This window comes from Canis lupus, chromosome 6 (genome assembly GCF_003254725.2).
Source record: "Canis lupus dingo isolate Sandy chromosome 6, ASM325472v2, whole genome shotgun sequence".
In the NCBI taxonomy this organism is placed as follows: Eukaryota; Metazoa; Chordata; class Mammalia; order Carnivora; family Canidae; genus Canis; species Canis lupus.
In genome coordinates, this window is record NC_064248.1 from 33,879,807 (window position 1) to 34,023,985 (window position 144,179).

Consider the following 144,179-nt stretch of genomic DNA (forward strand, 5'->3'; position numbering starts at 1 on the left):
TGTAGGGCTTGAACCCTGAGATCAAGACCTGAGCTGAGATCAACAGTCAGACACCAACTGAGCCACCCAGGTGCCCCCCCACCATCTATACTCTTAAGTAGAGGAAAGGCAGAGAGAAATAGTTATTTGAATCTCTTAGAAACCCCAGAGTATGAAGATCCAAATACATATAATCAGATTATACATATAAGATATATAAGATTAGCAATAAATATCAACATTCTGTTCTTATACTTATCCACAAAAATGCATTGAGGCACCATTCTATACAAGATGGGGTAACATTACATCCATCCAGATCTTTCCATGTAAGCAGATACAGGTAAAGATGAGAAAACCACGGGAAATACTTAAGGACATGGAGATAACCGGGCCCCAAGGGACTCCCCCTAGAACTAAAGAAGCATCGTTAGCTAGGGTTGCCTCTCCATTTCTGTAGGGCTCCTTGGGAAGTCTGCCATTTCCCATATTTCTCTGTTTCTACAGATCTGTTTTATTGTGCTTTCCCAGAAACCATATTTATCTCCAGAGCTCCTCAGCCTAGTTGACCCCCTATTTGAAATATCAAGGATTAACAATCTTACAGCCTTCTATTGGGTGAAGTTTGACTATTGATACAGTCAACTCTATGGCAGTGATGGATGGTAATCAAAGTAGTGTCATGGCCATTTGATAACAGAAGTCCCCCCGTGCCTGCCACCACCACCACCACCGAGGATGGCAGAGAGGCATTAGTAAAGAAGGACTGTAGGGTGGCAAGGCACCCAAGAGTTGTCTGCCCTAAGATAGGTATGAAAAAATATAGACCATGTTGCTCTGAGATCATTCTTTTTTTGGGGAGAGGGGAGAGCATGAACAAGTGTGAGTGGGGGTGGGGGAAAGGCAGAGGGAGTGGGAGAGAATCTCAAGCAGGCTCCATGCTCAGTGTGGAGCTGGACTCAGGGCTCCATCCCACGACCCTCAGATCATGACCTGAGCCAAAATCAAGGGTCAGATGCTTAACTGAGCCACCCAGGTGCCCCAAGACTGTCATAAGCCAGGGTGAGAAGCTTTAGTTTTCTGAGATGGTGATTTTTTAGTCCTAATTGTAGACAGTCGAATGTACCCACAACTTCCCCTGCGCTAAAATCCTCTCTTCACCCAATCCTGAAATATATTATTTTACCAATCCAAATATGTCAGGGATTTTATTGCATTTGCATTTCAAACCTGATAAAATCATTTTCCGGGTGACATTTTTCCTTGAAGGCAACTTCAAATTGAATATTTTTTTCCTTGTTATCTCTCTCTCCCTTACCAGTCCAACTTCACTTTCAGATTGCAAATCACTCACTATCAAGAGAGAGGCAATGATCCACTGTTGCCATCTTTCCCTCCCTGGCATGTGGAGAGGTTTAGCTTTGCATTTCCAACTCAGGTCTCTCCTTACAGAAAATCTTTTGCAAACACCTTAAAATATCTTTATTGACTATATCTCATGAGCAGATCTTTGCTCTTTGCCAGACGCTGCCAGTGGATGCCTCCTCTCACACCCCAAAGGCAGGTGAGGTTAAGAGATACATTCATATTTGGATTTCAGGGCTCCACCCTTTATCTATAACCCTCATTCTTGATTTTCTTTAAGCACTTGTAACAAAGGATGCAGACTAGGCGTTAAATGGTTCTGGATGTGACACCCTTTTTGTGTGTGACAAATGAGAAGAGTAAAATCTAAAACATAACAGTATTTGGGAGGATTGAGTTAAGTAACACCGGGTATAGTGCCAGGCATGAGTGTAAGCTCTTGTGAGTTCTTTTTGATCTGTTTTGCATCATCTTTCACCAAACCTGAGCTTAGGAAGATCTCTAATATGAACTGTTCACACTGGATGACCCCAAGGTTCAGTAAAAAAAGGTGAGACTCATCACCCAAAGAGCTGGCTCCAGCTTGGAGCTCCTTGCAGTTGAGTGACAGAGGTGGTGCATTTCTTAAAGTCTTTGAGTTTCAGTTTCTGCCTCTGGAGAAGGTGGGCAAATCATCTGCAACTTGCAGGGTGGATGTGAGGATACCAGGCCATTAGATGTGCTGCCCAGAATAACCCTGCAATTTTCAAAACACTGTTCTGGCAATTGCTAATAGGAGAGAATATGTACAGGACTTCTTCTGTGGGCCAGGCACTGTGCCAGCATGGGATGTGCTTTGTCACATTGTATGTTCGCTATAATCGGAGGCCCCTTGCGTCCTTTCCAGTTTGATGCATAAAGGAACTGAAGCACCAGGAAATCAAACTGTTACCTATGTAAGTGTCAGAGCCAGAGGTTCATTCCCAAATTGTTGTCTTTACTGCCATTGTCACCAGATTCACGCTGCCAGAGGTGCGGGTCTTTTTAAAACCTAAAATTAAAAGGGACAGTGAGCGGAAATTGTTATGAAAGCAGAGAAAGAAATTTAATGCTTGGAGAAAAATTTTCTTGGCACTTCCTCAAAATACTAATTGAAAACTTGTTTAAACACCCAGGACTGTCATCCAGATGGTGAAACATATAATTAAAATAATTACCCTAAATCTGGCAATCTAGAATTATCACTTATTATTATTAATATAGCACCTATTCAGACAGAATTAACTTTTTTACTTCCAATTCCTTCTGTAATATTTAGCACAGCCCCACAGGCATGAGGATAATCTGTCTTTTGGATAAAGTCTTTATAACGCCTTTCATTTGTATTCACATTCACCTATAAAGAGTGCTTCCTCAGGCATGGCATGATTTACCCGGCAATCCTGCAGTGGTGGGCAGTCTCCTTCCCTTTCAAAGATGAGGATATTAATGCCCCACAGAGCTCTGCCACACGGTTACTAAATGATAGGGCAGGGATTTGGTTTCTCAACTCTTAACTCTGATCAGGCAAAAACTTTTTGAATTATGAAGATCAAAGAAATAAAATGGAATTAATGTGCGGGAGTGTTAAATGTCAGCCTTGTTCAGTAGAACAAACCACTGGAAAATACCTACATTCCCAACCTTAAGAAGAGGGCTATGTGTGCTCTCACTCACCAACTTGATAGTACGTCGCACAACGATTTGAAATGTCTGGAAAAAAATCATGTGTTATCACGTAATCACTATTTATTATATGCTTCTTTATGTTGTATTTGTTATATAATGTTACATGAAACAAAAACTAGAATTCAGAATTGTACATAGTGGCTGGCTACCGGGCCTATAGAATTAACAAAAAGGAAATTCATTGAACTATTCGCAAATCTTGTGCTTGATAAGAGACATTTTTTTTTCGTTTTCAAGTGTTCATATTTTTATGTGACGATGCTATTAATGTTAGAGGGAAAATCATTGCTGATGCATTTTAAAGATGGTCACCTGCAGATATGGAAGTGAAAATGGAATCGTTACCTGATTCCAAGACAGCTTTTATAATAATGACTAAAAAATATAAATGACAGGCCTTTGGGCATTCTTGTTTTCTTTCTAAGATGCCTCACCACTTAGTGAGCTACATCATTCTGTGGATTTCATTGGCTGCTTCACTAATGTATTAATTTTGTTTCTCTCTGCTGGAAACGCTAACTGCCGAGGGGTTGGGGCTATTTGCCTATTAGTTCTGATTGGGAAGGAGAGTGATATTATGCATCTCGAGTAATCAGGGTTGACTTACTGGAGAATGTAAATGAGTTGAGGGACACGGTGGGATGACTACCCAGAGAGAAGGTGATTTAGGGCATGAGAAACCGTTTAGCAGGAGGGCATAGGAATTTAGCAGACTCCTGCCCACCGCTGCCAGGTCCACTTTGCTTAAAAACAAAAATAAAAATCAAGCAAGAAAAAGAATATAAAAATTTTCTATCAGGTTTCTCCTTAGCTCAGGGACAATGAATACCTCCCAGAGATGTAGTACATGTTCCTCAGCCCAGAGAGAGACACAGTGTAGACACATGAGAAGGGGATGAGCTTCACAAATGAGATGAACAGGCTCAGATCTCAGATGAGTCAGTTGCTAGCTGTTGGAACTCAGACAGGACACTTAACATTTCTGAATGTCAAGTGCCCTCTTGGTACAATAAGGATAGTGCAAAGTGGAAAGTTAAGCTTGGGGATTACAGACCAAGGTTTGGATGTAAGATTGCTACCTCCTTTCCCATGTGGCTCCTGCCCCTTCCCATATGTGTGCTGCTACAGAGCCTTCCCTATGTTCCCCAGATTCTCTGAGCTCTTCTTTCCTCATGGTGGGTTTTGACAAGTTGTTTGCTCTGTTGGAAATGACCCCAACTTTTCCTCTACTCTCCACATTTTCTGCTGTGCATTGCCCCTTCCCTTAGGGGACACCTTCAGGTCTTCATCTCAGCTTAACTTTTCATGGTCCTCACCGTGGTCATTACTGCCATAACCCCGGATATCATTCCCTCAGAGAACGTACCACCATTTATACGGCCGTGTTTGTGTGAGTATTTGATTAGTGTTTTTTCTTCTATTAGAACATGGATTGAGATAGAAAGAGATGCCTAGTCCCGTAGGTCCTGAATATGCATTTGTAAAACAAATGGACAAAAAACGAAGCAAAAAAGACAGAGCTTACTGTCTTCATAACTCACTTGATTCTGAAAGCAAGATCTGAGGTGGATCTTGGAATGATGACCAAATAAAATGGTCAACATGTGAACACTATTTGTCTCTATAAAATATGTAAATAATATCCTTTTGTAGGGCTAAAGTATGCACAGGATGGGCCCATAATACTGAGCAAAGATAAATTAACAGACTATGAATTGGGAGGAGGATGATTCAAATTAAAGCATTCTAAGTTCTGTATAATGTTTAGCAGGAAGTTAAAAAGAGATCAACTTTTGATTCTACTAAGTATGGCTGCTCTAATTTTCATAGGAGCCACTAAAACCTTAGAAATAAAAAGTGGAACTTACAAACTGGTAAAGAATAAACAAGACAATGGAGGCAGAGAGGGTGGGAAGCTCAGTCTGTCCCAGAAAGGACAAGAAAAAATAAGGAACAGAAAAGCAGAATAAGGGGCACCTGCATGGCTCAGCCAGTTAAGTGCCTGCCTTTGGCTCAGGTTATGATCCTGGGGTTCTGGGATCCTGTCCTGTATTAGGCTCCCTGCTCAGCAGGAGTCTGTCTCTCCCTCTTCACTTGCCTCTCCCTTAGCTCATGCTCTCTCTAGCACTCTCTCTCTCAAATACATAAACAAAATCTTAAAAAAAAGAAAAGAAAGAATAGAAAAAAGGCAAAGCAAAGCAAAGCAGAATAAACAGGTAAAGCTCCACAGACTAGGTCTAACTCAATATGAACAAGAACTGGAGAAAATGTGAACTTTATGGAAAGCTCTTAAAGAAGACTTAAGTAAATGGATACATACCCCACATTCCAGGGAGATTTAATAATGCCAAAAAAAAATGACAATTATCCCCTCAATTGATCAAAAGATCCAATTCAATGACCAGTAAAGTCCCTATATTGTCTTTGCGTAAAATCAGATGTAATGAGGTGAATGGATAAATGAGAGGGTCAAAAGTAGCCAAGACATGCCTAAAGAAGACAAAATGGTAGGATATTAGTCGCCAAATGCAATCAGTGGTTGAGCGTCTGCCTTTGGCTCAGGGTGTGATCCCGGGGTCCTGGGATCGAGTCCCACATCAGACTCCCCCGGCAGGGAGCCTGCTTCTCCCTCTGCCTGTGTCTCTGCCTCTCTCTGTGTCTCTCATGAATGAATAAATAAAATCTTAAAAAAAAAAAAAAGACACAGAACCATAACTACAGAGAACAAGTCGGTAAATTTGACTATGTCCAAATTTAGAATTTTTGTTCATCAAAACACAAACCCAACACACAAGACCTGAAGCAAACTATAAATTGAGAGAAGTTGTCAGCAACACACAAAACTAGCAAAATGTTAATAACAGCATACATTAAAAATTCCCCCAGACTCATTAAGGAATACCAAACAACCAATAAATGAAATGGACAAAATCCTTGAGTCGGCATTCCCAGGAGAGAAAGGACACAGGGCTACTAAGATAGGAAAAGATTCTGATCTTCAGTGGCAACCAGAAAACTTAAATGCAAATAAAGCCACAATGAAATGTTTCTATTGGCCAGTTTGACAAAATTTTAAAGTTTGAAAATATGCTTATGGAGAATGGACACTCACATACAACTGCTGGTTGGGAACATAAATATTTGCAGCTGCTTTAGAAAACACCTGTCATTATTTTATATAGTTAAAAAATGTATAGCTTTGGGATGCCTGGGTGACTGAGTCAGTTAAGCGTCTGCCTTTTGCTCAGCTCACGGTCTCAGGGTCCTGGGATCGAGCCCCGCGTGGGGCTCCCTGCTCAGTGGGGAGTCTGCTTCTCCCTCTCCCTCTGACCCTCCTTCCCACTTGTGTTCTCTCTCTGTCTCAAATAGGTAGATAAATAAAATCCTTAAAAAATAATGTATAGCCTTAAACATTATTAGCATCATTGTTTCCAGAATGACATTAAAACAAACAAACAAACAAACAAAAACCCTGGAAATATCCAACAAATCCAACAATAGATGAACAAGTAAATAAATTATGGCATATTCATACACTGAAACATCATGCAGAGGTAAAATAAACAAAATATCTATATATATCATAGCTTATTTGAGCAAAAAGTAAAACAAAAACAAATATTAAAATATGTACAGTATGCTTTCACTTATGTAAGGCTCCCAAACTGGAGAGGTAAATGACACAATAAATAGGCATTACCTGGTAAAATTTTATAAAAAAAGCAGAGGCATGATAATCATGAAATTCAGGAGATGGTTAGTTAGCTGTAGGCTCAGGGTAGGGAATGCATCCAAGGTTGGATATACAAGGAAGCCTTGAAAAAGTATTGGTGATTTTCTTCCTTTTTTGTTGATTGATTGGTGCACTGTTACACATTTTGTTATTATTTTATGATTTATAAAGCCATAATATACTTTACTGATTCATGAAATAGCATATAATTTCTTTTTTTAAGCATATAATTTCTTTTTTATTTATTTATTTATTTATGATAGTCACAGAGAGAGAGAGAGAGAGAGGCAGAGACACAGGCAGAGGGAGAAGCAGGCTCCATGCACCGGGAGCCCGATGTGGGATCCGATCCCGGGTCTCCAGGATCGCGCCCTGGGCCAAAGGCAGGCGCCAAACCGCTGCGCCACCCAGGGATCCCAGCATATAATTTCTTAAATAAAGGAAGGACTAGTCATTTCTGCTGACTTCTCATAGTATTTGTTTTTGGATCAATTACATTTTGTAAATATTAGAATGTTGAAACCAAGTCAATTTTTCTATTCTGGCTTTCTGAGACTATGGGATGCCCAATGAATGGACAACCAGACCACTTATCTTGTCGTGTAGATATCTTTTATTTAGATTTAAATCTACTTTAATCAAGACAGGCTCTCCATGAATTGAAATCCCTTGAAAGCCAAGCTGGTTGTAAAAATGGGCAATGAATAGGTCCTTTGAACAAAGTATCATTCATAACAATCTGTAGAACTGTCACTTTTCTTCGACTGTCCTTTGATAATGAAGTAGACCTTTCTCACTCAACTGATTAAAGGTGGATGACTGAATAATCCTGCAGACATGTCCATTGCCCTATAGAAACAGACACCTTTTCTAACCAGAGTGGTTAAAATGAAAATTATTTTGTTCCTCTGATGAGTCACTTTAGGAGTCGGATTAGTGATTTTACAGAGCTAATGGTAAGATTTCTGGTGGTTTCTGTTCGTTCTAATCGTGAGGATGTTCTCAGGCCTGAGGTAGGGTTGGTATATTGTATTTTATCAGTGACCAATGATCTGGGATGACCTTTCTGAATGCTGCCTGGAGGATGGTTGGATGTCTCTGAATATTCTGGAACAACCAAGATAAAATATTACTACTTCCTGCAAAAGTGGAAGACTAAAATTAACCTTAGACACAATTCAGCAAGTCTTCATAGTTGGAGGAGAGGTTTGTGGTATGTAAAGTATTATGAAGGTAAACACCATTATAAGGTCACCTCACTGTTTCGGTGAGCTTATATGCTCATATACTTGCTTATATGAAGTATCCACAAGACAAGGCTCAGTGTTATCATGTCCCCTCACATCACTTGATTTAAAAAAAAAAAAAAATGATGTCCAGAGCTCATTCCAGATCAACTGGATTAGATTTGTGAGTGTGATTTTAGGTAGTGCTGCATTTAAATTTTTCTCTAGGTGACTCAAATATGCAACTGGGGTTGAAAACAATGTTTGAAGCCAAACCAGATCTGATTTTGAATCTCAACGTTAGCAACTAGCTGCTTGGTTTTATGACTAAGGCTTTCTAAATCACTAGTTTCCTTATCTGGAAAAAGTGCCTAAAAATGGTATCAACTCCATCAATTTGTTGCAAAGATTAAACAAGGTAATCAATTCGTGGAGTGCACTTAGAACAGCACCTGACACATAAAATAATGTCTGATAAATGATGGCTATCGTTGGCATGCTTATTTGTTTTAGGAGTTTACTGTCTGGGTGCAGAGAAGAGAGAAGATGCCGGACTCAGCCAGTCAAGAGGGTCCAGGGGAGATTTAGTCCTTAGTTTTTCATCTTCTTCTCCTTTTTTTCTTTTCTTTTTTTTAAGTAGGCCCCATGCCCAGCATAGAGCCCAACACAGGGCTTGAACTCCTGACCCCAAGATTAAGACCTGAGTTGAGATCAAGAGTCAGATGCTTAACCGACTGAGCTACCCAGGTGCCCCAAGTCCCTCACTCCTCTTGGTGAAAGCAGGGCCCTCCGCTTCTGCTTTATTTCTCCCTTGTGGGGCCTCTTCTTCAAGGAGTGCAGAAATCACATTCTTCAAATCCTTGCTTGAGTTCTAAAAGTTTTATGTTCTTTCCACATCGACAGCCTTTCTTGAGGAGGCTCTGAAACTGGCAGGCTTGGGCTAACCCAAAAGGGTTGGCGGAAAAGTTCAACTGTCCCTGGCCTCCTGCCAATCCAGACAGAACTCCTGGAAATATTTTATCTCTGAAAATAAAAATCAATTTAGTGGACCCGAAGATAATGTAGTATTCACAGACATACCATTTTTCTTCCAACGTAATTCCCCTCGATGCCGCTAAAGGGTTCAGTTGTCAGCAGCAAGATAGAGGGAACATTTTTTTTTCCCCTGGGATAAATTATGAATCGGCTCCCACTCCATCAGCCCAGTGCTAATATGTCACCAGCCATCAAGGTCAGGCATAGCTTTAGTTCACTTACCCTCAAGGTGATAGAATGGTTAACAGCACAGGATTTTGATTACAGAGGTTCAACTTCTGGCGGTGCCTCCATTTTATTAACATGACAAATGGCAAGTTACTTAATCTCATGGTACTTCCATTTTCTCACCTGTAAAATGGGGATAATATTAAACACTTGACATGGACTCAGTGTGAATTCAAGGTACTAATGCTTTTTTAAGGTGTTTTTTTCACAGTGCTTGGCATTTAAAAAGGACGCTAGAGCTTTGTTGCTACTTAGGATAGTGTTAATGATTTTGAGAAAACCACTCAGATTTAAAGTGGTATGTGTATGTTCTCTGCCTGAAAAGAAGGTAAGTGTCGCAGCTTTCCCTGGTGCTTGAAGAAACATACTGGAAATGGCAAATTAATGTACATCCAGGATGGAAAGGATCCCCCCTCCCCTGGCAATCAGAATAAAATGCCCACATTTATATGCTCAGAGTTGTACCTAATGAAATGCTGGCTAGGGGAGATTTAGAAACGCTGGTTCCAGTCCTGGTTCTCACAATAACTAACTATATAACCCTAGGCAAATAATTTTCATTTTTTTCAGCCTGTTTCCTTGGTGATGAAGTATATCTAGGTTGGAGTAGATGTTAAGGTCAAACCCTGCTTGACTATGCATTGAAAATGCTCATATTTAGGGAATCAGTGTTGGTTTTATAGAATAGCTCAAGAGAGATCTGTCTATGCGGGCTGATTTGAGTAGTTGCTGATAAAGACATGGCCCCATTGCCCTGTTCTTTAGATTAGATTGCAAAACCAAAGGGTAAAGACTTTGTCTGCTCTGCTGGAGTCCTCCTTTACCATCCTCTCTCTGTCTCCATTCTGCTCTGTGCACAGAAACACTAAGAGGCTATATGTACGCTAAGTTGGGCTTCCTTGTCTTCTGGTCCCTCATTCAGTTGAACCAATGTGAGGACCTGGTACTCAGGTACACAGGGAGAGGAAAGAGAGAGATCACAGTCTTCCCCCAGGTCTCCTTCCTGCTAGACTCTGGTGGGATATGGTTTAGTGCTCAGGGGTCTGGCAATTTCCTCAATCCAAGGTCATGTCTTTGCCCAGGCAGGCTTACTATACAGTTCTAGCTTCTGCCAGGCTTGGTAACTCCTTTCTTCACTTGCCCCTAGTGGAGTGACCTATGGGTGACAATGGCATTCCTCTTGTTGCCAGCTTCTGGACACTCCTCTGTCCCTTGTTGATTTCTCACACCCTATGAAGAGCTCATTCATAAACTCTCCTTCATCATCCTTTTTGGATATGCCACCTGTTTATCATGCCAGGGCCCTGCTCAATACGACGATTTATTTAACACCTGCAAGGTCCCTTGTATTTAAGAGATATTCAAGACCAGCCTTTGAAATGATCCTTTCACTTATAAAATCATCATGTCTGAGTTCAAATGACATACTCTTCATCAGAACCAAAGTAGCCAAGATCATGCAGTTATTCTTTTGAAGCAGATCTCCCTTTACCTTCCTTCATTTTTTTTTATTCAACCCCAAACTTTTCAGGATCTGTTTCCTGTCAAGAACTACGTAAAATGTTGAAATAGATAGTTTTAAGAAATTAAGATAAGGATTGTATTTTATATTCACCCAAATATTCAAACCATGTCCAGTGTTCTTCCTTCCCGAAGGACCAAGTTACCAACTGGTACGCTTTTGCTTCATCCCAAAGGACTTCCTCGAGCACTTCCTGTTGTGTACATCTGCTGCCAATCAATTCTTAGCTTTCTTTTATCTGAAAATGGATTTATTTCACTTTAAATTTTAAAGGACATTTTAAAAGAATTCTGTATTGATAGTTTCTTTCTTTCCTTTTTTTTTTTTTTTTTTTTTCAACACTTTCATGAAAACTTTGCTCCACCGCCTTCCGGATCCCATTGTTTCTCATAAGAAGTCAGCAATAATTTTCTTGAATGTAATGTGTTCTTTCCTCTGGCTGCTTTCAAGCTGCCCTCTCTATCTTTTCTGTTCACAGTATGGTCCTGATGTGTCTGCATGTCTAGATGTGGTATTCTTTGTATTTACTTCAGATATGTTTCACTAAATGTCTTTAATCTGTAAATTTATATCTTTCTCCAAATTTAGAAAGTGGGTAGACATTATTTCTTTCAAAAAAAAGTCATTCCTTGTTCTTTCTTTGCTCTCCTTCTGGCACTCCAATTACAATATTTTAGATCTTTTGATATTGTCCTACAGCCTGAGGCTCTGTTCATATTTTCAATCTTTCATCTTTCCGGGTTTTTTTTCCAGATTGGACATTTTATACTGACCTATCTTTAAGCTTACTGACTCTTTCCTGCTCATCTCTAATATAACTGTTAAATCCATTCTGTATATTTTAATTTCAAATGTTGTATGTTTTAGTTATAAAGTATCAATTTGTTTCTTCTTAAGACTTTATACATCTTTGCTGGTATTTTTTATCTTTTCGCTTATTAACATAATTTTCTTTACATTACTGGGTATAGTTGCAATAGATACATTAAAATCATTTAAATTTTATTTTTAATAAAACAATTCTGCTACTTCCAAACTATTAATTATTTCCAATTGGTCTCCAGGAATTGTCTTTTTCTTTTTTAAGAATCAGTCACATTTTCTTTTCTGGTGTTGGTATTGCCAATACTGTGTTATTGTAATTCTAAATCCTGTTCTGTTTCTCCAAAGCATGTTGATTTTTTTTTTTTTTTTTTTTTTTTTTTTTTTTTTTTTTTTGCTTTAGGAGAAAATTAACCTGGTTGGATTTAAAGTGCAAACTCTACTTCTTGGAGGCAATTCGAGTTTCTGTTCACTCATCTCATCTTTAGCTTGGTTGTGTGGCACTTGCCCTTTGCAGGGGTGGTTCAGTGTCCAACAGATATTCAGGCAATGTTTATACACAGGTTCTTACATTCCACTTTTCATGTTTTGTCTTCTTCAGGACCCCTCCTTACTTTTCAATGGCTATAATTGGCCCAAATTCTATCCTCTGATTTGTTAGGCAAGACATACCATAGACTTTCTATTGGACTTTCAGTCACCTGACAAGGCCCAGAAGGATGCCTGCCATCTGCTAGATGCTGGGAAGCTGGGAAACTCACCCAAGGTAATATCTTCCTTTCAGGGGATTACCCCTTTCAAGAATCTGTCTGGTTTCATTCTCCCAAGTGTTTTAATATAGTGTGTTTTTACTTTATCCAGAATTAACAGTTATTATTTATGGGAAGGTCTATATGATAGAAGCTAAGTCATACTAGAAACTACACTGGAGTATAACTTCTTTAAGAATTCATATTACCTTGTATTTAGAGCCGCTAACAGTGTAATGAAGTCAACCAAAATGCAAACCAAAAATTACAACTTCATTTGATAGAGGCATACAGCCTATTTCAGAAAGTATGCTTAAAATAGAAGTGTAGCATTTAACGTTCTTGTACATGTAATTTGGAAACTGGCAGTGTTTCTCAATCCCTATCAACAGTATGCCTCTAACTCTAAAGGAAATAAACTCATAACTCAACACTGCCACTCCTTTCAAGTGAAGCTAGAATGGTCATCCAAAGCAGTTTCTTCATTGGAAGATGGTTTTGGAGTTTTGTGTTTTGTTTCAAAAGTTCAAAAGCCAACAGCAACAGCAAGCGAAACATTGATATGTCTGTACTAGTATTGCTAGAATGCCATGAACTCTGCCTGAGTAGATAGTACTATAATCCTCATCTTACAGATAAGGAAATTAAAGTCCATGGAGGTAAAGCAATGTGAAAATTCACCCAGCACGACAGCAGTGGACACTGGATTCAAATCCAGGTTCCCATTTTGGCAATATGATCCCCCTTCACGTATGTTCTAGACTGATACCAATTCTCATTTAAAAATTCAATTCACATAAAATCTTAATGCTAGAGGAACCAGTGAACTTCTATCAAGGAAAGATCAATTGACACTAGGACTCAAGAGAGTTACTGGATGTGCCACTAATTTTCAGATCATTTGACACAGACCAAACTATAAGCCCGAACATCCACAGAGCAGTAAACAGCAGTTGATTGGCAGAAGTAAATTCAGTTCCCAGGAAGGAGGAGGAAGTCGCCATTGAAAGTCTATCAGACCTTTTTGTAGACCTCATAAGAAATTCCATTATTCCAGAATTCTAACATGATTGAAAACCCAGGGCATCAGTCACTTTCAGAAGCTAATCATATTCTTAACAGCAGAACAGTGTGACTTTGGCTCAAGATAGGTCAAACTTGTTTCTTTCTCTTTTGGCAGGGGTCCGGGGCGGGGCATGGGGAGATTTAACTCAATTGAAAAACAGCTATGAATCTGAAGGCGCTTGAATAAAACTCGGCTTCCAATGTCTCATTAAGGAGGTCATTTTCAAAGTTTCTGCACATTGTGTTTCCGTTGGAGGAAGAGACACCAGGCTGTGGTTTTTCTCTAGCATGGTCTCATGTTAAAATGTTTTTGACCTACAGAGAGGGTATTTGTTGAATCTAATTGAATTTGTTGCTCACAAAGACCAAGAAAGCACATTGGAAAGGAGCTGCCCAAGCCCTATGTGCTGGAAGTGGGATGGATACTATGAAACTCTCCAATTGTTCAGTGTGTTTGTCACTGTGGTATCACACTCTGGGCTAAGTGCGCACATGACAGGCTCTATGTAACAAATTAACCTGTGAGATAATCAAGCTATTTGTTGAGTCATTTTACTCCTTCCAATGACCATCACAATCAGATGTTATAGTAATGGACAGAGAAACAAAAAAGGACATTATTCTTAGATTGGTGACATCTTCCCTATTTTTGAATTTAAGGCATCTAGCAATTAAGTAGATATGTGCTCTTTAGGAGTAAAATAATGCAGGCAACACATATGTCCAGCACATATTTTATTTCCCTTTCTTTTCTAGAAATGACGCAAGATATTCCCCTTCTCCAGTCCTCCCTCAACTCACTTACTTCTTACTCTCAATTCAACCTTCTTTCTTCCTGGCTCTTATCTCTGCACCATGAGACTCCAGCCTAAGACCTTGTTTATTGCACTGTGCCAGGTGTAGGAACACAATAGTAAATTCCCTTCATGGAGTTTGTTCTCTAGTGGTGGAAACAGTGCTCGCTTCGGCAGCACATATACTAAAATTCTAGTGGTGGAAACAGCAGAGTAAACATTTAGACAATTAATTGTGGAATTGTGGAATTACCTTATGGAAGAACTGCTCTGTTAACGACTTAGTTAGGTGGCAAATTATAATTTATATAGTTACACGCACATATTATTTATAATTATGTTGTTATAATTTAATATATTATAATATATAATTTATAATATATTTAATTAATTTAATATATAATTATAATAATTAATATTATTAATTATATATTAATTATATATAATATAATAATTTATATTATTTTAAACTATATTAATAAGTGAAAAGATAAAAAATGCCAGCAATTATAATTTATAAAGTAGTATTATTTTGAAAATTCAGGCCACCCTTAGCTTAATGACAACTCCCAATGTAATGGTTTTTCACACACAAACACATAAGTATGCTATGAGAAGTTCTATTTAGATATGATAATTTGCTCTCTTTATGAGTTTCTAGTTACAGAATGTCACAGGTACCAGATTTGAATTGTGCTCCATGTTCCAATAAACTCCCAAATATTTTGCATACACTGAGCGAGAGCAATAGAGGTAGCATCTGACATAATCCATCTTTTGTACATGAGTGCTATTTCTGTGCATTATAAAGCACTTTTGTGTTTATTTATTTATTTTTTTTAATTTTTATTTACTTATGATAGTCACACAGAGAGAGAGAGAGAGGCAGAGACACAGGCAGAGAGAGAAGCAGGCTCCATGCACCGGGAGCCCGACGTGGGATTCGATCCGGAGTCTCCAGGATCGCGACCTGGGCCAAAGGCAGGCGCCAAACCGCTGCGCCACCCAGGGATCCCCACTTTTGTGTTTAGCTTTTATTTTGCTTTACATGCATTTTCCATGGTATAACTTTAAAGTATAGTTTGCCTGGAAGATACTTACGAATTCCCCCAAATGTTAGAACATGGATACAGAGATAAGAATGCTTCTGCCAAAGAACACCCCTACTTCCTAACCACTCCGCCAACTACTACCCACTGTCAAATATTTTTTCTCCTTTGACCAGTGAAATCTCTGTCAGATTCCACTAGATTGCATTTCACCTAGAGGCTATTTACTTTCAAGCTATTGCTTGTCACATTTATATTATTTAATTAACATATGTACATATACATACATATAAATATGCATGTTCTTAAAAACTAGACATGAAAAATTTGTATGTATTGTATATATCTATTCAAAACTCAAAATACTTCATCCTATTAAAATTAATGGAGATATTTTATTTTTGTTTCATTTTTTTTTTCAATTAGAGGTATGCTTTCAGAAACTATAGTTTGTATTAGGTTAAGTAAGGACCAGATGTAGGAAATGCAGCGTTGAGACCATGTGGCAGAAGTGTCTGAGTCTGAGTAATAATGGAGGGGGGGGCCCTGAAAGTAGTACCTTTTTAAAAAGAGATTTATTTATTTATTTATTTTAGGGAGAGAGAGCATAAGTTGGGGGAGGGGCAGAGGGAGGAGAGAGAGAAGCTCAAGCAGAGTCCCCACTGAGCACAGAGCCCGATGTAGGGCTCTATCCCACAAACCTGAGATCATGACCTGAGCTGAAATCAAAGTCAGATGCTTAACCGGCTGAGCCACCACCTAGGTGTCCCTGGAAGAAGTATCTTTTAAGCTGAGACTTGAATCCTGAGTAAGATGTAAACAGGAGAAGAGCAGAGAGACAGCAAAGGGAACATGTTTTTGGTCCCTCAGTGGAAGAGGACTTGATTCAACTAAAGAGTTTAGAGCATTGTGTCCAGCACATATAGCAAATGAGGCGAGATGGTACATAATGTAGGTTTGAGGGGCCTGGACACCCCAGTCTTGCTGATCCCATGAAAGAGCACTCTCAAGCTAATGAAGGGCTTCATACAGCAGAGTATCAAGACCACATTTACTTTTTGAAAGTCACTTTGGCTACTCTGTTCAATGAACTGGAAGGAAGGTAAAGGGTGGAGGTGATGGTGACTTAGACAAGACTGGCAACAGGTGATGGGGGAGGTTGGATGAGATAGAAATAGCATTTTGATGTTTCATGGATAGAAGTTTCCAACTAATTGTAATATGAATAAGGAGAGAGACATTTATACTCACTTTCCCCAGAATTAGAACCTTATCCTCAGAATCCAGACTTGTGTTAAGCTGGCTGCCTCTGGCTTTAAGTTAATGATGGCAAGAATGAGAGTTTATGGTGAGTTGGGTCCTGTCCCAAGTGCATTGCCTGCATTCTATCATAGAATATTCACTCCAATCTCTGTGTCTTATTATAATTTCTATTTCACATTAATTAATTTCTATTTCATAGATGAGACATAACTTGGATGAGGTCACATGAGCAGTTAATGGAAGAATCTAAATTCAAACCTAGGCAATCTGACTTCAGAAACCCCCCCCTCTTAACCCCAAGTGGTGATCTATCCCCTTATCTCAATATCTCTAATCTCACATTCAATTAAAAAACCTAACTATTATGTGTCACTGCTTCAGGTAAGACTAAAATACAGGGTGGGGGTTTTCTTTTTCAATGCCCATGTATTCCCTGCCTTTCAGAATCAAAGACATCTGTATGTTGGCAGCATCTCGAAATGCTATAGTGCTGGGCAACCTACAGGAGCTGGAGAGCTCCTTAAATTCTTCAAGACTCTGGGAAGCTGATTGCAAAGTGGGAACCCTTCGTTTGTGATTGAAGTGTTAAATTAGTACTTAGAGGAGTTTCTTGCACCTTCAAATAATTTTCAGTTGAAGAAAAATCCCCAACACACTGTTTTCTCTTTGACAAAGTCAGCTGCAGAAAAACAGAGGAATGTGCAAACACCCACGGTGCCATTTTATCTTCACAATAGACACCAAAGAAGTGTGTTGATGACAACTAAGTGGAAGACTTAGACTAAGTCTAAGAGACTAAGACTCTCAAGTGGAAACATGAGTCTAGAACAGATCTGTTCTCAATGGAAACCATGACTTTCATGTACCTGGATGTTCAGGCCAAGTGTCATCCTGGCGTTTCCTGTATGAAGCAAAACTTTGTATGGCCCAACTAGGACACTTTTGAAGGTGAAATGAGCCACTAGCTGAATGGGAAGACAGGTATAAATCAGGACTACTCCAGGTTTAGCCAGAATGCATGGACACCCACCTACGGAGATACTTACCTTATACCGATGCGCCATTTGTAGTTAGTGCAGATCTTGCCAGTACATTTTATACTTGACCACTCCTAGACATAATTTCAAATGATCCACATCATCATGTTCCAATAATTTTCCTCACCAGGCAACGTGAGGCAGATAGAATGGTAGAGTGGATGGATGGAAAAGTCTGAGGAGGCAGAGTGTGGAGTTTGAAGCCTTGATTACCAGTCTCAAACATCAGTTCACAACCAATTTATTGAGTGATCCAGGTAAGACAGTATCATGAGGCTCAGCATCAAGTGACTTGTCTAGGCTACCCTCACGCTTGATATCAGAATCTTAAAGATGATAGGTATAAAACATCTGACACATAGGAGGCTCTCAGTAGTGATAGATACTATTTTAAAGATTTATGTATTTATTTGAGAGAGAGAGAGTGCACAGGGGGGAGGGCAGGGGGAAATGGAGAGAGAGAATCTCCAGCAGACTCTCCACTGAGTGCAGAGCCCAACTTGGGGCTCGATCCCACGACTCTGATATCATGGCCTCAGCTAAAGTCAAGAATCAGATACTTAATCAACTGAGCCACCCAGGTGCCCCAGTGATGGATATTATTACCACTACCTTTCCTTCATACATATCGCTGTGTAGTGACAGCAACTGTATGTATTTCTTCCATATTCATTGAATACAAATTAAATCAGGTATCCAGTGCCAGGATAATAGTAAGTACCCAACAAATATTGAAACTTATACCAGGTAGCAATAGGTTGGGATCTTTGCGACAAAAGATCCCACTAATAATAGCCTTGAGAGATACAGATTTATTTCTCTCATGAAACAGGAATTCCAGGGCTGGGAGATCTGGAGTCTGAAGTACAGGGCCTCAGTGATGCTAAGGACCCAAGTCTATTACAACTGTACTTTCCACTAGACTTAGCAGGACAAAAGTCAGAAAGATGGCCTCCTCTGAAGGACTTTTTATCCTTTGAACTTCCACCAACACCTGAAATAATCTGTGTGCACATGGATGTTGTCACTCTCATGTAAGTAATTAATTGTCCCTTTAGACAATTCCTCAGTTCTTCCAAACAGCAATTTCTATTCTTTTTTTTTAAATAAGACATTATTTATTTATTTGAGAGAGAGAGAGAGAAAGAGAGAGCACAAGTAAGGGGGAGAGGCAGAGGGAGAGGGAGAAGCAAGCTCCTCACTGAGCAGGGAGCCCGATATGCAGTAGGGCTCCATCCCAGCACCCTGGCATTATGACCTGAGCTGAGGGCAGATGCCTAACCGACTGAGCCTCTGAGGCGCCCCTATACTTTATTCTTTATATAATTTTTCAGTGGATGAAATATTGATTCTCTCAGCCCTTGGTATTTCCACAGGGCATTTGCAATGTCCAGATCTTCTGGGCCAGTCACTTCCAGACTAGAAAAGCCTTACTGCAACTTATTACAGAATAAGGTTTAAATATTCTAATTTTTTTTAATTTTTTTAAATATTCTAATTTTAATGTTTTTCCATGATATGAAAAAAAAACGTAGAAAGCAGGTAAATGCAAATCAAGTCTCCATAAGCATAATATTTATATCCAACAGATTGGGGGGAAAAAATCTAACAGTTATAAGAGTAAGAAAGGATATGCATAAGCAGGAATGGTTCATGCTCTTTCAGTAAGAGAGCAATTTCATCCAAATACCTTGGAAAATAAGTTGGCATTACCTTGTAACATCTCCATATAGTCCACAATTTGGCAATCTTGCACCTAATATTTTTATTTCAGGGAGAATGTTATCACATGTGCCCCCTCCTTCCCCAGAAACAGGTACAAGAATGTCCACGGCAACATAATCTATCGCAAAACAAATACATAAGCAAATGAAACTGGAAACAACCTAAATTCTAGAAAGAGGAAATAGATAATTTGTGGTATATTCCTACAATGGATATATTATAGCCACAATATTCATGCCATATTCACGCCACAACGATGAATGTTAAATACATCACCATGGGTTAGACTTCGGAGCATAATTTTGGGGGAAAAGTCCCCGAAGCAAGATATAGTTTGATGCCATTTAAAAAATAGATCTTAACAAATAAACTATGCCTGTGGGAGGAAAGTGGAAGAATTTCCTTTTTAAAATTAAAAATTTTTAAAGGATTTCCCTTTTAAAATTAAAAATAATTTTCCTGTAATCATTTATTTTTTAGAGACTTCAGATAGTTTCTTTGTGTATATATTCTGTTTGAAGTGTCTGAGTTGTAGGCAGCAGGGGAGATAGCACAGAGGGTGCTCACTCCATCTCAGGTGGGACCAGAAGTCCTCGCTTCTTTGTCAGACATGGACAGGGAGCCTGTGGTACCTCTAACAGAGTCAATGAACAGAAACCAGGAGTTGATCATTGAGCCTATTCTTCCCACTGGACAAGTCTCACTTACTGACTCTATGCCTTGTCCCTAAATGAGTTTCTTTCAATAATAGTACCCAACGACTACTCTGAAAAGCACAGGGCACTATTTCGAGCAGCATCTCAGGTTTAAGGTTGCTAACCTGGTCACACAGAGCAACCTGGACAGGAAGTGCCCTCATGACCTCAGGTAAGTAGACAGACTGGCTGTGTCCACCAACACTGGAGTGTGGCTCAAGGCCACCTAGTGCTTCTGTCTCTCGCTGCTAGGGCTATTTTACCTATGAGTCAGGTGACCATAGAATTTATTGTCCAAACCAAAACAATTAAAAAAATGTTTTTTAAAGATTTTATTTATGTATTTTAGAGATAGAAAAAGAGAACATGAGAGGGAGGAGGAGCAAAGGGGGAGGAGGAAGAACCTCAAGCAGCCTCTTCACTGAGTGTGGAGCCCCACATGGGGCTCGATCCCACAACCCTGAGATCATGACCTGAACCAAAACCAAGAGTCCCACGCTCAACTGACCAAGCCACCCAGGTGCCCCCAACCAGGACACTTTTAGAAGTAAAGGAGAATGCCAACCATGTGGCATATTGGAGATTGGAAAAGGCAGGTGTGAGCTAGAATTGGTTTTGGGGAAAGGAGAGCATATGTCATCCTATGGTAAGTGTTGTTACTTCAGACCATCCTGTGGTTGCCTCATAACCTTGCCCACCAGTGGACGTTTCCATGTGTTTGAAAAGGACAAAATTGGCCCAGAAAGTCAGTCCTAGCACCATGGCAGCTATAGGGTTGAACAGCTGCAGATCAAATAAGAGGCAGAAGACGGTTACATGCAGCGGACACCACACTTATTTCTTTCCCAGCGCCAAGGCTCTCCTCACCCACATCTTGAAGAGGTGGGAACTATTTCCTTTGATCCCTCGGCCACAAATATTCCAAAGAGTCTATTTTCTCTCTCTCATTTCCATAATTACAACTCCCAACACATTCTATTCTCCCAATTCTCACCAGTTTCTTTTTTTTTTTTTTTTGCCCTAAACCATTGAGAGGTGACATAATTAAATTGATGCTGGGATTTGAAACCAGGGAAAATAAAACAAATCCTGCCTTATTCTGAATAGAGCAAAGATCTCTATTTCTCCTTCCCTCACGATTAATATTAAGATACAATCACAAGGGTGGGCTGGAGGGAGGCCAGCCTTTAGAATATATCTCTTTGCTGAATAAGTGACAAAAGTTAAAAAGCAGTAATTTAGGAAACTTAAATGTGACAGCAGATGATAGATGGTAGCTGGCAAGGCTGCAAAATGAGAAACATTAAAATTGTATATTAGGATAGATCAAGCTCTGTACTGCGGTTTGCGTCAGCAAGTTTCTTTTGATATGTCAAGTCTCCATGGGCCTGGAACTCCAGTCTGCTTTGAAGATGGATTTTAAAAGGAATATGTTTATGTTTAGAAACTTAATAATGCCATGTGCACCAAAAAGACAGGGACAAAAATCAAACCAAATGCGTTACTGTTTATTTGCTCTGGGATCTTCCCAGGCCTGGCACCCCAGGGCTCTGTGTCTTCTAGGAAGTTCTGGAGATCCTTTCAGAAGCACATCAGATATCACCTCCTCCAGGAAGGCCTTCTGATCCCCACCCGCTAGGGGCATTCTGGCTCCCCTACAAATCTTCACTCCCTGTTTGGACATTTTTGTGTGGCACTTGGCATTTCCCCCCTTGCAAAATGTTGGCCCAGCTCCATCAGTGTTCTGTACAAGGCCTGGAAGAAGATGCTATGGTTTTAATGATGCTGTGAGGTTTCTTTGCTATCCCATCAGTGCTACCTCCTTGTGAAGTCGCAACACTTGGCACACATTCCTATTCCAATCTTTATTCATGAGGAACCAGCTATGTGTGTGTGTGTGTGTGTGTGTGTGTGTGTGTTCATTTCTTCTTCCATACAGTGACTTTCTTGAGGATAGAGATTATGTATTCTTTCTCTGGGGAGTCCCATTGACCAGAACAGGGTCTAAGCCATAGTAGGTATTTGTTAGATACATGGGTCAACCAATCAGTAAACCAGGGCATCGGTCAGTGAATCCCATCTCTTTGCAGCTTGAGTGTCATGGACTGGGAATTTTGTCTATCGGTTATTATGAATCCTAGAACAAATCACTTGTCTATAAAGGCTGAATCATGTGACCTCCAAGCTCCATTCTATTGCTATTACTATTCAATTTGTTAAGCTCTTTGTCCTCATGAATAGAAATACCAATACTGTGATACTAGTATGATTTTACCCTTATGTCTTTCATTTATGTAATCACCTTGTCATCATTGTTGAGTTGCATGGGGAGTTAGGCATGGGGCAACAGGGGAAAGGAAGTGTGTTCTAGTGGGAGGCTCCCAGGGTTTATTCTCTCTCCTGCAGTCTCAAAGACAGATGGAGAAGAAGCTGCACCTTCAGGCGATCCAAGAACGAGACTTTTCCCTCTCCTCCATCAAGGCTCACGAGTGTGATGGGGAGAAGCGTGAAGAAAAAAGAAGAGGAGAATCAGGTTCACACTTCTCTCCCCATCTGCATGATGGACTCTATCTCAGAGGCAGTTTTCAAGATCATTGCTTTCCTTTGGTGTAGCTTCTCAACATGTCACATCATTCTCCAATCCAGTGTCAAGTCAACATTTTAAAAATTATTACTTGCATTTTAAATAATAACTCTCTATTATTTGTATGGTGCTATTTCAAAGTTGATCAGTGTCTTTAAAAAAAAAAACTACCTAAACAAACAAACGAACAACCCCACCCAACTGAGGTATGATTGACATACAAAAAGCTATACATATTTCATGGATACAACCTGATGAATTTGGATATAAGTATACACCCATGAATCCATCACCACAACCTATGCCATGAACATAACCATCTCCTCCAAAGGTTTCCTTCTGCTCCAGTAGATCTTGTGCTAAGTGGTCAATGTCTCTGGAAGCCAGGTTAATAGTTAAGATATTGGGAGTTGTGTTCTGGGGTATCACATCTTTAAAAATCATTTTACTATGACTTGTGTTTTTTCATTTTAGTTTTTTAAAGGTCTGTTTATTTATTATTTTAGAGAGAGAGAGAGAATGCATACTGTGGAGGGGGGCCAGAGGGAGAGAATCTTCAGTGGACTCCCCACTGAGCACAGAACCCAACACGGGCCTTGGTCTCATGACCCCAAGATCATGACCTGAACCGAAATCAAGAGTTGGACGCTTAACTAACTGAACCACCCAGGTGCCCCTGACCTGTGTTTCTTAGAAGTATAATCCATTTCTATGTGGAAATTCTACCAGAGTACTAGTACATTCAAACAGGACCCCTATTAAAATAGAGCCCAAATCTCTGGGATTCCAAATTCCACTCTAAGTGCAAGCCAGAAACTCAGAGGAATCTGAATTCCTATCAGGCACCAGAGGTCCACAATACTGGGAAACAGAAGGTCACTCAGCTATAATAAATAGATTTGTTCATTGAAACTGTGCCACCACTTCATTTTAAATAATACTTGGTGGCCAATCCAATGGCAGAAGAGGGAAGTATTGGTTTGTCTGGATTTCCATAATTAAAGTTTGCACAGAACACCTGCTTTGTCCAAATGGCATCCTGCAACTGCACGCCCAGCCACCATGGTTATGGGGGGATGCGTGGTTTTTACTCCTTTTTGCCTGGCTGTATTAAAGTTCTGGGATTGGGATTGGTAAACTCACATTTACACCTGGGATCCTACTCTGTCAAAGTTTTTCCAGTTCGAACTGAAGTTACAGGTATAATCACCTTATACATATAGTTCTTAAGACCTACTTTTGTTTGTTCAGTTTGTTCTGCTTTTCCTTTTATTTGTTTATCCCTAAAGATGTCACATTGTTGTCCAGGGTTATTTAAAGAGCGATATTCTGCAAGTGCTCAGGAGACAACAAGCTGCTGGCATGACATTTCTTTCAGACCAACACATTTTTCCCCCCTGATGCAGAGGACATTAAAGTCCTGCTTTGCCCACCAACCGCTCTAAAATATATTGCACACAGACATAGGACATGCACGTGAAGAATTCATTTGCCTCATCCTTTTTTTTTTTTTTTTTTTTAAGGGGCAATCAGAGACACATAAAATCTTCATGAAAAATGGATGGAAGTGAGCCAAAGGTCAAAGGTGAACCCAAGAAAATGGCTCCTGGAGACAGGGAGCAACTCAGAGCTTGTCAGCAGCCAAAGAAACCCAGCTGCCGTTCTGCGCACATGCTGGAGAGGACCAGCCAGGGATCCAGATGCTGCTTTAGGGAAACAGAGGCTGAGTGTGTGGCATCCAGTGATGGTCTTGGCTGTCCAGGTAATAGATTAACAAGAGGCAATGTTCCTCTCACTTGATGACACCTCCACTTGGCTGGACAATTTGCCACTTTCAAGCCTCCCTCCACCCCCACATAACATGAAAGACACGTCCAAGGCTTTGTGAGGAAGATAAGCCAAGGAGGAAAGGAAGGGAACGTAAACAGAAGAGGTCTTGTAATGTTTCCTTTGCCACAGAACCTCTTTGTATGCGGCATGTCCCCAAATCACAACACGCATTGAGGATGGAGTCCTTTTTAGAGCAGCTAATTATAAAAACATGGTCTGGCATGGAAATGGCAGTATGGTTCCAAATCATTCTAAAGTAGGATGCCAGGTTCCTTGCAGCTTTCCCTGTGTGTATTAAAATTGCCAAGCCCCTTCTGCTTACCATTTCTATATGCTAGACCTTCCTTGTTGCAAAAGACAGTGATCTTTGGAGAACAGAAAGAAAAGATGGGGCTGGGAAGAAGGCAGAGAGACAATCTGAAACTTTTGTAAAGTGTGATTTGCTTTTCATGGAATCAAACAATTCTCCTTATTTTCTTATTTTATTTCAATATTTAATATGAGGACACCTATGTGATGCACACACAAAGGGTTTTGTGGGGTCAGCAGTATCCTCTCTCTTACTGATTCTTTCTGTTGTGTTAAATCCTACCACTGTTTGAATGTACTTACATTTTAACCTAACCAGGGCGATGAAAGGATATTGACTAAGTACCTATTACTTCCATTCATTGCCTGTGAAAAAACACAATGTGATATTAAGCACTTACTGTGTACATTGGTTTAGACCAACTGATAGAACTTTCAAGGATGGTGGAGATTTTTTTACATCTGTTATGACCAATATGGTTTCTGCTAGCTACATGTGGTGTTGAGTCCTTGAAATGTGGCTAGTATGACTGGGACACTGATGTTTTAATTCTATGAAAAAGGAATGAATGGAAATTTAAGGAGATGCACGTGTTTTGTGGATATTATATTAGACAGGACAGATCTAGAGCCTTGGGAAAAACATCAAGAACTCAAGGGGCCTGGGTGGCTGTGTCGGTTGAGGGTCTGACTCTTGATTTCAGCACAAGTCATGATCTCAGGGTCGTGGGATCGAGTCCTGAGTCAGGCTCCATGCTCAGAGCACAGTCCGTTTATACTTCTCTTTCTACCCCTCCCCACCCCCCATCTCAAATAAATAAAATCTTAACAACAACAACAACAACAACAGCAACAACAATAAGAACTCAAGTACCTGTACTCCACATTGGAAAGGTCCCTGAGCCCAGACCAACTTTGTCAATTGATTTGTTTGTCCAATGCAGGCAAATCTCTCAGTAACTTAGAACCTTGGTTTTGTCATATGTAGGACAGGAGCAACAGCGCCCCCTCTACCTGCCTCCTGTTGCTATTGGAAGGCTGAATGCAATTAAGGAGCATCTAGATGTAGCACTAAATGTGGTTTACTACTGTAAACTTTAGAGAGGATGTTGAATGAAGTAGGCTTTGAATGCCATAGTAAGAATTTGCCTTATAAAAATTAGTTTCTTCTTACATGACTTCTACTTAATGAATGTGGAAAAGGATGCATACAGAGATTAAGTGATGTCCTCAAAATCACTCAGATGGTAAGTGATGGGGTTGATAGTGAAATGTAGGCACTGGGGTTCTAATTTCTGATAATGACTCCCCCCAAGCCCATGCTGGGACACTGGTGGCCTCTCCAGCACCTATTTTTCCTTATCCAGAGTGATGCGTAAAGGTCTGAATCAGAGGTTTTGATTGGTTGGTCTTAAGCCAATAAGAACATTTCCTATCCCTGGTCACATGACATAGATGGCACATGGTGCACCTCAGGCCAAAGGGACTGAGACATTTCCAAGACCTTTGGATGGAGAAGTTTCCTCTCTTGCTTGTTACAAATTGGGAAACTTGTAATCCTGGTTACAGCTGGCAAACATTTTGTAATCAGCTCTGTGCCTCTGATAAGGTTAAACCAAACACTGTGGAAGGCAGAATGGAGGGGTGGAGAAAACCTTGGTCCTTGATCCACCTTTACCTGTAGTATACTCTATAGTTAGAGTTTGCAGTTATGTAGAATTATTATTTTTTAAAACAGTATATATTTTTGTTCTTGCTGTTATATCCACTAATGGTAAGCAACCCAGAGCGACTAATATAGTCATCCCTTATACAAACTCGAAATTTCACAACCCAGACAATTATGTGCATCATTTAAAAGTCAAGGTTTGAAACTGACAAATGCACAAAGAAAGTGTCGCTCTTAGCTCAGAGACATGATCCTCTGCTCTGGCATTTGGAATTAGGCCTCCATAACAAGGGATAACAGATTAGCTCTGCAGCAAGCAATGGAAGTACATTAAAAGAATATTAAGGTTGTGACAGGAAATGATATCAGTAGAAGCAATTCCTCGGGAAGGGAGAGGCACCATATGTGCAGCCAACACGGAGATGCCAGGGTGAGGGGGGGAGGTAGAATGAGGAAAGTCATTAAAGAGACTCCCCATCGTGCCCAGGAGTTGGAAGACATATGGTGCCTTTGCCCCGAGTTGGGAGGTTTCATTTCTCTTCCCTTCCAACTTCACACTCACCCTGTGTAACTGAGGCAGAAGACAGGAGTGAATACTAGCTAAACAAGAGTCAGCGATGTGGGTCCTAACATTACAGTCACTCCGCGGGATCGGGGAGGAGGGTGGTGTAGTGGAAAGATCATTGGGTTATAAACTCTAAGGCTGGAGTTCTATGCATTTTAACCCCATAACCTTGGTCAATCCTTGAACTTCCCAGCTCTACTTACACCATCTAAGAAGTAGAGGAAAGACAATGCTTTAGCCATAGTACTACCCTTCCCATAAATATTACCCTTTCCAGAAAAATGCATTAAGTGCAAGACAATGCATAATTTTTCTTTCCAGAAAAAAAACCCAAAACGATGAACTCATAAATACAAACAATGGATAGGTGGGCTGACAGAGGCAGAGTGATGGGTAAGTGAAATGGAAGAAGATGGTCAAAAGGTACAAAATTCCAGTTGCAAAATAAATATATCCTGGGCATTTCGGGTATAGCGCCATGTCTATAGTTAATAATTCTGTATTGTATATTTAAAAGATGCTAAGAGTAGAAATCTTAAAAGTTCTCAACATAAGAAAAAACACATAAAACTAGGTGTGGTGATGGGTGTTAACTAGGCTATTACGGTGGTCACTGTGGAATATATACAAAGACGGAATCACAATACTGTACACTTGGAACTAATATAATGTTGCATGTCAATCATATCTCAATAAAAAAATGCATTGCCTTGCCTTGCCTCTGGGATTTCGCTCCTGTGCTCCCTCTGTCCACCTTCTTTCCTCACTACCTCTCTTTTATGTCTTTTCAGCTCAAAAGTCACCCTCTGGATGAAGTCCTCTCTGACCTGTATTGAATATCTCCCCTCCTCCTACCTGCCTTAGGACTTACCCCATTTTAAAAATAAATCCACAGGTCCAAAATGATGGCCCTCAGGCTAAGGCCCCTATATTAACAAACTGAGACTTAATACCTAACCTGACTGCAGTTTCAACTGCCAGGAATGGAAGTTGTAACCAGTGGATATGGAATTTCCTGGTCAACACTGAGAGATTCACTAATAGACCCCTTCCTTTCCTCTTAGGAGGATGGCCTTGCCTAAAACAATGTATTCTTTGCTAATAATTTCTATTCCCCCCAACACTTTCTCCCTGACTTAAAAATTTTGTTCCTTTCTATAGCTTGACAGAGCTTCTTTTTGTTCGCTAGATGGGATGCTGCTGGGTTCATGAATAAAGCCAATTTTCTCTTTAACTTTTATTCAGTTGAGTTTTGCTATTGAATACTCGCAATGCTGGAGCCGCCTGTTCCTTCTCAGTAGAAGTGAGCACATGCACACATCTCTACTTTCTGCCTCACATGTATGCTACACATTCAGTTCCTTGAGGTCAGGGCCATGTCTGTGTGTCGCTGTTTTGGGGGCTCAGATTTAGGCACCAACGCTAACTAGGCCCTCCAAGCTGGGCAGAGACTCCCGGTGACTTTGCCAGCTCTCCACCCTGTGGTTGGAAAGATCTTCTCCTTCCTCAAATCACCCCCTTCCTCAAATTGCCTCTTGAGCTCCCCAAGACTCTCAGGAGAGGGCTTTGGCAAAAGAAGATGAAGCCGTGTGTGACAATCTCAGTCCCATTAGAGATGAAGTCTAGCCACAAGAGATATCCATTTGGCTGAACATCCATTTAGGTATTATGTACCTAAACAAATTTGTTTCTAAAACAAATTGCCATTTTTTTTGTTTTGCTTTTTCCTTTGGCGAGATCCTGAAGAATGGGCAGTCGGTCAAATAATAAGATTTGAATCTAGTGTAATAACAGCCAGGCTATAAAAGCAGGTAAGATTCTTTTCACTCAAGGCAGATGGTAGCTGGAAACCTTGCAAGATACAATGAAACTGGCTGAGCAGGACTCCGAGTATTGTCAAAGATGTGGTTGCCACCTGGGACTGGGGTTATGGGAGGTTCACAGCAGCTTTGTCAGGCCATGTTCCACTTACTCTGATTTTCAACTTTGCTGTCTCCACTTTTACGAATGAATTATAAGACAGATAACTATTCCAGCAAATGGTAACATAACAATAATGAAGTGCAACACAGCTGAGGGCTGAGATAATATATTTCCATTTGGGTTTATCTTTCCTCAAATTTCTTAAAGTGCATTACCCACCAAAAGCTCTCCCTTCACAAACGTGAACACGATTAAACTGGTGATTGCATCTGGGAAAAAACAAAACAAAACAAAACAAAAAACCCTGTGCTGTGTGGCAAAGTAGTTTGACGCTCATCTTGCTGTGTTCAGGTGCAATTTCACGAGGCTGTAGATGGCATTTGAAACTTTAATCCAGGGAGAGATATCGATGAGTCTTAGATCCTAATCAAGAATTTGAAGAAGGATCTTCAAAGTTATCTATTAGTGGAGACACAAGTTAGTGAAGTCATTGCTGGGAGTGTTCTGTATGAGCACACACATGCTTCAGGAGGATGGGACAGTAGGGAATTTGTGAACTTAGGGTGTCCTTTCATTTCCCTCCAATGCCCCCTCATCCCACACCATCATTCCCATTTAAGATGAGGAAATGGAGTTCCCAAGAGAAGTGATACAGTTAAGATCCAAAGGCCCATTACAATCTCTCTCAAGGGAAACCCAAAAGTGTACCCTCTGAATAAAGGTTGATGCCTTGCCCATGTCCCCTCACCTTTAACATTTCAGTGAAAGGTGCCCAGACTTCTACATACAAGCAATGCCTCTATGGCCAGGGGGCTTTCTTTAGCCACCAGCTTCCACTTTGCCCACTATGTGACAGGTTGGAAGACCTGTGGAACTAACAATGCTCCCAAGTGTCTCTCAGCCAATGGTGGAAAGGAGTTGGTCATCCCTTGGGTGGGGTAACATGGAGATGAGCTGTCCCACACTGGCTACCAGAATCTCCAGGGAGATTAATCTCCAGTCACCCACCGTGGTAACAGACTTGATAATACACACTTCATCATCTAACTTCTTTTATCTTAGTTCCTTACTTGGTATCTGGTGTCTTATATTTTCTTCAACTCCCAACTAAAAGTACTTGCACTTAATTTTTTTTTTTTCTCAGGGTCTGCTCTCAGGGATTGCCAACTGAGACAGTCCTATCTGCTTTAGATGGTGTGGATGTACCTATCATCTATGTTTGCCAAAAAAGTCACAATTTCTATTTAATTTTTCTTCCCCCATCCTCCTTTCCTGAACTGGATCCCCAAATGGATGGGAAAATGCTGAATGACTTAGCTATGGTTTCCTCTAAACAGAAGGGCAAGGGTCTGGACAAGAATAAAATCTTGTTTCACCACCTTGTAGGGGTATGAACAACACAAGACAAGTAGGAAGACAAGTTTGGAGATCTGTCTCCTTGTGGCCTTTAAGTAAGCTATATTTCTTTTCTTTTTCTTTTTTCTTTTTTCTTTTTATTTTATTTTTAAGAAAGGGAGAGGAGCAGGGGGGTGAGGAAGAGCAGAAAAAAAAAAAAGAGAATCCCAACTAGACTCTGAGTCATGCTCAGAGCCCCATGTGGGGCTCGATTCCATGACCCTAAAAAATCATGACCTGAGCTAAAACTAAGAGTTGGATGCCTAACTGACTGAGCCACCCATAGGTCCCATAAGTGAGGCATATTTCTATATGGGAATTAAGAAAGGGACTCATTTAATGACCGGTCAGATGATGCCAAATATTCACTCAATGAAGAATGTTAGAGACTTATGCCAGCTAATTTTTTAAAAATGTCACTGGAGATTTTTGTTTTCATGAAAAAAAAAAACATTTGAAATATTTCCAGAGTATAGAATCTTTCCAAGACTTCCTTTAGAGCTATATGTCTAAGAGAAAAACTACAAAACCTTTTTAAATCAATTTTGTCCTAAAACATGAATCAAAAGCTAAGGTCCGAATATGACTTATTTCCTTTCACAAACCTGTCCTGCAGAGTTCACTGTGAACTGTCTTATATTTTGTTGCTTTTCTTCAGTAAGAATATTACTAATCATTATTAGGTTTGTGGTAAAATCTAATTATGACCCTAACATCCCTGTTGGATTAGAAGAGTGGAAATGAAAATCCTGACCAGGAACACATACTCAGGCATTTTATAAAGGGGCTGTAACCACTAACATTCAGATTCCAAGATAAAATCACTGTCCTTCATGTACATAAACAATTCATTATTTGCCTGACTTGACTGCTCAAGAGCTATTTGAATATTGACTATTTTTTGTGATTTTTTTACCCAAGCCCTGGAAAGAAACAGTACGAACCACGAATTCAGTGACATCACCAATAAATGCTGAAACACACAGAGCCTTCAGGACGTGCTAACGGGAAGGTTAATACATTCTGAAAACTAGTTGGGGGCCATTTGTGAACATAGGCTTCACATCTGCTGTGTTCCTGCCAAAATTCTGAGAAGTGTTCCGGAAAGCCACCCTTGAGAGGGTTTTAATTCAAGACTATGATGCTATCCTTGTTTGGTTCTCTACCTTGGAATTTAACAATGGAACTCAGGTGACAAGAAAAACCAGATACCCATACCATGTAAATATTTTTAGAAGCTAAAGAAGTCTGTCTTTCAGTGAAAAGACGATTAGAAGAGTAAAGAGAGTTTAATCAAAACACTAAATTCAACTTTAGATCCAGTGACTCAAGCCAATGCTTGAAGTATCTTCCCCTTGTCCCCGCCTTCCTGCTCCTCCTCTTCCTCTTTATCCCCCTCTACCTCCTCCTCCCCCATCTCCTGTCTTCCTAAGTCTCTCTCATTTATAGCTATGGCTCTTAAATAAGACAATCTTATCGGTGAAATAACATTGCAGCGAGTCTTTATGTGAAAGAGCTTGATTCGTACCATCATGTTAGTTTGAAAAACAGGCAGGATTGTGACCAGCGACTATACGAAGCTCTCCTCTATATGACAACAGTTCTACAATTTTCAGAGTTTTGAAGGATTATGTACCTGGTCTTTTAGCCTCACCTCTTCAGCTTAACAGAAAGGTCTCAAGGTTGCAAGAAACCTCACGACTAACTCGTTCATTCTCATGTTTTTACTTGAATCTGTCCTATGATTCTCCACCAAAGGATCAATACTGCTCCTTGAATTCCCAGAGAGATGGGGAACTCATTTCTCTAAAAACTCCACCTATCTATCCATAGAGGGCTCCAGCATGTAACATGTCTTTTCTTCAGCTTGAGTGTATTGGCTTCATTCCTCAAGCAGAGTGTTCAGAATTAAAGTAGCATCCAGACCAGGCAGTCTAAGGATAAAACCCTGGTAAGGAAAGAAATGAGTAATGAAAAAGAAGAAATTCAAACGGCTAATGGTCATATGTCCAAGAGGTCAGCCTCATTAGAAAGGGTAAGCAAAAATGAGATGCCATTTTCTTACTGTTCAGGTAGGTAGAGAAAAAACAAAATGCTGATATTAAAGCAAGCCAGGTCAGTGGGCACTTGCATACACAGCCACCTTAGAAGAAAATTGGTATTAACCTCAGGAGGGAAGTGTGGTCAAACCCATCTGCCACCCTGAACATGTGCACATTCTTCAGTATATTTCTTATGTTTGCAGAAATAAGATGTAAGGACAGAAATATGTAGAAAATGTTTAGCTACCCCATTAGTTCCTTCTGGTTTTATTCGAAACATGAAAATGGCAAATATTGACCTCATCGATGGTTTATCCACATACTACTATTCCTTCATTAGGATGGTGATTAACTAATAATTATTGACATGAAAATATGTTAATGATATATGTATTGTTAAAATTTTTTTAAAGATTTTATTTATTTGAGAGACAGAGAGAGAATGTGAGAGAGAGCACAAGCAAGGGGGAGGGCAGAGAAGAGGGAGTAGCAGACTCCCCGATGAATAGGGAACCCGATGCAGGGCTCAATCCTAGACCCTGACGTCATGACCTGAGCTAAAGGCAGATGCTCAACCAACTGAGACACCCAGGTGTCCCTGTATTGTTAAATTTTGTTTCTGTATTGTTAAATTTTAAAAGCAGATTAAAAGAGCTATGGCTGGAGGAAAAAGAGGGGTAAAACACAATTCAATTGGGGAGATCTGAACACTGACTAGATATTTGATGTTAAGGAACTGCAGTCACTTATTTGGTTCAACTATTGTTTTGATTTTATTTAACATACTATGCTAAGAGCTACTGATTAAACTAGTCATTGGCCACACAGGTATTGGGTTTTCCTCTGGAAATGCCACTCACATGAGATGAAGGGAATAAAATAAGTTAAAGACTCACAGGAATAAAAGCACTGGAAGAGACTTAAGTGAATAAAAGATTTTAACATTTTGTAGAAGGAGGAGAAAGCGGATGGGATAGTAGTCTGACCAAGCAGAGTGGTGGGGATGAACTCAGGGAGAGGGGGTCACAGCAGGAAGCAGAGTGATTCATCAAACACATCGAAGCAGGACATCTCAGAATCTGGAGGCTCCAGGAAGGGCAGGGCAGGGGTGAGAAAAGCCACAGAAATGGGGATTAATTACAGATGTCTATGAGTGGCCAAACCCATGGAACAGGTGGTCACATCCCTCTTGCACAAAGCAAGGAGACTTAGCATCTGTGTCTGGCTTGTTTGATCAAAATGAGATTGGTCTGCTGTCTTCAGGGGACTTTGCTCTCAATGTTACGGTGAGTTCATAACAAGAATTTGGAAGGTTTCATTTTTTTTTCCCCTGGGCTCTCAAAGACATTAAACAGAATGGGAATTATCTGATCCTTTAGCTTTTGGTAACATTTTGCTTTTAAATCATCTGCATTTAACACATTTGTGAAGACTTTTGTTTTGTTTTGTTTTGTTTTTTTGACTCTGAGACAACATTCACTAGTAGTTTGTTTGCTTAAATTATCTTTTATTCCTGAAATCAGTATTGGTAATTTATTCTTTTATTTTTTTCATCAGCAAGCCAAGAGCAGCAACTGCAGAGTTATTCCTGTTATAAAGCTTTTCTCCTCACCTTGCCTCATTTACAGATAGCTTCCTGCAAATATGGAGTGTGCGTGCAGGTGTGCGCTGGTGCATGTACAGGTGTGTTTTGTTTGGTTTCCACACATCACTTATCTATTGGGCTAAATGGAGAGAGGGAGACACTGGTCACCCTTGCTAGAGATACCATTCCTAATGTTAAAAATTAATACATTGATATAACCCTAGTCTGGGAGAACTTTTTCTGTATCTAAAGTTCCTGTCCTCTTTCTGCTTGACTCTCTGGTTCTCTGTTCTGTTCCTGTCTCTCTGTCTCTGTGTTGTGAGCTGCAAGTTTTTCCTAGTTACTTAAAAAATGAAGTGAGCACTTCAGTTTCTCTTTTTGTTGTTATTTGGTTGATGTCTGAGAGGACAGTGAAGTGAATATCTTTGCCATTGTAAAACTGGAAATCTGGATTTAAAAAACAAATATGTCTCCCCTGTTAAATTTCCCCATAAGCTCAAGAACAGTATCAATCTTACTTAAGTCTGTATCCCAACCATCTGACTCACAATAGGGGTTGAATCAATATTTGTTCAATGAAGATAAAAATGAACTAATAAATAACGTATAACCTCATTTTGAGGAAAAAAAAGAATATTTTGTGGGGGGAGGATATACATAATGAAGTTAATACTGGTTATCTGTGGATGGAATGGGATTTATTCTTGTCTTTTTCTACTTTAGATTATAATAAATACATCTCTCTTAAAATAAGAGGAAGACATTTTAATAAAACATAATTTTAAAACAGCATTTTAAGAAGCGCTCATTTTAAAACAGTGATTAATTATACTGGATCTTCCAAAGTGGTCTAGATTCTAGTGCCCTGTTATTTCTGGGAATAAACTTGCACTTGCTGAATCAAGGCTCCCATCTTGGACCCACAAAATGGTGTTTATGATCATTATTAGAGTAAGGATAATCCCCCACCTCAAGGGGCACCTCCTGTCACATTATAGACTCTCATGTCCAGGTTCCATAAGGGTGAACCCAATGAACAGATCCTCTGCTTCAGCTTCAGTTTGAAAAGAGGCCACCAAAGGACATAGCTAGTCCCTTCACTGCTTTTTCCTTCTCAGGGATATTTTGTTGGTTTCAGAGAATTACAGGGACTGTCAGTGTGCTGAGCTTCAACTCTTTGCACACATAACCTTTTCAAAACACGGGAGCAAGGGTTTCCTTGGAGTGCCAACCATTTCCCTGACGTATCTGCAGCCATTATGGCCTTTTTTCTGCTTCCCAAATGCATAAATTTATCCCTATCACCTCCTCTGATCCGTCCATTGCTTAAAATGTTATTCTTCCTGGATTTCTTCTTCACTTGGTCTCAGCTCAAGTGGTAGCTTCTTGGGGAGACCCTCTTTGTCACTGAGTCTTAAATACCCATCTGATCACTCTCTGGTCCATTATCTTAGCAAATTATCCTTTCTATCAGATATTCTTTTCCTTCCCCCATCAGGAATATAGGTTTTCTGAGATCCCTGTTTGCCTGATTCACTGTTTTATTGCTAACAAAACACATCGGGAGCTCCTATTTAAACATGCAAAGAGTGCAATGGAAGTTTGTGAATGGTAGGGGAGGAGGGAAGAAATGATTAAGATGGGAGAGAAAGAGAGAGGAAAGGAGAGAAATTCAGCACATCACCTCTTAGCTGCAAATCTTAATTCCTAAACTGATCAAGATAACCTTCTTTCTTTAGAAGAGAGTTGAAATTCCAAATAGCAAATTTCCTGTTATATATATATATATATATATATATATATATATATATATATATATATTGAATTAACATAAATATGTAGTAAAAACTAAAATGTGAATATAATGATTTGCACTTAGCTCCTCTTTGTTCACACATCACTGACAGGAAACTCATTACGTGATTAAAGAGGAATGCACAGAAATGAGGACCTTGACATTTTTTCCTGAATCCTTGATTTGAGAACGTTACAAGTTTTCAACCTGGGTTATTTCCTTTGATTCTGAAACATGAGAGAAAAAGAAATCACTGCCAACATTTTACTCTTTAAGAATCACGTGGATAGTGGCACAATGAGAATAGATGTTAACTATTGAGTCTACACTTAAAAATGGCTCAGAATATAAAACAAAGGATGAAAGGAGTTCCTGGCCATTCCCATGCCTGCTTCTCCCTGCCACCACAATCACTGAAGCATTTGTTACGATGGGGCCTTCATCAGCCTAATTCCCTAAGCAGTGAGAATGAGCAGAGCTCCAGATAAGCCTGAGGGATAGTCTAGCACAAGCAAGAAGTAACCTTTGTGGTTTTAAGTCACAAGAGTGTTTTGTTGTTTCTGCAAAAAAGCTTAGCCCATCCTGACCTGTACATGGTGGCCACTGGGGGATGTGGGAGTAGAGAGAAAAAGAAGAGGGAAAGTATAATCAGACACTTGAACATGCTCGTAGGATTAAAGGGAACAGGTGGAGAAAGAGAAATTGAAGATGTAGTAGAGAGTGCCATTAATTGGTGGGTCTCTGGGAGGCCAAGGGCTGCATTTCTCCTGTGCATACTCACATGCCACAGGCCAGGCACACTGAGTGTAGGTTTACACCCTTAAGTAGGAGACGATCATAACAGGTGTCATCACTGCCTTGGGATCATCTGCCAGTGGGATCTCTTCTGGAGACAGCCAGATAGCTGATAATCAAGTATTTGAGACAATTTAGCACCAAGACTTCCTTGACAAGCAGAGGAAGGAAAGGATTCCCTTCTCAAGACCTCAGTGATCTTGAGACAATAATAGAATCCACCTGGTGGAGTTGTGAGGATTCCATGAATTACTATGTTCACAGCACTTAGAACAGTGTTGGACACAAAGTGAGTTCTAATTAAGCGTGATCTTAGAATCCCTTTGGGTTTTAGGAAGAAGCTTCTAAAATGGCGGAGAAGTCTGGGAATGGCTACTTTCAGCAGTCATTTACACACAGAGGGAGAAATGCAAGGACAAGCGAAGTTCAGCTTGAAAAGCAGCACACATGGGCATGATGAGCCAGGAATACATGCAACGTCTCTCTCCCAGCCTCAAAGCCAGTGCTGCTACATAAAAGTTTATCTTAAAAAATGGACTGCGTGGATCAACTCATGGATCTGATATTAGCTACATTTGGATAAGTGAGAAGTTTTTTTAACTGCTGGCTGACACTGGAAGAAAAACAGTGACAAAATGAAGAGAAAGGAGAGAAGATCGGGGGTAGGGGGAGAGAGAGAGAGAGAGAGCGAGCAGGAGGGGAGAAGAAAGAGAAATGGAAAGAAGGGGAAGAAGGGAGAAGCTCCAAGGAGCTGAGAGGCAGGGAGCTAGAAGAAAGAAAATCCACGAGAAAGCAAGGCTTATTGACTAGTTGACAAAACAGACTAAAAAATCAATAATGTTTCCTCTGACACTTTAGATAACTTCCCAATAATGCTGGCCAGCATGCTCAAGGAGAGGGGTTCCTGGGGCTGACAGCTTCACTCCAGACTGAGTTTTCTTTATTTTTACATCTCCCCAGGTGGGGAGCAGTGTAGGCTGTCACCCTCCAAAAGGATGAAAGTGAGCCTTTTTTCACAGTGAAGGGGGCTTTGGAGCTGGGAACAGAGGGGTGGCAGGGCTAGGGTAGTTTATTTTATTTTACTTTATTTCTGTGCCCAGGGGCTCTGTCAGTGACGGACTCTGCCTTCCTGGCAGCAGGAACCTGAGAATGCAACGCGACTTTTGAAGATCCTTGCCACAACTAGCCCCGCACAAAAAGCATGAATGGACAGCAGCCTCCAACTTGCGTACTGCGCAGATAACTTTTGAATTAGAAAAGCAATGGAAGCCTTCAGTGCTGACTTGTTATTTTCATCATATGTTCATTTAAATATGTGTAGCTGCTAAGGGAGGCATAGCCTCTCGTGATTGTAGCTCTCACACGACACTAAAATCCTAAATAATGTTACAAATAGAATGCATGCAAGTTCTGGTACCACCAAGATTCAAATTAGCCACGCTGATTTAAAATGAGGGGTTTTAGAGGTGCCTGAGGGGTTTAGTAGGTCAAGTGTCTGACTCTTGATTTCTGCCCAGGTCATGATCTCGGGGTTTGTGGGACTGAGCCCCATGGCAGGTTCTGCACTGGACATGAAATGTACTTGAGATTCTCCTTCTCCCTCTGCCCCTCCTTGCTTATGCTCTCTCTCTCTCTAAAATAAAATAAAATAAAATAAAATAAAATAAAAATAAAATGAGGGGTTTTAAAAATAAATTGCCGTTAAAGGGTTTAACAGAAAACCACAGTGTCAGGTAACATTCTACATTTAAGTTTAAGTGCTGATAGTAATATAGAGAGAGGTCCTATTCCTGAACAGATGTATAAAGTGACATTATTATTCCCCAACTGTTTACTTGTATTTAAGAATGATCAGGTCATAAGGTCCCCATATATGACCAGAATTCTATTGAGCAAACCCCACTCATGAAGGTTCACTTGCTTTTCCATAAAGCTGACTCGCCCACTTGAGGGTGAGGTTAACACTGTGGCTTTTTGAAACCTGAATTAAGTGGACATGTAGTCCTATTATTTTCAGAATTAGGGAAAGAAAGCCTCTTCCAAACTTACTGCTTGCAAACTATTGCAAAATCATTGTAAAACTGATGCCCATGAAACACATTCATTCACGTGAGCCTGCAGTATTAAAATTCTGGCACAAGTCATTTGTAATTTGGTCTTCCAATAGTTATTGGTTTGCCATGGGCACAGTGATTTCTTTCCATTCGTTGTAAAACCTTCATTCCTACAATATATGGTCATGTAGTTTGGGCCAAATTCAAGTAGAAACACATGAAATTGTGTGGGATTGTGTGGCTGTACTTGGTAATAAGATGAATCACGATTTGCTCTAATTTTATCCAGATTATCACCTAGATAGAATTAAAACTCTTTCTTTAGGAATCCCCAGCCCTCAGCAGTATGTCTTAGACCTTGCAGGCATGGTGGACCTCAGACTGAGAAGACATAGTGAAGGCAGCCCTGTTTATGGGTTCAAAACCTCAGACTCTAGTAGAACCTGAGTTTGGCAATGGGTGAGTCCAAAGTGGTGGAAGAAACTAGCCTTTGAGAGAAGGGGGCTGTGCAAGATATCTTCTGCCTACACCTCCAGATTCATTCTCTTGCTTCTCCATCCTGCTCTGTTAGCTGGAAGCCTGGCCTTCATGAATTAGAGGTTGTCCTTGCTTTTGGGATCCAAAACCCAATGAACATCCGGTTCATTGGATGGGAAGCACCAGTTGAAGTAGAGAGAAGGAGAATAATGCCACTGGATCATGTAGTCTCCTGCATCCTTCTTTTCAGGTCTCTAAAGCTCACTGTGACTCTTTACTGAAGGCTACAGATCTTGTTCCAGAACCCCTCCCCTTCATACTGTTTGCAGCCCTTCACCCAGGGGTACTTCCATATACTATGTAGTGTTTCCTAACCCTGCCCTGAGAATTGTAACTAGCCCTTTTTCTAAATGCTCCTTAAATCACTCAATTTGATTATGCATCTCTCCCCATCCAGGACCTGGATTAATAGAGGTTCCTCCCTAGTCAACAGGACCAGAAGCACTTGTATTCTCCAAGATAATAGGACGAAGTTAATGGAACACACACATATACAAGTTCCACATATGTTTCTTGGGGTACAGATGGGAAGATAATTCTCCTTTGTAATTAATTTACAATGTTCTGGGCACCTAACTAAGCATTTGATTTACATTTTCTTTCTTAAGCTTCTTGATCACATTTTGAGAGAGGATTTATTTCCCCATTTTACAGATAAAAAAATGAAGGCTACGAGAAGGAAAGTATCTAGCCCAATGCAACAAACCTTGAAAATCTCCACACTAAGATACCTGCATGGAGGGATAGTTGTTGTTTTTTGTTGTTGTTGTTTTTCTTTTACTATACTGATGAATTATGTGGTCCTCTGGGGATAAAGGCCTAGAAAAACACCTAAGTGAAGTATTCTTTTGCCTATCCCCAATCCTCACACATAAAGCAGACACAGTCTTTATCACAAAGTCTAACTTATAGAAAATCATGATTTGAGTCAGCAAAAATTAATTCCCTTCACAGAACCAAACAAAAGGAAGTGAATACCAAGGTAGACGGTCAAGTGGGTGTAAAAAAGTAAAAAGTTGCAACAGAAAATTCATCAAGATAAATGAACAATTTGTATCTAACAGTCAATTCACCCCAAAAGTACTACCAAACCCTACTTACCCAGATATCATGCAAATAATAATATCATATAAATAGATGGCAATCTTCGATAGGCAACTAATCAGAAAGTTAAGTGGTAGGAGAAAAGGATCTCCAAAGTCAAGAAGAAAGCCATAATTCTATGCACTAAAACTTGGGAACTTCTTTTCTAGAAGATCTTGATAAACTCCCATTGAATGTTCGAGACTCACTTTTAACAACTGATGTGGGAATCAATCTCTAAAGATGGCCCCCACGTGAACCATGTCTCCTGATGGTTGATCCCTCTGTTGTCTCCTCCCATATGTGACCAACAGAATGAGACGAACATGATTCAGGGTAGGCCACAGATGTCTTACAGCTTTTACTTGGGTCTTTGGAGATGTTTGCTACTTCTGAGAAGCCAGCTGCAAGAAGCTCAAACCACCAGGAGAAGCCATGTGTTGGTTCTCCCACCCATGGGCCCACCTGAGCTTCTAGCCTCAGTTCTAAGCCATGTGATGAACTAATTCTGGACATCTAACCCACTTGAACCTTCAGGTAACTCCAATTCTGGCTGCCACTTGACTAGAACCATAGTAGACAAGCCTAAGTGAAAAGTGAATTTGGAATAGTGTTGTGCATTCATATTTACCTGAAGCACTTGGGTTCCAGTTCTACAGTAGCAATTAGGAGGACTAAGGAAAGGTAACACAGGCAGCAGTAGGAACTGGAAATTAAATTTGAGGGAAGTAACGGAGACCATTAAAATCAAGGGAAGAAATCACAAGATAGCAGTTGGAGACCCTTTAGTGGGAAGAGTGGGGAACCAACTGCCAACCCAGCACCAGACCCTTCACAATAATCATTACTAAATCATATCCCTTTAGACTCGTGTATTCAGGAGAGCTTGGGGTTAGGAAGAAAGATTACATTCTCATCAGCATATCTGAGAACCTACAGAGGTGAGTAATAGTTTTTAGAAAACGTCCTGGTTGCCAAAGATTAAACTGTGCCATTGCGTCAGAGTTGAAGGAAGCGATCTTTGAATTTCTGTAAATTTATGAACGAGGACCACTTAATTTCCCTCAACCATGTCAAAGAGGCAACATATGCTTGCCTTGTAACTCTTTCTGACATCTGGACTTCCACGGTGGCTGTGGAAACATGTTCATTGATTCATTGATTCATTCAGCAAGGATGCATTAATATTTGCTAAGCACTAGAACTTTTCTAGGCATCACGCATAGGAAGATGAATGCAATATGGTTCATGCCTCCAATAATGCATGATCCACTGAGGGAGCTATAAAGAATAGCACAACCAACGTTTGCTGAGGACCAACTGTCCATGCCAGGCACTATACTAGTTCCTTTCACAACTTTTATTACTAGTTCTAAGCTCTCTCAGCAACTCTGTCTAATGGACCTTATCATCCCATTTCTAGATGAAGAGGCTGAGCCTCAGATTGCTTTGCACAATTCAAAATCCATGAGCAGGCTTTCAGCCTTCATCATTGGCCACTCTCCAACCTCTGTAAATCTTAGGTAAACTTCATGGGACACTGGAGGGAAGAATGCCATCTCAACTTAGTTTGTTTCTTTTGACCATTTAAATGGGCTTTGTAGTAATTGGAGGCAACAGCAGAGTCAGAAAAATTCTTGCCTGGCACCTGTCCTTCTGCATCCAAGCCAGCTCTCCCTTTCTCTCCATGTCATTATTTAATTTGAGGATGTCTGAGATTTCCCAAGAGTGTTTGTCATTTTTATAACAGCCATTTTTCTTTGACTTGGTTTAAACATTTTATATATATATTATATATATAATACATATATATAATCAGTGTTTTTGCATTTGCGCACATTCCTTAAAGTGCTCCTAAATAAGTTGATTCCCAATGAATTTAGGATTTTAATTCATTTTACCCCATTGCCACTGCAGAAGGAGTCACATTTTTAAATGTGTGATGACATATGGCTGTTCATTATTTATACATTCTGTAGCAGACTATAAATTTTACTTTGGACATATATCGAGGCACTGAAACCATTTTGGTTGCAAACACATAAATCACGGTTACAGTTATTAGTCTAAATGTAACACCACCCGGGTTCTAGATCAAAACCTTTAAAATCCATTGTAATTGATGTCTACTGCATAACTTACGTCTGATTTTATTAAAGGTTCTCATTATTATTTATATTTGGAGCATTGCACTCCTAGCTGTGCTTCTCCATCCAGAGTAAATTATTTTGAGGTATGGATTGAAAGAGAGTATAGGAGCCTGTTGAGGGTTGGGGGAAGGCTCTTTGTTAAAATAAGTGGGGTAAGGCATGGGGGGTTGTATTTTAGTGCAGCCTAACTAATTCATACGATGATTTAGCTAATTTAGCTCCCAAATGCCTTGTCCTCTGTACCAATTGACATTCATTTGAGACAAATAAAACAGCAGCAGAGTTGTGTCAGCTAAATTATAAATTAGCAAAAGGGTAACCGAATGAGCTGGATTCCCAGGGCTGCCACCAGACCAGGCCCTTCAAAGACTAGAAGCACTTAGATTGATCCATACATCACAGCACTGAGATGCCTCAGCAAAATGGGGGCCAAGGATTGATGACACTTCACAGGCTCATTAAAAAGCTTCCAGTTGATAAGCTGGTTCTCCTGGAGAGCTTGCCTGTAGAAAAGCCAGCAGGATGACCCATGGGGCAAGGCCATGTCAAAATGGTGGAGAGGTGAAGAGCAAAGGCAACTTGCCACAGAGGAGAGAGAGCACTGAATAGGTAGGCAGGAGGCCAGTAATGAACAAACTGAGAAGGCAAGAGGACAGGAACATGGGTTTTGAGCCACATCAACTAGGATCCCCTTCCCTGGGATGCCATTAAAAGCGTGTGGCCCCAAGAGCCTTTCTTTTCTCCTCTGTAACCAGGAGGTTCTAATGATTACCTGCAAGGATTTGTTCTAAAGGTTTTCTTCTGGGCAGCCCGGGTGGCTCAGTGGTTTAGTGCACCCTTCAGCCTAGGGTGTGATCCTGGAGACCCGGGATCGAGTCCCACGTCAGGATCCCTGCATGGAGCCTGCTTCTTCCTCTGCCTCTCTCTCTGTCTCTAATGAATACATAAATAAAAATCTTAAAAAAAAAAAACAAAGGTTTTCTTCTAATTAATGGACTTTATCTTTTAGAGCAGTTCTAAAACTGTTTACCGAAAAATTATACAGAAAGTATGGTGTCCCCACAGGCCCCTTCCCTCCACTGACAGTTGTCCCTATTACTAACATTTTGCATGAGTGTGTTCTATTTGTCATGATTCATGAAGCAATGTTGATACATGAGGGAAAGTCCACAGTTTCCAGTAGGGTTCACTCTTTGTGTTGTATAGTTCCATGAATTTTGACAAATCTGTACCAAATGGTTTTGCTTTCCTAAAAATCCCCTGTGCTCCACCTGTTCATCTCTGCCTTCTTCCCACCAGATCCATGGCAACCACTGATCTTTCTACTGTCTCTGTAGTTTCGCCTTTGTAAAGTTTCAAGATAATACATGTAAAGAGTCTAGCAGAATGTTCCGTAAATGGTTGAACCATAGTAGCTCTACAGTAGCAGCAGTGCATTATATTTACATATGAATGTCACATGCAACCCTTCAAAATGCAGATTTCAGACCAATAATCTGAGAAGTTATGGGAGAAGAAGCAGTTATATTATAATTGTACATTTTCCCTAGATGCAAGTAACTGACAGGAATAGAGAGCCCAAGCATCTTTCCTCCTAAAGTTTTGGCTACTGGAGAGGTTGAGCTGGGGTCTCATCATTCCCTAAGATTTTCCTTGAAATCTATTATAGGGGAGAAATCAGAAGTCCAATTGTTTTCTCTCAAGCATCTATCCTGGGGCTGGTTAGGACTCCAGAGCAGGGATGGAGAGATTTTCTTGCCTCACCACCAAAGCAAGAACTGACTTCCTTACCTTATTCCACCAAGTGATGTGTGGCATAGCTACTTATGCTCACACCCTTTATTCTTCTTGTCAATTTGGAAGGTGTGGAGACCTGGAGCATCTAGCTAATGTGAGAGGGGATCAATCAGGAATTGGCTATCTGTTTTTGATGGTGGCTACAGGAAATGCTTGTGAACATTGTCATGGATCTTGGCTTGTCTCAGAGTGTCCAGTGCTTCCACAGTGATGGACGGTTCCCATGAGCAGCATCCTCCTCAAGCCCCTGGCTTTGCTTCAAGGATTACTGCAATACTATGGGAATCTGTCCAGCCCTCAGTCTGGGGTAGCCTGGACTTAGGGAGGAGCTGATGCCCCTGGATAACACCTTTCACCAAGGAACCATGGGTGCTAATGGCCAATGTCTCAGCCGCTTGTCTGTAGAAAGACAATTCCGAGATATGTCATGTAGAGGGTGCCCAGGGGACTGAGTTCCAGCCTCCCACAGCAGTACTCACGTGAAAGAAAAAGGCATCTTTTCCCATGTTTTTCTTTCTCTATGTCTCTCTCTCTGCTTCTTCATTCTGCCTTTCTGGGTCTCCTCTACAAAAACTACCTGCTCCAAGTCTTATCTTAAATTCTGCCTTTAGAAGAACCCAAGCCAGGCCAGTGGGGCTGCACGCAAGCAGCTGGTAGAAGGCAACATCATGTGAAGGTTGAAAATCTCCTTCAGCTAATGAATGAAAATGCAATTTATGACTACAATTATACAATAGTAGTTCACATTGCCAGGTTGTTTCCTGAGTGCTAGATATTGTACATGGATTATGGCATCTAATCCTCATACACTCATATGAGGTAGGAATTATTCTCATAAATGCATTACATGGGAGAAAATAGAGGGTTAGAGGTGTGAAGTGATGTGCCTGGTTCCAAACACCTAATTAACTAATGGTGGGGTCAGGAGACACACTGAAGTGATCTAATTCAAGGCTTACCTCTCAACCCTGGTTCTCTACTTTCTGACTCAGCATAGGGTTTTAGTTGTGTATATGTATAATATACATGTTCTTATAGAATCACTTTTTATAAAGTCAAATCATGATGCCTATACAGAAGTAAAATGAGTATGTGTCAAAGACTTTATATTTATCTTGTTGATTAACTGAAGGAGCCAATATGATGTTAGAAAGGAAAATTCCACATACCACAATTTTACAAGAACTCTGAAGTGAATTTACAAATAGACTCAAACCTGGAAGCCAAACTGGTCAATATCCATAGTGCAAAAATCAATTGCATTCCACTGGACACAGTTCATTTGCTTTTCTATGGCTAAGAATCATTTGCATTAGCATCAGTTTTCTGCAAATTATAGAATTGAAAGAGAGGTCAAAGACAATGAAACCAGATATAACCCAGAAGATTATCCTATATAGGATGCCCAGTAATCTTCTTTGTCTAAATTTTGACAAAATATGAGTTGAATGAGCAGGACTTTTACAATAACGATGACAATAGAATAGAACAGGAGTCAGCAAAACTTTTTCCCAAAGGATCATATAATAAATATTTTAGGCTTATCGAGACATCTAGTCCATAATGCAAGTACTGAACTCTATCTCTGATGCATGAAAAGTAGCGATAGGCAATATATAAATCAACAACCATAGCTGTGTTCCAATAAAACTTTATTTACAAAAAGAAGTAGCCAGCTTGCAGGCTGTCCTATTCCACCCCTGGCATTGAAGACCATGAGATATGAAAATGTCATCCAAGCATTTTTTTTTTCCCCAGGCAGGGCACTTTGAATGCATTCACTTCATAGTTACTGACCAGTTACCACCAGGAGTCTAAGAATGTTCCAAGTTTACAATAGTTTATAAAACAGTATCAACTTATAAATGACCTCAGTAGGTCTCTTTACCCTTGAAAGGCCACAACAGGCTTAGGTATTTACTCCATCCCATCCAGAAATAGATGAGGAATCTGGGACCTAAGACAGGGAAGATATCTATTATAGATCACAGGGAACACATCACTGGTCCCCTCGAAAACCAAACAATAGCCCAAGAACCACACTGTAAAACAAAAATCAGAACTGTAGAACACAAAAATATTTTTCGGTGTGCCCTCCTAGGTTCAACATTCAGGGTCCAGAAACCAAACTGATAAAAGACAGATTAACCAGAAAGATTTAGTTTTAATTAAATATATATGCATGGGAGTTGGTAAAGGAAAAAATATGGCTCAAGGAGGTAGCCAGATTGTTGATTGTATAAACATACGATTGACCTTTGAACAATGTGGGAGTTAGGGGTGCCAGCATCCATGCAATTGAAAATCTGTATATAACTTTCAAATCCCCAAAACTTAACTACTAATAACCTCCTGTTGCCCGGAAGCCTCACCGGTAACAAAAATAGTCGATTAACACATATTTTTGTATGTTGTATGTGTTAGATACTATATTCTTACAATAAAATAAGCTCAAGAAAATAAAATGTTATTAAAATCATAAGGAAGAGAAAATACATTATCACACTGAAAAAATCCTGCATGTAAGTGGACCCACCAGTTCATACTCAAGTTGCTCAAGAATTGACTGTCAGCCTGAACAAAGGAAAAGGGTTTTGGGTTTCTGAGTGGGAAGGCAAGTCATGAGAAGAAGAGGGGAGGAAATGTGTAATAAGGTAAGGATTGTCTTGTTAAAGGAATCTTCCAGGTGATGGGTTGTCTCCTACTAACTCCTTCCTGGTATAGAGACATCTTTCAAATGGAAATTCCCTTCATAAATGTAAATTTACTTTACATAAGGGGAAATCTATAGTCTATTTTTAGGCAGTTAGGGGGCGATAAAGAATTTTTCCTGGGTCTCCTTGTTCTCTGTAGACTTCAGCTCAAATTCTAACAAAGGCATATTTTGGTGTGGCATAGTGTAGTATCCTTCAGAACCATCTAAAATTCCATTAAAGCATACCCATGAGAATGTTCCATCAACATAACCCTTTGCCAAGAGTGAGAGACATGTATTCACATATCAATTTAGTTGTTTAGTGCCACACACACTTAGTGATCAGTGTGCAGGGGTGGAAATATTTTCCTTCTTCTCTTCTAGGTTCTTGGGCTGGGCTAATAATTAAATTGACATAGGGCAGTTTAACAGGAGAAAAATACATTTAGTTTTGTACATTCAGGAACCCCAAAGATCTGAGACTGAAAAGCAAGCTGGGCAGTTGAGGTTTATATGCCATCTTGAGCTAAGGAATGGGATAGGAGCCTGGGGCTTCAAAGGGGAAGAGGATGATTCACGGAATGATAAGAAGAGCAGATGTTTGGTGATCAGAAGTTTGTCCTGCCATGCAGATAGGTTTTTCAGATAAAAAAGTTATCTCTAGCACTTGCTCTTTTCCCTGAATCCAAAGTCTTTTAGGTAGTTAAGGAAGAATAAAAGTTTTTCCCTTGAGTCTGTTGGGTTTTGATTGATAAGCCATATGGGAAAGTGGCACATTTGGGGGTGGCATTTTCTGCTCCCCTTCCAGCTCTAGATAGTACTTAGCAGGAGGGGCATTATAAAGACTCTCAGGACAAGCCCTGCCGTTAGGAGCCTGTTCTCCAGTGGGAAGGAGAGACTCTCAATTGTGCAATGGAGCTCAGTGTCTTCAGTGCTGGATGCAAGTAAGAGCAGGGATGTGAAAAACAATATATATATATAAAATCAGACAGAAAGAAGCTTCGGGGACACTTTCCTGAGGAAGTAGCTTATAAGCTGATATGCAAGTTTGAGTCGGAAGTGAATATGAAAACATGCTATGGTTCTCTTCTGAGCTTTGATTTGGAGCTTCTAAAGCAGTTTTTAAAAAGAAACAAGTATCATGGGATTCTTTATTGTTGCTGTTTGTTGTTGCTTGTTGTTGCTACAGAAGACTTGGGGGAAGGTACCTGCATGGACAGAATTAATAAACAAGAGTGAGCCGGTGGGTGCTTAGGGTAAGCATTTGCATCCCAATACCCCCCAAAGTTTCACCAGAGGGTTGGGATTCTTCCCCCAGGGGCTTCTAGAAAGGCAGGCAAGGAAGGAGCTGTGCACTCCAGATCTTGCTTTTCACAAGAAGTCTCCACCAGGTCTGAGGTGAGAGATGGAAGGCACGTTATTCCCCAGGCTCAGCAGCAATGAGAGGCAGGGCCTGAAGTCACTCTACTGAGGGAACAATAGGTCTCAAATGCGCATGTGCAAAAGCACAAGCTAATTAAGCATGCACGATGTTTTGCCTGAGGATAACATGGCCAAGAGTCAAATGGCCTTCGGGGCTCCAAATTAGAGATCAAAAAAATGTTTTTCCTCCTGGCATAATGGCTTCTAGTAAGGCAATCACTTCTGCACTGATGGCCTTTGCTAAGTTCTTACTGACATTCTTTTTTTTTTTTTTTTTTTTTTTTATTGGTGTTCAATTTACTAACATACAGAATAACACCCAGTGCCCGTCACCCATTCACTCCCACCCCCCGCCCTCCTCCCCTTCTACCACCCCTAGTTCGTTTCCCAGAGTTAGCAGTCTTTACGTTCTGTCTCCCTTTCTGATATTTCCCACCCATTTCTTCTCCCTTCCCTTATTTTCCCTTTCACTATTATTTATATTCCCCAAATGAATGAGAACATATAATGTTTGTCCTTCTCCGACTGACTTACTTCACTCAGCATAATACCCTCCAGTTCCATCCACGTTGAAGCAAATGGTGGGTATTTGTCATTTCTAATAGCTGTCTTACTGACATTCTTTCTTAATTCTCTTCTGGTCAAAATCTACATCTCTAAGGACTGGTCATAGGTGTCCCACTTCCAATCTTCTCTCTGCAAATGTTAATGTATTTCTGGGGCCACAGAAGAGCTTGAAACACAAGCATCCAAGACTTTTCTTTTGGTCTTCACGGTTGAGTATCCTCATGGCTCCACTTTTGTTCTTTGCTCACCTGCCCTCTCTTTGCTCACTCATCTGCCTTTTTAAAATCCAAGTCACTGAAAACTTGTGTAAACCACACTTTGGCTGACTTGATGGAGGATTTCACACTTTTACCAAAAACAATACACAGGAAGGCATGCACAGCAACATGAACACGTGTGTGCTAACTGAAAGAAGGAAGGTTCCATCTAAGTACAGCCACATGTGAAAAAAAGAAAGAAGTCACGTGAATAGCACTCATGGAAACGAATAGCATTCTATGGAAACGAAAGCACTGCCTGTTCACTTGTTTTTCCTTTTCCAAAAGTTAATTCATATTATGATATCAATTTTATAAATTAAAAAGAAAGAAACAAATGTTGTTTCACCAGTTAAGATCGTGCTCAAATACCATTTCTCCTAGAGCCTACCTACTGGAACAGTCCTGCCCTTGAATCTCCATGGTATCTTTCATATCTACTGTGTGAATTCATTCACTCAACAATTTGTTTATTTTTAGTAAGACTACTATTTTTTAGAGAAGTTTTAGGTTCACAGCAAAATCACAGCTCCCATATATATACCACCTCCCCTACTATCAACATCCTCACCAGAGCAGCACATTTGTTACAATTGATGAACTTACACAGATGCATCATAATCACCTGAAGTTCATACTTTACATCAGGGTTCAGTCTTGGTGTTACACATTCTATGCGTTTAGACAAATGTATCGTGACACATCATTATCATATCCTGCCCTAAAAATCCTGCCCTTCGCTTATTCATCCTTCCTTTTGAAACTCCTGGGAACCACTGAACTTTTCACTGTCTCTATAGCTTTATGTTTTCCAGAATGTCCTATAGTTGGAGCCATGCAGTATGTATTTTCAGATTGGCTTCTTTTACTTGGTAATATGCATGTTAAGTTTCCTCTATGTCTTTTCATGGCTTGGTAGCTCATGTCTTTTTAGTGCTTAAAAAAACATGATTGTCTTGATCTATTGTCCATACCTTATTTATCCATTCGGCTACTAATGGATATCTTGGTAGCTACTGAGTTACGGCAATTATCAATAGAGCTGCTATAAACATCTGTGTAGGTTTTTGTGTGAATATAAGCTTTTAGATCCTTTGGGTAAATACCAAGGTATAAGATTGCTGGGTGTATGATAAGAATATGTTTGGTTTTGCAAACAAGAAACCACCAGATTGTCTTCCAAAGTGATTCCACCATTTTGTATTCCCACCAGCGATGGATGAAGGTTCTGGTTGTTCAACATTCTCACCAGCATTTGCTGTTGCCCATGTTCCAGATTCAGGTGATACTAACTGATGGGTGAAGTTATATTGTTGTTTGACTCTCCATTTCTCTGATTACATATGAGGTTGAGCATCTTTTCATATGCTTATTTGCCACCTGCATGTCTCCTTTAGTGAGGTACCTATTAAGGTCTTTGGCCCATTTTTTAGTTGGCTATACTCCTGTTGTTGAGTTTTAACAATTGTCTAACTGTGGATACAATGATTTATTAAGTGCTTACTATGTTCTAGTCAATGGGACACAACACTGAACAAACTAACCCTTCTACCCTATATCCAAAACCTCTACCCTCAAGAGTTTACATTTTGGTGGGAGCAATAGTCAAATAAATCAAATAAGTAAAATATAATTATTGACATTTATGTATCAATACCATGCAAAGATCTGCCTCTCTCCTTCTACATCTTTAACATATATCAGGGCAAGAATAGACTTATTTAATTTTGTTCTCCAGAGCATCTAGAAGAGTGATCATTGTACATTAAATTCCCAATCTATTTTTGCTGGATTGAAATGAAGCTACCAATTGCATCTTCCTACTGTGCCCTCCACAAACTACTCAAATTGGAAAAGGCTAGAACAAATTAAACTAGCAGTCACCATTGGGGCCACCAGTATTGCCAGTAGGGACTTGGCCAATCCTATCCTATTTACCTGTTTGAATCACAGAGGTACTAGGCTTTTCAATGTGAAAGTAAATTCAGTGGTCCTCTCCCCAGTGCTCAGCTTTCAAACACACTCAAGGAAAACACAAAGCCCGTGTTTCCAGATGTTCTTTATTCCTTTAGACCCTGTTAATCTCTTTGCAAACTCTGTGGATACAAAACAAAGCTCTTTGGCCTTCTTGTCACGAAGCTGAGCATTCATTACCAAATGGCATAAGGGAGACATTTGCAGTTTTGGTGGCAAAAGGAAAACATGTCTCGTGGAGGCTGGGCTGGCATGAGTTCTTCGCCTTCTCAAGAACACCCATAAAACTGCATTTGATACCAGGTGTCCAATTTCAATGCACACCTGAGTTCTCTCCTGTGGCAAGGGTCCCTCTGTAGACAGAGAAGTAACCAAATGCCATCCTGGTTTGCATCTTCATTTATTGTCATTTGTGTTATTTTCCTTATGTTTGTAATCTGGGGTGCTCTGTCACTTGGATAATAATAAACTACACAGGCTTTTGCCTCCCTTTCTGATGGAGCTGTATTTATTTATTGGGGTTATCATGGGAAATTATATGTGCCCTGACTAAAGAATATAGCCATTTTGCAAGAACAACATTTAACTCAGGGAAAAAAAAAGAGAGAGAGAGAGAGAGAGAGAGAGAGAGAGAGAGAGAGAATAATTCTATTCTCCAAGGTAAGCTCCTTTGTAAAAATACAGCATCTTGTATAATTGGGAGCACAGTGATCACTTTATCTCTGAAGCCTGCCTGGCGAGAGTGATTTTTGTATTGAGAAAGTGAGGATTTCCTTTTAGAAATTGCCTTGAAGAGTGAGCTTTTTGAAAATAATTTACCCATTGAGGAATGTGAGCATGCATTTATTTTAGACTGTAGATTTTAGTGTTTCAGGAAGCCTGTTTTGTAAGCGAGAATGGGGATGGAGCAATGGAGAGATATAAGAAGGGTAAGAAAAAGCAGAAAAAAGGGAGAAGAAAATGAAGAAAGAGAAAGAAGTGCACATGGGGGAAGAGTGAGAAGGAAACCTTGGATGAACAAGTATCCATAATCCCATCAAAATCACTTCTACAAAACTAATGGGACCAAGTAATCCACTTTTCCATTTTATGATCCAGAGAACAGAAGATTTCCCTTCATGGGCCATCCTAAGTTTGACTTAGTAACATTAAGAGGAGACGCTAGTTGTTCCACAATGGTCACACAATTCTCAGAGTTCCAAAATGGAAAGTATTAAAATTTCAAATTTAGTTTTGTTTGAAAAATCAAGTCAGCAGCTATGTACTGGAGTTGAGCAAGTAGTAGTTGTCAAGTATTGGTCAAGAGTGGGATGTCAACTCCTAAAAATGTTGAACAGTTCATAAGTTAGTTCCAAAGAGGTGAATCCCATATAGAGATAAATATCCATATACGTATAGGTATAATTACAAATATATAGGTATTTAGATTTATAGAAATAGAGTGAAAAGCAACACTGCTATCTAAAAGGTACATACTGTGATAGGCTGCATTTCTGTGTTCTTGTAAAATTCTTACATTGGAGCATTAATCCTCAGTGTGATATTTTCAAAGATGGGGTCTTTGGGGAGGGGCGAATAGGTTTTGCTGAGGTCGTGAAGAGGAGGACTTTCGATGGAATAGTGGCTTTCTAAGATGAGGAAGAGAAGGGGTCACTCTCTCCCCACCATGGGACAACATGGCAAGAAGGTAGCTAGCTGTCTGCAAACCAGGAAGAGGGCTCTCCTGAGAGCCTGACTATGCCGGCACCCAGATCTCAGACTTCCCAGCCTCCAGCACCATGAAAAACACATTTCTGCTGTTTAAGCCCTTCGGTCTATGACATCTTTTTATAGCAGCCCAAACTGACCAAGACAGGTGTCAAATGTTCCTGATTTCAAAAAAATATTCACATGCAGATAAAGGTGCAATTTATTTATCAGTTAATCCAGTATGTAGGCATTGAACATCTCCTATTTGAAAGACCCCTGTTCTAGGCACTGGGGATGGAGTGGCAAGTAACATACTCTCAGGGATTTCAGTCTGTGGGGAGAGGAGCAAACATGGAAACTGAGCCCCATGACAGAAAGTTATTTCAGATGTTCATCAGTATTAAGAGAATGGCAAAATAGGGTCATGTCATAGCCCGTGTGGACAACTTTGGATATAGCCATTGTGGAAAGCCTCTCAGAGAAGGTAACTTCTGAGCCAGGGTCTGAAGGATGTGAAGGCATCTGCTATAGATGGACCAGAGTGAAGGCACTTCGGACAGGGACAAGAATAGGGAAAATGCTCTGAGTACCAGCGTACAACCAGATACCATCGCTCAGGGAAGTGAAGAGGTGAAACGATTAGAAGATGAAGAGTGCCTGGGTGGCACAGTCTGTTAAGCATCTGACTCTTGATTTCAGCTTAGGTCATGATCTCAGAGTCAGGGACTCGGGCCCCACCTCAGGTTAGGCACTGGCTATGGAGCCTGCTTGGGATTCTATCTCTCCCTCTCCCTCTGCCCACCCCCCACTGCTATAAATAAATAAATAAATAAATAAATAAATAAATAAATAAATACATTCTTAAAAAAAAAAAAAAAAGAGGATGCAGAAGATGAGGCTACGGACCAGAGCTTATTCAGTACTGTGTAAGTCTAGGAGAGAAACTGGAACTTTATTCCAAGTTTCTGGACAAAGGCCCGTGAATATTGAGATGACAGGTACATGGTTGATCCGGGAGAGAAGGAGCACAGGTGACCTGAAGGCAGGAGGATCAGGGCCTCTCTCCTCTCCAGGTGATTTCAAAAGGGTCTTTTCCCTCTCAGGTGCAGTATTCACCTCTGCCAAGTGAGACAGGTAGATACAGCTGTGAGGTACATCCCACACTGATGTGTCATACCTGCTTCCCAGAGATAATGCAGCCAGCAGGGGCTTAACTGTCACACAGGCTCCAGGCATTTGGGCTTTGTTTTACTCAGCCAAACAGAACCAGCACAGACAGACCTTAGCCACTGGAAAGCACAGGACATTGCACTTGCCGTGACATAGAAGAAGCCAGTGCTCAAGCTCAAGCCCCACTCCACAGGCTTGGCCCCATGAGCCTATCCCAGCTCTGTGGACTACAGCACAGGAGCCAGGAGGTAAGGTGAGGCAGTGTCCATGTAACCTATCAGCCTGCCACTTTCTTCAGAATATGCCTACTGCTCCTTTGACAGCTTTCATCTTGCAGGACAAAGAAAATTCACCACTGTAGGATACACCCCTCTCATCAGGCCACGGCTCAGGCAGCCCTTCCTACAGACTCCTTCACAAGGCAACCCTCACCCTCAGCAGAGTTTGATGTCACTGAGGTTGGGATGAAAGGGAAAGAAAGGGGCCATTTTCCTTTGGAGCCCTTGTCACGGCAGTCAAACAGTATAATTGGAAGTGTTCTCTTTTCTTGTCCGGTGGGCTAGCTAGGGTTTGATAGAGGAAAGCAGCTCCTGGTTCTCACTCATTTCTGTAGACAGATTTGAAACACAAGTTCCGCAGGAGCTGTCCTCACTGTCGCTCATGATAGCCATTTCCAGGAGCCCTGTGGTCAGGCCAGAATTTCTTCTCAAAAACATCATTTCAGGCCAAGTTAAAAATCTAGGAAATAACACAGCAGCCAGGTCTATGTGAGAATCTAACCCCCACCCTGCCCCGCCTTGAGAAAGTGGTGGCAAGAAGTGGTAGGCTTGCAAAAGAGGCAACAGACCAGCATCCTCACCTCAGCAGTGACACCAAAGAGTTCTGTGATTTTGCACGTAACGTAGGTACAGGGGCTCTGTGTCTTAATCTACTTTTATTTGCTCTTTCCAACCTCAGGGATGTCTCAAGGGTCAGAAGAGACAATGCATGTGGAAATATCTCCTGAATTAGTGAAGTACTTTCTAAAGTAAGTTAGCGCTAAGAACATCAAGCTTCAGAGTTGTTCAAGTCTAGATCACATATACAAATGCGTGATATTGTGAGCCACGTGTGAGTGAGGATGCCTTATAAAATGTGAGTTTATACTATTTATTATAAGAACAATAATAATAACAGTGAGACTTAATACTTAGTTTTCTTCCTGAAGAACTCTTTGGTCAGATTAAGGAATCACGTGTAGATTGAATGAACAAGTAGAAGAATGATGCTGTGATGTTCAGGGTCATGTTGTGGTTACTGAGGCAATTAGCTGTTGGCGAGCTAAGAGGATGTAAACGATACTTCTGAACCATCCCTTATCTTCCCTACATGGCACTGATTTGTACCATTTTCCACAGACTTCAGTCATTTACCATCATCTTCTCTTGAGGGGTCTATCTAGTCTTCTACAAATGCCTTTGGAGTAGGGATCGTGCCTCTTGATTTAACCATCTAAGCCTTGTGAAGGGAGCCGTAGATACATAAGGAATGTGGAAAACGTGAATTGAGGCTAAATCTGGATAATCCAAACTTTCTAAATATTTTCCACAATGTAAATGAAACTACATAGTGTGGTGAGGGTAGGACAGTTGAGTTCCCTCAATTGCTAAATGTTCCAATCAGAGAAGCAGATGAGACATTGGTCACATTCTTCCCCTCCTCACCCTCCTGCTCCAAGAATCACAGGGAGAACATGGAGGGTACCAGAGAATAAGCTAACAGGGAAGTATCTCCTTAATTAGCCTCTCAAAGCTCAACTGATGCTTCTATAATGACTTTTTAAAAATTGGAACGGTGGCTTGTTACAAAGATAGATACTCCCAAACTGAATCAAAATCCCTGGGATGAAGACCAGGGGATCTGCATTTTCATGAGCACCTTGGTGATTCCTGTGCATATAAATATCTGGGGAGCACTGCTTTTTTTCCCCCACAGAGTGCTCCTAATAGGAGGACAGAGGGTGAGGGAGCTGAAACAGGCTTAAATGGTTTTTCTTTGTCTCAAGTTGTAATTCCCTCATGGAGAAAATCCCACTAATCCAGTAGGCCACAGTCACTATCGTTGGGTGGAGTTTTTTCAAGTACAACCATATCACAGGATTCCTTGTTAACGGTTTGAGATATCTTAGGTCATTAGATGCCAAATCCATTTTGCTAAGCTCATGAGACCCTGCATTAGAATCTATGCAATATGTAGCAGTTTTCTTTTCTTTTCTTTCTTTTCTTTTCTTTTCTTATCTTATCTTTTCTTTTCTTTTCTTTTATCTTTTCTTTTCTTTTCTTTCTTCCTTTTTCTTTTCTTTTCTTTCCTTTTCTTTTTCTTTTTTCTTTCTTTTTTTTTTTTTTTTTTTGTAGCAGTTTTCTTAAATGAGTGTTTGTAGTTAGAAATGGCCCAGAATGGAACTGGGGACATAGGCTAGCCTTGCATGGTTCAACATGAAAACCACCAGCCTCCTGTGTACTTGAGATGCAGCTAGTTTAAACTGAGGTGTACTGGAAGACTGGTTGCAGACTGGGTTTCAGATAGTACCAAAAAACAAACCAACAAACAAAAAAACCCCCAAACCTCAGTATAATGTGTCATTGATAATTTTATATTGAAAAGAAAGTATTTTGGTATGTTGGATTAAATCAAACATACCATTTTGATTAATTTTACTTGTTTCTTTTTTTTTCCTTTTTTAATGTGGCTACTAGAAAATTTAAAATCACATATATGTTTCACATTGTATTTCCATTGGAGGACGCTAAGCTAGCCTCTCCTATGGCTACAGAATATTTAAAATCCTAGTTCTAAGTGATCAAAATAGGAATTACATTTATATTTTCTGTACAATCTCAGTTTCTTTCTCTCATACACACACACACACACACACACACACACGCACACAGAGTTCAGAATCAATACCTTTTGAGTTCTTTAAATCTTCCATTTAACTAGTACCACATATTGAGTTTGGGATGTCAATGGCTTCCACGCACCAATCAAGGACATCTCAGATGTATGCTTCAGGGAAATGACACATGGCTAGCATGACAATTGATGCTTGTGAATTACAGATGGGAGGACATTATTTTTGAAGGTGCTAAAAGACCATTCTGAATCTAAGTGTCAGCAGAAATCAACTCTGGATGGTGAGATATTTGCTTTTAATAAGAAAAAAAAAAGCAACTATTTTTATTTAAGTTTTGTGTCCAAACTCAGTCTGATGCCATAGCCTTTAAATACTCCAGAAGAAGATATAAGAGGTCAGAGAAACTGGGGTACTTATATAAACTGAATTCCCTAGCCCAACTCAAGTCAGAATGAGATGCTCAGTTTTAAGTAAATATGAGAGTTGAAACAGTAGCTGTACTATTGCCCTGAGCCCCAGGCATTAGTAAGGCTCAGAATATTCCTTCCTTCTTTGCCCCCTAGTCGTGCTTGTTTTCCTTTGAAGAATAATTAAGATTTAATGGCATATTTTCACAGTTTTTTGTCTGGCTGCTTTCTGACTGCCTACTGTGCAGAATGCTTGTGTTTGATCCCGGTCATTACAAGAACTGTACAGTAATTGCCTATCTGGTGACTCGCTAATGGAGGTCCCCAGAGAGCAGAGACGCTGCTCTTTTGAAGTTCATCTTGTTTACTGTTGGCCCTTCTGGTTTAATCTATATCATCAGAGAGCCTCGCTCAATTATTGGCAGCTCAATCTCTTCTCATTGGGATACAGACACTGGATAAACAAGTTTCTGCTCCTTTTTCATTCCTTTCATTTTCATTTTTCCTTATTTTCCCCCTTTTGTTTCTTTTTTTGCTTACCCAGATGGGCCCACCTTGATCAAGCGTGAGATGGCTATACCAGGGGATCACTGAACCTCTGACAAAGCTGCTTTTCAGATCTGCCCAATAGGCTGCAAGTTGGAGAGCAACCAACCAGATGGAATGGTTCTGCTTTTCATTCAATAACAGGATGACTTCTACTCATCTTGCAAGAACCCAGGTCATGGAGCAGCTCTTCCCCAAAACCTCTCAGATCCCACAAATATAGCCCCTGCTGTCCCTCTGCTGACTGCCTTCATAACACTCACCACAATTAACTTTGATCATTTGTGAAATTTGTGTCATTCTAGACATGGGAGCCTGATGTGGCCAAATGTTGTTCTCAACCCTTAGTGTAGGATGTGTCCTAGATCATATCAGATGGTTAAAATGTATTTGCAGAATAAATGGACATTCTCAGATTATACTAGAATTTCTCTCTTTCCTAAGAAAGGAAAACCTCAGCACTAGATTCCAAAGTTGTATTCTATTCTCTTCCTAAATATAGTTGTCAGAAAATATAGTTAGAGAAAATTTATAAATTTTGTTTGTTGATCATAAAGGTAATGGACCCTCCTTCTGATTAGCACAAAGGTCGTGAGCTATAGGACAACTTAAAGATCTCTGACCAAGATGCCTGTGAGAGCTTTCAGCACCACAAATGAGGACAGCAACTCCAGGTGACATAACACATTTTTTTTCTGTTTTTAAAAAACTGAAAAAGAAAAAACAAACAAACAAAAAAACCCTGAAGTATAGGGACACCTGGGTGGCTCAGTAGTTAAGTGTCTGCCTTAGGTTCAGGTCATGTTCCTAGGGTCCTGGGACCGAGCCCCACATCGGCCTCCTTGAGGGGAGTCTGCTTCTCCTTCTGTCTATGTCTCTCCTTCTCTCCCTCCCTGTGTCTCTCATGAATAAATAAATACAATCTTTTAAAAGAAATTGAAGTATAATTAACATACATTGTTATATAGTATACAATTACTGGAATTATACACACACACACACCCATACAGTGTTATATTAGTGTACAATGTAATGATTCAACAATACTATGCATTACTCAGTGCTCTTCAAGATAAGTGTATTCTCAATCTTTTTTATCTACTTTACCCATACCATCCACCCTCTTTCCCTCTAATAATCTGGTTAAAATAATCAGAGGATCTGAATAGACATTTTGTCAAAGAAGACATAGAGAAGGTCAACAGATGCATGGAATGGTGCTCTACATCATTCATCCTTAGGAAAATGCAAATGAAAGACACAACAAGACTTCTAAAAAATGAGGGCAGCCCCAGTGGCGCAGTGGTTTAGCGCCGCCTGCAGCCCAGGGTGTGATCCTGGAGACCCAGGATCTCCCTCTGCCAGTGTCTCTGCCTCTCTCTCTCTCTCTCTCTCTCTGAATGAATTAAAAAAAAAAAAAAACTTCTAAAAAATGGGCTTAAGCAGAGCTAATCAGAGTCTTTCCTGGGATTCAGATTTGAGCTTTGGAAGACAGAATGTTACTTTCCACCCAGAGAGAACTAAGGCACACTTGGAGATACATAATCAAAGATGAAAAGAGATTTTTGTTGATGAGGTTTGAGGTCCTGTATCCAGAGATGTAAGATCCTGATTTTAACTCTAGACTTAATCATTATATGAGAAAAGAATTTATTCTTAAACTAATTTGATTGAATTTTTTTCTAGAATAATCATAATACACTGAACTACACAATACCTGAATAGTCCCACAGTCCCCAGTGTAAGGCATGTCATGTTTTGTATATTTAGACAACTTCACAGTGGAAAATCTGCAGTACAAACAAATTTCAAGTACAACTGAAAATAATGATCTCAATAATACATTGGTCCCACCAGTATAGGAAGGCTTTTCCTGAGCTGGGCTATGTGATAAACACTTTTCATGTAATAGTCTATATATCCTTTGCCACATTGTCACATGTCATAATTGCTCTTGTTATTATTTTTATTCGGACTTATAGAGAGAAACATCAAGGTTAAAAGTAGGCAAACCATTAGCATCTGTCAATATTGGGGCTGAGATCCAAATGTAGATCTACCTGTTTCCAAAGCTCTTCAAGACTATGAGAGCTTTCTCACAGTAATAATATAATTACATGATTTTTTAATTGTTGTTTTTATGTAGCATGATTAAGTACCATGTCTGACCCTAAGAGTACTAAGACAACCCATATAAAATACCAAGGGTTGCACCGTTTTAAAACCATTTAGCTACCATCATAATCTTTTCAGGTGGGTGGGAATTTATATTGCCATCTTACAGACAGGGCAGGAGACTCTGAGAGGTTAAATGACTTGCCTGAGGTCAAATAGCTGATAAGTAGCAGAATTTGAGTGTGAACCCACTTATCCCTGGCTTCAAAACTCACTCCACTTCATCCAAGGTGAGCATTTATCCTTAGGTGAACTCATTTTAAATACTTGGGCAACTTCTCCATGGAATATTCACAGCATCGAGAACCAAGAACTCCAAGTCCAATTTAGAAAACCTTATTAGTCTAATAAGACTTCAGTTCCATCAGCATAATTGGCAGCCACCTCGGTCACATACAGTCTAATTACTTTATCCTGGGTTCCTCATTACTGGCTTTTGTGTGGAGGCAAAATGTGAGGAGAGAAGAAATGAACGTCAGGGAGGTGCCAATGTAGCCTAAGACCTCCTTGTGAGGCTAAGAGCTATTGTTCAAGGTCGTGGGGGAAGCGGAAATCTCTAAGTGTGTTTGTGTTACTGTTAGCCTCCCACATTTCTGTTGGCACAGAGGCAAAACAGCCAAGAGAAGTTAATATCCAAATTCTATTGCGGGCATTAAGGGACTTCTGAAGAACACCCACAGCAAGGAAAAACTCAGTATTCGGTTGCACTGCTAATACTTAACTTCCTTCATTTCTCATAGAGGTGACCTTTCATTGGATGAGCGCAAATCCTAGCTGCTCTTTAGAACTACCACTACCACCACCAATAGTGAACAAACACGCAATTAAAATTTCAGATCGAATCTTGCTTTCTTGCTTTCCTTCTATAAAATATCATCTATACTTCCTTGTCTCCCTTCAAGAGGAATATGACATTTCCAATGATTTCCTTAGGATAAATTTCTAGAAATAGAAATTATAATTCACAGATTATGTTCATTTTAAAGTAATAAGCATTTTGTTAAGGCCAGTACAAAGGACTATTAAATTATTTCTCACATTTGTGTCTTTAAAAGATTGTTCTCAGTGGAGCCACAGAATGGCAGGTGTCAATCAACATTTTGAAAGATGCTGCTTAGAGATGAGGGTTTTTCTGCGAGCAGTATGAGATAGAATAAACTATACCCTCAAAAGTTTATGAAATGGATCTTCCAATACGGTCTCTGAGCCGCACTTTACCCCTCCCCCCAGCTTTGTTAAGGGGCAACTGACAAAAATTATATACATTTAAAGTGTCCAATGTGATGCTTTCATATAAGTATACTTTGCGAAATAATAACAAACAAGGTAATTAACATACACATGACCTCACATAGTTTGTGTGTGTGTGTCTGTGTATTTGGTGGGAAGAACATTTAAGATCTACTGTCTTACAATTGTACAAATTTCAAAGCTTTTGACACACACATTGCTAAATTCTCAACTACATACCAATCTTCAGCCCTCCTAATTTCCCCTTATTTCCATAATTTTTTGTTGTCATTAGCTGGATAGGAAAAAAAAGTTATGTTTAAATTCTGCTTTTTATATTTCCTGGGCATGTGACATCAAGCAAGGCACTAAAAGACTCTCAACATTTGCAAAACAATGATGATAAGAGGACAAAAATAACAGTGATAATAATAGTCCCCAATATTGTCCTGTGAAGATTAAATGATAATGCCGTATTCCACTGGCTCGGGGAGAGGGCTGGGTGACCATTCTGACAGGTCTGCTGGTAAGGAGTTCCTATCACATACTGCAACGCACATTCCAACAGTAAAACCCCCAGGGTGTCTGCTAGAATGGCGAAGATCAGAGAAACAAGACTTGCATATATCAAGACTGGTTTTCTCAAAGAGGTACCATTCTTTCAAAAAAGATTTTATTTATTTATTTGAGAGAGAGAGACAGAGACAGTGACCAAGATAGCACAAGTAGGGGTTGTGGGGAGAGGGAGAAGCAGGCTCCCCAAGGAGCAAGGAGCCCAATGCAGGGCTTGATCCTGGGACCCTGGGATCTCAACCTGAGCCAAACGCAGATGCTCCACAGACCCAGCTACCCAGGCACCTAAAAAGGTACCATTTTAACAGAATGGGTTCCAATTCACTCATCACTCCCCCTGTTCCATGGAATTTTGTAGATGAATTCTCCAGTCCACATTATAAGTCCTTCAGACACTTGCTTCCCCAGGAGGACATCTCAAACAGTGCCCTGACTCAAAAAAGACACCGACAATCAGATGAAATTAATTTTATTGCTTCACCAACACCAAATGCAGTATTTTCATCTAATCCTCTTTGCCGCAACATACTGCCCCATTTTACAGTCCGTTCCCTGCTTTAAAAACAAAATGTTCCAGCATGAAGGAAATGTCACCACAGCATGAAAGAAAACCAAATCGGCAGGAAAAGTCACTTAATTGCGCCTACACATCCAACAGGGCTATTATGATCCTGCTTTCTCTAGACCCAGCTTCTAAAGGAATTTTCTCGAAAAGCAGTATTTTCCCAACATACACACCTCTGGGACTCTACCAAAACCAAGTTATTCCACTTCATTTCAACTCACAAACTTGTTTTATCAACCAGCCAGTAAGTGTAATTGTTCGAGGCCAGGCATTTTCAAGGAAATCAATATTGGCTGATGGATTAATTTCTCCATTTGTCTTCCTTCATTCTTAAAAAGAGAGAGAGAGAGAGAAGGAGAAAAAAAATCTACCAATTTTTGGATAGCGACTAGTTCCAGAATATCCATAATACATTAGACTCATTTATTTGATTTTTTTTTCATGTTGCCATTTGCCAGTGATCCTCCATCAATCCCAAAGATATATATCTCACTTGTCCAACATTTCTGATTTTACGTCTGACCCAGAATTCACAAGAGGCAGCTTGAGGTTATCGGGAGATGTGTGTACGTCAAGTCAGGAGAGCTGGATTCTAACCGCAGCCTTGTCGCTGAGACCTTTGTTAAGTCACATGCTCTCTCTGGGACTATTTCTCTTTGTTTAAAAGAAGAATGTATCAAGGAGTGCCTGGGTGGCTCAGTCGCTTAATTGTCCAACTTTTGATTTCAGGCCAGGTCATGGTCTCAGTGTTCTGGGATCGAGCCCCATGTTGGGCTTTGTGCTCATCCGGGGAGTCTGCTTTAGGATTCTCTCTCCTTTTTCCTCCCCACCTCAACTCCCCCATGCTTGTGCACTCTCTCTCTCTCTCAAATAAATAAATACATCTTTAAGAAAAAAAATAATGTATTGAGAGGTTCAGCCACATATAGCAAACAGAAGGAAAGAAAGAAGGAAGAAAATCAGTTTATTTCCCTCTTGTGCAGAGCACAGAGGTTGGTAAGCTAAGACCAGTGGAATAGTTTTGGGGTCTCTAAAACCACACAACAGTATGGTTTTAGAAACCCGGGCTCTTCCTGCTTCCGTGTTCCACCATCCTTGGAATACAGACCTCATGGTAGCAGAGAGCCTTCTTAAGGCTTGCATTCATAATCAGATCCCAGCCCGCAAGAAGGAAGGAAGGCAGAGAATGGACGTGCCCCTTCCTCTTAAGGAAACTTTCCAGAAGACCCTCAGGACACTTCCACCTCTGGCACCTCTCGCAAACCATATCTGGCTACAGGAGAAATTAGGAAGGGTAAGCATCCAGATCCCCAAGGTTGATGTGGAATATTATACTATTTTTACTCCATGAAAAACTATATGAGGGACGGTATACATCTTCAAGTCTGAGTATATGTTCTGAGCAGGACGGATCAAGGTCCTAGGAAGATGCCCATTCATCAGAATACTCACCATTTTCCCCAATTTCTGTCCCTCTCCTAACCCTGTACTTAACCGCCCACATGCTACTGAAAGGGAGGAGGATGGAAGCATTAAGAGAAAGAAGATGTAATAGGTTGCCCTGGAAATGTCTCTTTTCCCCCAACACTTCCCACCTTATTGCATCTTATGACCAACTTGCTGTGCATGAGACACCAAGAAGTTCAGGACCTCCTAGCCACCGCAGAGCATCAATCCACAAGGTCCAGTGGACCACCAGCACAGCATAGAGCTCGTGAATCAGCCAAGAGGACAAGGGAGGACCATCCTGGGTCGGCATGATGAAAACAAACCACAGCACTTGGGGAAGCATAAGAAAATGTTGACCAACTTGACCTGCCTCGTGTAAGCAGGGAGCTTGGACCATGTTCTCCAATTTTGTCCAAAATTGCCCTAACAATCTGTGCCCTGAGCCACACAGATCAGGGTTGAGGAAGTTCAGTGACTTTGTCACCATGAAAATATCTCCCAAGAGCAGGAGCAGTGTGGGCACACTCCGTAAAGGCAGACCCTGTTCTTCTTATCTACTGAGCTGAGTGTCCAGCCTGCGTGATTAAAAAGCATTGTGTGATTGAATAAGTGAGCGAGTGGATCACGCCAAGTCTTGTGTCTGCTCCCTGTTCCGGCCTCCCACCCTGATTAGAGTGGAGCTCTCCCTGCTAGAAATACTTGGCACATAGAAAGGTGATAAAACCTACAATGGAGCAGATTCCCACAGTGCTGCAGAATTGGAAACCACATCTTATCGCCGCATAATGGCCCTGGTTCCATTTCCCACATCACAGAGAATGCAGCCTAAAAGAGATTGAGTTATTCCACACAAAGACTTCACAGGAGGAAGAAAAAAAAATGTTGTTTTGATTCACTGCTTTTTGTGTGTGTGTGTGTCGTTTCAAACACAATAATGCACATTTTCATCAGAAGCTAAATGATAGTGCTTACAGTATTTAATATCTGAATTCAATTATGTTTTTGAAGGCTTATTACCATAGTAAAAGGAAAAGTATTTCAGAGAATTTCCAAAGGTATCAGGGTACAATTGTTGGGGAAAAAGTATACACTGTTAAGAAAACTATATATCCAGGTAAAAAAGAGACCCTGAGGCCCACACAGACACAGTCCCACACAGACAGATCCACACAGACCCAGATCCACACACAGATGCAGATCCACACACAGACCCCCTGACACACACACACACACACACACACGCAGAAACACAAACACAAACACGCACAAATGGCAAGAAGGATAAAGAGATACAGAATCTCCCATGTGATCCTCCAACGCCCCTTACAGTTCTTGCTCACTCATCCCTCCGTACAAATAATCTCCTCCAAACCATTCTCTGTGCCTCAGCTGCACTAATTTGTCAAAAAGCACATCTGATCATTCCACCCATCTGCCTAAAGCCCTGCAATATGCTTCCCATTGCCCAAGGGATAAAAGTTGAAGCCCTTTAAACTGGTCCCCACTGGCCAAATCTGAGACAATTTGAATGTTGAAATAAATAATGATAGAGATGGATTATAACTCATGTAATTAAAAAAAATCCATGAGTCCATAATAGTATTTATAAATTAACTAATAGGGGAGACAGGGAAGCTCTTTCTTACTTAAATTAACAAATAATAAATATAGAAAGAATAACAGACTTAAAAAAATCACCGGTTGATGCTAAAATTAGAGGTGAAAGATTGATAGAGAGTGAGATACTTACACAGTCTCAGGAATTTCCCCACAGACCACTTATTAATTACAAAGGGGAAAATATTGGGCAACCTGGGTGGCTCAGTGGTTTGGCGCCACCTTTGGCCCAGGGCGTGATCCTGGAGACCCGGGATCGAGTCCCACGTGGGGCTCCCTGCATGGAGCCTGCTTCTTCCTCTGCCTGTGTCTTTGCCTCTCTCTCTCTGGTTGCTCATGAATAAATAAATAAAATCTTTTTTAAAAAAAGGGGGGGAAATTTGAAAATACAGGGGAAGAAAAAGAAGGTAAACTCCACTTTCATCATTTAGTAATGACTATTGGCAACTTGTTTTCTTTGGTGCTTTTGTTGAGAAAGAGTGGGGAGAGAGAAAAGGAGGAAGGAAGAGAGGGAGGGTGAAGGACAGGAGAAAGAGAGAAGTTAAAGGAATGAATTACATCATGTTGCATCCTCCATTGATTGTATAATTATACAACATTTACAGGCCACCCCACCAACCAATTGCCTTGGGTCAAAATATCAGCATTTCTTTTTTGTTTTTGTTTAACTACTGCTGGATAACCCTCCATGGAGTGTTTTCCTCTCTGCTTGCCCCACGAATCCTGGTCTGTTCATTATAAACCAAGAGGGAGCCGTGTATCCCAGGAGCCTGCGTCTCAGCACAGCCCAGCACCAGCACAATCTAACGGGCCACATCAATCATGTAATAGTCACAGACAGAGGCCAATTTCTCTCAAGAAGTGAGCTGGAGCCCAATGATTAAGAAATTTGGGGACTCTGGGTTCCTCTCCATCTTTCTTTGGCTCTGTGGATGTGGTACATTATTCTAAGTCTCCATCCGTTGGCTGTACCCAGTTCAAAAAGGAAAGGAGAAATCCAGTGTGATGCGTGCATTTATTCTTGCAACCCTTTGACCAAGCAACATCCACTGAGCCCCTTTCTGAGGGCAGCCCCTCTGTTGTTAGGCAGGGGGCTCCAAGCAGAACAGAACACCTTTCTCCACCGGGGGTTCTGGGAGCAGTGGGAGACCCAGGAATCAAATAGCAAATTGCAACACAGTGCAGTGAGTTTCAGAGTAAAGGAATGTTCCCCGTGGTCGAGGAGTGGAAAAGCAAATTATACACAACCTTACATCTGGCCTAAACAACGATGAAGAGCCAAGGGAGGAATCCCATAGAACTACAGAGAGCAGGGACAAGCACTCCAGTCCGCCGACGCAAATGGCAGCACAGTGGCCACAGGTCTCCTGGCCTGTGCTCTTGACAGACATTCTTAATCGATCCTTGTTGCCCTTTGAACTTTGATTTCAAAGCCCTCCTTCACCAGTGTGTCTCAAAATCCTGGAGCCACAGCATGTGGCAGGGGAGGGGATTGACTGATTGATTGATTGATTAAAATTTTTAAAGATTTTATTTATTTATTTGAAGCAGCCAAGTCTGCATTAAAACTCAGATTCTGCAATTAGGGGATGCATCACCTCGGGCCAGGCGACCCACCTCTCCTTCCTCACCAGATCCCTCAATGACAGAGGTCATGTGATAAGTAAGTGAAATAAGGTGGGTAAAGTTTCACCTCAGACACCGCTGGTGGAGATGCAAAATTACACAGCCACTTTGGAAGACCGGCAGTTTCTCTGAAAGTTAAATGTTAGTTTACCATATGTCCTGGCAACTCTGCTTCTGACTCCCTCCTCAAGGAAAATGAGAGCATATATGCACATAAAAACCCGTACCCGGATGTGTGTAGTAGCATGATTCATATTAGCTAGAAAATGGAAAGAACCCAAGGGTCCATCACCTGATGATGTCGCACATAAGATGTGCTCTATCCACGGGATGGAATATTGTTCCAGAAACAAAAAGAAACAAAATCTGAGCCTCAGAATCATTATTTTATGTTTTTTTTTAAAAAAGCTGGATACAACATACTACATATTGGGTAGTTCTGTGTATATACAAGGCAAGGAAAGGCAAATTATAGACAAAAATAATTGATTACTGGTTGCCCGGGGCTGGTGGTGGGAACGATGATGAACTGAGCATGGGCTTCAGGGAGGTTTATTTTTTAGGGTGATGGAAGTGTTATAAAACCGTCTTGTGGTGATGGTTACACAACTCTGCGATTTCACTAAATATCACCGGACATTTAAAAATAAGTGAAGTTCACATTGTGCAGATTATACCCCAATGAAACTGTCAACAAAGATTTATAAAGTTTTAGCATTGGAACCTCGGCCTGCAGAACTCATACAAAATTGTTATTCCAACTCCTTTGTTTCAAAAAGTCTTTTCAGGGGCACCTGGGTGGCTCATTGATTGAGCATCTACCTTCAGGCCAGGGCGTGATCCTGGAGACCCGAGATCGAGTCCCACATTGGGCTCCCTGCATGGAGCCTGCTTCTCCCTCTGCCTCTGTCTCTGCTTCTCCCTCTCTGTGTCTCTCATGAATAAATAAAGAAAATTTTTTTTTAAAGTCTTCTCTCACCATTTCTTCCATCTTTCACAGGACAGCTACTTCTACTTCTACAAAACTCTACTATATAGCACTTTCTTGGCCACAAAAATGGTCTTGCCTCATGGGATTGCTTGTTGTTTGATATTGCATAATTTAACTTTTGGTATACATATTTTAGTAGTCAAAAAAAAAAAAAGAATGTAAACTTCCCCCAGGATAGGGATAATCTCCTATTTATTTCCATATCCTCAGCAGCAGCAGCCGCTAGCCTTCAGCTTGGCCCCTGGCACAAAATTTAAATTCCAATATTTATTAATGGATTATTACCTTCACCCTTAAAAAAAATTTCTTGCCAACTGTGATTTCTGGTTGGGGAAGGGAGGTACCAACAAGAATGTCTACTTTCAAGGGTGAATACATTTTAGAAAACAGAGCAGCATAAAAGTAAGATCCATTTAGAGAGGCTGATTCAGGCTCAGCGTGGCTAATTAATTTACACTGCCATGATCACTGCAGACACATCTAAATTTTAGATTATTTTTATCTTGGCAAAGAGGCTCTTATCCAAGCCAGCTTTTTGTTGCTAAGCATTTAACAAAACAGACATTAAAGGAATCGGAGGAAAAAATTAAAGCTACCGTATAGTATGTTTTATGACAAATTGATGTCTTTTAAAACAATCCAAACAGTAGCATTTTATGCGAGAACAACACTTAAGTCAATTAAATTAATTGATGTGTGTGTTAACATCAACCAATGCACTCGCTGTGTTTTATCTGAACAGGAGAAAGAAGTTGGAACGGCTTCATAGAACCTCACATGTGACTTTGCTTGAAGCTCACAAAGCGCCACTCAAACTTTAATGCTCATTTAAGGCAAACTTTGAAGACAGTGCTTCAGAATTTTGAAGTTTTGTCCTACTATGAAAGTAGGATGATGATGAGCTGGACACCTGCCATTTTGCCTACCATCATCTTCCTCCTCTTATTCTGGGGATGTGGCCTCAATTTCCTTGTAGGAGTCCCTTCTCTTCTTTGTGTAGGTAGAACTGAACCAGCACCCATGGGACAGACACAGGCTCAGCCATCTAATGGGGAACTGGATCCCTTGTCTGGATCGGGGTGCTAACACAGCCAAGCCTGCACGATTCAGTTCTGGTGCTGTGATCACCATGAAAGAAAACTATTGTTTCTGTTTGCTTATTTGTTTATTGACAGTCTCTTTCATAATGTTTATAAAAATAATTCAGAGAAATTGCAAGCTGCAAGGACGCGTTGAGTATCCGGGTATTCATCAGCCTCACTGGCGATTGTTAGTATTTTACCTCTTTGGTGTTCCGTCTTTCTCTCCCTCTATGTGTGTGTGCACGCGCACACACATGTATATATGTTTATGTGTGTTTGTCTATATACATATATTTTTCTGCATCATTTGAGAATGAGTCAAAGCTATCAGGACGTTTTATTACCAAATACTTCAGTATGAATCTTCTGGTCTTTCTGCGAATATAACCATCACAGAATTTTCAGCTCGAGAACTTCAAGCACTGATATAATATCATTACCTAATATATAGTCTATATTTAAATTTAGAAAAAACATAAATTTAGGAAACAATCCTAATGGCATACCTTACAGTATTTTTACATCCAGGATACAGTCCAAGGTCATACAGCACACTGGGGTCATGTTAGTGGCAGACTTCTAGCAAAGCATTCCGGAAAAAGCCACAAACAATGTTTCTCTACTGAGACAGGGTTGGGGATCCAGAAATAGAGATCATGGGATAATATTGACTTATCAGCTGGGAGAAGCTAGTAATTATGGGAGATAGTAGCTCTTTCTACAAGAGTTTCAAAAGTTTCATTCACTGGACAGCTTGGAGAGCCCTAGCTAGATCCTTTCTTGTTGACCCGAGCAGGGTTTAACACAGCAACTTTCACTCCATGGGGTCTGAAGCCAGCCAGGCTTCTGAGTAGGGCCACTTACTAAGTAGCAAGAGAGACTCCTATAAAACCAAAGCCACTTTTGTGCAAACTTGCAACACATGACAAAAACCCAGCATTCCTAATTTTGACTTTCTATAGATAAGATGGTCCCCGCATCATAAGCTTTCATGTGTCCTTCTCTCTGGTGGTAGTTTCTCTCTTGCCTTCCTATGGTTTAGGAGTCAGAGTTTTCATACTCACATGAATATAAGTAAACAAAGCAGAGCAAATAAACAAACAAATGCTACACATATGAGCACTCCGGCCGGCAATGTTCATCTACCCGCCTTTGTCCTCTTGGAGCAATGCACATCCATCCTCGTTCCTCACAATGAACAAAACATACAGTCAGGATTCCAAGTGGCCAGCGCATATTTCATAGGAAAGATTCTCTAGACTTCAAGCACTTTTGACCTAGGAGACTGCACCAGGACTTTTGCTCAGAGTCCAGTTGCTTCTGCATTGGTTGCAATTATAATGAGGCTTCATAATCTGGTTTTGCAAGGGAAAGCAGATTAAAAGCCACACACTGGAAAGGAAAGGAGTTCCCTGGCAGTTGGTGATAACAGGAAGTGGACTCAGATGCCAGCCCTACCATGGGGAGGAGAATACCAGTAAAAATCAAACAAAGAACAGACACAGTCATGGAAAAAGCTGAGAACATCTCAGGGCATTTAGTGCAGAGACAAACCTGCCCCTCCATCAGAAGGAACCCAGAGCATTCTATCGTTTCCATCACACTTCAACAAAGAAAGTGCCAGGCATTTGGCTTTAAAGTATTAGAGGGAAGGTATATTATGTTGAATGGACTTTTCTTAAGGAAGCTAAGGGGAAAGTGAAATGTTTGTTTAAAATGCTTGCACCAGGGGATCCCTGAGTGTCTCAGTGGTTGAGCACCTGCCTTCGGCCCAGGGCATGATCTTGGAGTCCCGGGGTCAAGTCCCACATCAGGCTCCCTGCATGGAGCCTGCTTCTCCCTCTACCTGTGTCTGTGCCTCTCTTTCTCTCTATGTCTCTCATGAATACATAAATAAAATCTGTAAAAAAAATGCTTGCACCAATTTAAAAAAAAACCCACTAAAATAAAAACAAACAGCTTGGGTGTTGATGGGGGCAAATTTCAGCCATCTGGACATTATTCTTTGTGGAGTGGCTCATTCCTTCATGTTGCCTGATAAATGAGTTATCAGGACAGGAGAGGCGGTAAATGGTAAGATGCTATCATGGAAAGAAGAACAGAAACCGAACCCTAGAGGAAATGAGGGCTTTATGATGGTGCTGCAAGATGTTTCCTGCCACGGAGACCTCTTCACCTGCAAGTCTCAAGCTCCTGAAATTGAAATTGAAAAGAAAAGAAAAAGTTACCAACATTGGCATCAACTGCCCACCGGGGCACATTTGCCATGGCTGGCGTGACTGTGGAATTTATTCTGATCCAGAACTGTGAACGACATCAAAGATAAGATTTGTCAGTCCTGCCCATCCTAGAGAGATGGACACAAGGAGTCTGCACCCAAGGCCTGATCCCGAGGAGCTTGGTTCTGCTCTGGGGCTGGACGTGTTTGTCAGACTCCCTTTTTAGCCAAGTCTGCCTAATGAGTTTTTAAGGCGAGCTGCCTTAAAGGCTGTTTTAATGTTGATTGGTGCCATATGGAATCCCTTAGGGCTCTCTCGCAAATTTACTGGTTGAAGTCTTAGGTTCACATAAGATATTGAAATAACAGAAAGAAAAGAGTGAAAAGAAATCTGTCTCTGTCTCTATTTCTTTGTCTCTGTCTGTCTCTCACATAACACACAAAATATATTATGACATTGCCAGCATGAAACAAATGCTATTATGAGATGGGTGATACTACCCTAATTTTGACAGGTGAGAAAAAAAGGAGAAGCCAGAAGGTTTCCATACTTCTCCTTACCTACTCCCCAAATCAAACAAACATGTAAAAAAATCCAGTGGGAAGAAATAACATGCAAATCCATTAATGCCTAACTGCAAGCTGGAGATCTTTTCGCTACACTATGTGCATTAAGAGTAAGTCCAGATAAAGACACAATCCATAAGCCAGAAAGGAAGCACACTAGGGGCAAGGCAGGTGCCCAGTTACATATTCAGAGATGGTTTGTGAACTGAAGGCAGCACCTGCATGGGGCAGTCAAACCCCAGAAGGAGGTCTGGTGCAAGATGGACCTCCTTCCAACTGACCTTTCCGCCTTCAGCCCTCCTCTGCCTCAATCCATGTCCCCCCTATAGCCAGATTCATTGTTCATATGGAAATCCCAACTCTCTTCCTTCCATAAATCTATGGATGGATCACTGTCATCTACAAGATGTGCCCTGATCTGCTATGCTGTAGGACCTTGCTCTTCCCGTAGACTCATTACTCTGGTTTCTTCCAAATAAGCCATACTTGCTCAAAACCCGATGCTTTTCTCCAGCACAGCCTTTGTCCACATCAGTCTCCCTCATTTGGGGAGCAGTTATGTATCTCTCAACAGTGGACAAGGAAGCTTAAAGGTTATCTTCCCATGAATTATGTTCTTATATTTCCTTCTAGCATCTGCCTCAATCAGAGTACAGTGAGAGACTCTAAGTTCAATGGCCTTGCAGCAACTTGGATGTTCCTTGTTTACCTAAAGAAATGATGACAATGGCAACAGCAATAGTGGTAATTGCTAATATATTATCAAAACTCTTTCAAATGTTATTAAGAACTGAATGTAGAATATCCATCCCATACTCGTGACAATCCCGCCATCCTTCTTATCACACCTGTCCCTATTCCACAGATGCATGTCCTGAGCTCACACAAATTATTTAACTTCCCCTTTCCCTTATTTAACTGCCCTTCTAGGTCACATAGCCAGCAATGGTTGAGGCTGCAGATTCCAGCCTTCGTCATTGCCACTGGTTTGCTCCCGTACCTCATTGCCATCCAATATGGTAGCCCTTAACCATATATTATTCAATTTAAAACTTAAATAATCAAATAAAATGAAGCATTCCGTTCATCAGTTACACTAGCCACATATCAAGAGCTCCAGAGCTGTCATGGATAAGGCCAAAGTAAAACATTTCTATTGTCACAGAAAGTACTCATGGACAGCACTACCCCAGACTGTGAGCCCCTTGAAAGGAAGAACCTGTTTCCATGCTCCGTGCTGGAATTCCTGGAGCAGCTCAGTGAGGCTGTGTACCGAGAACTAGACCCTTGCTACATTGACTAGATTTCTTGCACTGCGTTTACAATGTAAACCATGCTTCTTTTGAGCAAATGACAACTATGGTATTAGATCTGTCAGCCCCCATGATTGCCAGTCTCATTCTGTAGCTCCTATGTGGTGGATGACTCTCCTTAATCTTCATCCCTGTGCCAGGGAGAGAAGGCAATATCAATTCCTAAATCCCAGAAAGCATATCCTCATTTGTACCATGGGTACACAGCAATACAAGCCATCCTCACAAACAACCTTCACTACATCATGTGCTCGGTTCTGAATTCTAATAGGACATTGCCAAACTTGAAATCTGTTTTGTGTCTTCACTGTTTGGGTTATGAATGAGGTCTTTTCTCTGGCAAACATTCCAATAGTACCAAATCTCTCCAATTCGGTTGGTTTAAATGCTCCAATTCTATCCTCTGCCCCCCTCAAAAATTGCAAGGGTCAGTTTTCCAATGATCACCATCACCTCTCTTGTTAAAAACAATCATGCTTGGCACTATTTACAAGTGTAGAAAATGTCCTAAACTTACAGATTTGAATCCTGGCTCAATTGCCTTTGTAAACTTTAGGCAAAGTATTCACTTCCCTGAGCCTCTATTTTTCTTCCAGCTATAAAGCGAGAATAATAATCTTACTCATCTCAAAGGACTATGGTGAGGTTAACGCAAGAAAATGCCTCTCACTGTATGATACACAGAAAGTGCTTAATTTAACTTTTAATCATTGTTATAATTGTATGTTTTTAGTTTATTATTGGCAACACTTTGGAAACTTTATATAGCTCCAGCCTCTCATCTTTTCAAAGTCCTGACAAAGTAGATGCTAGTCCCTTGACTTTCCAGGGGAGGAAAAGGTTCAAAGCAATTAAAAGAATGGCAGAGCTAGTATTCCATCCCAGCTCTGATGACCTGCAGAACCAAAGATCTCCCAGCTCCATCATGCATCAGTTCCAATTTACAAGAACAGCCGGAAACTCAAACCAGTTGGTGTGGCCCAAGGCTTCTGTCTGTAGCTAGCGGCTTGACTTGCATAGAAAGTACCAGGCTATCTGGAATCTCTGTGATGCACGTCCTTCCGCTAACACTGTAGAACCCACCAGGGAGTGTTAAACTGCAGGTCTTCCTGAACAGGCTGAAAACCATTAGCAGAAAAGAGCATTCCATTTTCTGCTACCAGAGACACTTAGAGAAACGCTTTTGGAAAAGAACCAAGAAGGCACATATCAGGGGGAGTCTTTCTTTCCTGAGATGCTGAGCAGGTAAAAACAAAACAACCACACACGTACACACAAAAATTACAGTCATCTCTTTGCTTTTAGACCCTTTATAGGACTGTGATTCACTCAGCACTGAAATAATGTGACGTTTACAACTGGATAAAGGTTTTACACACTCAGGACTCCTGGAATTCATGGGGTTGGTGATGCCAAGAATCATCTGTTCCCTAAAATCCGCACTTCACAAGGAAGCACGCTGCAAACCCTGTGCTTTGTGCACCCTTAAAGTGGCACTGCTTCTCAGCTCAGGCTTGGCCTCTAGAAACACACATTTCTTTGTATATCATTTAGAAATTTCAGTTGGTTCTGCAGGTTTTTTTTTTAAAAAAAGTGCAGAATTTCCTGGGGGAAAAAAATCAAACTCTAACAGAACAGTTTGAGGAAGATAAAATTTTATGCACATATGTAAATATATATTTAAATTATATATATACTCAACACACACACACACACACACACACACACACACACAATCTTTTACCTGAAAATGTGCTGGTTCATTTCCACAAAAAACAAATTTGCAGTTGATGCTGATGAAGGCAGTTGCACATTTTATGACTAATAAGTGACACGAGGGGCCTTATTACAAAATATTTCTAAACATACGAAATTCAGTAATGGGACCCCCAGGGGCCAAGCCCACAAAGTGTGTACCCTGCTCTGCATATGCGCAGCCACGTGTCTCCACGGTAACTAAGGCGGCATGTATGAGCAGCTCAGAATTGCTGGCATGCAGAAATCCTAAAGCCTGCCGACTTTATTTTTAGTCTGAGCAGTTAGATTTCACATTTCATCAGCGTTCGGCTTGCTTCTGTTTCCCAACAAACACCACACGCACATGCACACGCCACCAGATGTCTACAGTTTATCATGCAAATATTACATAGAAACGATAATCATTATTAACGAACATAATCACCCAAAGTCGGGAGGGATATCATTCACTGCCAGTTTGTGCTCAGTCCCTTGTGTCCCAGAGTCAAAAGGGAAAAGAAGAAGAGGACAAGGAAGAAGAAGGAGAAGGAGAAGGAGAAGGAGAAGGAGAAAGAAGGAGAAGAACTATCAGCAATCAGATGCATGTTTTAACAAAGAATATAGAGCTCAAGTCCTTCCTGGGGGATGGTCTGAAATTTCTGTTTTGACATTTTTTTTTTTTCTCCATGAAAACAGAATCCACAAAGTTGCAAGTTTCCAGGGTAGGTCACTGCTTATTCTTCCTCCACAAGCTTCTAAAGATGTCTCCAGCCCTACCCCAGCCCGTCCTCCAGTGGTGATGCCAGTGAGCCTTTGGGTTGTAAGTTTGTAAGGTGGGAGAAAAATCAAGCTACTGTCTTCTTGATTTCTCCTTCCCTTTGTTCTTCTCTTTCTTAGCAGTTGGTCCTTCACAGTGTGGCCACCTCCTGCCCTTTTGTTTCTCTACAACAGAGGCCATAGACATGCAGCCTGCGGGACATGCCAGGCTTACAGACCTGGTTGGCTTGGCCTATGTGGTGTTTAAAAAACAAACACTGTCAACTTTTAAAGACTGGAGGTAGTACACAAAAATCTAGATTTTTGGCTTCAGGAAGGAAGCAAGGAAGGAGGGAGGGATGGGTGGAGGGAGGGAGGGAGGGAGGGAGACAGTCCACAGCACTGAATTGGCCTTCCTGTTGCCTACAGTGGGCTGAGTGGAATAGAAATGACTTCTCTAAATGAGACAAACATGTTTCATCTTGTTAGGATTGCCACTTTTCTTCAAATGCTTTGCCAGGGCCACACCACATATTTAATTGTTTGGATCCTTTTTAAAGCTCTGATATGTAACATCCCTCTCCCAAACCCTGGAGCAAACAGACCTCCTCACTGCCCATACTTCATTCCCCTACTTAAGGGGAATCTTACTACTTAGGTCTCCTCCCTCCTTTTCTCCCTCTCTCCTTTTATCTCTCCCTCCGTCCCTTCCTCTCTCCCTCCCTCCCTCTCTTCCTTTCTTCTCTAATTTCTAAACACTTTCTATGTGCCCAGAATGTTCCCAATGACAGTGGATGACCTAGAGGAAGGTCACATGACTTGTCATTTCAAGGATGTGGCACGTTTTATTGGATAATCATATTACCCAAACAATAAATAGGAACATGGATCTCACCATGTTTCCAGTGTCACAGTTTCCTTGTCTGTAAGATGACCTTCACAATGGTGAAGGTCAGGTGTGATAAAGCACACTAAAGACATATGCCATGGCTTGGCAAACAACCGTGAACAGTTTCAGCAGGAAGGTGCTCTGGTGCAGTGTTTTTAGAACATGCGCCATTGACTCAGGCAGGACTGAGTCCAATTTCTGGCTCCCTCCGATTACAGGTTGTATGATCTTTGGAGACAAAGTCTCTTGGAGTGTCAGTTTTCTTCTCTTAGAGGAAATAATTTGTTTAATGATACTGCCTTCATAGAGTTGCAGTGAAGACATAGTACAAGGGTGCCTAAAAGCATGCCACACACCAGCAAAGGGTCGGTAACAGCGCTTTTATTTTGATTATTATTATTTTTTTAAATAATGGCACATTTAAAGAGATTTTTTTCAGCATCTTAGAGACATATGTTTGGGCAGTTGGGCAGAAAATTAGAAACTGAAACAGTCGCTTCAAATTCAGATCATGTTGTACCAGTTACCTATTGCCAAGTAACAAGAAATTCCCGAGCCTTGATGACTCAAAATTGATAAGCATTTATTATCTCTCACATTTTTTCACAGGCCAGGATTTTGGGAGTAGGTGGCTGATTCTCACTTGGAGGCTCCTGTGAGTTCAAAGTGTCACTTGGGGTTGCAGTCATCAGAAGGCTGGACTGGGGCTGGAGAAGCCATTCATAAGATGGCACTCTCCTATGGCTGGCTTCACCCAGTGATCCGAGAAACAAAGGGATGAAACATATGCTTTTTCAGGAACTAGCCTTGGAAGTCACTCATTGCTACCTATGCTATACTCTATTGAGTCACACAAACGAGACCTGATTCAGTGTGGGAAGAGACTACACAAATGCACAATACAAAGAAGCTAAAATTGTCAGGACAAGCTAGGCATCACACTGGGATCATCTTACGCCTATACAATGACAGTCCAATGCTGCTAAAGATGATGCCTTACGAATTGTATTATTTTATGATTGATAGAGACTGGGAGTAACAGACATGTACATTTAGGACCTTGGGGAAAAGTTAAAAGTGAAGCTCAACTGTTTCTAGAGAATACTTGAAACTCATACATAAACTTTAAAAAGGGTGATACATAGTAATCTCTAATTAGCATGTGTGGACAAAGAAAATATGCAAGATTCAGAGAAGTCTAACAGCAGGATAAAGAAATAAGATCTCAGCCTGAGAAACACTGCCATCCATGCATGGAGGGGTTCTGGGCCAATTTAATCTACTTTATCCAACTCCTGCCAAGGTTTGAGACTGAGAAAATATTAAAGGTTGGATCTAATAGGATGGAACTCCCTTTGGATAAATAGGCTCTAACACTGGCATCCAAAATTCCACCTGCAACATGTCCATTGTCTAAACCCAAGAACATCAGGCAAGCTTTGAAGAGCTCCCTTAAAGTCGATCTCCATATTTGAGACAGCACCTTTTGGTTTTATTTGATCATAGAATCATTCATCACCCCTTGTCCATGCATCCAGGAGATAATTGCCCCTTTTTATATAAAACTGGACAAAGGTGAAGATGTCAATCTCCTTGCCATAAATCCACATATACAATGTCACCTCAAGAATGGGATGGCAGAGACACAGCACAGCATGGTGGCAAAAAGCAGGGACTCTGGAGCCAGATTTCCTCATCATAAATTCCAGCTCTCTGAGACTGATTACTTAGCATGCTGGGACTCAGTTTCCCCATCTGTAAAATGGGGTTCATAATAGTACCCACTTCCTAAAGCAGCAGTTAAGATTAAATGGGTTAACATACATAGAGTGTCTAGGATGTACATGAAGTAAGCGATCAGAGGCATCTCAATAAATGTCAGGTGGTTTTTATTACTTCTGAAATAAGTAAGAAAATCACTCGGGAAATGGAACAAGATGGGCAGACAAGAAAACAATGCACTGATTGAGCTGAGAGGGAAGGCTTTCATTTTACTTTATTTTTTCTGAGTTGAAGGAAGAACAGAAAGATCTAGCACAAACTTCCATCTTAAACCAAGCTGGCATCTCTTGTTTTTATCTTTCATGTCTGGAGCCTGAGTCTCCAAAGACAATTGCGAAGGGATTGTGTTTGACTGATCAATCAAAAGCAGCCCCCTTGCTCGTCTTCTGAGTCTCTGAATTAAAACCTCCAGGCAGGATTCTGGGGAGGACAGGACGGGCGAGGGGGCGGGCGGTACTCAACACTGAGTGGGCTTTGATGGCAGAGAAGCAGCCAAGATAAAAGAGCTCCTCCCAGCAGAGCTGAAATTAAAATGGGAAACATTTCATTAGGCCCAGTCCCAGGGAAGGAGCCCTGGGCGGTGAGGGAAAGCAGAGGGGACACAGGCCGTGAGTTAGCCCTGCCACGGGGACGTGGACAGGCCACCTGCAAGAACAGCTCTTCCACTCGCACGCTGCTGGAGTTAATGTCACTCCAACCACCATGAGCTCCCTTTGCTGTGTGAACCCTGAGAAGTCAGCAACTTACAGAGTTTGGCACTCAGGGCACACAGCAGTCTGATCCCCACCTGTCTCTGCCCCTGTTCCATGCCCAAAGTCCACATCTGCTCTCCCCCAGTCTGGGCACCCACCATTATCAAACAGACTCCTCATTTGGTCAGCCCTCAGCAATGCTGTTTCTTTCCCTGGACTCCCTGGACTGCCTTTTCTCTGCTTCTCCCTCTCAAACCCCTACAGACCCTTCAGAACCCAACTCAGAAATCACTTCTTCCAAAAGGCCTTACAACTTCTCTCAGCAATGCATCCCTCTCATCTGTCTAGAGTCACCCTTGCTCTGACTTGGATTTTAGACACCCGACACACCTAGTAAGTCATGCAAAGCTCAACCACCCACCCTGTTCTTCCCCCCCATTTTACTAGTAGGTAGGAGCTGGAGAATGTAAGTCATCTTATTTCTCGCATCGAGTTGAGTCCGAGAACCTTAGAGTCGAAAATGACCTTAGGCTTCCTTTAGTTCAGAGATGGCAAATTGACAGCACATGGAAAGTTACTTTCCCCATCTGTGCTCATGGCAGACACCAAGAATCATTCAGAGCCTTCTTTACCTCTGTGGAGCTGGCTTCAGTATCCTTACCAACACCTTATTCCAGGAAGCCGTGATCAACATATTTGACATGACATAAAGGATGAGACCCTGTGCCACTCTGCCCTCATGATGCATAACAGAACCCACATCCAGGGAGGCAGTGTCCTAGCCTGAACTCCCCAGTCTCCCTCTCCGAATCCCCCAGCTTGCACTACTGTGGGTACACCATGCTGCTTCCCAAACAGTGCTTTAGACAGAACAGCACATGTGATGCGTGTGGGTGTGGGTATAAAATTAAATTCCAAATTGGAAATAAAAATGTTGTGAGAAAGCAACATTTGCAAAGATTTGTTTTAGTTAACGGTATGGGACATTAATATGTGTGATGAAAATATAGGACTCTTTCATCTCATTGGCCTAACTGGTCTCTTTTAAAACTCAACTTCTCACATGCTTTAAATATTCTAATAGGCATTGTGACTTTTCAGGAGGAAAAGACAGGACTTGGAAGTCCTCAAATGCTTTGGCTCATGGGGCTGTTTTGGCTAGGATCGTGTCGCAGGAACAGGGTGTGACAAAGCCTGGTTTGAACACTACTGATGAAGAAGAAAGAGCATGGGTTTTTGAGTCTGTCTTTGATTTGCACACGGGGACTGTCACTTGCTAGCTGCGTGCATGCGTACTAGTATTTTGATGTCTCTGATTCTCATTTACCTCATCTATTAAAACAGGTCTAATAACTACCTTGCAGGTCGAATGAGCTGACGCGTTCCAAGTGACCGATGACGGTGGGTACTTAATAAATATCAATCCCATTACCTAAATCCTGATGCAAGGGCCTGAGATCTATTTTCTCAACTAGCGTGCTGGTCTCTTAAAGTAAAATTATGCTTTGCCACTGTTTAATTGCTGAGTAAACATGTTGGCTCTTGTGCCTTATTTATTCAACATTTGTTCAAAATGAACATCCCTTGCATGTTAGGGATGACACGATGTGTTCATCAGAACGTTCCATCATCTGAGCATGCAGGAAAGCTATTCCCCAGCCCTTCCGGAAGCTGGGGAGGCCCACATGACTTAGTTTCAGCCACCACAATGTAGGTGGGAAGGATGTATGGCATTTCTGGACTCCAACCCTAAAAGATCTGCATAATCACCCATCCTCTTTCACTTTTGTGTATGACTGGCATGGATGGCTTCTAAGACAATGAAAGCCCATAATGGGAAAAGCAGGGAGGCCTGTATCCTCTGGGTACCACTTGGATAAGCATTTCTCAGAAGGGCTGACAAATGACAAAAATTTGCATTAGATCTTGGGTAAATGGGCAACAACAACAACCACAACAAAAATTTACATCATGTGAAGACTCTGACATTGGAGGGCTTACATACTATCTTAACATTGTCTAGCTCACGGTTTCTCATCCTTGGCCCCACTGACATTTTGGGCTCAATTATTGCTAGTCGGGGGGGGGGCTGTTTAGCTGTACTCACTAGACCCAGTAGCACACCTCCCAATTGTGACAACAATAGCCATCTGCAGACTTGCTCAAGCCTCACTTCCCCAGGGGTGGGGAAGTGGGCAAAATTGCTCCCACTGAAGACCACTGGCCTAACCCAACCCAACCCACTCACTCTGCACCAACAATCCTTCTTTTTTTTTTAAAGATTTTATTTATTTATTCATGAGAGACACAGAGAGAGAGGCAGAGACACAGGCAGAGGGAGAAGCAGGCTCCCTGCAGGAAGTCCGATATGGGACTTGATTCCAGGACCCCAGTATCACGCCCTGAGCTAAAGGCAGATGCTCAACCACTGAGCCACCCAGGTGGCCCCCAACAATCCTAACGGCTTGCAAGCTTGTTAAAATCCTGAACGAACTGACCTCAGACTTTATAAAATTGTTTCAAAACTAGACACAACCAGAAGCACCTACTTGGGCAATCCTCTAGCTTCTAACAGAGTCACCAATAAGAATACTGTGCCATACGTCCTGCAAATGATATGTCCATGGAGAAAGAGAAATGAGTCCAGCCAATCTAATAATTGTGATTTGATTTTCAAGGAAACTTAATGTCTCCAGCCACACCTGGGGTCTCATATGTCTACATCAGGCCAGCCCTTTGACGGTTTTGTAGTCTGAGAAGTGGTGTGGGAGATGCCAAAGGCCAGATTGTTCTTTTATCACACTCCGTATGTTAACTGTTGTGATGCGAAGCCACCAACAAACACAACCAACACACTGAAGGGTTGGCTCCAGAATACAATCATTTTGAAAGCATTTGTAAAATACTGGAGCCCTCCCTGCAGGATGTCTCAGAACCTTGAATCGGGTGATATGTGTGTGAATCCCAAAGAGAAGATCTCTAGTGAACCATGCTTCCTCAACTTATTTAATCCTGAAACATGACATAGTGGAACTTGCGATAATGTTATGGTGTAAAGATGGCATTTATTAAGGATACAGACTCTGAAATGAAACAGACCCTTACTGAAGGTCTGACCTCAACTCATGAGTTCCCTAGACCTCGGTACCTCATCTATAAAATGCAGATAACAATATCTCATTCGAGGAGTGGAAACAGTAACTGTAAACAGCTTAGCGTGGCTGTTGACAGAAGTGGTGCTAGATAAATGTTGGATTTCATCATTATCACCACCACAGCTAGGATGCTGCATGGGATTCTCCTACAGAAAGAGTTTTCTTATCTAATTTGCCTAGTAATCAATCAAAAATCCAAAGGGACTGTCGAGTAAAATGTTAAATAAATCCTGAGGAATAACGATGAAACATTCATAATATATGCTCTGCACTAAAACATCTTTACAACTCTCCAAGGGATTAGTCTTTTTAATGTAATATGTGAGGAAATGCTACAGGGGGGATAATATTGATCTGAAGGCCCTTTGGCAGTGACTTTTTAAAACGGGCATTCTGTGCCACACATCATGTTTGAGCTCATGGCAGCAGAGTTTGAGGGGAAGGGAGTTGAGACAGAGCCCCAGGCAACACTCCCAGGTTGGTAGCATTTGTTGTAATTTCATTACCCAAAAAGTACTGAAACCTTCCTGGACATGCAAAGCTTAATCTCCATAGAGTTGGAGAGCTATAAAGTGTTAAAGAGAAGTGCACGTGTCATCCATGAAAGTATAAGAGGCTCACTTTCCCCAAAGATTTTAACTGCCCCAAATCCACAGCCTTGACAAATGGAAATTCATCCTATCATATCCTGATACTCTGCTCTGCGCATTCATGCAATTAGACTCCAACACACTACATGCCTATCAACGTCTCTTGCGCTAGATGCCAAGTACAGAAATGAAAGAACAATCACTATGATTAGCCCTTCAAACATTTGTCATGGTTTTATTGCTGGTGCTGATGTGGTGAGCCCTCATTGTGGGCTAGATGGTAAGTAATTCAGCCTCTCTTGTTGCAAGGGATGGAGACCCAGCTCAAATTGACCTAAGCAGGAAGGGGAATGCATTGGGAACATCACAGCTAGGACCTGCTTCAGGTATAGCTGGATCTAGGGGCTAAAATGTTGATATCAAAACTCTGTTTCACTCTCTTCTCTCTGCTATACTTCTATTTATCTCCTCACCCTTAGGTTGATCCCTTTTTCCCCAGTGGAAAGGTGAATATGAGCAGTTCCATGCTTAAATTTGCAGCTCTCAGGAACTGTTATGCAAATGGGAAATGCTTTTTCTTGCTACATTCAGCAAATGCTGCACACATTGACTCTGATTAGACAAACCTGAGTTGTGAGACCATCACAAGTCAGTCATTATGGTGGTCAAGGATGTAGAAAATGCTAGCTGGTAGGCTTGGGTCAAGTTCTTACTCTTGAATCCCCGAGCTTGAATCCCCCTCACTGAAACTACATACACCCAGGTGATATCTCTAAGGGGGGAAAAATTGACATGATGTCACAAGAAACATACAAAAGAGAAATGGACACTGAGCTGGCGGAAATAACAGAGTCATTACACTGCCTTCCTATACATGAGCTTTAATACCGGAAGCCTTGTCTGCATTTTGTAATGAAAAGACAGGAAATGAGAGGTGGTCAAGTATCCAAACTCACCATGTTACATGGAAACCCAGGAAGACAGCCTCCAAATGCACCCTCAAACATGCTTTGTGCAAAGAGAGCCTAGGCACTATTTTTGTTGTATATTTTCTGAAGGGTCAGAGACACAGTAAGGTAGATGGGAAAAATTCCTGGGGATGTTATTTATTTCCTTCTAAATCTTCTGAACATTACATCTGAATCCAGCTAGGTGACTCTTATTCTGTCACAACCTCTGAACCAACATCCCTTACCCTCCTTGGGTCTCACTGTTTTCTAGGAGGGTTTAAAGGCTAGTATAACAGCTATGGCTCTTAGTTTAAATAGAAATGGGACATGACTCATTTAAGCATAGAGGGGATTTACAAAAAGACTTACTTGGAATGTTCACAAGGTCACCAGAGAAGATGGAAAGCCAGGCTTAAAAGAGGGGGAAGCCTGTGTCCCAGCCAAAATCATGGTCTAGAGCTAATTTGATGACATCACTGACATCAAATTCTCAGCAGCATTACTCATCCTGTTCACTGCTGGATCTCTGCAAGGCCCCCTGTAGCTTGTGATAAGTTCAGAACTGGGTCCTGCTGGTTCTATTGGTGTTGCCACCATCACTGGGTTGGGATGGTAAATCTCCCACTGTCTGTTTTGTAGATTTTCTAAGTCCCGGTTCTGGTGAACATATCTGATTTGCTAAGTCTAGATCTTGGACCACACTTGGGATGACGGTTCTCAATGGCAGGGTGTTTGCCTCCAGGGGACATCTGGCAATGTCTGGAGGCAGCTTTCCTAGTCATACCTCAGGGAAAAGTTCTGCCTTAATCCATCCCAGAGCCAAGGATGCTGATAAACAACCTATGATGCCCAGAACAAATGTTCCAAAATGCCAACAGTGCTGACATTGAGAAACATTTTCCTAATAGAAGACAAATTTGGGAGAATGAATCTCCTGAGATTTTTATGTTCTGTTCTTATAAAGTGGAAAATTTATTTTTTTAAAAGATTTTATTTATTTATTCATGAGACACACACACACACACACACACACACACACACACACAGAGGCAGAAACACAGGCAGAAGGAGAAGCAGGCTCCAGGTAGGGAGCCCGACGTGGGACTCGATGCCGGGTCTCCAGGATCAGGCCCTGGGCTAAAGGCAGCGCTAAACCATTGAGCCACCTGGGCTGCCCAAGGTGGAAAATTTCTTAATCAAAGGAAGGGAGCAGAAGTCTCATTATAGATATCACAAAGCCATTTTTAAGTGACCACTTATAATCTTCCTCATTTGTTTCTGACATCTACTTGCTCCAGGCTTATCTCAGCCCTTCTCCAAATTCTCCACCCAGAGTTAATTCCAACAAAGATGCTACTATTCAGAGACAAACAGCCATCCATGTGTGCAAGACTTTAAGTCTTAAGAGATTGAGTAGCCATAGCTCGGAACCATGATGCTTCCAGATGAGAGGAAGTATGTAAGTCCCTTGCTTCTTGGCCCTTGGGAACTCCGTGAAGAATGAGATGACCAGTTAGCTAAAACAAACAGCACAGTTGCGGGGTGTTAGGAGGGAATTGCTATTCCAATGAGAATGAGGGACTCCACTTCACTAAGCACCTAAGAGTAGTCTCTAGGAAGAGGCTGTGAAGTCAGAGAGGAACTAGAAGAAATAAAAACCAGCCCATGCATGGTGCGCTTGCCTCTCAGCCATACAGCTCAGGCCCCTCATCCCAGAAAAATCTTCCTTAGATGAAATTACTGTTCAGACAGCATGGAAATCCAACAAATGAAGCACTTTTTTTCAGCCCAGCAAGCTTTTTTGTGTCATTTCAAAATTGCAGCTGACACTTTAATATTTAAACAGAACAGAAGAGATATGGATTATTTATTTTCTTTTACTTTAATTTTACTTCTGTACCAGCTCCCAACTTTTTTTTTCACTTTAAAACAACAAAATCCTCCATTTTAACAGCAGTTTCTGCTCGATTCATCAGGTTGTGAATGTTAACCTGACACTTACAATCCACAAAAGTCTTTTTCAGTGCTTCTCTCATCATCTGCTTCCATATCGCTATGAAATTACACTGAAAATATTTTTTGCTCTGGGCAAAACTAGTCATATAGAATTTGACTATGATCTATATATTTATGGAGGAAAATTAATCTTCAATGCTTCAAACTTTTTATGCCTCATAATTTTATCAAAAATGTCCAAATGCATCATAATGGAGCTGCCAGAGACATGAAAAATGTCCCACTTTCTTCCTAAGCTTTAAAAAAAAAAACATGTTTTCAGGATGCCTTTTGAAGGCATTGTCTGGTTATCCTGTTTTATGGGCCACTCAACCACTGTATCAGAATCTGATGAAAATCTAAAATGTGGGAGAAGCTATGTAATAGCCTGTTTTAGATCTGTCTTGGATAGTCCTATGAAACTGTTCTATTGGCTGAAGCAATTGTAAAATGCTACTTATCCAGTCCAAGAAATATTTTAAGCCCACAATAATGTGAAATAAACTACAGATGTTTTAGCAGTTGCAAGTGACAGAAACCCAACTCAAGCAAAATGAAAGAAAAAAAAATGCAGATTGGCTCAAAGAATGAAGATGTCCCGGGATGTTACTAATTCTGGGCTGAAGGCCTAGAAAATGCAATCACACATGCATTTCTCTCCAATTCTCCAGGTATGACCTCCCATGTAGCAGGCATGATGCCCAGCAGCCTCCCCAAACCTACACGTTAGAAAGAACCTAGCTCATCCATCACAATGAGAGTGACTTTCTCCTTAGTTTTGGCAAAGAGGTCTCTGAGAAGACTCTGATTGGCTCAGCTCAAAACACTTGTCCATCTCAGACCCACTGACTGTGACCAATAAGAGGAGCCCTCTGATCCTCATCACAGATCCTGTGGGGTGGGCAGGCCAGGCCAGTATTGATCCGCCAAGTGGGTTCCCCATCAGAAACAGTCACTGTTCTAGTAGCAGGAGAGGGTTTGCCGGAAGTGAATATGGAGATGTCTGCTACCAATGGTACTGGGTTTGTGAGCAAGTATGTCCTCCCATCACCTACTGACCTATTCAGTTCTGATCTCCCGTGAAAAATACTAGAAACAGCTGTGGGTTGTTTTTTTTGGTTGGGGTTTGTTTGTTTGTTTGGTTGGGGTTTTTTTTGATGGATTTTACATTAATTTGACTTAAGATTTTGACTATAGGGTACTTTTTTTTTTCTAAATTAGACAATGGTATCAAAGTTCTCCATCCATCAAGATGATTCTGACTATCCTTTCTGTACAATGGGTCCCCTTCTTTCACTTCTAATTGTTTTCAATTCTTTATTCTGAATGGATTTTTTTTCCTGAATGGATTTTTTAAAACAAACAGTTTATCTTGCCTATGAACTAGAAAGATGTCATCACTTGGTACAACCCTTTATTACCTATTTTATGGAGATCGCCAGATTTTGGGCACTTGGTCTTCTAACTTTGTATGCTGTGGGGAGAAAAATCAGATCTGACCCTGTGATGACCCTTTGGTGTCTATGCACTTACATATTCATCTATCCGTTTAGCAAATTTTAGTGAGATCCTGTTAGATCCCAGGTACAATGCTAGGAACCAGGGATGAAACCAGGTTCATCTTGTCCTTCCAGCATTGAGAGTCTTCTAGAGGAGACAGACATTATTTGATGACTGGGACATATGCTGGTGGGTGTATTGTGCATGGGTGGGCAGTGGTGGGAGTGCATAGTAATAAAAGAGGTACTGTAAAAGGGACGTGGACCTTGTCAGAGAAGTCAGAAGAAGATTTTCTCCAAGGACCGATGTGTGCACCATGATCAGTAGGAATTAACCAAACAAAAGGAGGGTATGGGACATAAAGGTTGTCAAGGTTTTTTTGTTTTCTTGTTTTTTTGAGACTCATGTTTTTGGTCCCAATTTGGGCAACTGTGTTTAAGCCAACAATTCCAAATTTCCATCCACGTTTGGAAAACTTTCACTGAAGAAAAAAAAAAAACAAAACTCATTCAGTGAAAAGCCCAAATATATAGTTTAAAAATTGTGTATTTCCATGCTTCATAGGTATTTCATAAGAATTCTTCTTTTTAATTCTTATATTTTATTTTACATGTTTAAAAACACTACTCAGAAGATATATATAGTTTTTGCCAAACTGCCAAAAAGATCCATGGCACAAAACAGGTTAAAAACCTTTGCTAGGGGCACCTGGGTGGCTCAGTTGTCGAGCGTCTGCCTTTGGCTCAGGTCATGATCCTGGGGTCCTGGGATCAAGTACCACATCAGGCTTCTTCCTGGAGCCTGATTCTCCCTCTGCTTGTGTCTCTGCCTCTCCTTGTCTCTCATGAATAAAAAAAGAAAATCTTAAAAAAAACAAAAACCTTTGCTGAAGGTAGCTTGAGTATATTTAAAAGAAAAATATATTATGGAGCACTACAGGAGGTAGCTATATATTTAGTAGTCATTGAGAAAATTCATAAAAAATATACAAGTCTGATGTTTTCAATGATTTTGCATCATATTTTTATAAGAACATTTATGCTTATTTGAAAACTAGTCAGATATATATGCAGATATTAGTCACCTACTCTAAAAAGAGTTGATGGCTGGTTCCTAAAGACTAAAGAACTTGCTAGAACAAATTCACTGAGCTCACGCCCACCCTTGGGAGGTTGTAGCTCACAGGCTGTGAACAAGGGAGACATCTGTTATTGTTTGTTCTGCTCCCCATCCATTCATTTTGTGAACTACTCCGCACCCCCTGTGATAATGAGGTATCTGTCAATCGAGGTGCCCATTTCTACCATCCCAGTTGTTGGGTGGCCTGAGTTCTTTGAGGAAATGGATGCTGAGAGTAAAGGGTTGCTTTCCTATATTCCCTATAAACAGGCACTTTAAGTGCCATGGAAGCCTGAGTTGCTAGGAGCACCCTCCAACCACTGGAGGATGGACTTATCTGAGAATAAGACCAAGACCCTGGAGATGAAGAGACATAGAACCCCCAAATCTTCAAGTGTACCCATGGATTCAGTTGGGCTTGAGGCCAGTTAGCCTCTGGACTTCCCAGGTGTCTGAGTTAATGATTTCCTCTTCTTCTTCCTCCTGCCATCTTAAGCTAGTTTGAGTTGGTTTTCTATCACTTGCAGTTGGCAGTGGCTTCACTATTACTGTAATTTCTACTAATTCACAAGCATTTGCAGGTTTGTGCCTATGGTCAGAGTTCATTATTGCACAAGGAGTTCATTATTACACAGAAAGTCAATTATTACAGGGAGTCAATTTTTATGCAGAGAGACAATAACTACACTGAGAGTCAATTTTTGTGCAGAGTCAATTATGGCACAAAGAAATAGTTATGCAAAGAGACAACTATTACACAGAGTCATTTATTACATAGTTATTACATGGAGAGTCAACTGTTAAGCAGATAGACCCTTATTACACCAAGATTATTACATACATTATCCCATTATTACCCAGAAAGGCAATTATCACACAAAGCTACAATTATCCGTTATCACACCTGGTCACAATACATTGGAGAACCCTGTTTGTTTATGTTGAACGGGGTCATGTTATCCTAGTTCTGGATTCCAGTTATTTCCAATAGCCAGCCACAGTTGCTTCTAAGAAAGAGATTTCACGGTGCCTGGAGTGGATGTCAGGGTCCAGAGACAAGCTGTTTCAAAGAATTAAAATACCCACTGAAATGTCTGACAATATATTCTTTGTGGAGGAAAAGGAGGACATAGAACTGCATGTATGCACAATATATCCTCCACCACATAAAACACAGATCTGTGTGTAATACAGGGATCCCATCCCCTATAAACACACACACATAGGTGAGTATAGACACACCTACAAACATTGGGAAAAATCTAGAAAAATAAAATCATAACTAGGCTTTATAGACATCTTGTTGTATGTATGTCAGGTACTGTGAGAAATACTTTACACACAGTACTCGGTGAGACAGTACAGGGTAGTGTGTAGACTCACAGATTCTCTGGAAGTACTATCCAACAAAACTGTTAGCATTGGTCACTAGCCACATGTGGCTACTGAGTCCTTGTCATGTTGCTCTTACAACTGAGGAACTGAATTTTTTAAATTTGATTTAACTTAATTACTTTATATTCCAACTTAAATGGCCACACATGGCCAGAGGCTGCTATATGGGAAAGCATAGTTCTAGAGCCTGTGTATCTAGGTTCAAATCCCAGCAATACAACTTGTTAGCTATTTCATTTTGACAAATGACTTAATTTCTCTATGTCTCAATATCCTCATCCATAAAACAGGGCTCTCACTACTTCCTACCTTATATGTACCATATCTCTTGCATATAGAAGTCAATCATATTTGTCGCCATGTGGATTATATTAGTTTCTTTGGGCTGTCATACACATAACCACAAACTCGGTGGTAGAAAACCAACAGAAACTTACTCTTTCTCGGATCTAGAGACCAGAAGTCAGAAATCAAGGTGTCAGCAGGGTGAATTTCTTTTGGAAGCTCTGGAGGAGAATATTTCCCATGCCTTTCCCCTAGCCTCAGGAAGCTGCTGGTTATCCTCAGTATTACTTGTAGAGCCACCTCTACAATATCTGCCTCTGTCTTGACATCACCTTCTCTGTTTCTTCTTCAATTTTGTGTTCCACTGAACAGTGTTTCCATAGAGTTTAACAACTAGTCTACATTTGTGTTTTAAATCTCAAATCTTTTTCTTATAATGATACTTATCATTGGATTTAGGACCTACTTCTTGAGATCCTTAACTTAACAGCACCTATAAAAGCATTTTCTCTAAATGAGGTCAAATTCAAAGGTTCTGGGCATTAAGACTTGGGCAGTGGCTTCACTATTACTATTATTAAGTGAGCATATCTTTTTTTTTTTTGGTGCCACTATTCAACCCACTATATGAATGGCTTTCATTTTTGTGATTTTTCACTTCACCTATTGAAATTTTTTTTGAGAAGCAAAGATTACTTGTATGGGCAGGATATATACATATATATATATATATATATATATATATATATATATATATACTTATCTACTTATAACTACTTCCCATTTTGAAAAGCCCTGAAGGATCCATGTTTCCATGTTTCTGCTTGTGGCAGGATATGTAAATCTATAGCAATTATTACCTTGATGAAAAGAGTACATGATAAGTCTTAATACAATTGCAAGCTCTGAAACCGAGGACTAATTTTAAGCAGTGGCTGACATTAACCTGTGTTCCCATGAGTCCATTAGGATTTTCAAAATACAGCACTTTCTCTTTGTGCTGCATGCATACAAATGGGACTCAATTTATTGCAAATGGTATTCCTGAGCACAACACCAGTGACATAATTAAGAAATGTATTCAGCCTATTACTAATTTAACACTGTTCAGGGTTCTTATCAAAAAGCCGTGTCGCCCCACAGTGTCGCCATCAAATTTATGCATTGTAAATACAAATATATTTTATTCATACTGGATTCTTGCAACTTCAATTATGCAATAAGTATTTATTTGGAATTCATTCTTTCCCCCCCATTTGATAGCCATCATTAATTCATGTGAAACTGATTCAGCCTCTTGTAAAGCTCTAGCAAACACCTTAGAAGACAAACTCAATTTGTAAGGATGTAGCTGTTGTCATGATTCTTTCAAATGAAGAAAAAATCGCCTCTAGATGGAATCACTCCAGGGCTGGTGTTTAGCAAAATGGTGAAGTACAATAAGGTGATTTTTGTTTGTTGCTAGCATCCTTCTCTCCCATCAGTGTTCCAACTCCCAATGCCAGGTGCCCAACTGGCCTTTCTAACTAATCCCCCAGGGTACTTTTCACCATCTCCCTCAGTTCCTTAAATGGAGCCCCTATCCATTCAATTTCATACCCAAATCTAGGAATCATCCAGATCCTCCAACCTTTCACCCTCAACAAAGCAGCCAAATTCTGTTGGCTCTCTCTCCAAATCACTCATTTCTCACCATGGTGACCAACTCATCCAGGCAAGGTTGCCTGGAACTTTCCCACCTTTAGCAACAAGAGTCCCACAACCCAGGCATTCCTTCAATCCCAGCCAAACAAAGTATGGTTTGCCAGGACTGGCTCTATTTTGAATAGAATCCTGGGAACTCCTTCAATCCTTAGCAAATACAATCGTTGGCCATCTTTCTTGATACAACCTTCATTTGTACATCCACCTCCATGGCCACCTCTCCTCTTGATGTCTGCAACAGTATCTGATTCTACTCTTTCATTACAATGGCCAAGTTTCCATACTGTTACATTATCCCCTTGCTTAAAACCCTCCAGTGATTCCATTTATACTTAGATTAAACTCCTTACCAAGGCACACAATGGCCTATTGTTGCTATAACATATCACCACAAACTTAGTGGCTTCAGACAACATAAATTTATTGTTGGATAGTTCTAGAGCTCAGAAGTTTGAAATGAGTTTAACTGAGCTGACATCAAGGTGTTGACATGGCTACTTCCTTTTGGAGGTTCCACAAAAGAATCTGTTTTCTTGCCTTTTCTAGTCATCTTCATTCCATGGCTTATGATCCTACATCCCATAGTATTTTATCCTCTGCTTCTGTCAACACATTGGCTTCCCTTTCTTTATCTGATCTTACCACTTATTACAAGGACCTTGATAGGGATCCTTGTGATTACTTTGGGTTCATCCAGATAATCACACCCTCTCCAAATCCTTAACTTAATCATCCCTGCAAAGTCTCTTTTGCCATGTAAGGTAACATTCATGAGATCTGGGAATTAAGGTGTCACCATCTTTGGGAAGACACATTAGTCAGCCTACTACTTATCTTTGATATCTCAGGTAGTTGCATACAGCTTGGAAGTCTTATGCTGGCCTTCTTTCAAGTCTTTGCATACACCAAGCTCATTGCCAATTTAAGACCTCTGTACTTAATGTCTTCACTTGAGCTCCTTGCTCCCAGGTATTTAGAGGACTGGTTCTTACTATGTAAGTCTCCAGCTCGAATGTCACCAGTTCAGAGGGGTCTCCTTTAGACCACCCCCATCCCTTGCCTCCTTAACACTCTCTATTTCATTACATCAGTCAGGGTGCTTCTGGCACAAGTAGAGATAATTTGAACCAGTTTCAAAGCCAAAGAGCATGTATTGTGCCACGTAAGTAAATGGCCCTCAAGTTAGTAAATTAAGATACTAAGTGATGTCGTCAGGTATCTGGGACTGTCTCAGTGTCCTGTTCCTCCTTGTGGTCATAAAATGGCTGCAGTACTCTGCATCATAACCGAGCACAGCCATGTCCAGAAGAAGAAAAGGCCATTGATTCTCTGTGTGTTTTGCTTTAAGAAAAAGGAAACTTTTCAGCGAAGTACTGACCTGGCAGTAGATTTGGCTTCATCTCTCATCAGCCAGAACTGGCTCACCTGCCCACCTCTAAACCAAGCACTGACAAGGAGAATGGGATTACTATAATCAGTGTGTATGCACTCTCTAGCTGGATATCTGAACAAAATCAAGACTTGGAAATATATGTTAGAGAGATAACCCTCCTGCCTTCTATACCAATTCTCTTCATTGTGCCAAACACTTTATCAATGTCTTTTTATTGCCTATATTTTCCTAATAAAATATAAAATGAATAAGAATAGAGACTTTGCGCATCTTGCCTGCAACAGCATCCTTATTCCCTAAGAGCCTGGCACATAATCAATTGAGAATCAATCTTATTTGTTGAAAGAATCCTATTTGCTGAATGACTCATTCCTAATCGACCTTCACATATTTTTCTTTGTGTATATCTAATAAGTGTCTACTGAGCACGATGGTGTGCTGGGCATGGTGCTAGGAAGTAGGACTAGAATGGTGAGCAAGATAGATACCATCTCTAGGAGTTGTGGGTCTGAAGGGGGATAAAACAGAGAGTATTTCAATAGGTCTTGACTTTTTCCTACCTCAACGTACTTGAGAATTAGGCCCCAAGTTCCACACCAAGGCAAAGTGATTTTCCTTGGCATAGATTCTCAAACTTCGGTGTGCATTAGAAATGCCTGAGTTGCTAATTAAAAGTGCAGATTACTGTCTAAATCCCCTGACCAAGATTTTAAGGTTCTGATTCATTAAGCCTAGATGGATTCTGGGAATCTTTTCTTTTAATAAGTTAAACAGTTGCTAACTTTTGTAATCTTTTGAGTAGTTATTATCAGGTGGCCTACGGCTGGCCCTTTGAATAAGGCTGTTCTAGGAGTTCTCATTGCCTTAGGATAAGCTTAATGGAATTTTGGGGTTGGGAGGACATGAAGAGCTTTTAAGAGACCTTCCCCACATCTTGAAAGATTTCCTGATAGGGTTTCCAGATTAAATGCAGTTACATTTTAATATTATATGAACAATACATTTTTTTTTTAGTGTATTTCCCTGTATTTTTTTAGTGTAAGTATTTCCCATGCAACCAATATTTGGGACATACTAAAAAATTTGATTATGTGCAGTTCAAATTTAACTGGGTATCTTGTTTCTGTTTGCTGAATCAGACAACTGTTGCATACATTAGGCAGAGGGAGGCAAAGTCAGGCCCCAGGAGGCCTTCCTATGGGAGCTAACATTTAAGTTGAAGCCTAGCAGATGAGCAGGAACCAGCCTGGTGAATGGAAGAGAGACATGTTATACAAACTGAGGATGACTTATCAGCCTGGAGACCAGAGAGATGATGAGCTTTGGGGAGGCGATACAAGCATTTCTCTATAGATAGAATACTGAAGGTCAAGGGGATAATGGTGACAGGTGGTGTGGGAGGTAAGGTCCAGGCCAGATTGTCTAGAGACTCCTATGCCAAGCGTGTTAAGCTAACACAATGCAACCCACCAAACTCCAGCTGGACTCTGAACCCCTGTCTGTAGATGGTGCACAAGAATTTTGAGTTAAAAATAAATTTAATCTTCGCTTCACAATCTTAAGCACAGTGGTTCTCAACCCTGGCTGCATGGGGATGGTTAAAAAATACATGTTGGTGACTGGGCCTTACCCAGAGAAAATAAACCACGTAAATCAGAATCTCTTAGTAGGAGTTAGGCCTCAGCATGGGATTTTTTAAAGCTCTGAGTGATTGTACTATGCAGACAGAGTTGAAAACAAAGCCTTATGTAAATCATTTTACTGCTTGAGAATCAGTTTCCATGGCTTAAAACAATGTGAGAGCTACCACCCCCTGACAGCATTTGCTGCGTGGATTAACCAAGAGTATAAATAGGAAAAACACTTCATGAGTTGGAAGACAGTAGATGTTGGAGTCAGACTGTTTGGTAGGAATCCTGGCTTCCAACCTGGGGTGAATGGGCACAAGCCATGCAACCTTTCTGGGCCAACTTCTTCCCGTTCCTGAGAACCATAAAACCTATTTCACAGGGTATTTGGGCTGAAATGAAATAATCCATGACAGTGTTTGGTACAGTGGTTGGCATGTGGATGTCATAATCATCAGATATTCTTATTGTGACCACCAAATATATAACAAGTATGCACTCTTTGTGTGACAGTCCTTGCAGGTTGTAAATGATCTGATGCTCTCATTCACACCTGAGGGTTAATACAGTGAACTTTCTAAAGGCAGATATGGAGCTGTGTGTGTATGCTTACATTTCTCAGAGGCAATTCCACTTGACAAAGGACCAATAAAACCCAAAAACAGATCTGCGCCTTCATCAGCCATCTGTGAGGGAGATTCTTTGGGGCTGGGAGAGCCCTCCCCAGACCCATAAAAACAACTTCTTACAAATATACATGCAACAGTACTCTAACTAACTTGTGCCAGAATCTTTCATTTGAATGTCCTCTCTGGAGTTGTGCTTCTTTTGAGTAACTCCAGTCAGCTGAGTGGATGCCTTTTGGTGCTTTACACCAAAATTAGACAGATAATCAATTGAGAGGCTTTTGTTTCTGTCTTTAGAAAACACGAAAAGACATTTTTGTTAGTGTCTCACCTTCCTCCCCACCTCCCCTTGGTCTCAGCTAAAATTTTCTTGGAACTGGGGGAGAACTGCTCCTGGAGGAGACATGGAAGCTGATGCTGCTTCTGGTAAGATGGTGGAAATTGGGGGTTGAGGGGGTTGCAATTTCAGTTGGGTGATCTGGAAAGTACTCTCCAAGAAGATGATACCCGGACAGGGAAGTCAATAATATGCAAGAACCCACAGATGTCTGGAAGAAGGGCACTCCTGTAGAAAAGCATCTGCCCACGAAATAACCGGAGGCCAGGTTCCAGAATAAAAGTGGTCAGGAAACTATGATGCGCTGCTAATCCAAAACCCATGGGGTTTGATGAAAATAGGTTTGGTCACAGAGGGAAGCCAGTTTCCTTCTCTCCTAATGATGTCGCCATTTGCTGAAATGCATCATCTGCATTGTAGGCAGGGCCTGGCGTGAATGCATTTCAAAGGAGACTGTTTGATCATCAAAGCAAGTGGTTGGACATCCACATGCAGAAGAATGAAACTAGACCACTCTCTTTCACCATACACAAAGATAAACTCAAAATGGATGAAAGATCTAAATGTGAGACAAGATTCCATCAAAATCCTAGAGAAGAACACAGGCAACACCCTTTTTTAACTCGGCCATAGTAACTTCTTGCAAGATACATCCACGAAGGCAAAAGAAACAAAAGCAAAAATGAACTATTGGGACTTCATCAAGATAAGAAGCTTTTGCACAGCAAAGGATACAGTCAACAAAACTCAAAGACAACCTACAGAATGGGAGAAGATATTTGCAAATGACATATCAGATAAAGGGCTAGTTTCCAAGATCTATAAAGAACTTATCAAACTCAACACCAAAGAAACAAACAATCCAATCATGAAATGGGCAAAAGACATGAACAGAAATCTCACAGAGGAAGACATAGACATGGCCAACATGCACATGAGAAAATGCTCTGCATCACTTGCCATCAGGGAAATACAAATCAAAACCACAATGAGATACCACCTCACACCAGTGAGAATGGGGAAAATTAACAAGACAGGAAACAACCAATGTTGGAGAGGATGCGGAGAAAAGGGAACCCTCATACACTGTTGGTGGGAATGTGAACTGGTGCAGCCACTCTGGAAAACTGTGTGGAGGTTCCTCAAACAGTTAAAAATAGACCTGCCCTACGACCCAGCAATTGCACTGTTGGGGATTTACCCCAAAGAGACAAATGCAATGAAACGCCGGGACACTTGCACCCCGATGTTTATAGCAGCAATGGCCACGATAGCCAAACTGTGGAAGGAGCCTCGGTGTCCAACGAAAGATGAATGGATAAAGAAGATGTGGTTTATGTATACAATGGAATATTACTCAGCTATTAGAAATGACAAATACCCACCATTTGCTTCAACGTGGATGGAACTGGAGGGTATTATGCTGAGTGAAGTAAGCCAGTCGGAGAAGGACAAACATTATATGTTCTCATTCATTTGGGGAATATAAATAATAGTGAAAGGGAATATAAGGGAAGGGGGAAGAAATGTGTGGGAAATATCAGAAAGGGAGACAGAACGTAAAGACTGCTAACTCTGGGAAACGAACTAGGGGTGGTAGAAGGGGAGGAGGGCGGGGGGTGGGAGTGAATGGGTGACGGGCACTGGGGGTTATTCTGTATGTTAGTAAATTGAACACCAATAAAAAATAAATTAAAAAAAAAAAAAACAAATCAAGTGGTTGGAACACTCCTCCCAGGAAGTGGAGGTGAGAGGGACAGCCCCCAGATTCTGGGCTCCCATCTCTCCAAACCACTGGCCCCATCCCATCGGAAGACAGCTCCTTGGCAGACTCTCTTATCATGAAGCACAGACCATGGCAGCTGCCAAATCTTCCAGCTTCTCTGATTTATTGTCCAAAACCCACTCTCCCCCAGAACCGCAAATCTCCCTCTGGGAGAAATGATCTTGAGCTGCTTTCCTGACAGGCTTGTTTGCTCCTGAATCCTTCTCTCCTCCTCCACACACCTTGTAAACTCCTGCTTGATCTACTCAAATGTCACTTTCATGGAGGAAGCTGCCCTGATCAAATAGACAATACCAGGTCCCCCTGTTAGGGACTCCCAGGGCTCTCTAAGAGCCCACCAGTGTGTGTTGTGTGAGCTAATGTGGTTAATGTCTACGCGGGCTGTCACCTCCATGAAGCTTATGTGCTGCTAAAGGGTGCATGTTTAAAAATGGGAAAATCGTGACTTTTTTTTTAAACAGAACATGAACACATCTTAGAAATTTCCATTTAACTCTTTCATTAATGAGGGAACCGGTAAGAAGTGGACATTCAAAAGGAGCATCCGAAGGGCAGAGAAATATACAGGATAGGCATCAGAAATGTTGGGGGGGGGTAAGGAATACAGATAGAAGCAAAATAGGCAAAAGTGGTCAATATCCACAGGGCATGAAACATTTCCCTTCCATGGGACACATTTTGAATTTCTATGACTAAGAACCATTTGCATTGCTATCAGTCTTCTACAATTTATACAATTTACGGAGCTGTAAAGTAGCTCAAAGACAGGGAACGACAGAGATAATGCAGAGCAGATTGCCAGGCGGAACACCCACTAATCTTTTTGGTTCATGTCAAAGCCTTTCACAGTTTTTCTCAATTTTCCTTGTTGTGTTCCAACCGCTTTGCGGAGTGCTCACAACATGGTGGATACTCAGTGGATGTCGCAGCACAGTTTTCTAAGCATATTTATTGAAAGATGATATATTTTGTGTCTAATTGCATAGTTCTCATTTGTAACCTCTGCGTGTTTCCTGAGAGAGCATGTCTGTTCGTGTGTATTGGGCAGGAGAATAAGTTCCCCTTGGATTCTGGAGGAAAACTCATCCCCAAAGACACACTGGACTCACTAAAACATTTTCATTGGTCACAGGGGAGCATGCACCCCACCCCCCGACACACACACCCCACTTTCATTACAAGAGTATCTAAAAATAGGCAAATGCTACAGGAAAACTTAAGAAAACAACTTTCTAATGAGATGGCAATGTAAAAAGGCTTGGGGAAATCATAAAATGCCAAACTGTTGGAGAATGAGACAATAAACTATCCATTCCAGATCTGTGTCATCCATGTCCAGGAAGTCGTAGTTGGCCAATCAAATAAATCTCGGTCCCCAAAACTTTCAGCTTATCACACAGCTCATGAAACAAAAGCCGCATGCCCTTCCCTCTCTTTTATTTTTTTAGATTTTTAATTTTAAGAAATCTCAACACCCAATGTGGGGTTCCAACTCACGATCCTGAGATTGAGAGTCACATACCGCACTAACTGAGCCGCCAGGCAACACTGCCCCGGCCACTCTTTATCACATCCATGAATGTTCCACAATTCGTGAACCTCACCTGAGGCTTCAGTGCTCCTCTCTCACACTAGTTCTTTCCAAAACTCTGGAAGGAAGCTTGGCTATGTGTTTATATGGCCATGCATTCTTTTCGAAAAATATCAAATGCAAAATATTTTGCCTGCTATTAGTTAAGACTAGTGATTAAAGTCCCTTATCCACTCTATCACATTCTACTGTGTTAAGCGATAGTCCGATGGCATAGGCACGTGGGAGTTGTCCATCCAAGAAAGTCAGAAGTGAGCATGTGTTTTGCTTGAATTGACTGTGATATAATGATATACTTGTCAGTCACTGCCATACAGAATCCAGTATAGGACTGGCTTCCAGAAATGTGTATATAGCTCCCCTGCCGTGCATATTCTCAAGGATCTCAGTATAAAACTGCTGGGCAGAGGCCATAGCATGACATATCTGGGTCCTTTGGTGAGAAGCCCTGCAAATAGGTGAATATCAGGGGAGGAAAAAAAAAGAGGTTTGAGGTATAGAGGTGGAAGCAGGTCTGTGGGAAATTCTTTCACTCATTAGGTGTATAAGATGTATGTTACTGATTTGATTCTCATTGTTAACTGCTCAAAAGGGAACTGACTACCATTAAGAATATACTAGAAAAACACAGCTTATACAATTTTAAATGCTACATATTTTTCTTTCTTAAACACAGGAATTATACTAAATAGACTTTATCAAAAGTCTTCTGTTTTTAGGGCACAAACCTGTAGCAGTGCTACAAATAGTGACAATGGACATGAGGTCACCTGTTTTATGAAGCCTGATCAACAATAATAGAAAATATCCCAACTGACAAAACAATCTTTTCTCTCTAGGAAAAGTATTACAAAACTGTTGTCCTACAAAAAAGCAGTAAAAAAAAAATATGCAGCCAAAGGAAAGGATTATCCTAGAGGTATGTCAGAGATAGTGAAGAGAAAACGTCACACAATTTTTTTTTTTGATTTTGTGATGTTTGTGCTTTTTGTCAGCTTGTAAAAATTTAGCATTTGTTGAGATGTATGCTTTTGTTCTAAATAACTATCCACTTTATAGCACATTTTTTGCTCATTATTTTATAGTCTTCTCCTTAAGAAAGGGCTTGGAAATTGCATGACCATTAGGCCCCATATACCCTGGACCTGCCCATGTTCATGCAGGGGAGACCAAGAGGTCACTCTGCTGCCCACCCCATTCCTATGCTTACCCCATCCCTGACTCCTCACCTCAACCCATCCCTCACCCCAAGATTAGGGGGATGGGGCAGAGGTCAAAGATGTGCTATTACACAGTGCTTGATAATTTTTAAGACATTTAAAAATAATATTACTGTGGCTGCTACAATGTAGACACATTAAAACAGCAATGTCAAAATACCAAACGTCACACAAAACAGATCTAACATCAACTCCATGTGACTCCAAGTCTCTACCACTAATTTGCTTTTTCTGTCAACATGGAGGGAGCTATGTGTCATGGGGGGAAATTCCCAAATGACTTAAATGTGGTAGGCAGAATGACCTCTCCAAAATGCCCACATCCCAATCCCTAGAACCTGGGGATATGTCACATTATATAGAAAAGGGAAATTATAGTTTAAGATGGAGTTAAGGTTGCCTACCAGCTGACCTTATGATAGGGAGATTATCCCAGATTACCCAAATAGGCCCAGAATAATCACAAGAATTTTTCAAAGTACAAGACAAAGACAGAAGTGAGCCAAAGAAAGAGAGGTGACCACAGAAGCAGTATTAGAGGGGTGCCTTATTGCTGGCTTTTTTTTTTAATTTTTATTTATTTATGATAGTCACAGAGAGAGAGAGAGAGAGAGAGGCAGAGACACAGGCAGAGGGAGAAGCAGGCTCCATGCACCGGGAGCCCGACGTGGGATTCGATCCCGGGTCTCCAGGATCACGCCCTGGGTCAAAGGCAGGCACCAAACTGCTGCGCCACCCAGGGATCCCTATTGCTGGCTTTGAACATGGAAGAAGAGGCCCCAGTCTCAGAAAGTGGAAAACAGATTTTCCCCTAGAGCCTCCAGAAAGGATGATAGCTCTGCCAACACCTTGACTTTAGCCCAACGAGACCAGTGGCAGATTTCCGACCTAAGGCACAATAAATTCCTGCTGTGTATGCCACTAAGTTTGTGGTGACCTATCAGAGTAGATGTAGAAAACAAATATACTAAATGCTCTTGAGCAATCAAGACACTGATATATGGGACCACGACATTCGCTGAGATTCTTTGGGTTACAAATAATAGAAAATGCATCAGAAGTGACCTCATGGTGAAAAGAATGTATTATTGGCTAGCAAATCTAAAATTGCCAGATTAGATTCCATGCCACAGAGGAAACCGATCACAGCAGCCAAAGAGGATGCCATGATCCAATCGGTTTGGCCCAACTCATGCACTCCACCCCACACCCTTCCAAATGGGGCTAAGTCAGAATCACAGGGGTTCCCACATGGAGATCCGGCATGGTTGGACCGGAAGAAGGAGCAGCTGGGTATAATGAGAAGACGACCACAGATGTCCCTGACATGCAGTGGACTCTTCGATTTTCCTTTACCTAGTCTGTGAAAGATAGACGTTCACCCAGACCAGGGCAAAAACATGAAAACAAAGCAGGAAAAAAAAAATCGTTGACATTAGAACACACATCTTCTGGATGATTGATGGGCCTTTTTTTTTTATTATTTGCTTTTACCTTCAGTCCAGTTAAAATAGTTTGATATTGTGCCTGAAAGGTTGATTAATAAACCTTTAAAGCAACGCTGGTTGCTTTGAAAGGATCCATCCCAGTCCATTTCAATGTTCTTTTTTCTAACCCTGTAGCTTAAAGGCCACCAAGTCAGAGCTTCTCTTGGTTGATTTTCTCTTCCACTAAATGTTGAGTCGCTATTGTTTTATTGCAATCTATTTACAAGAAATGGGCTATTTTTTTTTCCATGATGCCAGGAGCCCTTGGCTGTGTTTGTTTATTGCTCCTCTGTGCACCAGACCTGTCCTTGGGGTTCAACTGCCAATGTAAGGGATTAAGGAGCTAAGCAAGTCTGACTGGAGGAAGAATCTTTCAAATGTGCTTCTCTTGCACAGCTCTTTTGCAGGCAATTTTTATTTAACGTGTACAAACACACGTGTGTGTGTGTGCGCACCCTTGTAACAGCCCGGTACAAACAATTACATTTCCCAAGGTCTATTCAATCTCCTTTTATGCCATCTTGGAAAACAGAGGAATACACAGGTCTAACAAATGTAATTATCCAAATATACATATTTCCATTCATTAATAATCTGCTTTCTCCTTTGATCGAAAGTACCCCAAAGGAATATCTATCCATTCATTCTACCACCAAACAGCCCACTCTCCGTTGCAATGGAACAGAATCTGCTCAATTGCCTGGAAACCACTTCTGTCAGAAGTGTTTTAGTTCTAACCCAGGTGATGGTCAGCACCACTTCTCTCCTTACTTGGTAAGATCCTACTACGGGGAAATTTCTATTTCTGAAGCCAGGACATCCAGGGAATCTCCGGAGTGCAAGAAACAATGTACGCATCCTAAAGGCAGCTTTCACTGTCTCTCCAGCTCAGACTGCTCCCCACAGAGAAGGGCCCAGGAATCGAGGGCCCTGATACACAACCACTAAAGCCACCCCCTTCCTGACTGGCATTGAGCCCTACTCTTGCATCTGTTAAATGTAAGGCAACACATTGGTCCATTGCACAAAATGGTAAAAACAATGAGCATGATAGTGGTGGTGGTCCTGAAGCCTTGCTAGCACCATGCACTTGGCACGTGTTAGCTCACTGAATCCTCAAATACCCAGGAAGCAAGCATCTGTTATTCCTGCTTTAGGGCTGAGGGAAACTAGGTCTAAAGATCTTAAGAAATGTTCTTGTTATGACTGTGTTTCTTGATCTCAAACTATTGGCATTTTGGCCTAATTTACTCCATAGGGAGGTTTCCCTGTGCCTCATAGGATGTTGAGTGGCATCCCTGGCCTCTATTTGCTACATTCCAGTTGTGATGATAAAAGGTTTCCAGACATTGCCACATGTCTCCTGAGGACACAGCCACCCCAAATGAGGTCTTCTGCTTCACAGCATAGGTAAATGGTGGAGTCCGGGTTTCAGCTAATTACTCAATTCTAGAGCCCCAATTCCATACCACCATGTATCCGTTACGGATTCTGGATCATCCCATCTCTAAAGTACCTCTCTTCAACCTTCTGTCCACTAAAAGCTCTGTCCCCTCTCTTTCAACAGAGCCACCTCCATCATCTTTCTTTCCTATTCCTTCGCTGTCATTTGTAATCCTTTACCATCCGGCTTCTCTCCTCCTATAAATGCATCCCTCACCCCCATCACACACCTTGCTATTCTGAATGTTGCCAGACCAGGGGTTTTCTGAGACCCTACACTCCTCCATGTCTATTTGGTAAGACAGATGATCCCAGAGAAAGAGCATGGTCTTTGGAGCTGGAAGATTGCAGACCTTGCTTGGAGGCTTGCTAGCTGAGGGAAGTAATATTGCCTCTCCAAACTTCAGTTTTCTCCAGCATCTCTGCCACAATTCTTCTCTTCTCCACTCTCCTCTCTTGACTTCCTGGAAACTGCCTTCTCAATCTCTCCTCCTTTGGCTCCTCAGCAAGCTCTGCCTAAGGGTCCCCCCTTGGCCCTCCCCTCTCACCACTTTCTGTGGAGCCATGCCCCTTCCTAGCTGTGATGATCACCTGGTTTCTGACCCTCAAGCCTCTCTTTCTGACCATCTTAACCTCATGCTCTACAGATCTGTCCTCAACCTGCAAAGATACTCACATCCTGCAAATGGCTTAATCTCTCCACAGTTGTTCTTCACAGACAATGACTCTGATCTCATTTGAGGTTGTTTGCTTGCTTTTTGGATCTTGTGCCTTCTTGGACTGTCTACACACCAGATCTCCAACCTAAGTTGGATCCCACATCTATTTCTAAGGTAAATGATCATCACATGGAGCCACTTATATTTTTTTCTAGGGCCCACCAAAAATTTTGAGGACTCCTCAGCTTATCTCTTACATGGACAGATGAGAGAATGGGGATAGGGTTAACCGGGCAGCAGATGGTTCCATCAGAATGGGAAACTAACCATGATGCCTGTTTCAAAATTTAATTCTTTCACATGCCAGAGGCAGAGTAATGATATTACTGTGGTCATACTTACTGGGGACTCTGTGTTTGAGCTTTAGGAGTTTTAAAGTAGCTGGCATCCCTCTGGGCTACCTTATTTCAAGATCGTTAATATGACAGTTGCCAAAATATTGGAAAAGTCCCAAGTTCCCTGCCATTTTTTTTCTTTTACTCTTTAATTGCTAAAATAATAATAAGGAAAAAATTATTCTGCTCCAAAACCCTCCATTACTAACTAAAAACTATCATTCCGCCTGTCTTTCAGAGGCAAATATTTAGATTTAATTAATGGAAAAACATCCATCAAATCTCAAGACCTGTACCTTCTGTGGACCAATGTATTTGTAATGGCTTTTGGCTGCAAATGGCAGAAACCCAACTCAATCCAAGTTTGGTAAAAAAGAGGGAATTAATTAGCTCACACAAGTAGGAATCCCAGAGCGTGGATCAAGAATTTGGGCACAGGGGATACAAGGATTTGAACTATATCTTCAGGGATTTCCATGCCTGCCTCTGTGTGGTTTCTCTCAGAAAAATAGCAGGATGATCACTGAAAACTTCCAATCTGTACTATTTTTAGCTTTTAGTTTCAGGAAAAAAAAAATAGCATCTAGAAAGCGTTCTGGGGAAACTTCTGGTTGGCCCTGCCAGTTCATCCCTAAAACTATCATTGAGTCCTAGGTGGTGAAAAATTTTTATTGTCCAGTCCTGGGCCGTGCAATATGCCCAGAGCTTGAGATTTGAAGGTCTATGAAGCCCACATGGAATGTGGAAATAGCAGGTACCAAAGAAAAAAATTAGTGCCACTTCAGAAGAATAGGAAAGAGGTGCTGGACAGTCAAAAGCAAGACATGTTCCTCTCAGGCACCAGGTTTTATTCCTCAAGTATCCTGGACTATGACCATCTTTCCATAAGATTATTCTTTAAAGGTCAATACACTTGTACCAAGGTTGGGGTTTAAGCTTTGTCTTAAAATTTGCTGTTCCATTTAATTGTTTTCAAAGCCCTTCTGTTTTCAACTTGGTTCTTTCAAAGATTCTAACCAGAAAGTCATTATTCTAGGAAGAGAATCCCAGCCCCTCTGTCTCTCTCTGTTAATGGCATTTCCACTTGACACAGTTCCTTCCAATAATTTGTCTCCCTTGTACATTCTTCTGATGGTGCCCCAAATAATCTAGTTCTGTCAAATTTCATATCTCAGACTTTTATATATTTGCTTTGACTAAACCCTACTCAATATGGTGGCCACTAGCCACATCTGGCTACTTCAGTTTAAATATAAATTAAATAAAAGCAATCACAATAAAATATTTAGTTCCTCGGTTGTACTAGGTGGGTTTCAAGTGCTCCATACACCATTGTCTAATGGATCCTGATATCAGATAACACAGTATAGAAAGAACATTCACATCATTGCAGTAAATTCAACTAGACAGTGTGTTGGTCTAGATTATAAAACGTTTCCATATTAAAGATAAAATTGAATTTTGTTACATATATATTCCATGCATATGGCCCCTCAATGCCAAGTGGAAACTTAACTGACCTTAAAATTGTAAGGAATATTATATGTAGAATACTGATTATACACTACATATCATTTTAAATGAGCACTGAATATTAGTACAATCAAATTCTCCCTTGCAATTTTCTTAAAATTTATAATTCATTTTCCAATAAGTATTCCTTTTCCCCTTAATTCATTCAGACTAAACCAAAGGCTTTTTTTAGCCTTGATTTCCACCACTTGCCCCCACTTAGTCTACATTTTGGCCATCCTGAATTTATCACAATTCCCCCAAAGTGCTAGCATCGATCATGATCTCAAGTCTCTGCGTCTACTGTTTCCTCGTGGCTGGAAAAATCGTCCACTCTGCCTCATATTTGTTCACCAATACTTTCTCTATCTTCCCCACTGGATATTGGATTGGATGTTTGCTGCAATACTCCTCTAAATATTTGCATTAGAGAATTAATTACATATTTTATTGCAATTTGCACTGTGTATGAGATCCTCCTTTATTGCAGTCTCTTGAGGGCAGGGACTCTGTGGGTTGTCCTTCCAACTCAGTGATTATCTATTCCATGTTGGGTTTTCAATATCTGTTTTATCAGTTGAAGTAAATTAGGTTATTGTTTAAGGGTCTCTAAATTCTGACCCTGATAGATATCTTCACCCCATCCCCACCTATATCCCGTCCACCTTGAACCACTCAGTCATTGTTCTCTGGACACATCATGCAGCCCCCATGCTTCAAAATTTTTAAATAAATATTGTTAGTTTCACTGAAAAATACTCTCCTTTCTCTCTAGCATTTAGTCTTCACTGTCAAGCACAAATGGCTTCTCTAGAAATGCACTCAAAGCCTACCCATCCAGGACATGCTTTCCCTTGCCCTATCCTCTCATAGTAAATACTCTGTGTTTGAATGCCTCTTTTAAAGTACTTATCACAGCCTGATTTTTATTACTGTTTGTTGTGTCCACATCTCTCCTCACTAGCCTGTGACCCTTTCAAGGACGCAGACTATGTCTCATTCTCCCTTATTTTCCTTTTGCACTTAGCACAGGGAGCTACCCACAATTGACACTAGAAAGTGCTTGTTGGATGGAATTGCTGTGCAAAGAAGTACTTCCTTTAAAGGACGTAAAAGAAAAAGAACAGTGACAGCTTAGCTGAAGAGCACACAATGAACTGAAAAGCCACCAGCTTTGATCAAAACCCTGCCCCAGGAACTTTCCAGCTGCTTAGACATGGTTTCCTGGCATCTGTGGGAGAGATAGATTCTCAGAAAGGAACAATGTGATCGGGGCTGAGGGAGGAAGAAAAATACCAGCAGAGCAAGGCACACACAGCAGCTCTATACACCTAGTTTATGAATGTACAGCCAAGTTCATTTACAGGAATGCACAGCAGAGGGAGGCCAGGAACATGGGCAAATGGAATGGTCTGTGCTTTATAGATGTTTTTAATTTTGACACCAAAAAACCAGCGTGTGATGCCATATTTTTGTGGGAGACTAGTCTGGGCTTCACATTCAAAGTGATCAAGAAGCTGCAAATAATTATCTACTCTAGGGCATCGAAGAAAATATCAAAGTGTTTAGAATAGCTGAATTCTCCAGGTAGAAGGGATAACAGATACCATCTTCTCCAGGGATAGCAAAGAAAAGAGATGTGCCACTGACCCTTCTCTCCAGTGGCGACGGTGCTTAAATTCCAGCTCAGTTGCTAATTATTTCTTGGAGAGTTTGAGGCTCTGACCTTGGAATCCTTCTGAATAAACACCTGCCAGCACCTCAAGAGTCAACCTGTGTAATGAGATTATTTTCCATCCTTGATCTCGGCCAACGTTCTCACTTTGTGAGAAGAAGTGAAGCCCAGGGAGGGGAAGGCACTTCTCCCTGGTGAGTCAGTGAATTGGTTTAGTTACCGCTCTGGAACCATGCTGCCCACTTGCTTGTTCCTTTCTTGGCCGCTGCTCCTGTGATGATTTATGCATTCCAAGCAAAGCATACATACCCCAAATTTGGAGCACTTTATGGTAGCACATACAACATCAAACCCAGCGAGAAGTCTCCTGTGCTACAGATATTCCTCCCAGCTGAGAAAACAGCATCCCTCTCCCCGTCACCATAAAATGTTGGCTGACCAGCCCATCCTTATCCAAAACTAAATCAGTATTTTTCTTGGCTATCAGCCTTGTTCTCCATCCCTAATATGGCAACACAGGGCATTCCCAGAGAGGCGACCCTCAGAAACAAGCTCTGCTGGAAACCTTCGGGCAACCACACTCCCCTGCCTGTGGGCCACTGCCCCTCAAGGCTGCCCAGATAAAGACTGGGGCTCCTGGAAGGTGCCCGGCCTGAGTTCCAAATGCTTCCAAGCATCTTCCCCTTCCTGTCTGTGCAGCTGTTTGTAGAGTCTCCCAGTGGGAGAACTTGAAAGGGCCTCTTAATAACCTTGTTCAGAGCTCCAGAGGAGAAATGAAACCTTTCTGCAAATTCAGCATGGAGCTGTTTCTGGCAAGACAATGATCTCAGATGGCCTTGCTGGCAACCAGGGATGCTTGGGAATTAACCCTTTGGTCCCCACAGGTTATGAAATGTACCAAGGAGGGAGAGAGAGAAAAGGGAGAGAGCGAGAAAGAAAAAGGAAAGAAGAGAAAGAAGTTATCCCTTGTGGCAGCCACTCCCCTTTGGAGACAGCCTCTTGAATGTTTGGTTTTCTTGGGGGAGCCGTGCTCCCTAATCCAACTTTCTTCTCCAGATGAGCATGGCCCTCAAGGTGGACATCTGGTTGATGCTGGATCAATGAAAGCACTGCATCGTTATACCATTCTGGTCTCAGTGACAGTGTGCAATCTGGGCTATGAAAGGGCCTTGACATTTTCTGCAAAAATTCATTAAAAATAAACTTTCCTTCCTGTCTTCTGGGGATTTCTGTGCTCCTAGAAATCTTCGAGCTGGTGTTGTCTGTGTTTTAACCACTGAGGGGAAGCCTTCTTAAGAAGGCACTGCATGCACACAGAGAAAAGCAACTGGTTAGAGATCGACCAAGAACATGATTTGGTCACTAGAGTCAACCATGCCTGGACTCCACTCTTGTTCAATGCAATTACTTGGTGTGATAAATCCACTTTCCTGATTAACTATGCTAGGATGGGGGTTTCTGTTGCTTGCATTTTCAAACAAACTGATTAACAAATATACTTATGAAAAACAAGGGTTGTGTGGCCAAAAGTCATTGAGTAAGCTCAGTGCAACAACATTAAACACTGGAGTGAGCTTTCTTGCATAACTGATTATGCTAGCACTTTCTGTGTTTCTCCTAGAGGGGACATAGACAGAAGCATTGCTCAGACCTCGGCTACCATGGCCTAATTTCTTTATTTTTTATTTTACTTTTCACCAGAACACCGAAACTCCACTAAAGCTTGTATATGGCAACAGTTTGGGAGAATCTTTAGTTTATGACTCAGTGAAAATAAATATAATATCAGAACGAAGAAATTTTGGTCATGTCAAATCTTATGACTGAAGCCGTATATATATAGAGAGATGGTTCATTTGGGGATAGTTTGAGGCATCACATTTTGAATGACATATGGTATGGGTGTTTGTTGGGGAGGCAGTTCTGCTATTAATTTCAACTCTTCCCTCACTAAGAAATCATAGAGCCCCCCACAGTCTGCTGTGGGTGATGCTACTAATCACTAAAATTTACCATGTGACTATTATGTACCAGACACAATGCCGAGCCCTTTTGATGCACGAATTCATTCAGTCCTCACAATCACATGACCATTGCACTTTTATTCCCATTTCGCAGACCAAGAGACCAAGGCCTGGGGAAGTGAAGTGGCTTACCAGTCACGTGTGAGGTGGTGTGACACTACTGCTCCGTTTTTAATCACTGCAACCGAAGAGCTGTCTCTGAGGTCAATTCTTCCCTTGCTCCACACTGGTTCACCACATTTCCTGTCTCACGCTGAACCCTTTTGGAATGCTATTTGCTGGTATCGGTGTTCTTATTACAGCAAATAGAAATGTATTGGGTGCTATGCATGCAATTGTTTTCACCCAGTGAGCCCCCTTTTAGATCCTGGGAGGTGATAAATTTGTATTTTTGAAGACCATGAAATGTGTGGGAATTTACCCCAGCAGCCATAGAAACGAACACAGTGCCAGTTAGCAGCCGAACACTATTTGAGGTGTCAGGAACCAAAAGAGCTCCCAACATCGTCCTTCTGTTCTAGTAGCAAACAATCTAGCAGAAATTATTTCTCTTGTGCCCAGAGTTGGAACACGGAAGCTGGGAGCGAAAATGTCCCCAGCAGGTAGAAAGCTCTCCAGAGAAACAAAAGGTATGGCATAGGATAGGTTATGACTGACAGCCACCAGCGCCAACCAAGCTGCTGTTAATGTTGCCCTACATCTTGAGTGATTTTAGGTCAGTCCTTAGAGGAGAGCATCTCCAAAGTTCTTAAGGACCATCGGGGTGAAGGTGGACCAGGGTCCAGATGACAAGACAACAACCTTCTCCCAAGGGTTCGGAGTGAATAAGAGAAGAAAGGAAGAACAAATTTGTGTAGATATGGTTCTTGGTGATTAAAGTCCGTATACTTAGGCAGGCTAACTGGTTAGTAACCATTTACCACGTAGGCTTTCTCTGTAGAGTCCAGGTTTAGATTGAGATCCCAAACAATGATGAGAAATAAGGTGGGAGAAAGAAAAGTAAAGCCACCAAGAACTTTGTAGGTGCCTGTTTTTGCAGGGCTGTTTCTGATCCAAAGTTGCAGAAAGTTAGGAAGGAGGAGGAAGGAAGGGAAAGAAAGAAAGTTAGTTGCTTTTCCAAACTAGCTTTGTTTAAAAACAAAGCTCTCTGAAACCACATAAATATGGAATGTTCCAAGGGAATGAAAGCCCTCTGATCTGAACCTCCACCCTCAATGAACTACAAAATAACTGTTACAAATGCTATATACTTCATGTTAGTCTCACCCTGACTATATTTGTGCACAATTTACAAAAGCTGCCTTCGGTTTTCCAGCCCAGTGGGAACAGAACTGTGTAGAGGAGACAGGTGGGGGCAAGTCAAAGCAGAGTTGAATTAAGGTAACTGTGCCACTTTTGTGAGAGCAGAAGTAGGAAAAAAGGTACCGAAATGCAGATCTAAGGAGGTGTGGCAGTTTGGGGATATCTAGGGAAAGACAGCAAAATGCTCTGTATGGAGCTTCTGAGTTTGCTGTCTAAACTGAGGCCACTGAGATGGGTCTTCATAAACACAGCTCTGGACTAAATGTCTCTGTCCCTCCAAAATGCATATGTTGGGATCCGATCCCCCAGTGTGATGGTGTTAGGAGGTGGGGAAGGGTTAGGGTTAGGTAGGTCAAGTGCGGTCAGCATCCTTATGTACAAGATCCCTCCAGGACACAAGGACACATGAAGACACAGCGAGAAGTCAGCTGGCTACAATCCAGAAGAGGCTTTTACCAGAACCCAATCATGTTCTCACCCTGATCTGGGACTTCCTGCCTCCAGAAATTTCTATCATTGAGAAGCCACTTGGTTCGTGATGTTTTGGGATAGACACCTCCATTTCATTAGTGGATGATGAAGGTACAGAATGATGGGAGAGTGTATGCCCATGTTAGCCTTTCAGTCAGTAAACTTCTCCAAGGAGCCTTTTCTTACCTACCAAATGGGGCTGACTTCTCTGTGCTTACCAAGTACCTACTGTATACCTCCCCACAGCCATTAACACTATGTGCTTTACACTCTGAGGTCAGGTGTCATGGCTTATTAATACGTGCGCTCAGAGGTGGGCGCTGAGTATCTGCAAGAGAATCTGTCTTAAAGCAAGAGCAGCTGGGGGAATTATCTCAAAGTTGTCTTTTCTTAGCAAGAACTTGATTTTCTTTTTAAATATTAGATTGTATGTTCATTGGGGTGGTCTCACACCAGGAGATAATCCAGGTTTAGATGGGGGTGAAGACAGCCAACCCCTTGCCCCAACGGAGCTGCTCTTTGGAGTCACAGCTCGAGGGACGCTCCGCATACGGCGCATTACCTGGCAGCGTCTGGCATGTGACAAGGTGTCAGTAAATGAGGGTTAACCTGAACTGAATGATTAAAATACATATCAAATTAACTTCTGCGAACTTCTTTCCAGAATCGTGCCAGTTCAAGCTGCTCTCCGATAAGACACACGCATCTGCTTCTGAAGCTACAGACGTGCAGGCTTCATCCACGAGTAAACAAGAGCAGGGCCCATCGATATTGACAGCATTCCGAGCAGATGCTGCTACGCATCTGAACACACCCTGCCCGCACAAATCCCCGGACGGAGTAAGAGAAGCCGTGGGAATCTTCTCTGAGGAATTCCGTCTCAATATTAGATGTTTCTCTACTACATGCAAACAAATATCATTCTATTTGGAGTTCCACATTGGGGCCTCCAAGAAACATGATCCTTGAGAAAAGCTGATGAAAAACAGAGACATTTTTAATGCTTAAGGAGACAGAGTAGTGGAGTGTGTGTGTATGTGCACGTGCGCATGTGTGTGCGCAGACACGCGCCAGAGAGATTTAACTTGGAATTGAAATTAAGAGATTCTTATATTGAAATTGTTTTAAGGAAAAAAAAAAAAAAGAAATTGTTTTAAGGAAATTGAAAAGGATGGAAAGAGTACATTCAAAAACTGAAAAGAATTGTGGATGTGTGCATGTGGCAGGGCTGGGGGCAGATATATCGAGTAAATCTAGAAATTTGCAAAGAAATGAGTCTATCCCTAGGACCACTCAGTACCCCATGTGATGTGACCTTATTTCCTATCTTAAAGATTCTTTACTCCTTCCAAAATGCTCTCTTTGAGCTACTTCTCACTATCTTGAAAAGGGTGGTCCAGGATGCATGGGTGGTTCAGCGGTTAAGGCATCTGCCTTTGGCTCATGATCCTGGAGACCCAGGATCGAGTCCCACATTGGGCTCCCTGCGTGGAGCTTGCTTCTCTCTCTCTCTTTCTCTCTCTCTCTCTGTGTCTCTCATAAATACATACATACATACATACATACATAAATAAAATCTTTAAAAAAAGGGGGGGCGGTCCATTAGATTCATCATGGGACAAAATTTCCTTTGTCTTTCTTTTCCTCTTTCTGGCCACCTGTCTTCCTCGCTCTCTCAGGATGTAGGCTCATGGCACACGTTAAAATGACTGGGTTCTCTCACTGAGCATTCAGTGAGTGTCTGCTGGTGCCAGACCCCAGCAAAGGCAGCGGGGAGCTCAGTCCTAAGTGAGATCAGCCTCCTGGTATCAAGGGCACAGGGGCATTGCTGGTGATGAGCACGTGGGAAGAGGGTCAAGGGATGCCGTGATGGACGCCTCTGTGGAACCAGCTGGAGAGTCCTGCATGGGTGGAGCAGGGGGGTATATCTTTCCGTCTGGGTGGAATGGAGAGAATTGAAAAATGGCTCCACAGACGAGGGAATGCCAAGGCATTCCCAAGCTTTGTAACTCACATCCAGGGGTCCTGCAGCAATGTCCAGAAGCATGACACTCAGACTATACATCTGACTTCTTCATAACTCCTCTACTGAAAGGACTCTCAGCTCACTTCCCGCAAAACATACCATCATCCCAAACTTCCAGTGGAGTTCATAATACTGGTCAGCCCCGCATACAGTTTTCTCTATGGAACCACTTGAAGATGATTATGAGAGGATTAATTAAAAAAAAAAAAAGCCAGCAAATGTGAAATTCTAAGAGGAGAGAGGACGAAGGGAGGGGATACCTTAAATCTAATTTAAATTAAAAAGATGTTTGTGAAACCAAAAATAAATCTTGCTCCGGAGTGATTACCAGATGAAACATTTTAGTTAGTGGATGGTGCACTGGCCCATATTTCATGTTTCCAGTCAATGTTCGCTCTTTGCATTACCTGAAGGGCCTGAGTGCTAAGCTGATGAATGTTTTGTAGGCTTAAAAAACCATTTATCACCACTACAGCTAATACCATTTTCTGAAACATAATCCAAAGGCACTTTACAAAAAGCATTTTCTGCCTGGACATGTCCCCATTGTCACCTTCCAGGTGGCTGGGGGGGGGGGCACCCGACTCCTTGCTGCACGCTGATCGTGGGGTAGGATGTGATCCGGTGACCCTTCACCTCTTTGTTGTAGCTTAGCACCACGGGTTTCCTTTCTCCTTGGTCCTTTCTTGTGATCCGCTCCTCACCCCATGTGTGGGGAAGAGGCGTGTAGGATACAATCATGATTTATATCCATAAGAGAGGTTAACACCTTGCAAATGCTCTGCCCTCTGTGGAAAGCTCCTTTCAAAAGAACAGATGTGAAGGAAGAGCAGTAAGTGACTGAAGGTGGCACCGTGGTTAGGTGGAGGCAGAGGGGAAGTGGGGAAAAACAAAGAAGGAAAGGAAGTGGAAGAGGAAGGGAGTCGTGAGCATCTATGTGGAATGCATTTGTTCTTGGAACGTGGAACCATTAGAGAGATTTTCCCCGTCCCAAGCAGCCACCTGGTCCGCTCTAGATAAGGTTGATTCGTTTCTATTTATAGAATCATTAAGAAGCTTCAACGGACTGGTTAAAATTATTAGTGTCTTCAGGTACTAAAGGATTTTATCACTGTGACAAAGCCAAGGTTCCATACCTTGATATAATTACCAGAATCATCTGCGTTGTTGAGTTGACTTCTATTGCATAACTTTTATTAAAGACTATTTTATTTTTTAAAAATGTTTTAAGCATAAGAAAAGTATACAAAATGTTATAAAGAATACCTATGTTCTTACTATTCACATTTCTCAAACCAACATTTGCCTTAGACATTCTATTTTTTTTAAGAAAGTACTGCAGCTAGACTCAGAAATCCCTCTCCTACACATTTCCCCAAGCGAAATGAAAGGTTATAGTCTCACTAAAATCTGACTATGAATGTTTACAGTGGTTTTGTTTGTAATCACACAAATCTGGAAAGAATCCAAACATCTTTTGATGGGCAAATGTATAACAAATGGCAGTACATCCATTCAATGGAATACTACTCAGCCATAAAAATCAATAAACTATGGATATATATACACACATACAACCACATGGATGAATCACAAATGCATTGTTCAGTGAAATAAATCATATTCAAATTTTCTGTGCGATTCCATTTTTGATGACATTTTGAAAAAGCTAACCATGTAGACAGAATACAGTGTAGTGGTTGGCGGTGGGGAGCAGGGTTGACTACAAATGCCTGTGAAGGAATTTTGGGAGTGATGAATATGTTCTATATCTTGATTTTGGTAGTGGTAATTTTATTATATTTATCTTTATTATATTTTTCAAAACTCATAGAATTACACCAAAATAGGTGACTTTCATTATATGTAATTTATATTTCAATAAAAAAAGAGAAAAATAAACTAAACATTGAAGGAGAGAGTGTACATGTGTGATTGACACATAATTGACCCATAATTCATATTGACACATAATAAGAAAAGTACTTGAGGGCCGCCGGGGAGGCTCAGGGGTTTAGCGCCACCTGCAGCCTGGGGTGTGATCCTGGGGACTCAGGATCGAGTCCCGTGTTGGGCTCCCTGCATGGAGCCTGCTTCTCCCTTTGCCTGTGTCTCTGCCTCTCAAAAAAAAAACAAAAAAACAAAAAAACAAAAAAACAAAAAAAAAAAAAAAAAAAAAAAAGAAAGACAGAAAGAAAGAAAAGAAAAGAACTTGATTTTCTGAGAATATGGGGTGGGAGATTCAGAAATATGGAGCACAGGCTCATGTGTATGTAGGCTTGAGGGTGAGTGCCACATAAGACTTTTTGTGTGTAAATGATGTTTGTGCTTGATCTCTCTATGCTGAATAGAATTTCCCAAGCCCAAGGTCTAGTGGGAATTAATAATTATAAATAATAACAAAACCTTTCTTTGCATTAAATGCTTCCACAGTGTGGATATGAAGCTAGATGCTAAACACAGTTTGTTCATGGTCCTCACAGATGTGCCATGAAAGTATCACCATGTCATTTTACTAGAAGATAAAAACAGCTCAGAGTAGTAAAGTCTACTTGCCCAAGGTCACAGAGATAAGTAAAATGGCAAAACCAGGGAATTCAAAGTTAAGTCTGCGTGACTCTAACTTCCATCTTCTTTCATTCTGTGGTACATCTCAGAGCCCCTCCCCTCCAGTGAACACTATGAGAGAAGAGATTCTCTTACACTTTTTCCCAATTCTGACATGCTAACAAGAGGCTAGTGGCATCTACTCGCCATACAGACCCAGAGGGCCAGGGTGTTCTTTCCTGTACCTTCTCCCAGTCTGCTTTTCATTGTTGGATTTTTCTCTCCATTTCCAAAGTTGGCATTTCTGCTGAGCCAAATGATGTTCTTATTCAACAAATTTTTATACTAATAGCAGGGTCTCAATTGCTATAATAGGGCAGGTAGGAATGAGTACCATTAGAAGATGAGCAATTACAGTGCAGAATTAATTTAATAACTACCATATTGAATATACTCTGGCTTACACCATTTTGCCCATCTTTAGCTCTGAAAATCTCAAATCATACAGTTGTCAGGTGGAGCTTCATCTGTTTAAAAAATATATGTAAATCCCAAAACTTCTGATCTTTAAAAAAAATTGTATTATAGGGTGCCTGTGGTCTCAGTTGGTTAAGCATCTGTCTTTGGCTCAGGTCGTGATCCTGGGGTCCTGGGATCAAGCCCCCACATCAGGCTCCCTGCTCAGTGGGGAGCCTCCTTCTCCCTTTCCCTATGCTGCTCCCCCTGCTTGTGCCCCCCTCTCTCTGTTAAATATTTTTTTGAAATTATATGTATAGACACATATAGACAATATGTGTTGAACAACACAGGTTTGAAATGCATGACTCCACTTATAGGCAGATTTTTTTCAATAAAAACAGTTCAGTGCTACACATGTATTTTCCCTTTCTTGTGATTTTCTTAATAACATTTTCCTTTCTTTTCTCTAGCTTACTTTTATTACTTTTGTAATAATATAGTATATAAGACGTACACTATACAAAATATGTGTTAGTCAACTGTGCTATTGATAAGGTCTCTGATCAACAGTAGACTATTAGTAGTCAAGGTTTTGGGGAGTCAAAATTTAGGTGTGGATTTTCTACTGCATGGGAAGGAAGAGGTCAGTGCCCCTAAACCTGCATTGTTCGAGGTCAACTGTATATGATATATAGATATGTGTGTGTATGTTTATATACGTATTTATATTTGCTTGCTTGTTTTTATATCCAAACCATATCTGCTGTATATAAATCTCCTACTAAATAAAGGGAACTGGAAGAAGGTATAAAAACAAATTTGGGGGACACCTGGGTGGCTCAGCAGTTGAATGGAATATGTCTGTCTTTGGCTCAAGGCCTGATCCTGGAGTACCACGGCTCCCTGCATGGAGCCTTCTTCTCCCTCTGCCTGTGTCTCTGCCTCTCTCTCTCTCTCTCTCTCTCTGTCTGTTATGAATAAATAAATCTTAGAAAAAAAGCAAATTTGGGAAATATTTGACAAGGATATCAAGACTATTCATTGGGAAAAGAAGAGTCTCTTCAACAAATGGCACTGGGACAACTGATGTCCACATGCAGAAGAATGAACATGGACCCCTATCTGACACCATATAAAAAATTAACTCAAAATGGATCAAAGACCTAGATGTAAGAGTTAAAACAATAAAACTCTTAAAACATAGGTGTCTATCTTCATGAAAAATAGATGAAATAAATGCATTGAACTTCATCAAAATTAAACATTTTTTTGTGCGTCAAAGGACACTGTTGAGAAAGTAAAAACAAAGCCACAGGATGGGGAAAAATATTTGCAAATCATAGATCTGGTAAGAGTAGTCAGACTCTATAAAGAACTCTTAAAACTCAACAATAAAAACTAACCTGATTAAAAGTTGACAAAAGACTTGAATACACATTTCTCCACAGAAGATCTACGAATGACCAGCAAACACAGGAAAATACACTCAGCATCATTTGTCGTTAAGGAAATGCAAGTTAAACTCACAATGAAATACTATTGCACACCCACCAGATGATTATGATCAGAAGACGCGATTACCACTGCTGGCAAGAATGTGAAGAAATCGGAGCCCTTGTCCACTGCTGGTGGGAAAATAAAATAGTGAAGCTGCTCTGGGAATCAGTTTGGCAGCATGTCAAAAAGTTAAATGTAAAGTGACCAATTTACCCAGTAATTCCACTCCCACATCCATACCCAAGAGAACTGAGAATCTATGGTCACATACAAACTTGGCCATGAATGTTCATAGCAGCATGATTCATAATACACACATGTAGAAACAACCAAGTGTCCATCAACAGGTGCGTGCCAAAACAGAGTGTGTATGAAGAGAGTGTTAGGGAAGAGAGGAAAGACAGCATGGAGTATGAGATTTCGAGTCCAAAAGACACATGTGATGATCCATCCGTGTCGCTAACCAGCTTTATTCAGCAAATTACTCAAATCTCTGAGCCTCAGTTTCTGCACGTGAAACTTGAGGCTAATTCTATTAACCTTAAAGCACTGTTATGAGGATTAAGTGAGTCGGCAAATCTTCAGTGGAACTTCTTTCGGTCAATGTCTTCTCTGATGATAAGATCTCGCTACCTCTAGGGGATCCAAAGCCACCATCATCCATTAATGCGGATATGCTCAGAGAAGTAACTCATCTGAGAAGTAAGTTGCTAACACGGAATTATCCTCTTTCTGTTTCTCTCTGCGAGATCAGTGTTCTTCCTGTTCAGCTGTGTCCTCTCCAAGGAGTAGCACCAAGGTGCCTTTCTGGTCGGTTGATTCTGATGTGTCTTGTCTCATGGTAATATCCCCCCATGCAGTGTCATTTCTTTAAACGTCTTCCACTAGTTCTTTTGATTTCTTTTAAGTAAAAACAAACCAAATCAAACAACAACAACAAACCTTACAAACCTGTAATCAGGTTTTCTCAAATTCTCCACTTTATGATCTTTATTGGGTCAAACACTAGAAAATTATGTTAGGAGGCCCAAATCAAAGAGGGCCAAATTGAGTTTGATCTAATTCCATGCAACTTCTAGGCCACCATCACAATGCAAAGTCATTCTGTGGCAGCCTGGCAGGGGGAGAGTTACAGACATTCCCATCCTAATGGGAAACGGAGTGTTGGGTAAGCTTAATCACAGAGGCTAGAGATAGTTTGATTTATTAAGACATCAGTGAAAAGAAACAGCCAAAGGAAGCCTACTCTTATTAAATGTCAAATTACACTAAAAGCAGAAAGTAAATCTATGCTCTAAGAAGAAGGTTGGACAAAACGGTTCTAAGGATAAAAAAATTAAAAACAAAAATATAAGTGCATGGTGGAAGGCAATTCTAGTGAAAGTTTCCATACATCAAAATGGTTAGAGTCAACATAACAGAAGAAAAGAACAAATACTCCTTTGGATGCACAAAATGGAATTAAAACACAGCTAGAATTTCTTTCCAACAATATATTATTTTCAAACATAGAGAAATGTTGCAAGACTAGTACAATGTGTAATTGTCTGAATGTCTAATACACATACCACTCAAATATGCCTGATGTCTACCTATCTCCATATATGTATATGCATATGTGCTTTTTGCTGACCCAGTTGAAAGTAAGTTGCAGACATCATGACACTTCATTTCTGAATTCTTCAGCATATATCTAAAAAATCAGGGCATTCTTCTACACAACTTAAATAGGCTTTTAAAGTCATGGTCCATAAATCTTTCAGATCATAAAAGTAAAGGAAAAATATTCATTTCACTGTCTGTGAATTGTCTTTGGTCTAGAATGACTTTGGGCAAAATACATTTTGGCTTTGGCTTTATAATCTCACTAGGTCTATTCAGTTTGTATGATTTATTCTGCAGATGGGATAGAATGGCAAGCCTGAGTGGCCCCCTCCCTGAAGGGACAGAAAATCAGGTCACCCTCTGGGGTTTAAAATATGGCATCAATACATGAAAAACTGGAGCATGGGATGCAACACTGGTCTGATGAAACAGAATGGTGGTGAGCTCAGCAAGGCTGGGCTTGAATAAACATGTTAGGATAAAGTCTAAGTTGTTCCAAAGGGGTTGGTGCTGGTTAAGGAAGGGGGAGTTACAGACTCAGGCATTAGCATCTAGCCAGGCCCTGTGCCAAGGAGACTGGATGCTAGCAAGTCAACCTAAGGAGCTGGACATCTGGGCTCATTTAAGCCGAATGTGTTGATAGATGTATCTGGAGATCACAGACTGGTGGTAGGAAGCAGCCAATTCCTGCATTAAAACAAAACAAAACAAAACTCCCCTTGCCCTCGTCCAGAATCTCATGTTCTCCCATCAGCCTTTGGAAATAATTTGGCACCCCCTATAGCTTCCTTAGTCAGGCCAAGATAATTACCCCAGATTCTTGGCAGTTCCAAGTCCTCCTGTTTAATTCATAAACTGGCCTCAGATGTTATCACCAAGACTCTTCATATATTCATTCATTTACTCACTCACTCACTCACTCACTCAGAGAACCCCTACTATGCGCATGCTCTTTCGATAAGTTATCATCATTACTATCCTAACTCATCTATAAATGAGCGTTTTCCAATGTTCAGCATTACTTCAAGTGACTCATGTGGAATCACTTCATTAATCATTTTATCTCCCCAAAGCCATTCTAAGATAGGCATCTTTTCAGCATTTAAAAAAATCTGGAAATTGAGGTTCAGGGTTAGAACCAGGATCTGAATACAGCCTGAACCCAGCCTGCCAGGTCTGACCCTGTATCAAACCTTCTAGAACTCTAACAATGAAGAATTTCTGAACTTTCAGGGTGGAGAATCCCTCTCTGGATGGTGGCCAGAGCATCTTTCACCAAAGCAAATTCCACCTGATGGGAAGCCAGAGAGCTGGTGAGTCAGCATTCCCTGGTAAATCCCTCCTCTGCTGTTTCAAGACATATGTTTATCTAAGTCTTACACGTGGAATGAAATCTTCCTGGGTTTCAGAGATACACAATTGTGAATAGGTAGGGAAATAAAGGAGACCTCCTTGACCTAAATGGGCATTGACAAAAGTACTTGAGTAGGATCGTGGTTACCGCAATATTGATTACAGTGACTATGGAAACATGATCTACGTTCAGTAAACGTGAAAGACCCCCAGCTTGGGAGCACTTTATCAATAGATTATTTGATTGATTCACTGTATATATCTGAAATAAAAATGCATTGTTTAAAGTAAGATTTTATGAGTCTTGGAGGCTAGTGATTTGGAATTTGTATTAGTTTTCTAATGCTGCATAACAGATTGTCCACAAAGTTGGCCACTAAAACAAATCTCCCTGTTTATTTCACAGTTCAGAAGGTCCAACATCTAGGTACAGTGTGGCTGGTCCCCTAGTCAGGATCTCACAAAGCTGAAATCAAGTGTTGGCAAGGCCAGAATCTCATCTGAGTGTTAGCTTCCTCTTCCAAATTCACTGGTTGTTGGAAGAATTCAGTTCTTTGTATGTAGGACCTAGGGGAACGCAACAACTCACAACAGAGCTGTTTGCTCTCGTCCTCAAGATCTGCAGAGGGAATGTCTGATGCTACATCTTCTTTGAAATTCTCACCTGATTAGACCAGGCCCACCTAGTCAGCCTCCTTTGTTATTCCCTCAAGTCAACAGATTAATTACCTAGTTATGGGGTGGATATTTCCTTATATTCACAAATTTCACCCACACTCAAGGTGAGGGGATTATACAAGAGAGTAGGACACTGGGGTTGGAATTTAAGAGTCACTTTAGAATGCTGCCTACCTTATATTCATAGTGCTTGTACCTGCTTCTTTCCTTTCATTCTGCTTGACACCATCCAACTGAAACCCTCATCATCTCAGCCTCACATTTCTGAAAGTGATTCTTGGCAAGTACTCCAAGACTTCCTTCTCCACATGGTGCCACCAGCTTGATCTTCTTTCCCCTTTCCTTCAGCAGACCGCACCCCCCCACCACCATTCAGTAAATAAAGTCTAAGCTCTTTGCAAGACAGATTTAGGACCTTGTCCCACCTTCCCTGCCAAACTTACTTCCACCTGCTTTTCTGTTAATTATTTACAGTTTATACAGTTGGTTTTTTTTTTTCATTTTGGATGCAAAATATTAAATAGGCAGAGACCCACACTTCACCCTTTTTAGTGTCAACCTAGGCTTTGTACATCATTCGAGGTGTAGCTGGTATCCCAGAGGGAGGGGTTGCCAGAAGCAATTCAAATAATTCTTAAATGATTGGGCAGGCAACTTATCGACATGAATTGTCGAATACATGGGAGAACTCAAATCCCTTGGATGTTCCAAACAATCTCACAAAAGAAAGGAAAAACAAAAAGCGCTCATATCTTAAGTTATATTAAAAGAGCCGAACTCATTAGCTGTTGAAAGAATCTGGTTTCATTAGCAGGTACTCAGAGTCTAGGGGGCCCATCATGGGTGATGCTCCCTCCAGGAAAGCCAGCAAGCAGGACTCCCGGGAGTGGCTTCCCTTCTCCCACCTATTTCAAAATTAGATTTACTTGGTTACAAATTGTATAACTTGCTGAGCTAAATAGCTGAGCATTTAACGGTTCACCATGGCATTACAATTTTTATGGTCTATTAAGGCAATTGGAAGAGTATCAGCGGAATGAGGCATCAGGTAATTTATGTACATGTTTTATAAATTACCGCACATGCCTGTGTAAAACGCTGAGTCCCCTTCTCATCTAACAAAATTAGAGACAGAGGCACTTGAAGGAAGTCCATCTGTATTAGATCCTGAGGACTTTTGCTAATGGCCACCAAATTTCCTTCTCTTCCCTTCCTAAAATCAATGCCTTGGAGAATTAAAATATTCTAGGTATTGGCCTTCAGTGCCCCCCAATCTATTTTCAATCAGATTGAGGATGGTGGATAACCAATATTAAGAATTAGAAGAACTGGTTTTGAAGTCACTGCCTTATGTTTTGCAATTTAAAATGAAAGGAAGGCAGCTCCTGAGAAGTTTCAGCTCTTGCTACCCTAATGAAGCTTGCAACTTCGACCTTACCCTTGGCTGATTTTTTTCCCCTGAATTGAGAAATTCAGGGAAAGAAGACCTGTAACTCTGGTTTAGCCAGAAGCCATATGTTTCTGGGAGTTTAAAACCATAAATCAAGGGGGAGGGAATTAAACAACCTCCGCACACCCAAATCACAGCCATTTAGAAACACCTGACTTTTCTGAGTTTTCCTAGGAGTGAACTCACCCTCCAGGTAGGAGAACAGCTCTTCACGAATGGTTGCTTTATCACAACAGGGGATATGTAGAAGATGTCCCACGCAGAGTCACAATGCTGGATCCCAGGGTCCCCAAGAAGCCATATTTTGCATGGCAGCTTTGGGGAGTCAGCACGGAGGGGGTAAATGATACCAGCCACCTCCCAGAAGTCAGCGCTCCGTTTCCACTTGGAGAGTTCCGCTCCGAGAATGAAGCCATCGGGATTCGTATGAAGAAAGAGATGAGGTGAGGGGAACGCCAAGATCCCTGAACAAATAAGACAGCCTTACAGAGTAAGGAAAACTGGGATTTCTACAGATCTATAAATCTGGAAGAAAATTTTCTTTGGTGCTGCCTGTGGTTTGAACAGATGCTGCAAACATAAAAAGACATTGGCTACAAAGACATTCATTCTTGAAGGCTGAGCACAATAGTCTGTGCCTCTGTGAAGATTTGCCCTGTCTCTGCAACAGTGACCTCTGTTTGTGTGCCATCATTGAGGGGGGCAGCTGAATCATCACCTATACCTCGTGAAGTACTCAAACATCCCGTTCCGGTCATAAGTGGATGTGTTGGGTCCTGGAAAGCAGGGTTGTGACCTATTGTTTACCTGGTCTGATTCAGTGACTCTCCTAGGGCTTGGCAGCTATGGATGCTCAGGTGCTTGTTGGACAAGCAAACAATTGCAATGTTTAGAGTTCTATATTAGCTCGTATTTATTAAGCTCGTGTGATGCACCAACATCTATGCCAAGGGATCAACATATTCTAACTTCACGATGTTAGAAAGCTTTGTATACGCACCAGGCTTTCTGTGACCTACTTCATTTCTTTCTTCCAAAAAAACCTATGAGAGGGGCACTATCATCGCCAGTCTGCACATCTGCACAGTTGAGTGGGTAGAGATGAAGGCCGGTGCTCAAGTTCAGCTGGTTGCAGGTTGTAAAGTCAGAGCTCAGACCTACTTACATGGGACTCTGAGCCTCATGACAGACAAATTGGTAATTAACAAAGTAGTGAGGGACTACCTCCCTGGCATCAGATCACTTGCGTTCACACCTCAGGTCTTCTCTACAATGCTGTGTATAGTGGGAAAACCACTAAGGTCTCAAGCCTCAGCTTCCCATCTGCAAGACTGAAGGTGGTGATGGGACATATCTCATGGGGTAGGAGTAGGAAATGATGACAAGAACTTGGCTTGCCATCTGGTCCATAGATACTGCTCAGTAATTGTTCCCTATCACCCCTATATTCATGATCATTATCACCATCGTTCATTATTTTTCCATGTCGCTCCATGGTTGCATCATTATCTTATCTTTTAAAGATTTATGTATTTGTCTTGGGGGGGGCAGGGAGGGCTGGGGGAGAGGAAGAGAGAATCCTAAATGGACTCCATGCCAAGCATGGAGCCCAATGTGGGGCTTGATCTCACAACCCTGAGACCATGACCTTAGCTGAAACTGAGAGACACTCAACCGACTGTGTCACCCAGGTGCCCCTCATTACATCATTATATTATTGTTACTTCAGGGTGTAGGGGTGTGTGCATGTGTGTTTGTGTGTATTTAACAGCTTCATGGAGGTTTAATTTATACACCAGAAGATTTACCCTTCCTATGTGCCAGTTTGGTGACTTCTAGTTAATGTATACAAACATGCAACCATTACACAATCCAGTGTTAGAACCTGTTCCTCACCCCATAAAGTTCCTACTACCCATCTGAAGTCAACCCCTGAGCCTACTCCCAGCCTCAGGCAACCACTGACTTGCTTTGTGTCTTTATAGGTTTGACTTTTCTGGAAATTACTACATTGATTTTTTTTTTTCCCCTCACACTCTGGCCCATCCATATTAAACATCTGACTTTTACTAAACATGCTAATTCCCAGACTCCACCTGATACTTACCCAATGGCATCAGGTTGGAGCCAAGGAATCTCCATAATTCACAGGCTGCAGAGATAAATTCCTGGTATGCCAGAACTTGAGAACCCTCACCTGCAAATTCCAGGGTTGCAGGGTTGCCCTTGGCAAGACAGTCAGATCACAGCTAACAGAGCCCGTGGCTGAGCAGAGAGATGGAAGAGGAGGCTTGTTTTCCCTGGGGTGCTAATCTGGGTGATGATTCCTATCATTGCTCTTCTGGAACACGTCCCTCAGAGGAGGCATCCTGACAGCCCCTTCCTCAGGAGGGGCTCCCACTGGACCCTGAGGACAGACCTCTCCTGACTCTCATTAATTCTCTCTCTGTCTGGGGAGAAAACAACCCTACTACACACAAGATGATCTCTTTTTGAGTCGTCCCTCGGGACCAGAGCCCAACTCTGAGCTGCTCCTGCAGGATTTGTAAACCACCTCTAAGATCACCGTCTTTACAGAGCTTGCTGACGAGGCAGTAACTCTTAGCTGAATAAAGTGACACTTCCAGACTCCACAGTAGAGCCTAAGGATTCCTTAGGGACAATGCTGTGTGTCAGGGAGGCCTCCTGTGACCATGCTTCAGGCAGGACTAGGGCCCTCTGAGGACTTGGGAGATTTCTCTGACTAACCATGATGTACCTACATTGTGTGCAGTCTGCAAGGGCAGAGGATCTATGACAAGTTTCATCTGGGTCAGGGTTGCAAACCCATATGCCTATAGCAGTGAGGCATGTGAAGGGAGGTAGGGGGAGGAAGAGGGCCACAGTGCCTCATAGAGTGCATGTGTCATCTAAAAAGGATGACTGCTATCCAGTCATTGTCAGATGTCCCAGTGAAGGGTACAGTCCTTGAGCAGCTAGAGCTTCTGATTTCTCAAGTCATGATGCAATCCAGATTTACATGCAAATATCTTATAATGGACATTTATGTATTTTATTAAGTACAGGACATACAAAACATCTGTGGGCTGTATCCAACCCCTCCACTAATCAAGACACAACATATGGACAAGGTGGTCATTCTAGCTGTGTCCACCTTTCCCATGTGGCTGGGAGTGTGTCCCAGTGGAAGGAGACTGGCTTCACACTGACCTGCCTGTGACACCTGGCTCTGCTGTGACTGTTTACAATGACCAAGCCACAAACTCTGTATGCCCATCAGTACCCTTATCTAAAAGACAGAAATAGGAGCACCAACTTATCATTGGTTCTTGCAAAAAGTAAATGAAGTAAGATACTTCCGGCTCATAACAGCTGTTCAGTAGACCTCCCTCCTTCTCCCCACTCATCTCATTAATTCAGCAAACGTTGGTGAGTATCTGCTGTCAGCCAGGAAGGGAACTGTGTGCAAAAACAAGGCTACAGATGTTTGATTTAGTGTATCTTTTGTGGACATCCAGTGGGAAGAATACAGAATGTCAAGCAAATAATACCCTGACGACATATCCATGGGGACCTTTCATTTTAAAACAGTGCATTGAAACATTTGGCCATAACCATCCAATTTGATGAAAAGACAAAATGTAATCAAGAGCAAAAGTGTTTGCCTCCAAGCATCTCAGCAATGTAAAACCACAATTCAGTGCTGTAAATACCAAAAACAGTGGTTTCCTTAAAGAGAACATGCTGGTATGGTCAGCCTCTTGCTCCCACAACAACCTAGAAGCTGTGTGATGGGCAGTTCTCAGTAATCCTAGGGAAAGAGCAAACTGAGTTGACATCCTTGAGACCTTTCCCTCTTTTGATGAGGAAAATGTAGTAAGACTTTTTGGGAGGAAATGAGTGAAAGAAAAGAAGCAAAAAAAAAAAAAAAAAAAAAAACCTATCACTATTTATGAGGGACATGAATTAAAAGGTAAGCATAAAAGCTGAACGTGTCTTCACATGGAAATAGTACATATCCTGGGTCATGAAAGAGTGAGCCCGGGATGTCTAACAGAACCTGGGAGTCTATTCAGAGCACAATGACAACAAAGAAAGTAATCTTCTTCAGGTGAGCCCCCTCCCACCACCCCATCCCAGGCCACAACCTCAGGCAGGAGTAAAAGCAGACATCATCCTCAATACTCAGCCCTCACCCTGTGGCTCTGCACACAGTCTCCTTCCTGGTTGGAAAGGAATTAAGAAATCATGTGCATGCCACAAGAGCAACAAGAAGACCTGGGTTGATCTGTCCAAATATGAGGGAGATGAATTTAAAAAATTGCAAAATCAAAATAAAGGCAGGCGAAGAGGAATAAGAGACATATAAATATAAATGGTTCAGGGTAGGGTGGAGAATGGACTCAACCTGAAACAATAGCTAAAAAAAACAGCAAATAAGGATTTACAGAAATGTTCAAGTATTATATCAACTTGACTAGAACAAATTTAAATAATAATAATAATAGTATCTCAAAAACAAGAGGCAGTGACAAATAAAAATATAAATGAGAGCTAGCACATGCAAGGGAAGGAATGTAGAACACGGAGATACTGAAATGATACTACCAAAGGAGGTGTCTCATCTAGACCCAATCTAAAATAAAGGCTTGTTATGAACTGGGTGGATGTGGATCAAATCTCCAAAATATCCAAGCAGTCAGAGAGAAGATATTATTTGTGGGAGACAAAAATGGTTTAAAAAAGAGAATGATTGTCTTTCTAGGAAAGAACTCAACAAATGGAATAGGAAAAACAAAAGTTTTCAAAGATATAATACAAGAAAAATTTTCTGAAATAGAAAAAACAAAAACAAAACTGTACAATTAAGGGACACAACATTTTAGAAATTCACGTGATACCCAATGATCTATATGAGGGATATTTTGTCTACAGTATTCAACATGAAAGTTTTTTTTTTAATTTATTTTTTCAAGTCTTTAAGGAGACTAAAATAAATATCTACAAAGAATGAAGTTTTGGCTGGTCTCAGATTTCTCCAAAATCAAATTTAATGCTAGAAAAAAAAATGGAGAAATACTTATACACATGAAATTCAGGAATAATCCCAGCCAAGGACTTAGCTTGTTCTAAAGGCAACGCACGGTGAGTCTCCATAAAGAACTCAGGGACCAGAGCTCCTTGGAAAATCAGTTCTCAGGACAAAAAACTGTGGTTTATCAACATCACCTAGAAACAAAGACAGAATATCAGGCCCCATTGCAAACCTACCGAATCTTCATCTGCATTTTAACAAGCTCCCCAGATGGCTCACTTGCATATTAATGTTTGACAGCACGTAAAGGAGAAGTTAGAACAAAGAATTCAGGAATACAGACATTGTGGCCAAAAGACTATGAATGTTGCCTCTACTTCAACATAGCACTGATATTTAGCAATTGTGAAAATCAGGGTCACAGAAGAAGATAAAAATGTCACCATCCTTGGCAATGTCAAAGTAACAACATAACCAAGAAACCTGGAAGCTGTGGGGAGAAGTGAGGTCGGTAAGACCTGTGTCAAGAGCTCCATCTTTTACAGCATAAGAACCAAATGACATCATCTAAAAAGCAAAAGTACTTTAAAGATGTAATAATGATTCCAATGTCTTAATGATTTTTTAACATTAGAGGAGCCTTCTAGGAAACTACATCTGCAATAAAAAAAAAATTTATTTCAGCCACACCATCAAATTCATGCTAATTTTTCCATTTTTAACTCCAAGGGCCATGAAATATGATTCTTTTCTTTAAAAAGAACATGATAGGCTAAAGTATTTATATAACCTTAAATCTGTATTTATGCACAAAACAATGTTTAACATGCTATTCACCTAATATTAATGCCGGTTGTTTAGGATGACCAAACACGGGGTGATTTGCAAATATCTACTTTCTGTATATTTTCTTTGATATTTTTATTTTTTTTTTGATATTTTTATAAGGAGTATGCATTTCTTTTATAAACACAGCGAAGCTACAAGTTGGCTTCTGGAGAGAAGGGCACAAACCCTGTATCTACTACAGGATACTGCTTCCTCTGAGGGTTCCAGAAGATGACGCTCGGTCTGTTCTATTCCAATCAGGCTCCTGAAACCTCATTAACTGTGCATTCAAGAGGCAGGAAACAGCCTGATCTTCATATCCCTTGTGTTTAATATACGAGGTGGTGCAGTGTGCTCAATGCGTGTTTGTTAAGTGAATGAATGAATCCTACTCGCTCTATGAAAGCTTCATGACGAACCAAGTGTCCTTTAAAACATTTGGCCATGGTTGAGCTGGCTGACTTGAATTTCCAGTAGCTGAAGGACTGAATAATCTGGTGACCTTTTCTCAGCAAGAATCGGGATGTGGCTAATTGAGACTAATCCATACCATCTAGGTGCTCAGCAGTTGTAAATCTGATCCTTAAGTTTGTATGAACATGACTTTTTCATGTTTGAATGTGGCTTAATTAAGCAAAATGTCTTACGTGAGGATTCAAATCCCCGTGTAGATTAAACGAGTCTATTTAGGATCCACTAAGACTTTGAAAGTTTTTCTCCTACTGTAGCACATTGCATTACAACCCCATCCCACAGGGAATAAAAGAAAAGTTCAGAGAGAGAGAGAGAGAATCACCGAATGAGAGAGCCGTGTGAGACCGCCGAGACCATCAAGAACAACCTCTCATTTTACCCATGAAATCGACTCACTGTCAAAGAAAAATAGGCCAGGCAGAAAAAAGGCGAGCGACTATTTCCTCCCTGTTCTAACGTACCCTCTATAGCAGCATCACAGGGTAGTGGGAGGACGGGGAATCTGAGCCACCCAAGAGCCCAGGCTACGTTCCAGCTCGGCCTCGCATGTCATGTGTCAACATAGGAAAGTCCATGACTCTCGAAAATTAAAGAATCACATAAGGTATAGACAGAGCCATCAACCTTTATTGCTTAAGACACAGAATACTGATTAAACAATAACAATAGAATTAATTTATTTGGAAACTTGATGGGATGAGCACTGGGTGATATGCTATATGTTGGCAAATTGAACTCCAGTTATAAAAATAATAATAATAAAAAGAATTACTTTACTTGGAAACTGAACACATAAAACAAAGCTGACAGATTCAGATTGGATCCAGGGCAGGGACTCTGATCCCTGACCACTCGTCCCTGCCATTTTCAACCACAATCCCATACCGTGAGGCCTTCACAAAGACTCCCAGGGAAAATCACAAATCTTATGTAGAGCTAATTATTACAACGCAAGGAGCGAGAACCACAGGGCCATGACTGAATCCTGCTGTTTCTATTTGGAATAATAAGTAATAGAATCTTGACCTACCACCAGTTCTGTGAAGAGGTAGAAAAGAGCTATTATCAATAAAATAATTCTCCAGCAACTCTCCGGGGAGCAAGGCCTAGCAAGGCCTATTTATATTTTCAAAAAAAAAAAAAAAAAGATTGATCAGTGTTGCCCAGGGAAATGACAATCAGATAAAAATAATACAGCGAGGTGTGGTGTGCCTGCATACTCTGATGAAAAACAGATGGGCTGGAACAAGGGCTGAGTAAGGGGTAGTGAGATTCCAAGTGGAAGTATACTGTGTTGCCCAGGGCCAAGGGTTCTGGTGTTGGATACAACTGCATTTTATGGGCATAATCTGGGAATATTTGTCTTAAGTTCTCTATTTCCTAATTTTAGGAAACTAACAATTAGGACCCTCCAGCTATGTGTTTCTAGTTCCCCAAAATGCACACTCCAATCTTCTTTCGCTTCTGCAATCTTGCTTAAAAAAAAAAAACAAAAAACAAAAAAAACAGTGGAGAGAAAAATGTAGAAAATCATAAAACTAACTAAAAATTGTACTTATACTAGTAGTTCTTATTCTAAAATTTCTGACCTCCTTTGAATTGGACAAAAGTGGTAAAGGAACAAATTTTTGAGGCAGCTATCTGCATAATGAACCAAGTCACACACTAGCCACCTGACCTCAGTTAAATCAAACCATTAATGTTGGAGACCTTGCTGCCGAAATGGGGCTACTTTTCATCAAGCAAAGATAGATAGATAGATAGATAGATAGATAGATAGATAGATAGATAGATAGCAGTTCAGGTAACACCTGGGTGTAGCATAAAAGGTAAATGTGACAGTTCAAATTTGGCAAACCCTGGCTCAGTGGCTTTGTATGAGTAAATCCAGGTCTGAAAATCAGCCAGGTACATTAGTTCTGGGACCTCAAGAAATTGATATAACCCCCTCTCTGTCTCCTTTCTTTCTAGATGATGGGCCAATAATAAAATCTACCTGGATGCAGTGGTGATGGTTACACTTTTAAATCCCCTGGCAGAGAGCATGGTGATAATCCTGCTCAGTCATTGTGAGCCAGTGTGGTGTCTTGTTTACCAGATGAAGGCATGTCTTCTCCCTCTTGACTTTAAGTACTTTGGAAGCATGGATATTGTCTGTTTCTTACTTAAAATTATTCCGATAGCAGGCATGTAATCCGCATTTGTTGAATTAATTAATTGATTAGAAGAATATGCAGGCCCTCCATAGAACTCAACAGGAATAAATTCTCTTGCTATGGAATTGTAGTATTATTTTCCCCTAATGGTGGTTGTGATGCCATTGTTCAACTCCCAAAGAAAATCCAACAGAGAGCCATTTGGAAGTCTTGAGTTACACTTCCTGGGAATGGATTGTGACAAAAAATCCTAGCTGGTAACTACAGATGGTGCCTCTTTCACTATAAAGGTGTCTCATCTGTTTTTCTTGCCACTTCTTAGGCTATTTGCCACAATTAAGTACGGCAGCAGAAAGTCCCACAGGCTGGTTTATGTTGTGTTTAAAAAGTTAATTAAATTGCCAAGTTGTTAAGTTGTTAAATTTAAAGTTAAAAAAAATCTATTAGCAAGTTTCCTCCTGATTAAAGTCATGAGACCCATGTGTTTGATTTTCAACTTGGTCCTCTCCAGCAATAAACATTAAAAATAAAACAATTCCATTTTATGGCCAAGCCCTCTACAATGTCTTTTGTGTGATGCATTAAGAGGGGAAAAAAGGCATTGAAATTATAATTCATCTACACAAAAAAACTTCAGAGAAAACAAGTTTCCCTTGACAGGGTGGAGTGGGGAGGGGGAGGATGGATTAGGAGTAAACATCTGACCCAAGTTATTGCCCTCTTTCTATTCTGTCATCTGATCTTGCAAGAGAAAATAAGATGTTCTGATTCCTAGGACGCTAGGGTCCCTGATAGGCTCTGGAGAGGAGAGACAAGGTTAGTGAGTAGTTTTAGGCAACAGACAGAGCTGCCCTAATTCCTGGCTACACATACCTACCAGTAGACCACCACTGTGGGTTTCCAATTCCTCTCTGGTTCAATGAGGGTTATTATAATACATGCTTCATAGGAGAGTGGAGAGAAAAAGTTTGAATCTTATGAGATGCTTCAGTTGGAACCTGTGTTAGAATAATCAAATCCACAGGTTGGAAGCGGTCTTAGAAATCATCCTTTGTACCCGCTGTCATGCGGGTACGCTGAATGCGTCTATCCCACCATGCCCTGACAGGCTGTCATTGGGAACGTGATGTGACGCTCTCTACCTTCTAACAGCCTGTACTAGCGCTGGACAGCTCTAATTTTTTGGCAATCTCATTCTACTATTGATCTGAGGTCAGCCTCCCTTTTGTAGCGGGATTACACAGAAGACATCTGCTCAGTCTTCTACATAATAACTCTTGAGAGACTTGAAGGCAACAGTCATGAATACCCAGGCATCTTTTCTCTGGGATAAAAAGCCTCCCCATCTTTAGCAAACATATACTCAAGATTGACTTCAAATGCCACCACCCTTTGAAAGCTTCCCTTGCTCCGTCTGAGAAGAACTGAGCCAGCCCTCTTTGGTGCTTCCAAGCTCTCTCATCCATCATCCATTGCCTCTTTTATCTCAGTGTATTGTCATTACATGTTTATATTCATTGGCCTTCCCAACTAAGCTGTGATCTGGAGGGTGCATGGCCGATTCATCCCTGTATCCTGGTGGTGCCTAATTACAGCTAAAAAACAGTATGGTTGTTCCTCAGAGTCAAAGACAGAATTTCTATTTGATCTAGCAAATCTACTTTTAGATATACACCCAAAAGAATTGAAAGCAGGGTCTTGAAGAGATATTTGTACACCCATATTCATAGAGCATTGTTCACAACAAGGAGGGGGTAGCAACCCAGTTGTGTTTTTTTTTTTTGTCCATCAGTAGGTAAATGAATAAACAAAATGCAGTATATATACATTCAATAGAATATTAATCAGCCTTCAAAAGGAAAGAAATTCTGTTACATGCTACAACATGGATGAACATCGGGGACATTGTGCTAAGTGAAATAAACCAGTCACAAAAAGACAAGTATTGTATGATACCATTTCCATTCCCCTAGAAGAGTCAAATTCATAGAGACTGAACACTGAATGGTGGTGACCAAGAGACTAAGACAAAGAAGAATAGACAGTTAGTGTTTAATGGGTAGAGTTTCAGTCTTAGGGATGGAAAGTTGCAGAGACGGATGGTGGTGATGTTTGTGCAACGATACAAATGTACTTAGTGCCCCTGAACAATACATTTCAAAAATGGCTAAAGTGGTTTGAAAAATTAAATGAAAAATTAAAGGTAGAATAATTGCTGCTGAGTGAGGGACTGTTTCATGTTTTACCTAAAAAGAATAATACCGGGGATCCCTGGGTGGCTCAGTGGTTTAGCATCTGCCTTTGGCCAAGGGAGTGATCCTGGAGTCCCAGGATCGAGTCCCACATCGGGCTCTCTCCATGGAGACTGTTTCTCCCTCTGCCTGTGTCTCTGCCTCTCTCGGTGTCTCTCATGAATGAATGAATGAATGAATGAATGAATGAATGAATAAATAAATAAATAAAATAGTTAAAAAATAAAAAAATAAAAAGAATAATACCCAATAATCATGGCAGATACTTTGGCTGAGTGGCAGGAGATTATTTGAGGAGGGCAAGATTATGTCTGGTACTTCTCAAATCATACCATTTAGATAGATAGCTGCTTATTTGCATCCGCCCCCAGAGCTTGTTTTAATGAGAACAGAGGTTCTCGGTCTTAAGCTGATCCAAGTGGCCAAATCAACCCTGTTTCCTCTTGTTCGCATTTGCTTTTTGAAAATCAAGCTCTGTGGGTGGTGCTCAACAATACCAAGGTTTGGGGAGAAATGCAGTCAACTTTACCTCTGTAGTTAGTAGAGAACACTGCCTGTGAGATGCACTTTCCCAGTGAAGCATTGACCCCATCTGTATAGTCTTTTACGTGCATAGAGCATAAATGTTACCAAGAGATCCAGGTTTCAACCTCCACCGCCAATAAGTCAGTATGCCCTTAGACACATCCCACCATCTCTCACTGAAAGTAAGTTTCACCATTTGAAGACAGGGGTCACATTTTTTTTAAGTAGGCTCCATGCCCAGTGCAGGGCCCAGTGTGGTGCTAGAACCCATAACTGTGAGATCAAGACCTGAGCGGAGATCAAGAGTCAGACGCTCGCTCAACCCACTGAGCTACCCAGGCACCCCTGAAGAAGCGGGGGGGGGGGGTGTCACATTTTGATCATCACTAAAAAAGCTGCAAAATGTGGAATTTTAAAGAGGTTGAATTTGGAGTCAGACAGAGCTCTAGTGAAAGTGCCAACACTTGACTATACCAATGAATTCCTCTGATCCTTAGTATTTTTCCCTCTTTGAAACAAAGATCGCAACAGAAATTACTATATCATGATTTAAAAGCCAGTGACATAATGGCCAAAAACTCTGACCATAACACATGGTAAGAAGTCAATTTATTTTAGCCTCTGGTTTAATTATGCCCCCTTTTCCCACGTTCTTGTTCAAGAAAAGGAGAATAGTTTCTGCCACTAGTTTCCTGGAGGTTCAACAGTAATTATCCAAGGCATGAGTAATTTGTCTTGTTGGGCCAGGCTGTCCTGAAAGAGGACCAGCAGGCTCCTTCATATATAGGGCCAACTGGGTGGGTGCCATGGTGGATCTTAGGAAAGACATATTTAAGGACTAGACTACACACACCTAAATTACTCCATAGTCTTTTCAAAGGACCTTGTGAAACAGCAAATTCCCATAATTCAAACACACTGTGTGCACCTAAATTCAGATTCCTGTAGTCTTTCAAGTTTGCATCAGATTGTGTACAGTTTAGGGATGACAGATTTTAAAGTGTTGGAGAACATCTCAGGTTCCGCTCTGTGATACAGCAATATTCACTTGTAGGGTCCAAGCCACACAAGATGGATTTTCCTCTGTACTTTTAGGCTAGGACTTCAGGGTTTGGGGAGACAATTCATTAATTAAGCAGCAACAATACCAACAACTTATCTAATATATCCCAAAGTATGAGAATTAAGCATCAGGGGATTCAATTTGTTTGCAGTATATCTTTTCCTCAGTACCGTCCAATGAAATCTTTAGACTCAAGGATTTGGAAATGGTAATTCCCCCAGGAAGAGAATTCTCATCCCGAGATCATGTTCTATGAAAACCACCTCCCATTCTCCACATCACAGATCCCAGGCATGTAACACATGTGCCCCAGGCCACTGAGTTTCACTGGATCAAACAGTGAGTAACATAATCCTCTGGTGCACAGTTTAGGGATTACAGATTTTAACATAAACCTCCAGTGCAAGCCCAGATTGGGAAACACCAGGTGACCGTCACAGGTGGCCACCTCCCACTCCGCTTTGCTGGGATATCTGACACGAAGGCAATGTTCACTGTTCATGCCTGTGAACAGTCGGCTGTAGCAACATGGATGCCCGTAACTGGATTTCGTTATGGAAATGATGCTAAAGAGGGCCACAGGCTCCAAAATCCATTAAACTGTTTTCTATTGCTTTACATATTCTTCTATGATAAAAATAGCATGATATTTGAATTTAAGAAGCCGCTGCCTAAAGGGTAACAGATGGATATTAAGAAGATTATAATAAAGAGGGGGGATTATCAAGAAATAAAATGAGAGTTGGGGAAAGGATCGTCCTTACAGTTTAAGGCAAATCAGTTTTTTTTTTTTTTTTTTTTTGAGGGGGGTGTCGTGCTTTCTAGACTTTGACATTTCCCTCCTTGGCAGCAAAACCTCTGAGCACCTTGGTCCCACGGAAGGGATTTGCAGCTGTGGGCTCCTGGGTTTTATTTCATGGCATCCGCTGAACGCCCAGGGTTATGTTTGCAACTTCCCTGTCTGAAAATGCGATTTGGGTTCTGAGGTCCACTCACTACTACTCTCAATGAAGATCCTCTCTTTTCTCCTGTGCCTACTCTCCACAGGGAGCAAGGACATCCCCCCCAGCCGCTGCACATTGCAACATGCCCACTATGCACCTGCATTGCTGCCAACCTCAATGCTCTACAATTTGGGCCACAATCAGCCTTGATGTAAAATATCACAATCAACTCTTGCCTTTGTATCCTACACAACAACCTGGAATTGCTGCTTTCAGGTAGCTTTTCTTTTCCAAACAACCATATTGAAACCTGTATTTGATCACACCATACCAAATGCCAGTAATAAACCATGCATCCTACCCCACCACTATTTGTTCTCCTTGTCCATCAATTGTCCCCTTCCAAGGCCCTGAAAATCCTTCACCTGGTCCCCCTGACACATGCAACCCCTACATTTGGTTCAGGGTCATTTGGAAATTCAGTTCCCGAGTATTATTAAATTTTTCAGATTCTCAAAAGGGAAGCACATGTTTCTAGTACAAAGCACAAATTATACTTCCTAGTTATGGTGTCATCAACCCATTAGTCATAATTATGATGTTATAAGATCCATTGCCCATCTCTGTTTGTGGAATCCTTTGTCTTTTCCTATTTGGAGATGCTTGGTTTTATCTCATTTTCTTTTATCACCAGCTTACTTCCTCGAACAGGCATTTCCTCTGCTATTGAGCAAGAGTTTTACTTTGGCTAGATACAAAATGCTTTCATCTTTGTCCTTTTAGCTATAGCTTCAGAGGCTACTATGTGTGGGCGACAAGATACCAGAAACCTGTCGAACTCTCTGTCCTATGTTTGTATTATTCTTGTAATCAAAAGGGATATATGAAATATTTTCGTCTTGGAGATTTGGATATTTCACTAGAGTTGACTAGAAGCCTGGAAATCTGTGTGTCCTAAGACAATGTGAACCCTGCAGTTGATGTTTTTCTTTAGTTTGGTTAGTCTTCTTCTGTTTCTGTGATTAGTCTCTCCTCGGTCTGAGTCTTTTTTATCCCTTAAGAGTTCCAAATGTTATTAGCACGTTAAGGCTGTTGGACCTGTCTCCAAGTCCCTTAATTTTGTATTGGAGCTTTACAGCTAGCTAGCTAGAGAAGTGCAACCATTTGGAGTATAAAGTTCAGATCAATAAACAATATTCTTGGGGGATTCCAAGAATATTGGGATCAGCGGTTTAGCGCCTGCCTTCAGCCCAGGGCGTGATCCTGCAGGATCGAATCCCTGCATGGAGCCAGCTTCTCCCTCTGCCTGTGTCTCTGCCTCTCTCCCCCGTCCCCTCTCTCTAAGTCTCTCATGAATAAATAAATAAAATCTTTAACAAAGAAAAAAAAAAAGAAAGAAGAAACAATATTCTTTGGGGTGCCTGGGTGCCAGTGAAGCGTCAGACTCTTGATTTCAGTTCTGGTCACGATTTCAGGGTCATGAGATCGAGCCCCACATCGGGCTCCATGCTCAGCGGGGAGTGTGCTTGAGATTCTCTCTCCCTCTTCCCCTCCCTGCCACACACAAGAGCATCTCTCTAAAATAAATAAATCTTTAAAAAAAAAAGAAACAATATTCCTAATACCCAAAACCGTCTCAATTATTTCTGTCATTCACAACCACTCATTCCACCTCTCTTCTCCCAACACAGCACAGTAATAACCAAGGCTTTGATTTCTAACAGCATAGTTTAGTTAATTCAATAAGGCAATAAGGTACTGTTTTGTGTCTGGCTTCTTCTTCCCTTCACATTGTTGTATATAGCTACAAATTGTTTTTTCTCATTACTGTGTATTATTCCATTGCATGAATATGGCACAATTTATTTACTTATTCTACTGTTGGCAGGCACATGGGTAGTTTCAGATTTTCTCTTAGAATTTTGCAGGCCATTTTCTTCCAATTTTCTTTGAGGTGGATGATGAGTTGGGCCTCAGTCTATGTATTGTTACTTATAAGTAATATAATTGTCTTTTCCTTGCAGGGTGTTAAATTATTTTCTTTGAATATTTTTGATTATTTGTAGAGGTTTGTTTATTTTGAGGGAGAGAGAGAGAGTAAGTGAGCACAAGCAGGAGGGGCAGAGGAATAGAATCTCCCAACACAGGGCTCAATCTCACCACCCCGAGATCATGACCTGAGCTTTTGGGAAACCAAGAGTTGGATGCTCAACCGACTGCACCACCCAGGCACTCCTGAATTTTTTTTTTCACTACTGTGTGTGTCTTGAAATAGATTATCTTCATTTATCCTACTCACTGCTTGGATGTTTGCAACACTCACAGTGGATATTATTGACATCAACCACTCTCCTTCCTCTACAGGTAGCCACGATCTATAATTACCTCATTTACTTCTCACCACATTCCTGCAAGGAGTGGGCCACTTTACTACAACTTATAGGTGTGTAAACTCTGGCTCAAAATATGAAATACCTCTGCCCGATATGGAAAGAACTCCAATTCTAATAACTGTCATGTCCTAAGCATGATTTGACACATTCTAAAGAGTGCTCATTCTCACGGGATACCCGATCCTACTCGTTCATGTTGCATCCTGACAGTGTAGTATGCCCCAAAGTGTAGCAAAGAAATAAGAATCCACCACAACACTAATACAAACACAAAACCAGAAATAAAACCAAGAGTTTCATAACGAAATATTTCTAGGAAATATTACGATAAAGTTTACTTGTTTTAACTACAAGACTTAAAGCCTCTAATACGTTTCTGAGCTCTAACCACCCCCAAGGGGAAGATGGGAGAAATAAATAGCATGCAGCATTTCCTAAATATAGAACCTTCTCTAAGATTATGATCTGATTATTTTTACCCAATGTTTCATTATGAAAATTTGCAAACAAATGGAAAAGTTGAAACAATTATACAGTGAATACCCATGTACTCACTGCCCAGATGCTACAATTAAGACTGGATTATCATCTAACCATCTATCCATCCATCCACTTATTCATGCCTTATTCATTCATTAATCCATTCACCTATCTATTCATCCATTTATCATTTATCCATCTATTTAGCCTTTTATTCATTCATTGATCCATCTTATATTTGGAGGCATTTTAAAGTACACTGTAGCACATCAGTGTTTATTCAAACATAAACCCCTCAACATGTGTATTATTAATAAGAATTTGACACATTCTGTGATTCTATTTCTTATTGAGGTCAGCATTACATAAAAGCAAAATGCACACATTTTAAGTATTTTTTTAAAAACTTTTTAAAGAACTCTTACTTTTAAAAGCATTTTGACAAGTGTGTATAGATCTGTATGACCCCAGTTTATCACCCCAGAAAGTTCCCCAAGTCCCCCTTACCAGTGAATCCCTACTTCCACCCACTTACCCAGAGGAAACCACTTATCTGATTTTTTTTCCCACCACCATGCCAGCAACAATAATCACTTGCATTTTTTTTTCTCAGCACAAATTAGTTTTGTCTCTTTGAAAATGAATCTGTTCTTTTACTTATCATGATGTTTTGAGATTCATCCAAGTTGTTGAATGTATCTGTAGCTGGTAGAGAATCTTTTTTCTTTTTCTTTTTTTCTTTCTGTAGCAACTCATTGAAGCAATATGCTACGGAATATACATTAGAGGGTGTTGGGTTACAGATCTGGGGAAGAGAAAAGAACTGCTCTAAACAAAATTCTTGGCCAAAAAAGGAAGCAATAAGCCGCTTTTCAGTATTTATGAAATAATATAATCTATATATATATTTTTAACAATTTTTATACAAGTATGTTATACAGGTAAAATCTGGCCACCATTAAAATGCACAGGATAGGCAACACTTTGATAATGAAATGGGCAAGAAAGAAATGTCTATGGTCTCAATTTGAGACTTTGATTCATTTTTGATAAAGTTTGTTCTAATAAGTTTTCTGTAACAACTGCAGATCAATGAGTGTTACTTTTCTCAACATAGCTCTCAAAAGCTTACCTCTATCTCAAGGTTGTAGAATACAATTAGACGATGCAAGATAATTCTACTAACCGTAAATAAAGCTCTATGAATGTTGGTTACTGTCATCAGTGACACTGGTTTGAATATTCTTCTGCTTCCCCTTTGGACTCAAAGAAATTTAAAGTTGCAAGAAACTGTAGGGATTGAGCACGTCATCAGTCACTTCAATTTCTAGCTAGGAAACCGACAGAGTCCAAAAGAGCAAGTGACCCAATGGAGGCATTGGGTGGGATCATAACCCAAGAGCAACAAGTGGCATGTTTTTACTATATCCCTGACTCTGAATGATATCCCTCCTGAATACAAGTTTGATTTAAATCTGGTAAAAATGCCACCCAAAGGTAACTTGGGTTTTAAATTAAGAGGACCAGGAAAAACTTTCATCTGTATCTACTAAGGTTACTAGCCCCCTCGGTTTCCCCAGGACTGTCCCGGCTTGAGCACTAAAAATCCTATCTGTCCAGGAAGCACCTCAGACCCAGAAAACTGGGCATCTGGTACCCTGAATCCTCCTGGGGTCAGAGACAGCTACACAGAAGACATCACTATATTTATATTTTAAACTCTTGAAAGTTGGACTATCGCCTTCCCAAGGGACAATCAGAACACCACTTAAATTTGTTCCCTACTTTTCTACTGGAAGTAGGTGTCACACAAACAATAATTCATGTATCACTTGGTCCAATAAACTGTCTTTATTGGGAGGAGGGGGCATATGGTACAATGGTTACAAGCTAAGATATTCAAATATATATCCCAGATTTTTAAAGATTTTATTTTATTTATTCATGAGAGACACAGCAAGAGGCAGAGACACAGGCAGAGGGAGAAGCAGGCTCCATGCCAGGAGCCCGATACAGGCCTCGATCCCAGGACCCCGGGTTCACCACCTGAACCAAAGGCAGACGCTCAACAACTGAGCCACCCAGGTGCTCCGTATATCCCGGATCAATTTTTTTTTTTTTTATATCCCAGATTTTTAAAAAATATTTAAAATCAATTTGCCAACATATAGTGTAATGCCCAGTGCTCATCTCATCAGGTGCCCTCCTTAGTGCCTGTCACCCAGTCACCCTATTCCCCCACCCACCTCCCCCTTTGCAACCCTTTGTTTTTTTCCTCCAGAGTTAGGAGTCTCTCATGGTTTGTTTTCCTCTCTAATTTTTCCCCACTCAGTTCCCCCCCGCCGCCCCGTTCCCTTATGGTCCCCTTCATCATTTCTTATATTCCACATATGAGTGAAGCCATATGATGGTAATGGTCTTTCTCTGACTTATTTCACTCAGCATAATACCCTTCCATTCCATCCACGTTAAAGCAAATGGTAGGTATTCATCCCTTCTGATTATATCCTGGATTTAAATCTCAGATCTGCTCCTTAAATAGCCACGAGACCTTGAGCAAGTCACTCTACCCCCCTTTCAGTCTCAAAACGTCTTGCTTTCAAATGGGGGGAATACCTATCTTCCAGCCTGTTTTTTTGGATGAAATGAGATCATGTGTCAAGTGGTTAGCTAGCTGGGTGCCAGGTGTACTGCTCTTGTCCTGCCAAGAGTGACTCCTGATGTGGTTCCATCTGCAAACCCCATCAGAGAAGCTTAAAGACCACGCTGGAAACAGCTTCCACTGGGACCCATTGGCAAGCCTGCTGGTTTGAATCAGTCAGCAAGTGCACTTCCCCCAAGGAAAAGCAGAAGAAATAGCTCAAACAGCAGGCTTCCACCCAAGCTCTAAGGGTTAAACAAAGGCAACTGCTTTTACATGGGAATGTTTTGTCACCATCTTTTAAAGTGAAACCTTTTCATCTGTGCTAAAGCTTCAGAAGTCAGATTTCCCTGAACTCACTTTGAGACTTTTGCTAGCAATGGGACTTTAATTACCTTTCTCTTACACAGGGATGGCTCTTGTCTATATAAAAAAAAAAAAAAAAAATGGAAGAAAGAAAACTCACTTTTTTTTATCGTTCATTTCTTTTTCTTTTTTTTTTTTTTCAGATTGAAATCTTTTGTTCCTGGCACATTCCATATGCCACCCTTTAATATTTAATCAGCCCCCCCTCATCAGAAGACTGCTGGCCTCATTAGATAATTAATGGTTGCCAGCATCACATTTGCTTCAGTTAATACATCTGCAGCCAGCAATTAGCGCCTGAGTTTATTAGTTGCACTGGCTTCATTTATTGGGGAAGCAATTCTGCCTTTGATTGAAGCCGCTGGGGTCGGCATATGTGGACAGCTTGCCCCCCTGTTCGGTGGATTCTTTTGTTTACATTTTTTTTTTCTGCTACAGTTTTGCAACACTGCGCATCCTGGCCCTGCCACGAACAGTTGGTGGAGAAGATTTCCCTTTTATAATTTAGGAGATAATTGGGTAATTCTGTGCAGGAAAGAGGGGCCGCAGAGTGATTCTCCAACTTTGGGTAGAGTGAGGAGAGGGGAGGGAAGCGGCTGGCTCATTTGTTCTTTTGGAAATGTCTATTGAAAAAAAAATGCCGTTGATGGGAAGTTGAGGAATACTCACTCTGGAGGGATGCATGCTAAGAAATGTAACTTAATGTGTTAAGCAGCTGTTTGGAGCTGAGGAGGCTCAGGGAGAGGGGGTCTTCGGCCACTTTTCATCTCTAAAGGTGAATTCCTACACCCTGGCCCCACACTCCACCTAGACTTTTATCACTGAGATCAAGTCAGTTTCATGTGCTTTTTGGGGGGCTTTCCTAGGGACCCTGGTCACTGCTGGTTTCTTTCTGGTGATTAAAATCTTGGCATATCACTGAGGTTACTTATCAAGTCAAAAGCCTCTCCCTTCCTGATGCCAGAAATTGGGAAAAAGGATCACTAAGAACACAATCATGATGTGATATCTGAATGAATGAGGGAGATGTTTTGTAGGTACATCAGAGAAAATCAGGACACAAAGAAAGTGTAGCTCTACAGATGGGAAGAAAAGGGAAGGGAAAGCAGAAAAGACAACAAGTAATAATGCTTTCCAACTCCCCTGTGCCTTTTTTTTTTAGGTCAAAATTGCTAAATCAAGGCCAATCTAAATACAAATGCCATAAATAGAGGAAGTAATGGTAATGATGAAGGCAAACATCCAGCAGGCATCCTGCTAAATACATTTCTAAAAAAGTGTGTGTTTTTTTTCTCATTTAATACTGAGGCATCTCTACCAACCTTTCTCCACGTTTTAAGGATGAGAAAAAGATTGTCAGTTTTGAACATGTTTTCCCAAGATCAAACCACCTGTGGCATCTGGGCTCACACTCACCTGGTTCCTATCATGCATTAGTGAATTCAAACGTGTAAATTTATTTCATTCTCCTGAGAGCAGTTGAGCTCATTCAGATGAAGTCACTTAGCAAGATCATGCAGCAAGTAGGGAGGCTGTGTAATTCCCAGGCCTCTTCCCACTACTACAAAAATGAAGATTATCTAGAGCCTGAACTTAAGTTCATGTTGAAGGGACAGTGTACAATGGCCCCCACCTACTGAAAATCATATGCTAAGTGCTGGAATGCTGATTCACAACACTCAAATCTTTGGGAGGAGCCAAAGAAGGTTATATATGTGTCTTCAGTCCTAAACGGTGAGGGTGATATACTGATTCACCCATTACTTGTTTTTTCCCAGGGTGAGTTCAGTTATCAACGTCAGGTGGAACACTGTAAGCGATAAACCACATCACCACCGGTAAACATGCACAGGGTAGACCCTTGCCCTTGGCAGTACAGGGCTTCTCAAACAATAATGCACATACAAATAGTAGGGAAACCTTGTCCTCATCACCCTCTGACTGCCAAAGGTAGTCAGCATTTCTAACTAGACCCTGGGTAGTGTCAGTGCTGGTAAACCAATGGTTTTCAACCCAGGACACGTCCTTAGAATCGGTTGAGATGCTTGTGTTTTTCCATACCAATTTTTAGGCACCATCCCAATCAATTAAATTGGCATCTCTGGGTGTCGACCAAAAGATTCAGTATATTTTAAAAGCACCCCCAAGGGACTCTAACACACATCCAGAACCACTA